This window comes from Sorex araneus, chromosome 3 (assembly GCF_027595985.1).
Source record: "Sorex araneus isolate mSorAra2 chromosome 3, mSorAra2.pri, whole genome shotgun sequence".
NCBI classification, from domain to species: Eukaryota; Metazoa; Chordata; class Mammalia; order Eulipotyphla; family Soricidae; genus Sorex; species Sorex araneus.
The window spans coordinates 48625705-48757408 of NC_073304.1; the positions used below are offsets into that span (position 1 = coordinate 48625705).

The 131704-nt window shown below is 39.1% G+C and overlaps 1 protein-coding gene across 5 annotated transcripts; it reads left to right on the forward strand.

The window, feature by feature from the left end:
* The first annotated feature begins 7845 nt into the window (after nt 1–7845).
* On the forward strand, nt 7846–114963 carry TRIM9 (tripartite motif containing 9). 5 transcript variants are annotated; one of them, XM_055131302.1, is made up of 13 exons: nt 7847–8854; nt 60751–60846; nt 63021–63143; nt 75744–75854; nt 77834–77987; nt 88045–88202; nt 89310–89448; nt 105026–105214; nt 107649–107690; nt 108102–108125; nt 108894–109197; nt 111971–112133; nt 112915–114963. In XM_055131302.1, exons 1-13 carry the CDS (start codon nt 8033–8035, stop codon nt 112975–112977), a joined length of 2388 nt encoding a protein of 795 aa, XP_054987277.1. In that variant the 5' UTR covers nt 7847–8032; the 3' UTR covers nt 112978–114963. The 5 variants fall into 5 exon arrangements, with proteins under 5 accessions (XP_054987279.1, XP_004601791.1, XP_054987277.1 ...); XM_055131303.1 differs by having other exon boundaries at nt 7848–8854; nt 108894–109143; XM_055131304.1 differs by lacking the exons at nt 107649–107690; nt 108102–108125 and having other exon boundaries at nt 7846–8854.
* Nucleotides 114964–131704: the final 16741 nt, after the last annotated feature.

Below are 131704 nucleotides of genomic sequence, written 5' to 3' on the forward strand. Positions count from 1 at the left end.
GAGCAGCCTTTCCAGCTCAACTTAACCCTTGCCATAGTTCATCCTTTATGGTGAATTCCTTTAGAAGCTTACCACCAGGCACAACTCCAAGTGCTTTGTATGTCATAAATCACTTTCTATTTACATTCGTCTAAGATGTGGACACTGCATTGAGCCAATTTTATAAAAGAGGAAACAGACACAGAAATGTGCCCTCATTTACACATCTGAGTGGCTCAACCACATTTTGAACCTAAGTAGAAAGAAGATAGAGTCCACACTATGTTCAGGGTGTTATATTTGAGAGGCTAGAAATGCTGCCACTTAGTCTGGACTCTGCCACTTCCTCAGGACAGCAGCTACAACCATGTACACTTTAGGCTCAGCCCTGCACTGAGCATCTCCAACATATTCCCCTACACTAAGCATCTTCAATACACTCCACCCTTAAATAGCACCTACAGGAAATCACACTATTGTTTTCCTTACAGATGGGGAAGTTGAGATTTAGTGGAACTTGACCAAGTTCACAAGACTAATAAGAGCTGTATTCAAAATTTAAAACTCATTCTGGCTGACTCCTGAATCCATGGCCTTAAATATTATAGTGCCCTGCCTCTCCCTCTTACTAGCTAGTTGTCTTAATTATTTAATCTCTGTAAGCCTCAGTTTACTCATCTGTGAAATATAGAAGCTATGAATAACTACATTAAAAGATGAGTGAGAGTGAGACAATATGTGAAGGTGATCTATAAAATACAGAGTGCTCAATGATCTTACTATTTATTTTCCTGAATTGCTCTTGATTTGCTCCTTAGTTCTTTCAGATACTAATCTAAACAGTACTCCAACTAAATTCAAGTTTCTGAAGAGTAGAAATAATTATTTTCTTGCTTTTAATTTTACCACCCAAAGAACTTGACATTAAATTTGGTTATAGGCTTTCCCTACTATCTGAAAATAGGGTGTTCCTATTTAGTATGATTCAGAGGGTTATTTTGTATGGGGATGCCCCTAATGTTTTGCATAAAAGAAGTTAAAATAACATTTCCAGACTCAAAACATTCTTTTACAATAGTGGGATGGAGGAATTTTGCATATATTTATTATGTTTAAGTACACCATTAGGGGCAAATAAAGGCTTCTTACGTATGTATGAGCATGCAAGACAGCAATACCAGAAGATTTGTCTCAGGAGTAAGCTTGGTTAAGCTGTTTTGCAAAGGTTAATTTGGACTTTCAGCCAAAAGTCTTCCTATTTACAGTGACAGTGAAATAAATGTGCTCCCCCCCCCAAAAAAAAGCAATACATAAATGAATAGAAACCCTCAAATGTATTTCATAAAAAACTGAAAGAAATGCACTCTGAACCCTTAAAATTTATAACCCTGAAGTCATGTTTCTTCACAAATCCAAAGGACCCTCTAGTTAGAACAGGAAGAATTCACTTTATGGGAGATAGGTGATTTGTCTTGCTATCACTTTACTTGGTTGCTAGTGAAAATGTCTCCCCCTGTATTTGAACTTTTGGAGGAGGATGAGGACTTCAAACCACACCCATATATGGTCAGGGCTTACTCCTGGCTCTGTGCTCAAGAATCACTCCTGGAAGTAATCAAGTAATCATTTGCAGTGTTGGGGATTGAACCGTGGTTAGCCACATGCAAAGCAAGTGTCTTACCTGTTGTATAACCTCTCCAGCCTGTTCTTAAATTTTCTCACCTATTCTTTACTTAACAAAGATAACTCTTTACGATATGTTAACAATTATTCTCTCTGAAATAAGTTCCATCAATGAATGCCCATTCTGTTTTCAATATGTCCTTTCTATAAAAATGCTATAATTTATATTTTTCTAAGCAAATTAATTAAATACATCCCAAGGGCTTAGCATATGTGACCCCTCACTGATTTACATAACACTTTTAGAGGGGAGATGGGAGAAAAGAATTTGAGAGGGCTAATCATTGCCGCTATCTTTTCTCAAATGGTGCTGAGAGTACCAATCACATGTAGCTATAAGAAAAATAATGGAGCCTTTTCCTCCCAGACATCAGAGACAAGGGCATTATATATCACATTCATCGTATTTGCTCCTCTTTCTGTCAAGGATGCTTGTCCTCAAATTTCTTCATAGCTGCCTTCTTCCCTTATGTCCATAACATTCCTTCATCCTGGTTAGGCCACCCCCTTAGTCCTACATGGTAACCCAGTTTTAGCATCTCTATCACATTGATCTGGCCTGAAATTATTGTATTTCTCAGTTTATTGTCTATTTTCCTCAATTTAAATGTAAGCTTCTATAAAGGAGACAATTCTGCTGCATCACCCAGAAGTTTGGTACATGACGGGTGATCATTAAATATTGTGGAAAAACAAGTCCACCTCCCATAAACCCCCAACCCTCACTTCCACCCCACATCTCCAAGCCAAAAGAAGTCACATCTCAGGAAGGGTACCAGTATGACAGTGGGGCTGGGAAATTCATAGTGTTTAGAGCCCAGCAGCACAACCTAAATTATAAGTTCTATCCCAAGAACTTAGTGTCTTGTTTCACAGAATCTATATTATTACTTTTAGAACTTAAATTCTAGTTGAGTGATCTCGGACTAGTTATTTAATGCTACTCTGCCTAAACTCCTTACAAAGGGAATAGATGGCACCTATTCTGAAGAGTTGTGTAGATCAACAGATAAAATGTTTTTGTATCAGTGCCTGGTACAAAATACACTTTCAGTAAATTGTAGTCCTAAATTGACTAATGATGGAAGGTAGTTTATCCTTGCACCACTAATTCCTTTCCCATGGGTGACCTCACTAATTGACTGTGACATTTTGTCCTTAAAAAAAAGAAAGAAAGAAAACTGGTCTCACATCATCATAGCTCTGCATTTGCCTAGACAGTCACTTCCAATCAATCATTCTGAATTGGCATGCAAACTGAAAATTATTAGCCTTTTTTGTTTCAGGAAGCTCTTAACAGCCTGTCAAACAGGGTTATTAACATTGAACTTGGTATCCAGAAGTAAATTGGTAGTTAATTTGCCTCTGAATGAGTGGAAAATTCAGCAACACACATGCACAGACATTTCCGGGAGAAAAGAAAATAATGGGGGCCACAAGCCACCTCTGGCACCATATAATCTCAACGGCCATGATCCAGAGACTCAACACTAAATCTCTCAGAAATGAGCGCACAATGATATGCCACAGACATGCCTCCAGACATGCCAGACTGTTTCATTCAGGGCAATATGGAGGGACGTGGGTGAGGTCCCTCTCAGCCCTAATGAATTCAGCCCTGGCAGCTGAAAACCTTAAGAACTCCACCACCACCATGCTCACAGCCACTCACCACATGCTCAGATGAGCCTCACCCATGAGAGAATCTATTCCTGGACATCTCATGCTTTACACCACTAATGTACCAAGAGTAGCACACCACGTTTAATGTGTTTAAAGTAGAAGGCAACTAATCTTAGGGGGAATTACATTTATACAGATTTTATATGTATATACATACACACACACACACACATATATACGTACACAAGGCTCAACCATTAACAACATGCTACTAATCTCTTATAGAAGGGCTTAATGGCTCCTAGGTGAAACACAGTAATCTTCACACACTTTCCTCTAAGAAACTTTTGTTTTTTGCTTTTTGGGTCACACCTGGTGATGCACAGGGGTCATTCCTGGCTCTGCACTCAGGAATGACCCCTGGCAGTGCTTAGAGGACCATATGGGATGCTGGGAATCAAACCCGGGTCGGCTGCGTGCAAGGCAAATGCCCTACCCACTGTGCTATTGCTCCAGCCCCCTAAGAAACTTTTTTTTGAATGATTTTTAGTGGATTATTCATAACTAGCAATAGAAAATAAATTATTTTGGATCTGCTTAGAGGCAGGGTTTGGGGTTCGTGATGGAAACATCCTAAATATGGTGGTGGGAAGGTGTAATGGTGGTGGAATTGGTGTTTGAATATTAAATTTAATCAAATATTGTGAAAAACTTTATAAAAATAAAATAATGGGGAACATACTTTTGACTAGTGAGGATAGAAAGAAAAGCCCTTTATAGTCTCATTAACTTCAACTCCCAAGAAACTAAAGATCAGGACTACTGGAAAAACAGAATGAGAGAAGTGTTCTCAAACACCTCTAGATCTGTTCCTTCTGATGGAAATTTGAAGGTCACTAGAAAAAAACTGTCCCTTGTGATTAGTTCCATCTGATTTCTTAAACTTTTCAAGTACCTCTCAGCAACTGCTAGATTCCAATCAATACCAGATCAAACTATAACTTTTAATAATTTTAAATAATAGAAAAACTATCAGACTATTATTATGTTGTAGTACTATTATAGTGGTGACAATGGAATTATTAGAGGTATTCTCCTATTCCTAAGAACCCTGTGGGTTTGTATCGGAAGCAATGATACATGCAGGAAAAAATGTAAAGATAGAAAGTTGAACTATAAAAGTAAAAATGGAAAAGGTTGTTTGTGTTTAATTTTCTTTCTAAATCTGGTCCTATAAAAAGTACAGAATGATGATCATTTTATACACTGTTTTGGTCCCACTTTGAGGTTGGTTGATTGGTTGGTTATCATTGCTTTAAGGACTCAGTTCCCCAAATTTCTTCATAAGTTTCATCCTCAAAACCATCAGTTTTATTCAAATTCTTAATCCCCTTCAATGCAACTCACTGGCTATCATTAAGTTATAATATAGACAAATAATGCAACATTTTTGCTTTTGAAGTACAACTAAAGATTTTGAAAAAGAAAAGTGTTCAAAAATCACAAATATATTTTAGAGTAATGGACTCCATAAAATAGTTAAGTCAGAAAGAAGATAAGCAGAATAACATAGGCATTAATTTCATTTTTTGTTATTTATTACACAAGCAAGACAGAGAGCAGAAGTTAGCATTTATTTAAAAACTGATGGACAAATATTAAGTATTTGTTCCTGGAATTTAAATCTCACCCTAGCTGATATTTGGCCTTGAAGACTTTGTCTGTGTTTCTCCTAAGTTTACTCATTTGTAAATGGTATAACTGTGCCAACCTCTTTTTATTACAGATACTTATCTAGGTGATACTGATTAATAAATTAAACACATTGGTTTTGTTTTGTGTGCTCAAGACTTGCTAAGGGTTCATTCCTGGTGGGACTCTGGGAAATGCATGGGGTGTCAGGGAATGAAGGAACATTCATTCCTTCCTATGTGGTGCCCGGGATCAAACCCTTGTCAGCCACTTGTAAGGCAACCACCTTACCCACTGTACTATCACTTGTGCCCTCAGCTAAACACTTGGAACAGGGTGATCACTCAACAAATGGCAGTTATTTCAAGAACTCATTTGAGAGTAGCTGATTTAACTAATTCCTGATCAAAAAGAGCTAACAATGAAATAATCATAAGATATCTCAAAAAAAAACCAAACTTACAATTCCATCAGACACTCTCCCAAGACTGTCCTTTATTCTGAACTGAACATAAGTTTTCTGCTAATAAGCAGATATCTTAGCATCTTCACATATTTGGAGAGCCATAACCAAATGCCCAAGTTTGAGAAACTTATAAACAACAGGAATTTATTTCCCACAGTCCTGGAGGCTAGGAACTACAAGAGCAAGATGCTGGCAGATTTAATATCTGCTAAGCATCTGTTTCCTCATAGAAGGTAGCCTTCTCTGTTTAGGATATGTGCAAGAGGGGGAAAAAAAAAACTATCTCAGAACTCTTTGTTAGGGCACTCATTCCACTCATTAAAGTGCTGCCTTGTTGACCCAATCACATTCCAAAGGCCCAACCTCCTCATATCATCACCTTGGCAGACAGGATTTTAACACAGGAATTTGAGGAAGACAGAGTATATACTGAATGGTAACTCTAATAAGCAAAGTTAGAACTCATAAAAATAGAAACAGCTGTTCACCTCTGGTTCTTTAAAGCCCTGGCTCTTTGACCAAATGCACAAATAAATCATGAAAGAGACTGCATAGTAGGAGGGTAAAGACACTCATTTTAGCAGCTAAAAAAAAAAGAAAACACTACTTGTTATTAGCAAATCCTCTTGAGATCTATACAGTAATAGATATATCCTGGAAGTAAAGATCCCACCCCAAAGCCACAGGAAGAAATGTCTGTAAGTTGAATTCTTATGCTTTTCTTTGGAGACTGTCTCAACTAGCTAAAAGTCAAGTTAAAAATAAATTCCATGGGATTTGTTTTAGCATAACTTTAAATAACCAAGAGAACGCTTCCCCCAGATGGTGATCAAATCTATTTTCATTGTCATTGGGGGTGGTGGAGGGGGCCCAATGGACTGTGTTGGAGGGACATAGTGGTACTTTGGCGGTGGGTGTGGTGTAGTAACACTTATTGAAGAGGTGTGGCATTTACCTTTTATATATGCATATACAGTTGTACTCTATAAATTGTAAATCATCACCTCAATTAAAAAAATAACAAAGGTGATGGAAAATAACCTTACTTAATTGAACTACTTCTCCAAGGTCAAAATCATAGTTTTTTTTTTCTTCTGGCTAAAAATTTAATTGGTCAGTATAGCGACATATCAAGATCTCCTCTCGTGGAAAATTGGAAGATTGCGTGGAGCTTGTAAAGTTTTTGTCATTGGCGTCACGAATCACTGAGCAGAAAGCACCCGTTGCGCTAGTTCAAATGTTTCTATTTCAAAATATCGTGCCATCACTTTGACTCAAAGATATTTTTCTCTCTTCCGATCCTCCATCACCAAATCAGCAGTCCTGCAGGCAAAGGTATAAAACAGGTATCTCTGACGGTGTTTTGGAGAGAGGGACAGGGACGTTCAGTATCGGAGATCTACCATTAGATCCGCCCCCCACATCCGTCAAGGCGCCCCCACTCCACCATCCCTCCCGCTCCTCCCGAAGAAACCGGAAAGACCCCGCCCTTGTGGCAGCCGCGGCTGACCTCGATGTGGAATTACCTGGCTGGGGCCAAACCCCGGGACTCGGCAGGGACTAGGTGAATCGGAGCTAGACTCTAAACTGCGGGTGCTCAGTCTCTGGCACCCCTCTCCTCCCCTCCGTCTAATCAAGGGGAAGCTGTGAGTGGCCACGGGGCTCGGTCTGGGGAGGCAGAAGGAGAAGAGCAAACAGACGACGCTCACACGCTAGCATGGAAACTTCTAGGCCGAATCTGGAAATTCCAGCGTGGAATGCCGCGGGCAGGGATTTTAAGAACTAGCCTTCACCTCTCGCTCTCCCCCAGGAAGCCGAGAGTGGCCCCCTCTCCTTCCAGTGACGCCAGGGTCTAGGGCGAAAGCAGCGAAACGGCCCAAGCTCCGGGTGTCGGGAGCATCCGCGGCGGGTTTCGGCGGGTGACTGAGGGGGGAGAGCCCGGCTAGTCACACGGACATTCAGCCCCGGGGAGCCGCGATAGGGGAAGGGGGGCGGGTTTCCCGCGTCCCGCTTGCTGTGGGGGAGGCCTGAGGGGAGACGGGGGAAGGAAGCCAAACGCTGACTGTTGTCAAGGGGGGCTCCGCCAGCCCCCTCGCCGCGGGGAGGGGTTTCTCACGCCCCCCTGCACCCGAGATCGGAAGGAAGCTGGGCGAGGGATGAGTCATCCCGCCTAATTTCCTCCTTCCCGGGCCCATCGCCTCCGCACGCCAGCCCCCTCCCGAAATCAAACAGCGGCGGGCGAAGATTCCCTTCAGCGTGAGGGGAGCGCCACCGAAATCAAGCCCGCGGCCTGCGGAGGAGAAGAGAAGGACAGGGCACTGAGCCAATGAGAGCTTCGTCATCTTGCCGACGGTCCAATAGGAGGTTGTTTACAGACCGGGGCGGGACTAGGAGGGGAGGAGGGGGCGGGCCCGGGCTGGCGCCCAGCTCGGCGCTTCAGTGACTCGCGGAGGGAGCGCCTCGCCTGGAGTCGGCGCCGCAGCCGCCGCCGCCGCTGGCCAGGGTGCTGGACCAGACAGGCCGCTCGGCCACCTCGCTCGCTAAGGTAACCGCTGCAGCCGAGGCTGCTTCCCTCTCCACCGGGTCCCCATGGAAGAGATGGAAGAAGAGTTAAAATGCCCGGTGTGTGGCTCATTCTATCGGGAGCCCATCATCCTGCCCTGCTCCCACAATTTATGTCAGGCATGCGCCCGCAATATTCTGGTGCAGACCCCGGAGTCCGAGTCGCCCCAAAGCCGTCGGGCCTCGGGCTCCGGGGTCTCCGACTATGATTATCTGGATCTGGACAAGATGAGCCTGTACAGCGAGGCGGACAGCGGCTATGGTTCCTACGGGGGGTTCGCCAGCGCCCCCACGACCCCGTGCCAGAAGTCTCCCAACGGCGTCCGTGTGTTCCCCCCGGCGATGCCGCCGCCGGCCACCCACCTGTCCCCGGCCTTGGCGCCGGTGCCTCGCAACTCCTGTATCACCTGCCCCCAGTGCCACCGCAGCCTCATCTTGGACGACCGGGGGCTCCGCGGCTTCCCCAAGAACCGCGTTCTGGAGGGCGTGATTGACCGATACCAGCAGAGCAAAGCCGCGGCCCTCAAGTGCCAGCTGTGTGAGAAGGCGCCCAAGGAAGCCACCGTCATGTGCGAACAGTGCGATGTCTTCTACTGCGACCCGTGCCGCCTGCGTTGCCATCCGCCTCGGGGTCCCCTCGCTAAGCACAGGCTGGTGCCTCCAGCCCAGGGACGCGTGAGCCGGCGGCTGAGTCCCCGTAAGGTTTCCACCTGCACTGACCACGAGCTGGAGAACCACAGCATGTACTGCGTGCAGTGCAAGATGCCCGTGTGCTACCAGTGCTTGGAAGAGGGCAAACACTCCAGTCACGAAGTCAAGGCGCTGGGGGCCATGTGGAAGCTGCACAAGGTGAGTCCTATGAAAATCCATCTCTGACTCCCCGTGCCTGCTGGCCTCTGATTTTGCAGCAGATGGTTGGTCCCTCTCGTCTGCTCACGGAGCATCCCGGCGGGGGCGCAATGCAGGTACTGCCTGTGTCTGCTTCCCCCGTCTGGTGCATTGCAGGAAGAGCAGGGGGACCTTAAGCCAGCGCAGGGGAGTGGAGTTCCTCCAGAGAGTTGCGGGAACGTCCTTCCAGCGGTTCTCCGGGCGCGCGCAGCCTGGAGTCGGGCGTAGGGCATCCCTTCTCTGCGAAAGTGCACCCTGCGACCGCTGCCACCGAGCAAAACAGCGTTGCGTAACTGGACAGAGCCACTCCAGTGGTCAGGCCCGCTTGGTTTTCTCCAAGGGCAAAGCCTGGTGCCTGGTTCCGGGAGGAGTTCCCCAGGGAGGAGATGGGAGCTTGTTCGGTGGCGCGGCCTAGGGTCGTGGTTGGGAACCATCGCGGAAGCACTGAGCTGCTGGAGGAAACAGATGGTGCGAATCTCAAGGAAGGGGCTGGGAGGCATCGGCAGCGGAATACTAATGGCTGCGCTGGCCCAGACCCTGTGCTCCTGCCTGAGAGATGCGATGGGTACCTTAAGGGTGCCTAGAGCTGGAGAGGCCAAGTGGAAAGTGGGAGGGAGACAACAACAACAACAAACACCTGGTAGTCGCCATGGCAACGCAAACTCAAAAGCTGTGGTACCTGCCCTCGCAGAGGGGACCTGAGGCTGGAGCAGTAGAATCAAAGGTTTCTGGGTTTCTTTCCCGACCTGAAAGCTAGATAGGTGTACCTTTTCTGGGACACTTCCCCCTCCCCCACACCTCGACAGCCCCTCCCTGTCTCCCTGCTTCCCATCTTCCCAGTCATGCATATGCCCATTGCTCCAGTATTCTACACTTTCATCTTTCTTTAGTTGCGTGTCTAACTCTGAGACAACTGTTACTGTGTTTATCTTTTTGATCCCTTTTGGTGGAGTCTCCACCAAAGCTAGCAAGTGCCAGGTCATATGTCAGGTCATGCCATTTCTCATCTCAATCCTCCCACTTTCTCATATATGGTCCTTAGAGAAGATCTGCAAGAACCTACATGGCCTGTTCTCCTTTATCCTCATTATCTCATTTCTTTACACTTTTGCCCTCATTCCAGCCACACTGTTTCTCTTGTTGGTCAACATCAAACACCTTCAGGCCTTTGCTTTTGATGGTCACTCAGCCTGAGATGATCCTTCCCAACACTCCATTTTCTAATGGCTCACATTTTTTGGCCCCCTTTTCATGTTTACTCAAAAGTCACCTTTGCAGGGAAATCTTCCTGAAACAGTTGTCATCCATCTCAGGCACCAGATAATTACTTCCCTGTTTAATATTTCTCTGTAGCATTTATCACCCTGGCACACTACATATTTTAATGATCATGTTACTTTTGTGTTTATCATTGCTTTCTCCTGCCTCCATAAACAATGGGAAATAAACTATAGGACGAAAAATTGTAACAAAAGACTGCTTAGAGGGAAAAAGCACATCAAGGTCTGCATAAATCTCATTTTTTTCTTTTTAAATAATCCACTTAATAGGGAGGACAGTTCAGATGTTTAGGCCTTAGTTCTGCCCCCAGTTCCCAGCATCCCTTGTAACTAAAAAGGCTAGCCAAGCAAAGCCACTGATATTTTATTTACAGCAAGAGAAGAGAATATTGACTCTTTTTAAAGAAACAGAGATGTTTTCTCAACTCATTATTATTTGAATGTCATTTATGTTATAAGCATTTTTATAGTCATTTGTGTTCTCACATATACCCTATTAAATTTTGTTAATCCTGGTTGAAATAAAATTCAGCACAGATGTGAGCCTCCTTAAACATATACCTTCTTTTTTCTTTTTCTTTTATTTTTGGTTTTTGGGCCACTCCTGGTGATTATCAGGGCTTATTTATGTCTCTGTACCCAGGGATCACTCCTGAAAGGGCTCAGAGGACCATATAAGGTACCAGGGATTGAACCTAGGTTGGCTATATGCAAGGCAAGTGTATTCACGGCTACCACACTTCACCACCACCGTCGAAGTTCTCCATACCTTACACAAATATCCTTATGTTACTTCTATTTCCTTACATTGCTTATCAGCCATTTCCACTTTGCTATATACACAGGTGAATGAGGTCATCCACATATCACTGTTTTTAAAACTTAAAATTTTTTACATGACATTTAACTTTTAACATTTCGTAGACTTTAGTTCACAGCAAATTTTATTGACATTGCTGGGGAGAGAATGGGTAAAAACAAGATAGTTTTTATTTAAACTTATTTAGAAAGATGTGAAGGGAGAGAAAGAGAGAAGTACCTGCTTGAGGGAGAACAGAGGATTCTTCAGAGGAGAAATAGGCAGACAAAAAACCCAGAGAGACAAGCAAGCAAGACAGATATTCAAGGGAGAACACAGACTTGAAAGGCAAGCCTCTTTACATTTTATGATTTCACTTTTCAACCACTACAATCTATGTTAAATTGCCCTATAATACTATCCTTGGAAATAATAAATTAATCATCCAGTCTGGAAAAACAATGTAGAGATGCTAAGAAAAAAAACCAACATGCTAATTAGTATAGTCAACTGCAGAATTCTTTTTGTGTGTGAAGAGGAGCATTAATTTATCTATTAAGACTGAAGCAGCCTTTCAATCTTGTCAGACCCCCATCTATATTTGAAATGATGAATCATTTGTTGGTAATGGAAGTTGAGAATAGCCACTGTGCTGTGGTTTGAACTGAGTTTTAAAGTCCTGATTAAGAAAAATAATGAGGATCAGAGAGATACTATAGGGGATAAGAGGCTTGCTGGATATAAAATTGTTATTATAACTATTATATTATAATTCATATAATATAGTTATGAAAAATCATAGTAATGTTAAAACTCTTGGTATACAACAGTAGAATAGACAGAAAAAATTAATTCATTTTGAAAAGACAAATTTTCTATTACTCTTTTTATGTTTTCTCACAATAATATGTATTTTTTTCAGTCAATATCGGGGTTATTAAGCTGCCAAGAAAAAATGAGGCAGAAGGATGACAGATTTCAACATTCACTTTTCATCTGTTACATGAACACATGAACAACAAACATTACCCACCCATCTTAATTTCTTTATAAGGCATATTATGTGTTAATTCTTGATTTTTTTTACATAATCTATATATTCTAGTGAATGATACCTCTGTCCTCACAAAAACTCATTCACCAGAATTTCCATGGCCTTAAAAACATAGATGAGCAAAAAACTACACTAGATGGTTCTCCCAAAGTTGGGCAATTCATTGTAAACATAGATATTCTGAGATTTTAATATTTTTTCTTAGTGTTTAGTTATATTTATTAATCACTTTTAGTGATTAAAAATAATCTTGAAAGCAATATTTCTCTTATGTACTATCCTCTTAAATCTTCCACATTAAAGGAAAATGGATAAAGTTTATTTTTAATTTGTCTTAAAACCACTTATTAAAATTTATCAGCTGTCAGTTGATCAAACTAAAATGCTTTTCAAATATCTGTGGTCTTTAAAAATCCATGAAAAGTGATGTATGAGATGATATTCTAAGACATATAAGTGTCTAGTGACAATTTTTATTTAGTATCAAGACCTACTATATTCTTTTCCCCAGCTTAAATTGGAATAAAGAATTACTATTCAAAAGAGATTTTGTTTTTTTAATAAGAAATTAGAACTATAATTTTTACTTTGTAATCATAGCAACTCACAATCCTAACTTTAATATTTTCCTAATACAAGTTTTATCATAGAATCAGTAATATGTTTATAATCATTCTTTTGTATTTGTGCTGTTGAGCAAGAATTTTCTTTTCCTTCCTAAACACTTAATCTTTTCCCAAATGTTATTTCTCTTCGTTTATTTTAAATGAGTATTTGCAGTTCAAACATTTAAATTAAACAGTTATTCTTTCATTTTCAAACTATACTGGGAATAATATTTGTTGTATAATATAGTAGCATCTCATCAAATAATTTTCTATCAAATAATTTTGTAGCAAAATTTGTGTTACATTTAATATAACTAAAATAGCATTCAATTAATTATGAACAGCAAACAATAGAATCTGGATGTTTCTGTGCTAACTATAACATTATAACATTTTATTTTATTCTATTCACTTGCTTCTAGTACAAATTAGAAAGTTTGTGTTCAGTGTAAATATACTCACAGGCATTATGGAGAATGTCATGGAAAAGTAAATTGTTCCTTTTAGCACTGATGCATAATAGATTTAGATGATAAGATATCTAGGTTTCCTTTTTGTGTTACTCTTTTCCTTCTGCTTTAAATATTTTGCTTGTTTGTTTTGGGTTTACACCCAGCAGTGTCAGGTCTTATTCCAGCCTCTGCACTCAGGGATCACTCAAGGTGGTGCTTAGGGGACTATATGTGGTGCTGAGGATTAAAACAGGGGTCAGCATGTACTACTCTGTCCCAAGTGATCTGGTTTCCTGATACTACCTCTTAATCTCCACTATCTTTTAGAGGGCCTTCCCAGTGTTTTTTAAGAGCCATCAGAGGTACTCACAGTTCATTTTTTGTACCTTTAACTATGCATGGCACCCGTTTGAGCTAGTTCTCCAGCCCTCACCACTCTTTAAGAGAGCCTTATAATTTCTCTGTGCTTCCAAGTAAAAACTCAAATTATATTTGTGAATATATTTTAAAAATTTAGTGTTAATGGTACCAATTTAATTCTGGCATAAGTATAACTTTATGCATAAAAGATAAGTTATTGTTAACCTTTAGTTCATGAAAATCTTCCCCTGAACTGGGAAAATAGTTGGAAGGACCAGAGTATGTGCTTGTCATGCAGGTGGCCTAGGTTCAGTCCTGGTGCCATATGGTCTCCCAAGCACTGCCAGGTGTGGCCCTGAGCACAGCACCAGGCATAGTTTCTGAACACTTCTGGATGTGATTAAAACAACGATGACAACAATAATAACAACAACAACAACAACAAAACTTCAACCGCCAATATAGGGTGCTTTTCTCCTTTCAGAGCACAGAGAGAATAATACAAAGGCCACTCTGAAAGGTGTCCTGAAACAGGCATGTCTTCATGGAGAATGTGTAGGTGAATTAAATTAAAGGAATGAGAGCACTCATTTACATTATTTATATATTAAACAAACTAATTTTATAACAACAGAACTAAAATTTTAACTAAGATGGGTCAGTTTTTCAGATTCTTCATGATGATACTAACATTTTGAAGTATTTGTGTTTTTTCTTGTATATTTAATATGAAAACATGCTACTAATTGGAATTTTGGGTCAAATCAAAGTTTACATAAACAAGAGAAAATTACCATAGTCACCTGTTATTAAGTAATGATACCCACAGGCAAAAGTTATTCTGTCAACATAATAATAAATTATACTTATATGACAAAAACACTTCTTAAAATATATATACAATTGATTTTGGCAGGAGGAGGATAGAATTGTTTAATGTTTGTGTGTGTGTGTATGTGTGCACCAAAGTAGTTTTTATTGAATGAAACTGGTTTAGAAATGAGAGAAAGGAAAGGGAAAATATGTTCAAGAGATAGCAGAGGCTTCTTCAGTGAGGAAAAAACAAGCAAAGAAACATAGAGACAGGCAAGTGAGATATAATTTCAAGGAATGAAGAGCAAGCCTAATATTTTTTAATGCTTAACAATAAAATAATTCTAAATAATATCATTTGTCAGTTTTATTAAAGATTCTTTGTTATGGGGAACAGAAACTTACTAGAAGAATCTCAGAGGATTTTAAAGGAAATGAAACAAAACAATTTCACATGGAGAATGTAGCTAGAAACTAAATTCACTCTCTGTTGTATCAGTCAGCTTGGACTAAGTTGTGCTACAGTAGCAATCAATCTCCAAACCTCCGTGGATTACAACAGCATTTACTTGCTCACAGTCAGTGTTCACTGAGAGTTCCTGTGCCCCTGTTCCATAGGGGCACATTTTTCTTATTCTTGAACTTTGTCAGAAAGCATATTTGGAATACACCAATCTATGATAGAGGGAAGAAAGCAAAACAGAACAACTGAATGACATGGGAATGTTCTCTTCAGCTGTGACATGTACCTTGTCCATTGACTGAAACAAATAGCGTAAACAAGCCTGGTGCTCCTGCTGCAGGATGTACACTGTCCCAATAGGGAGATGCACAAGTTAAACACCCTATAAAGGAAGGCAGAGAGTATTTTGAAAAAATGCAGCCTACCACATGCTAAACTCCACTTCTCCCCAGGGATAGATTTCTTGGCCTGTGGAAGGCCCAGCATGGCTCCTGCATTCCCAAACATACAATATTTCACCACCAGTCCCTTCACCAGTGTACACTTCTGTCTGCCACTGCCCCTATCCCATTTGTCCTCCCCCACCGTCTGTCTCTGTGAGAGATGCTTTTTGGGGTAGGTTTTTGCACTGTAGTTAACAGTACTGTTACTGATAGGATTTCATGCATAACAGTTTACCACCTTTCAGCACCACCTTCTTCTCTGAGTTGACACTTCTCTCCAACCATAATTGTTGCCACCTTTATGTCCTATTCCTACCCACCCCCACAGTATGTTTCCTACTGAAGACAAGTTCTCATGTTCTTTGTTTCAGTTGTTTGGGGCATTCATTATTCCACCAGTATTTTTTTTACTTCCCACATATGAGAGAGATAATTCTGTGTCTGTCTCTCTCCCTCTGACTAATTTTGCTCAGCACGATAGTCTCTAGACCCATTCATGTAATAGCAAATTGCATGGTTTCATCTTTTCTTACGACTGAGTAATATTCCATTGTGTATATGTACCTTCTTTTTTATCCAGTCTTCTATTTTTAGACACATGATTTGTTTCCAGATTTTTACTATCATGGATCATGCTGCAAGGAAAATAGAAAGCAAATGTCTTTTTTCTGTTTCTTTCTTTTTTGGGTCATTTATATTCCAATAAGTGATGGAAGCTCAATTCCTAGTGGTTTTTTTTTCAGAAATGTTTATATTGTTTTTCAGAAGGCTAGACCTGTCGACATTCCCACCAGTAGTGAGTGAGAGCTAGTATTTCAGTTTAAGATGACAGTTTGCTATCATCTAACTGTTTCTGTGACAGTCAGTTCATGTTTTTCTAGTTTGTGTAATGGATAGATTGACTTAACTTGAAGCAGAGATCTACTAGCAACTGCCTTGGTCACAGTTCCCCTTGTTGTTTGATAAATGCAGATTAGGTCAGTGAATCACTCACCTCAAGTGCAAAGACTAAGGAAGCACAAAAAACATAATCAAGATGAAAGATCATTATAGTTCAATCACAAACAACTATATTAAAATATCAAGAATGAGCAAGATAAAAATATTTTTTAAATCTATAAAGTTAGTGTGGGATCAGAGTGATAGTACCTGCAGAGCACTTGCCTTCTACAAAGTCAACTTGAGTTTGATCTCTGGCACCTCTGTATGGTCCCCCAAGTCTGCCAGGAGTGATCCCTGAGCACAGAGCAAGAAGTAAGCCCTGAGTACTACCAGGTGTGTTCCCAAAACAAACAAATAAACAAGCAAAAAAGATTGTTTACAGTGCTATGGTTGAGCCATATAGGAGCCCAAGACAAAAGGAAAAATCAGTATTATGTAGCCTGGCCTTCTTAAAGATTCTTTATATTTTTGTTCATCATGGATTTTTGCAATGATTAATAAAATAATAATTTTTATCATTAATATTTCTTTTAAAAATATTGTCACTGACTAGTCATAGTTTCTTCTTCCTAAGTTACCTATTTCTTCTTGATCTCATTCTGCTCTTTTAACTTCTCTACTGAGTTCTCAACATGTACATCAGACTTACCTACCTTTTATCATTTTCTTAGTCTAGACTTCACATCACCCAACTAACTTGCCAAGACTATCTCAGATTAGTCAGTTTCTTGACAATAATTTTTAAATGGAAAAATTATTTTCCACATTTTCTCTAGAAATGTACTTAAGAGTTCCTTTGTGTAACCCTTTTCAGGCACTTTCTCATTTAACCATTATAAAACACATGATTTTCTATGAGAAAACTAGGGCACAGAAAGGGTATGAAGTCATACCACTTATAAAGGGAAGAGACAAGTTTGAATTTAATGAATTTAACTGCTATTCTTTCCTATTTTCTGATGGCAAGAGAAAATCTATTACCGTAAAACACAGTTTTATGGACTTATAACATCACAAATAACAGATTTAATTCTTGAGTATGAAAATTACTGAAAAATCTAAAATAATCTGTCTCCTAGATTTCCTGAAGAAACTACATGGTTGGGAGAAAAGAAAGACAAGTACATCAAGTATTGCATAGATGAGATCATTAAGATATTCTAGAGAGACCAAGTTGCCTTATAGTAACTCTGTTAGATAATAAAATACCACCAGCTCAGCCACAGATTCATATTCCTCTTCTACCAAAACAATCACTATAAAATTTATATAGACAGCTCTAACAAAACAGTCACTGTAAAATTTATAGACAGCTTGTGAGGGATACAACTCACTGGTTGAAAACTAACTTCACATGTATGAGAACCTGAATCTGATATTTGGCTCTGAAAAAGAAGTTACTGCTGCAAATAGCAAAAAAAAGAAAAATAACATTTCTTGGCATTTTAAGTATCTTTATTTCTGCAAATCTAAAATATTTGTGTATGCATTTGAAAGCATAAATGTAGTTAAATCTGTCTTCAGACATTTGCTTTATGCTTACTTTTAGTATTTTTATACCCTTGTTAGAAGGCTAAAGGAAATGCATATTACCATTCAAGAATTTATACCTCCATGCTTATTACAAATGTAACAAAGAACATGTAAACTGGAAAATTGTATTGCTTAAGATGCATATTGTTTAAACATATTATTTAAAAATAAATTTAAGGACTGTCCAAAATGATTTTCATAAGCTCTACATATAGCCAAAGCTACGAATCAGTTTTCTCTAACAAGAAACCATTCTTTAGAGAATTAGCATCAGAAACTGAATGCTAAAATTATTCTTTAATGTGGGGAATAGCCACTTCTTGTTATTAGCTTGTACACATGGATGATTAATTCTCATATAATGTTGACTTATGCATATGAAGCTAAGTGTCTAGCCAGATAGTATCAGTTCAGCTTTATTAAGATTGTTATTCATCCTCTAGTTACTCTTACTTTGCTTGAAGCTTGCATGTCAAGAAGTATCTGTTTGGACAGCAAATTCTTATCACTCTCTCCCATGCTCCAGGAAAAGCCTATGGAATGACCACAGTGCTCTGACCTGTGCTGTTCTTCAGTCTAAGATATATCTAGTCTCTAAACAAAGAGGTTTAAAAAAAGAAGTAAATGTAATTTGGGGGGAATAATTCAGTTTCTACTCAAGACTTTGAATTTGTGGGGAATAAATGCTTGGAAAATCAAATATAAATAGGTTTAAGTATACTAAAAATTTTCCCAAAGCCAAAGGGTAATCCTGTAGCATAATTTATCATTTTTATCATCTCAGATTCTTTTCATAATTGCAAGTAGTCAACAACTGATATTACTCTAAATATATGTGGTATTTTATTCCATAATGCTACTGATCATATTTGCCAAGTACAAACATACCAAATCTTGAACTTGATAAGTTTATATCTTGATAACTTGAATGCTATGCATTCCCCCATCATATGAAATGTTGTCTCAAGAGTTTTAGTCATATAAAAATCAAATGTACAATTTATAGCATCTATTCAATCCTATAAATCTTATGTGGCATAGATAAATGTGTTATACTTTTAACAAGCAATTTTTACTGGTTTTGTTATCAATCATCTAGCCAAAACTTAACAAGAAATATGATAAACAGTTTTGGGACACAACGAATGAAGACGCTTAATATTTTACAGTCAGTTAGTGTCATATGACTACCTTCTGCTATTATGAGAGTGACTCTTCTATCAGAGGAACAAAAAATGTTATTCAGTATTGAATAAAATTGATAGTGGGTATAGCTTATTGGTAGAAAGTTCATGTTTCATATATATATATGACTCTGGGTTCAATCCCCAGCACCAAAAAAAGGTTAGATAAAATTTTCTTCTACTTTTTCCTTTGAATAACAAGAAATAAGATATAGAAACTTGTATAGACACTAAATTTCCTAGATAGCCTCAATCAGCATGATGATAAATGTTTGGAATTTACCATTCCCTTACAATTCAAAAACTGACTTGTATATAAGGACATGGATTTCTTGTTTTTCTGGTTACTGAATATAAATATTTCACATGAATTTTAAACAACATCCAGTGAAAGGGAACATATTGTTTCTAGCATTAATAATTTTTATTCCTTTTTTTCAAAAGAGACTGCATAATCTCACATTTCTATCATAATGTATGAGGGCCCCAGTTTCTTCATTTTATCATCAGTTATTATTTTCTGTCATTTTGACTCAAACTAACTCTGGTGCACTACTTGCCAGCTTTATGGCAGCACTCTTTACTTCACTCTCTTTCCCATAGTCTCCTGAAAATATTCTGGTTTCTGCTTATCTGTCTTCACTCCCACCTTCAGTTACAATGATGTTCCTTACTTCCTGTCAATTGAATAATGACTTATGTATTTTCAGGTTACTTACCTAGCTAATCTCTTGACCAGTAACTTCTGAGGAATCTGCCCATTCCATCTGGTTAGTCCACCTTCTACCTTCAGTCTGACGCTGGTTTTCCCTATTCCTGACTCTTTTTATGTTTGTATTTATTTTTTATTTTTTGAGAGCCACACCAAATGATGCTCAAGGGTTTCTCCTGGCTCTGCACTCAGGAATTTTTCTTGGTGGTGATTCAGGGACCATATGGGATGCTGGGGATCGAACCTGGATCAGCTACATCCGGGGCAAGTACCTTGCTTGCTACACTCTCTTAGGCCCCTGTCCCTGGCTTCTTTCCCCCTGAGGGTCTCAAATCAGCTCTGAAAATAATAACTCATGATAATGGTTTAAGGACTAGCACTAATTCCAACAATGGATTACTCTAATGTTTTTGGCCTGTGATGTTAAATTAAGGTTACAAAATATACACCTGGTTTACATTAAAATGTACTTGCATAACTCTTTCCTTTGAAACAGGCCATAAAATTATTTAACAAGATATAAGTACAGAATCCCTTGACATGTATCCACCACTGAGATGAAATGACCACTATTTCATAGAACCTGAGAGTTGTCCTTATATTGAGAGCAGGAAGTAAAGAATTATTTATAAATTTCACTGTTTTAAAAACAGCTCAACTGAGAATATGATTTTCATTTTTATTACACAAATAAAAGCATCTTTATGTTCCCAGAGAGAGAACTTAATAATAGATTACATAGATAATAGTGATGGCCAGTTTCATTTTCAAGGGATTCAAGTAAGAACTAGTTTTCATAAGATGTTAAAACCAAGATTATGGAACAGCTGTTACTAAAGCAGTATTTGCTCCATGAACTAGGCTTTTAACATGTGGTTTCTCTTCTGCCATAAGCAATTTGATTTAAAAGTGAGAAGTGAACTTGGAGGACTTTGTGTGATTTGAAGCTGAGACTAATGGACAGGAAAAGATCTGACAGATCAAGATCACCTTACCTCAAGAAAGTACTTTGTTGAGGCTACAATGTCCTCTTTAGAAAACATAAGATTCCTTTGTCCCTATTCCTAAAAATATATAGTCATTGTATGCCATTATGATAGTGCTACACCATGTTTTATTAGTTGAGAGAAAAATGATGACATTATAGTGCTTTATATAAACTAGGAGAACCTGAGCTACACAGCAGGGATTCAGATGAACACACAATAAAATAGGAGAAATGAGAATAAAATGAGGATGGAAGAAATGAAAAACCAATCTCTTATTAAGCCCCTTGAGAACAACTGCTAAAATGAGAGTTAGGACTAATGGCCTAGAGCTCAGCTAAAGAGACCTTTTTTTGTGATTAAAAGCTATAGTGAAGACTATCTATATGGCAGAATTTAGCTTACCTGCATAGGACAATAAAACTAGATTATTCCTTACCTTTACTACCAGGCAATGCAGTGAAGTGGTTAAAAACATGAAACTTGAAGCAGTCTGCCTGTATTTATTTAACCCCTGAGTCTTTCGTTTTTCAGCTGTGTCAACTTGGTTCCAATTCTTGACATCTCTGCTCCTTGGTTTTCCTCACATGTTAAATGGAGGTAATGCTGAAATTAACCTCCAAAGACTGTTGTGAGGATGAAAGGAATGGTCGACACAAAACCCTTGGAACAGAACTGAATAAATAGAATAAGTAGACAATTAATATCAGCTAGTGTTTGTGATCTGTTAAGTGAAGCTGGTAATTTCAGCCTAGACCCGGAGTTAGATCTTGTTCCTGAGGATGTAACAAGAGAATGAATGTCCAAGAAATGTATTCTCTTCTGTAACAAATCCAAGTTGTTTCTTTATAATGATTGTGCATCTATGTAATGAGAATCACACAAAGTGAAAGGACAGCCAAAACTCTTTTGGCTTGTTCTTTTCACAAATTAGTCCCTTCCCTGGGAATAGAGTCCATCAGCCAAATAACACAGACTACCTTTCATAGAAAGGCCAGGACTAAAGAAACTGAGAAGAAAGGAAGGCCCAGGAGACAGAAAATTCTAGCAGGATGTTTGGCAGTCCTTTATAGTTACTCCTGATTTTAAGAAAAGGGAGTCAATACATTCATTCTGAGAAAGAGTTCAAGCTTTGAGAGCAGAAAAGTTCATTTTTTTCACTCATTTGAGTTTTTGGCACGCTATTTAACCTATCTGCAATCATTTCCTCATTTACAAACACCACTCAGTTCCAAGGGTTGTAAGGCAAATTCAATGAGATTGTCTAAAATGTGCCCAGCTCTGACAGGTCTTTAATAATTAATAACTTTTTATATTTAAAGGTCATTCGATAATTTGTATTGGTGCTTCAATACTTCTGTAAATACTGTAGATATAACAGTGAGAACAAGGAAATAGTCTTTAAAATTACCTATTTGTTAAATAAAAATACATTTAGTGGAACATTTGTTAAATTTACTATAATCCTCTTGTAGGCTGTATGTTTTTCAACACACGGACACACACACACACACACACACACACTTTTTTTTGCATTTAGTGAATTTTGCTCCAAGTGAAGAAGTTGGGTGTTTTAACCAGTATTTTTCAAGAGACAGCCAGTATATAGAAATATAGATAGATATTTTTTATCATAAGAAATTGGATCATGCAGTTGTAGCTGAGAAATCCATTATCTGTCCTTAGCAAAACTAACAAAGGGTAGTACATGGGAAGATGAGAGCAAGCACTGTCCAGCTTTGAATTCTACTATTGCATCCTATGTGTAAGAACTTTAAGGAAGATGACTGTGGTCTGTCACTTGTAGAGTGACTATGGTCATTTCTTGCAGAGAAAGAAAAAGTAAGGAATAGGTGGGGTGAAGAAGCAATAAAAACAGTGTTTGTCTTAATTGATGCACTTAGACCATTGACATTGACGGAGATTACTGTCATGGGTTTTGTGCCATCTTTCTGTAGGGGTTTGTTGTGCTTGTAGGGTTTTTTCTTGTCTTACAGTAGCCCCTTTAGTCCTACTTTTAAGTTTGGCTTTGAGTCTATGAAGTTCCTGAGCTATTGTTTATCCATGAAATAGTGTATCATTCCTTCAAGTTTCAGTGAGAGTTTAGCCGGATAAAGTATTCTTGGTGAGGCATTCATTTCATTGAGTTTTTTTACTATATCCCCCCCATTGTCTTCGGAGTTGGAGGACTTGATGATGAAATTTGCATATAGGTGGAGCAACATGGAAAGTATCCTGTTAAGTGAAATGAGTCAGAAAGAGAGGGACAGACATAGAAACATTGCACTCATTTGTGAAATATAAAGTAACAGAATGGGAGACTAACACCCAAGAACAGCAGAGATAAGTACCAGGATTACTCCACAGCTTAGAAGCCAGACTGGGGGAAAAGGCAACTCAGATAGGGAAGGCCTAGGCAGTAAAGGGTGATAGGAGGGTCTGCTCGGGATGGGAGAGGCCGGATGAAAGTAGACTATAGACCGAACATGATGGCTACTTAATATCTCTACTGCAAACCACAACACCCAAAAAGAGAGAGAGAGCAAAAGGGAATGTCCTGTCACAAAGGCGGGGTGGGATTGGGAGAGTTGGGTGGGGGTGGTAGGAGGGATGCTGGGACCATTGGTGGTGGAAAATGGGCACTGGTGGAGGGATGGGTACTCAATCATTTTGTTAGTCTGTAATGGTACCCCACAGTGATTCACTAAAAAAAAAAAAGCTGTGGTGGGAATAAAAAAAAAAACAATTTTTGACTCTACTTCCTAAAATGAGAAGCAAGATTTGATGAAAACAAAATGGGCGAATAAACTTTCAACCTTCTTACTCCCCTGTCTTGAAGATTGAGTAAACCTGAACCTTATCTTAATGAAAGAGTGGGTTGATGCTAAACTTCTAAGGGCTGTTCACTGTAGGTATCAAATTCCTTCTATGTCAAGTAATTTTTGTTTTTGTAGAGAAAAAGTTTTGCTCTTTTGTGTTTATTGAGTTTGCTGTGATTCAATGCTATATCAGTAAATGTGAAGAATCCTTTATTTGCAGAATTTTCCATGACTAACTTCAGGCCATCCTGACATCAGGAGATTGATTGACCTTCAAGTTAGGAAGAGAGTCACTATAAGTCACAAATATAAGTTCCAGTATACCGTTATTTTTTAATTCTTTAGCTTTATTCAGATGGAAGTGTCAGGCTGCAAGTTTTCTAATTATTCTAAAATGATTTTTTAAATTATTTAAGCCTATAGCTGCTATGAAAAAGAAATGATACAGAAATTGTTAGTATAAAAATCACAAATATATAGCTCAAAATAATTTTTGCAAAGTGATTGCATCTGTATAATCAGCTCTAAATCAAGAAATAGAACATTATCAATTTCCTGAAGCATATGCTCTCTTCTTGGTATTAAATCCCCTGCTATCTCCCAAACTGGTTAAAAGTAACTAGTATCCAGGCTCCTAACAGCATATTAATTTTTCAGAAAGTTTTGAGAATATTTGAGAATATTTTTTAGAATATTATGTTCTACAATAGTATTAATATTACTACTTTATGCCTATAATGCTACTGTACCACGCACACCATCAGAGTGTTAGTATTCTTCCTCCATTGTCCCATGGTCCCTTCACCCTTCCCCTTTTGGCAGCCTCAGTTCTCAGTTCTGGTGACTGCTTATCAGAATTTTTTTCCACTGTGAATTGTCTGTTTCTTACTTGCAAATGCTGCAAATTCTTTATACCCCATAAATGACCAAGATCATCTGGTATTTGCCTTTTTCCTTGTGACACACTTCCCTTACATAACATCTTCCAGATGCATTCAAGTTGAGGTTATGTATTAGATTTTATTTTTTCTCTCAGCTAAGTAATATACCAATGTATATATATGTTATATTATATATGTATATCACATTTTTTATATTCTTGGGATAGATGCCCAGTAGTAGAACAACTAGGTCATATGGAACTTTAGTGTTTTAGAAATGTCCTTACCATTTTTCATAAGGACTGAACCAGATAGCAGTTTAAATGATGTGTGAAGGTTCCATTTCACCACATCCCTAAAAATTGTTTTCAGACTTTTTAATATACGTCATTGACACTGGTATGAGGTGATGTCTAATTGTTGTTTTGAGTTGCATTTCCATAAAACTCATAATGAACATTTTTTTCATACGACTATTGGCCATCTATTTATCTTCTTTGAATAAATATCTGTTCATTTCCTCTCCCACTGGGAGGGAGAAGTTGGCCATATTCAAGATTGCCCAGGGCTTACTCGTGGCTTTTGCTCAGGGATCACTCCTGGTAATGCTCAGGGAACTAGTTACAGTATCAAGGATTGAACCCAAAGTTGGCCACAGGCAAGGCAAATGCTTTACCTTTATACCATCATCCCTCCAGCCTTTCTCTTGCCTTAACTGATTGATTTTTGGTTTGAGTCCACACCTGAAAGTGCTCAGGGTGTACTCCTTACTATGCTGAGAGATCATGCCTGGTGGGACTCGGAAGACCGTATGTAGTTCTGGTGATCCAAACAGGGTCCTCCATACTACCTCCATACTACCTCTCCATCTCTTCCCATTTTCTCAGTGAGTTTTTGTTTTGTTGCCATTGAGCCTTATGAGTGCTTTTTATGTATATTGGATATTAGCCCTTTGTCAGATATATATTATATGAGTATTTTATCCTTTGGGCCCCCCAGTGGCTTTATTTTATCATCGTTTTTTCACAATATAGAAATGATTTAATCCGATATAGTCCCATTTGTTTATTTCTGCTTTATTTTCCTTGTAAGTAGGGTCATCTCACTGAAGACCCCTCTGAAGACAATATTGTTGAGAGTTCTGCCTATGTTTTCCTCGCTATGTTTTATGGCTATAGGTCTCATATCTAGGCCTTTGATAAGAATTAATGTTTTTGAATTAACATTTATGTCTGATGTGAAATAGGGGTCATTTTTCTTGAAAAATAGCCCTTTTTTGACAAGATTTGCTGAGGATTTTTGCATTTGTCTTCATGAGAAATAAGACAAGTTTTTTTTTCCTTTACATGAGGCTAACCCTTTTTCTTGGAGGGCTAGCATATTTGAAAAGACTTCCCTTGTTCTATTTAATGCACTCAGATACATGTGTGTATATATATGTACATATACGCATATATATTCATATGTATGTGTGTATGATATGTACATATATTTGTGTAGACATGTGTATATGTTTACATATATGAATATATATCAAAGAGTTAATTGTTTCTTTACCAGTTTGAATTTCTTTAATTTGTCTTTCTGCCTCCCTAATAATCTCTGTTGAATAACAGTGATAATAGTGGTGAGTGGACATCCTTTTCTTTTGCCCAATATTAGTGGAAAATCTTTCAGTTTTCACTAATTAGTGCAAAACTGTTGGTTTGAAATAAATGAAGTTGCTTTGAAGTAAAATTTATAGACCAATAGAGAGGTAGATCCATAAAACTGAGGATTTATCTCTGGGTTCTCAATTCTGTTCATTATCTGAGAGTCTGTTTTTATCCCAGGACCACACAGTTTTGATCACTGTGAGTTAATGGTATAGTTTATAGTCATGGATTGCAAAGCTGCCCGTATTCTTTTTTCTAGGCCTGTTTTAACTATTCTTGTAGTTTTATGATCCCATAAGGATTTTTATTTTCTCTATTTTATTTATTTATTTATTTGTTTTTGCTTTTTGGGTCACACCCAGCAATGCTCAGGGGTTACTCCTGGCTCTGCACCCAGAAATTTCTCCTGACAGTACTTGGTGGACCATTTGGGATGCTGGGGATTGAACCCTGGTCAATCACATGCAAGGCAAATGCCCTACCCCCTGTACTATCACTCCAGCCCCATATTTTCTCTATATTTGAAAACTATAATGAGGATTTTTTTTTTGCTTTTTGGGTCACACCCAGTGATGCACAGGGATCACTCCTGGCTCATGCACTCAGGAATCACCCCTGGCAGTGCTCAGGGGACCATATGGGATACTGGGATTCAAACCCGGGTCAGCCGCATGCAAGGCAAACACCCTACCCGCTGTGCTATCACTCCAGCCACAGAAAACTATAATGAAGATTTTTATGGGAATTGCTGTGATACTCTATAGTACTTTGGGTTGAATGGTGATTGTCATTATGTTAATTTTTCTAATACATAAAACAAAGACTATGTTTCAATTTCCTTATGTTTCTTTTCTTTCGATAGTAATTTATAACTTTTCTTAATAAGTGTTTAATCTTCTCTTGTAAGTTGATTCTGAGGCACCTGAGTTGTTTCTATTTTATTATTTGATGGAAAGTGAGAATTAAAAATTTTATTTCTCTTCTGCATCACTTTTTACATGTAAGAAAACATGTGATTTCTTCTGTACATTAATTTTTGATTACTTTATAGGTTAATGTTTCTAGGAATTTTATATAGTCTCTAGGCTTTTCTTTCACAATATTACATCATCTATGAATAATTATGGTTTTGCTTCTTTATTAATTTTAATTCCTTTAGTCTGCTTTCCTGCCTACCTACTAAGACTTCCAATCTATGTTGAATAATAGTGGTGAGAGTGGACATATGTGTCTTTTTGCCTAATCTTAGAGGAAAATCTTTCAGTTTTTCTCTAATTAGTACAAAACTGTTGGTTTGAAGTAAATGAGGTAAGCACGTTTAGCATCATTCTTAATACATTTTATCATAAATGTGTTGAATATTGTCAAATGCTTTCTCTGTACCCATTGATGTAATCATTTGACTCATCTTTCCTTTTATTAAAGTGGTATATTACATTAATTGAGATGCTTATTTAAGCTATCCTTGATTGTGGTGTATAAGTTATTTAATATTCTGTTTGACAAGATTTGCTGAGGATTTGTGCATTTGTCTTCATGAGAGAAATTGTTCTTTAATTTTCTCTGTCAGTGATGTCGTTTCTAATTTTGGTATAGAAGTAATATTGGTCTAATGGAAACTATTCAGGAGTGTTCCTGTTGCACTTTCTGAAAGAACTTGTGAAGTCACTGTATATTAAATTTTACTACTTTTGTATTACATGTAACTGTGGAGAAAAAGCACAGATTACATAATGATGCAATTTATTCATCTTTATGTTTGTTTTTTTCTTTCACATTGTTTAACATAATTCCATATCATTCATTCTTAGGGTTAAATAGAATAACATTTTAGGAAAACTCCACAAGCTATCTATTCTGTTGTTGAATGACATTTGAGCAGCTTATAGGTTTCTGATATTAAAAGTATGACAGAACATAATTTTGGGACACAAAAGTGAGTATCCCTGTTAGAAGTGTTCCTAAAAAGGGATTTTCTGGGTGATTGCATTTATATAAACTTAGCATTATCACACTCTCCCAAACAGTGCTACCAAACTGTGATGTCTTAAGTACATTTCTGTCAACAATAGTCCTTCACACTAATACAACTATTATTATTATGTTCATGTTCCTCCTCTATGTTTTTAACTGTCTTGGAAAACATACAGTGATACTAGGCGGTTGTGATAACCATTAGTTTTGAACACATGTATTTTCTGGTGATTATTTTGTGTGGTATCACTAAAATTGCCCATTTGTCCATTTTTTCCATTAATTCGTCTGCTTTCCATTTATTAAAATCCTACTTGTCCTTGAAATTTCTTTATTATTCACAGACTTTTTTTAAAGTTAATTTTGAAAGATTAGCTGCTTTTACTTATCATCCAGTGATAGTTCTTACAGAGGATGTGGCATCTCTTCTCTATGATAAGTATTATGTCTATTTATATGTTGCTTTACATAAAACTTTCTGCACATTTCATGGTTTCACTTAAAAATACCATAAAGAAATTTAGAGGTCTGGAGCAACAGCACAGTGGGTAGGGCGTTTGCCTTGCACACAGCCGACCTGGGTTCAATTCCCAGCATCCCATATGGTCCCCTGAGCACCACCACGAGTAATTCCTGAGAGCAGGGCCAGGAGTAGCCCTGTGCATTACCAGGTGTGACTCAAAAAGAAAAAAAAAGAAATTAGGGAGAATATTTTAAGGGAAAACAAATTTAAATGCATTTTCAAAGTATAAAATTTCTCCCCCAAAAAAGAGAGAAAATAAAAATACAAAAAATAAAAATTATCCTCTAAGTCAAAATTAGAGCTAATCAGAAGAAAAGAAATGAATTGAAATCTAAACAATCTCAAAAGGTCATTTTGATTTGATATTAAATATACTTTGTAATATTTAATGTTAAATTTTTCCTTTCTATTAAGTCAAAAGAAAAACATTGTTCCAATAAGAGAAACAATAAAGCAGCTAGTTGCTTTCATGATCATGAAAGAAAAGAAAAAGAAAAATTTTGTTTCAAGGCCGGAGTGATAGCACAGCGGGTAGGGCATTTGCCTTGCACGCAGCTGACCTGGGTTCAATCCCGGCATCCCATATGGTCCTCCAACCACCACCAGGAGTAATTCCTGAATGCAGAGCCAGGAGTAACCCCTGAGCAATGCTGGGGTTGTGACCCAAAAAACAAAAACAAAAAAAAACAAAACAACAACACTTTGTTTCTTATCTGCAAAAAAATATTGACTACTGAAAATTACATTAATCCTACATATTTTTATGCTTTTGTTTTAAATAAATCCTTATTTAGGTATGAAAGTACAGTTTTTTAATTCACACCTGATTCTTTAGGGATAAATATAATTTTTTATGATAGTTCTTTTTTTTTTTTGGTGGGGGAAAGGCATGGTGGTGCTAAGGGCTATCTCCTGGCTCTCTGCTCAGGAATCACTCGTGGTGGGGTTCAGAGAGATCATATGAGGTTCCAGGGATAAAACAGTGTCAGGTACATCCAAGGCAAGTACCTGCTGTACGATCTCTCCAGTATTTTCAGTATTTTCTCAAGTTTTAAAATAAGACAAAGAATAAAGACTATTATTTCAGATGAGTGTTGTATCTGCCCATGAAAAATGTAAATAAATTTTCTGAAGTACTTCAGAAAAAAATTATGGGTTCTCCCAGAGTCTCCTGAAGTCCAAGCATATTGCTTCCAAAGCACAAGGCTGTGGATTCTACTCAATGTGCATCTTCACTGCGTGCAGTATAGGTGGCCCAGAGCAAAACTGGAAAGAAGCTTTCCTTCCTTATATATACATCAACGCCCATATTGCTATATAGTTCCTTCATGATTCTCTCTCTTATTGCTGAGACCTGGATTTGTAAATACATAGTACCTAAACAATCCTCTATGTTGAGTTCATAGCGTCCATCATTATCTATTGTGGCATTTCCTTTTGTGACTCCAGGTGCAACCCAAATATAGCTCAATGTTCTTAACATGGCACACTGAGATGAGAGTATAACACCAGTCTATCATACTTGGATTTTAAGATGGTATACACTTGCTATCATTTTCTTAAGCAATAGGATTCTTATTCACCATCAGCCCCAAAATATAATTGAATTACTCTCCCCAAGATTGTTTCCATTATCCTACATCCCTACATCTCCATCCCTGTTGTTTGAATCTCTAACTCATCTTCTTTTTCTATTTGATTGTAGACATTTCTCTCCCTCTCTCTTTCTTTCTCTCTCTCTCTCTCTCCCTTCTTCTCTCACCCCTCACTCCCTCCATCTTTCCTAGGACTGTCAGTTAGATGCTTACAGTGTCTAGATAATACAATCATGTTTATGCATTTAGTTCACAGGTAAAACAACAATAATTTTCACCTTTAGAACAAAATATCCACTGTCCCATTTTTCAGGACATATGGCACAAGACTGTCATCGGTTTGACTTCTTTAGGAAAAGATACGTAGTTGATTGCCATTATTTTAGGTAATTGAGTTTAATCACTGTATCACTGTCATCAATGTCATCCCATTGTTCATTGATTTACTCAAGCGGGTGCCAGTAACATCTCCATTCGTCCCAGCCCTGAGATTTTAGCAGCCTCTCCTTACTCTTCTTTCCCAATGATTGGAGGCTCTTTTCAGGGTCAGGGGAATGAGAATGTTATTGTCACTGTATTTGGCATATTGAATAAACCACAGGGAGGTTGTCAGGCTCTCCAAGACACACACACACACGTGTGTGTGTGTGTGTATTTCCTCTATGATTTTATGGAAAATGGGTAGGGACTGCGCTGCCGTGTGGTCTAGGAATATGTTCACTCATGCGTGAGGCTCGGCCCAAGCGTATGGAAAACAGCCTGGAAATGGCGGCAGTTGGGTAGTGGAGGTCGGCTGCCAGGCCTGGGTCCCTTGTAGCGGGAAGGGCTCTCACCTGCCCTGCTCTATAATTGAGTTTAATAGTCCCCCAAAACACTAAATTGGTTAATACATAAATAAACTATTTTTTTCTAAAGGAAATCTCTCTCTTTATATCTTTCTGTGTCTATCTTTCTCTTTTCTGTTGAGCATTATGGTTACTAAAAGGTTATATGTGGACTTTTATCTACTTGTAGCTTTTTCTTTCTAAAGTGATCATTTCCAGCTCTCACTGTGCTCGTGCAATATTTGACCACCTTTAAGCAGTACTTCAGTTCTTTTTAAAGAGCTTTTTTTAGCGAACAAAAAGAAATGAGGGAAAAAATTGGCACTGGGTGAATGTGAAAAAGACACTTATTCAACAGTTGAACTGAATTAAGAAGGTAGAAGCATAACTTTTTTAGTCTTACTGTGAACAGAGGATGATTCAGATTTTTAAATGCTTAGAGCTAATAAATGATCAAAGAAAGTTTTGTAACTATTGATTTGAATAATACAAATAAACTTTTATCAAGAAGGGAAATTTACAAATGCAGAATCCAATAGTAAGAGTTGATCTTATTTTTCCTCAGAAAAATAATGGTGCAAGCACAAAGATAAGGGGCAGCTGTGCTTGGTCTTAGTAATAGGCAAAACTGGGGTTGTAAGACAGGCAAGTAGAGGAAGTCACTATCACTCATAAATTTTCAGGGGAGAAATTTGGGTCCAGAACTGACATATCTTCCAACAGAATTTGAATCTAGTATGTATAGTTTTGTTTTATTTGTTTTGTTGCTTTTTGGGTCACACCTGGCAATGCACAGGGGTTACTCCTGGCTCTGCACTCAAGAATTACTCATGGCAGTGCTCAGAGGCCCATATGGGATGCTGGGATTCAAACCCGGGTCGGCCGCGTGCAAGGCAACTGCCCTACCTGCTGTGCTATCACTCCAGCCCTTAGTATATATAGTTCTGCAATAAAAAGCAAACAGTTTGATTTTAAAATGAAAAAGACTTGAAACACATCATAATGAAAACACAGAAAGGAAATGGATGGACATTAAACATATAAAAGGTATTTATCACCATTAATCATTGAGTAAATGTGAATTAAAAGCACAGGTGCTGGAGTGATAGCACAGCGGGTAGGGCATTTGCCTTGTACACTGCCAAGCCGGGTTCGATTCTCAGCATCCCACATGGTCCCCCGACCACCACCAGGAGTAATTCCCAAGTGGAAAGCCAGGAGTAAACCCTGAGCATCAGCGTGTGTGACCCAAAAAGCAAAACATAAAAGTAAGGGGCTGGAGTGATAGCACAGCGGGTAGGGCGTTTGCCTTGCACGCGGCCAACCCTGGTTCGAATCCCAGCATCCCATATGGTCCCCTGAGCACTGCCAGGAGTAATTCCTGAGTGTAGAACCAGGAGTAACCCTGTGCATCACCGGGTGTGACTCAAATAGCAAAAAAAAAAAAAAAAAAAACCCATAAAAGTAACAAGAAAAAAATTTAAAAGCACAGTAAGATGCTATTTTGTATCATTTTGTGTTATAATTACATAAATTATTGTATTTCATATAATTTTATATAATTAAAGTATGCTAATTATACCAAAGATTAGCAAGAGTATGAAACAATTAGAATTTCCATTCATTGCTGGTGAGAGAATAAAATTATTTTTAGAAAATTGATAGTTTCTTATAAAGCATTTCTCTACTCACCTATGAATCAACGATATCATTCTTATATACTTTCCCAAAGGAAACATGTCCACAAAGCTTGCACAAGAGTGCTTATAGTAGTCATATTCATAATACCCTAAAACTGAAAATAACCTTGCCTATGATTAGGAATAGGAATAGGCAAGTGGTGTTAGAGCAACGCAATGGCTCGGCAACACAAAGAAATGAACTCATAATACATCTAATGATACTTTCAAAAAAATAGTTGAATGAAAACAATTAATATAAAATATATAGTGTATTATTCTATGATAGAGAAAATTATGATATATTCAGAAAATTGCATGTTTATCCAAAGAGGACTGAGGGCATAAAGGGTTTAGCCAGATGATAACATGAAGATGGGCTAATATGGGGATTTGAAGGTTATGCTAAAGGAGTGAGAAATGACCAAATGCAAAGTATGTACATTTGCTTTGCCATTAATTTTAATGTATAGATTCTTGACAAGTGAAAATTATGATGAAAATGCTGTTTCTTAAAGTACTATAGTGACAGGCAAATGATTTATTGAAGACAAAATTGAACTCAATGAAAACCTGGTAGAAATTCTGAAGAGTTCCAGGCAGGAGGTTATTTATATGTGTATTTTATTTGGTGGAATTCTTTTAAACTTAAAGGCTAAGAAAATCTGAAAATTCAGATGAATCTTTCTTTTAGAATTAGTTGCATATTTTCCACTCAATGTGTTATTTGGAGCCTGATTTTAGGATCTTACTAGTAATCAATATTCTAAAAGAGCCACATTGGTGGTTAGATGACTAGAACTGCATAAAAGGAATGGGGATAGTAGTCTCTATATTGTGTCTCCAATTTGAATATTAGTGAATAATCAAAAGTAAATATTTAAAGCAAGAATGACCCTATTGTATATATTCTTAGCGAATGAGGCTTGTGAAGCTTGCATTCTAATATTACTGAAGTCATCTGGGTAACCACAATGTATTTTGGCTTCTACTATTTATATTTCTGTGAAAATTAAATCAAAAGTCATGTGGTAACTGTGGAAACATGAAACTTAGTTGTACAAAGGTGTTTAGGGGGAATGAAAAATCTCTTTTTTTCTATTCTCTGGTATTCTGTTATTCTACTGTTTCCCTCCTTGGAGAAAAAGCATTGATGTCTCAAGGATCATTATGGACTAGAGATAGAGCAAGTTGTGCTGATTATTGGAACTGACCCTAAATCTGGCAGATGAAGACTCCATTTCATCAGCTTTTCCCTTCCAAACCTATCTGACATGTCCTAGAGTACTTGAAATCTGTGTATTCAGTGCAAGTTTTCAAAACCCTTGTTTCATACAACAATCTAAAGAAAAATACAAGATGTCTTAGGAGAATTTAATTTATGAAAAGAGCTACAAATATGACCCATTTAAGGTACAAAATTTATAGTGTTTTTGTTAAAATATCTCATTGAAAATCCACCCATAATATTCATATTGTCATTCTGAATAGATTGCTAGATATGAGATATGATAGATGCCAGTAACTCCACATGAAGCTGAATTGAAGAAGCTCAGACAAGGTGGGAAGTTATTTCTTTCACATAAAGTCTGAGATGAATATACATGTTCTGCCAAAACAGTCATCATGTGATACCTATTGTCTTGTTGCTATTACCCACAGGGATCAGGATGGCTCACCCTAATGCTGTGTGCTCACCACCACAGTGGGAAAAGGCCAAGAGAGTCGGGTTCCCCAGGAGACACACACAACTTCCCTCATTGGAATGAATAATAACTAGGTTAGTTCTTGTAGTATATCAAGCTATAAAAGAGACTAATACAAGCAGTCTGTTCTAGTGGAGAGAATTCACATGCAGTTGAATAAATAATGTTCTCTTTAACCAATAACATTGACAGAATAAGCAAAGTAGAAATAACCCTTCCCATTCTGTGAATGCAAGCCTCATGATACCTGAATATTTTCTCAAGGATGCTCAAATAGTAAGTGGCTATGTCTAGACTACAGTGTGACTTTACTCAGAGTTCCAATGCTTACTTGTGTTGCACTAAAATACAGGATGCCCAGGTCATTTTTGGAAAATTAAAACATGCTAGCCTAAGCATTTAATTTTGGAAAATTAAAACATGCTAGCCTAAGCATTTTTTCTTATCTTTATTTTCAATCTATTTACTGGTGCATTATCATCTGTTGTCCCTATCATAAAAATATGCATAGAAGCATAATTTTCTGTAAGTTATAGGCTTTAAGCTTTAGTTTTTTGGCTTAAAAACTAAAAACTAAATTAATTGGAATCAGGGCCCCCGGGTTCTCTCCTTTGAAAAAATTACCTTGAATTGATTTTTAGTGGTGATAAACTTGTGTATCAGTGTAATCCCACAGAAATCTTTCTTTCATTTTCTTTCTTGCTTGAATTCAATGGTTTAGCCTTGAACAAATATTTTTGTTTTAAAAGAACTTTATTATTTATTATCTAAACTTGATCTGATTTTTTAAATCAACAGATTATATTGCTGAAAGAAAGACAAATAAGTTCCAATTAAATAACCATAATTTGGGTACCAGAGAGATAATATTGAAATTAAGGTGCTTGCCATGCATCCGGCTGACCCTGGTTTGATCTTCAGTACAACATATGGTTCCTTGAACATTGTCAGGAGTGATCCCTGAGCATAGAGCCAGGAGTAAACTCTGAGAACTACTGGTCATGGTTCCAGAACCAAACAAAAGACCATGATTTTGATTTTATAACAAAAGTAATAGTAGTATTCAGTTTTCAATATGTGCATCATCAAAGCCATTGAAGTTTCTCTGATCATCTCTCTATAATCAAATCTCCTGCTGATTCTTTTGTCTGTCATCCACTTTAAGGACCCAAATAATTGTGATTATGATGCAAGATCATCTTTCTATATGCTGATGGTACTGCCACAGTTTTGCAGAATCTTATATCCCAAATCAGTAATCCCTAATATTGTTCACAATCCTTAATTCCATCTGACCTAATTTCCTTTTCTCAGTAACCTATCATATTCTGAGGTTCTGAGGGTCAGTACATGTTTGTGGAACGGGGGCTGGAGAGATAGAGGGTAGGGCATTTGCCTTGCACGTGGCCGACCCGGGTTTTATTCCCAGCATCCTATATGGTCCCCTGAGCACTGCCAGGAGTAATTCCTGAGTGCATGATCCAGGAGTAACCCTTGTGCATTGCCAGGTGTGACCTAAAAAGCAAAAAACAAAAACATGTTTGTGGAACCATTATCCTGCTTTCCATATACATGTTTTAAAAGTACAGTTTGGTCTTTTATTACTATTTTCCCTTTCCTTTGTTGTTACAGTTACCGAAGATTACATTCTTAGTTTCAGTGCTTGCACACCTGCTCACCAAGGATCACACTCATTTAGTTATGAGTGTGATTAGTTAAAATCACCCACATGCTGATTTTAGTGCTCACTGAAAGTCACTATGATGCTCTCTGTAATACTTATTGGATGTCACATTCCTGGCCACGGTTCTCACAAATCTTTATTATGGTGCTCACATTCACCTGACTTGAATGGGCTAGAGATTACACACTGTTGTGGCACCAGGAGTTCCAGATGACAAAATTAGGGATATAATTCAGCAGGTGTGGGCAGCACTGGGGATTGAGTTCATGCCTTACATTTACAAGGTAGTAATATTCATCTATTTCACTGTACCCTTGTCCCCACTACCATACAAAATTTTCCACATTTTATTATCTATGCAATCATCGGTTTTCTATTTTCTTGTTTATAGTCAACAAAAATAAAAAACTTTTGCAACCCAAATGTCCAACACGAGATACTGGGTAAAGAAATTATCATATGTTTGTATATGTGTGTATACATACAGACATGATATACAGATACATACAAGATAATGTTATGTAGCTCTAAGGAAAGATGAAATCTTATAGGCTGCTACAAATTGAATGGAACTGAAGGGCATCATGCTAAGTGAATTAAGTCAGAGAGAGAACTTAATGATCTCACTCATCTGTGGAATATAGAGAAAAAATAAGGGAATAGACACTATCAAACGAGTAGAAATTGTGGGCTTTGATGGCAAAACTAAGATTACCAAGCACTGGAGTAGGGTGGGGGAGACACGGAAGGAAGAAGTAGCCAGGGGGTGACACAGAGACAGTTGTGGAGGGTCTTGTGCACTTTGGTGTGGTGAAGATGCAGTGACATTGTTCATCAAAACCATGAAAGTTAATACAGTTATAACAACGCTACTTAAACTACAACACAAAAGTTAAAAATAAAATTTTTTAAAATAAAAATTTAAATAGAATTCTGTTATATAGTTCAATTGGTAACATTTTCTTCCTTAATATAAAATAATGTTGCTTCTTACAATTGATGGCATTTGGACTTACTAAGTAACTTATTGTAACTTCAAAGTAATAAATGAAATGAGTAAAACTAAGATCCAACAATTTCTCTTCTATATGAGTCATAACCATTCTCTCAAAAGGATATCAAAATGATTTTGAGAGAAGGACGATTAATTTTGGGATAATGTCTAGACTTCAATTTTTAAACATTAACATAATGAATTTTTAAAATTCAATTTGACTAATCATCTATTAAAATTGTAAGACAGCTGGACCTTATAGATTCATCCTTGCTTATAAATATTTCCTTATGTTGTGTAATCTTTAAGTAAAACTTGTAACCCCTCCAATCTTTAATAATACATGTTATGATCAATGTTAATTGAATTAAACTTTTTAATTGAATCACCATTAAATATATTGCAAAGTTGTTAATGATTGAGTTTTAATCATACAATGTTCCAACACCGATCCCTTCACTGTTGTATGTTTCCCAACACCATTATCCCCAGATTTCCTCAGTGCCCCCCCGACACACACCTCTGCCTGCCACTATGGTAGATACTTCTCTTAAAATTTTTAGTCTCAGAGTCTCTGAAAGTGTATCTAGAGTACATAGAGTATGAGTGTTGCATCAACTTTTCTGCCTTTGACTGGAACCCTTTCCTATTGTTCGAGTGTTCCAATTATCACTTTCCCATCAATCAGAGACACTGAATTGCCTAGGTTTCTCCACCTGAATCTTCCACTCAAAGACTTCATTTTGTTGTTCTTCTTATTTTGGTTTTTGGCCAGGGCAGCAGTGCTTAGTACTCAGAGATCACTCCTGGGAAGGCTTGGGAGAATGTGTGTGGTGCCAGAAATCAAACCTGAGTCATCCCACATGCAAGACACATGCCCTACTCACTGTACTATTGCTCCAGCCCCACTCAGAGACTTTAAAAGAACTAAAGAAGCTGCTAGGAAGAAGAAGAGGATTCCTCTAAGAACCTTGAGATAAAAAAAGGGTCTTTCAATCTTCTTGGGATTCTTTATGAGTCGGATGAATACCAAGAGAGTGCTTAAAACAAAGCTTATCTTACTAGCACTAGTAATGTATTTCATAAATGTTAAATAAAAGTCCTTTATGCAAGACATTTTCCAAAGCTCTTTTCAATTCTGAGTTTGGTTTTCTCTAAAGATAGTAAATTGGCAAATTTCATCAGTGTCAGGAATGAGCTATGGTACTTAGACAACATGCCAGTAAAGTGATGTGACCTGCTGAGCCCTAACTCTCAACACTTGGAGATTTATAGACAATGATGTCAGCATGTGGATTGAAAAATAAGGGCTAAAGAGGAATCTGCTTAAGTAATAGGGTTCAAGTGCATAGTGACAGCTGCTAAGCTTACTTACAGAATCTTGGCATCCTCTGTGCCTACATAAAAAATCCTACCTTGAAATCAATGATTCAGATCATTGAAGAGTAGTAATCTGTCAGTGCTTTTTCAGACAGTCATAATCTGTCTCCTTTCCATTCAAAGTCAAATCTGTAAGTAACTAACAAATTCAATATTGCTAGTAGCAACACTAATTGAAAGTTAATAATAATACTAATGATGAAGCTGTTGATTAAATTTAATTTTCAGTAAAATAGATATACACTAAGGAATGGAAAGGCTTTGAAGAGTTTTTATTGATTAAAAAGTAATTTCTAGTCTTATTCATAGACCATGGTTCTTTGTTATTTTTAAAGGGTCTCCCCAAGATTTAAAAAGTTGGTAGTTTTCTTTATAACATATTAGGTCTTTTTTCATCATATTGTAAATCAAATATACATATATATATATGAGAGAGTTAATTTAAGGTCAATCCAGCTACAGATATTAATGGAATTTAGTAGTTACTTCATTGTGCCTGTGATATAAAAGCCTTTAAGTATGAATTGTTTGACTGCTTAATCTTTTTTTTTTCAGGGAGCCCACATTTGTACCTCACTAACAATCCAAGTTTTGGATGATTTAGCTATTTGCATTGTACTCCTCTGCTAATTACACCCACACTAGTGAGTTATTATGAATGTATTTCTTCCTGGGTGCTTTGTTTTAAAATCTCTCATCTCCCAACTTCAATGTGCTGCAAAGGCCTGCCAGCTAAGATTTGCCTGCCTCCTCCCACCCACCCCAAATTCCTCTTTGGTTTTTTCTCTGCAGTGGTGGTTTGGTGCAGAGAATTCAATTCCTTTAAGTGACCTTGAGCAGGCCAAGGAGAAAGAGAAAAAGAATACAAGAGAGAAAGGGAAGATGCAACAAGGAACGGGAGGAGAGAAAGAGAACTAGAGATAGACTTTGAAGAGCAAGTACAGCTGAAATGAGATAGAGGCATAAGAAATAGAAGAAAAAGTAGATTTTTAAGAATTGTAACTAGTAAATATCAGTTTCTTATTAAAAACTCCCTGTTGACTTTATGTGATACCTAGAATTAAATCCAAGTCCATTACCATGACCATGAAAGCCTTTCCTGATCTAGCTTTTATATAGCACTTAAAGATTAAAAACCAGTTTTTTTACCTCTCACTCTTTCAGTGGTTTAGGAATCAGTAGTGATTTTGAGACATGCACATATTGTTTTTCAAAGAGGCTGAACCAATTTACATTCCCAACAAGAGTAGATTAGGGTTTCTGTTCCCCCACCTCCATGCCAACATTGGTTATTTTTATTCTTTTTGATGTGTGCCAGTCTTACTGGTGTGAAGTGATATCTCATTGTTATTTTGATTTGAATTTCCCTTGTAATAATATTCCCTCTCTTGAGAACAACTCATGGACTTTTAAAATGCAGCCTCTTTTTTTACCTGTACCTACCCCTAAAGTAAAAGCAATAGCTTCTTTCTGATAATTACATAGTTGTCTGTTCACAAATCCCTAATATCACTGTAAAATATTTTGTGTATATTTAATAGTTTACACATCTACTTCTCCTAGATCAAAAACTTTTTCCAAAAATAATAAATCATATTAGTCTTGGTGTCCTACCAACTAACCAGAATGATACACTTAATAAAGACTTGATGAATAGATACACAAATGCACAGACTCTATTAAAAAGGGTTCTTTAAAGTACAGAATAGGTTTTTATTAAGCATCCTGATCTTATATTCATTGGATAATAGTATTAGAAGTTCTGGCTACAGAAACCAGAAAGGAAAACAAACCAAAGGGATACAAATTGGAAAAGAACTCAAATTATATTATTTGCTGATGACATGATATACATAGAAGACCCTAAAAGGTTCAAAAAATATCCTAGAAACAATAAACCACACAATAAAGTGGCCTATTACAAAGTCAATACACAAAAATTGGTTGCATTCTTGTATAGAAAGACTGAATCAAAGGAGAAAATAATCAAGGAGTTTATCTCATTTAAAATAGTACCCCAAAACATCAAGTATCTAGGAATCTGCTAAACAAAAGACATGGGAGATCTATGCCATAAGTTTAGCAAGGATGTGACAAAAAATGTACTCTCATCCACAGCTGGTGGGAATGTTGTCTGGTGCAACCACTCCCAGTATGGAGAATTCTCAGAAAACTTACAATTGAACTACCATATGACCCAGCGATTCCACTTTTGGGCATCTACCCCCAGAACATAAAAAACACTCTCTCAAAAGGACATAGGCAGACTGGACCAATAGTACAGCAGGTAGGATGTTTGCCTTGCACGCAACTGACCCAGGTTCAATCCCCATCATCTCATATGGTCCCCTGAGCACTGCCAGGAGTAATTCCTGAGTGCAAAGCCAGGAGTAACCCCTGTGCATCACTATTACTATTACTTTTTGTTGCCTTCAGTACAATAGCTAAGATACAGAATCAATCCAGGTGTCCAATGACAGAGGAATGGATTATGAAGATGTGGTAAATTATGCAATTGCAAAGACCAATGAAATCATTCAATTTGCTACAACCTGGGTAAATGGGAAGATACCATGTTGAGTGAAGTAACCAAGAAGAAAGACAAACCCTTTTCTGTGATATATAGAATACTGAATGATGAAATGTGTTGTAGTAAAGGGGAGATGGATGCCTAGGTCACCCTTGACCCCAGAGTTTAGAGAGGAGGATACAAGTCATGGAGGAGAGAAGAAAACAGGAAGTAAACAGGCATCACGGCTTCAGTTATTCTGGTGGTATGGGAGAGTGGTATAGCCATATAACCAAAATACAGACTCAACAAAATTGAAAACATACTATCTAAGCTGCAACCACTGAAACTTTTTAATGTGCCTGTGAAGTTGAAAAGTAGGGATGGGGTTAGGATTGAACTGCAGAGGGAATACGGGAACACTGGTGAAGGGAAGTTGACGCTGCTGGTGGGATTGGTGTTGAAATATTATATGCCTAAAACTCAACTTTGTAAGTCATGGTTCTTTAATAAAAAAGATTTACTAAGGGAATTTTAAAGAATAAATAAATATAAGAAAATGAACTTAAAGAAGATTGTTTCATTCTATTTTAAGAAATAGAATGAAATATAATTTTTGTTAAAAGCTATCTTCTTCCATTAAGATATTTTCTATAAAAGGTTTCTTTTAAACTATTTCAAGGGCTGGTGATATAGCTCAGCAGTAGAACATTTGCTTGGATAGGTGAGGCCCTGGTTTCCATCCATGGCACCACAGGAAGTAAAGACCTATATAGTTCCATTAAAATATTTTTTCTGTAAAATATTGTCAAAAGCTTTATATTTCAACTGAAAGTTCTGTTATTCTTCTCTAAAGTGCTTTCATTATCCCATTATCATTACTTAGGAGAAGTGGTTGTATGATTTACCTACAGACTTTAATTGATAATGTTAAAAATATATCATCATTTTTCTTACAAAGTTCATGTTTAAAACAAGATCATACATACATTTTTTTTTTGCTTTTTGGGTCACCCCCAGTGATGCGCAGGGTTACTCCTGGCTCTGCACTCAGAAATTACTCCTAGCAGTGTTCAGGGGACCATATGGGATGCTGGGATTTGAACCCGGGTTGGCTGCATGCAAGGCAAACGCCCTACCCACTGTGCTATCGCTCCAGCCCCAAGATCATACATGCTTTAAATAAGTTTTTCTTATTCTAGGCCAGATATCCCCTGAGTATGTACCTTTATCCAATTTATCTTTGTACAGCAAGATCCAGACCATTGTCTTACATGTTAGGTGCATTGTGAATATTCAGTTAATTTCTAATCAAATAACTTGCTAAGGAGTATTCAGTGTTTTGCTTCCTGACTTTAAAACTCTTCTGGAAACAAATAGTCCCATGGTTTCATTATTCTTCAGGTTTTATAAGCATTATATTCATTTGTCAATTATATTCAGTGTAGTCATCCATTGCACAACATATCTAACCTTGCTTTTAAGGAACCCCAGTAGAAAGCACAGTCATGAAAGAATACACAAGGTCAGTAGAAGTAGATTAAGGTGCTGCCTGAGGGGTGTCTGATGGTCTTAGTCTTCCGACCCTACTAAGTAGGGTGCGGTAGACAAGGTCAGAATCTTGGAAAAGATGATGTATATTTGAAATTCGGAACTTTCGAAGTAAAAAAAAAAAAAAAGAAAACATGCAGGCAAATGATGTTCTGTGTGTGTGTATGTCTGTGTGTGTATCTCCTTTGGGAATCTCCCTCACATTACTAAAGGTGGTTCTAATCTGAATTTGTGCTTATCACTTCTTTATTTTCTTTATTGTTGCATTGTGCAGATATGTATCCCAATTCCAGTATCACCTGTTTCCAGACTTGATATGATATAGTGTTTATGTAAAAAATAAGCAGCCGTTAAGATGAGCCAAGCACCAGATAGATAGTACAGTGGGTAAGATACTTGCCTTGCATACAACTGACCTGGATTTGCTCCCCAGTGCTACATGTGGTCTCTCAAGGACTTACTAGAGTGATCTCTAAGCACAAAGCTAGAAATAAGCTTGGTGAGGCTCAGAAATAAAAAAAAAAATGGGACAAGCAATATTGTAGACATTGAATAAACATTACCACGTGATCCTCCTAACGTGATGTGGGTACTGTTACATCCCTTTTTAGTGAAAAGGGAACTACAACTCATTGTTTTCATTGTAATAAGTTTTCACAAATAATAAGTAGAAAGATAAAATTTCAATTCCTTCAAATACTGGTGGGTTTGGTTTTGCTTTTGTCCTTGACTTTAAAAAGTAATTTTGCTCATGAAAATCAACATAGTTGGGTGTTCATGCATGTGTGTCTGTGTGCATGTGTGTGTGAGAGAGAGAGAACAAAAATATTAAATTTCTATCATGTAACAGAAGACCAAAAAATATATTCCAGATTTTATACACTTGAAACAATTACCTTTTCTTCATGGCTACAGTAGTGATAAGTTTTATGGTTTATATGTAAAAGTTGCTATACCATCACTACCACCATAGTGCCTAAGATACCCCACCAATGTCCTGCATTTATATCACTTCTAGTCTGCATCTTCCTTCGTCCTGCATCCTCCTCCCACTATTTGGTAACTTCAGTTCTGTAACCAAATACTGGATTATGTCACTCTTCATTTTTAAACTGAGATAACTTGAAAGTTCATATACAGTCATCAAAGTTATACATAGAAATCTTTCCCTTGCTTCCCCACTCCCCACAGTAATAAAGTTTTGCTGAACAATTGTACATTACACTATTAAAGATATTGACATTGATACAGTTCTAATTTTATTCAGCTTTCTCAATTATACTTGTTCTCATTTGTTTATGTAAGTCTGTTAACTTTTGTACAATTTTATTTCTTGTGTGAGTTTGTGTAGACACTACAACAGGTAAGGTGATCAATTGGTCCAAGCCAATAAGAATCCCTTGTACTGCCTTTTAAAATAACACTTTCTTGCCTCTCAGTTTCAAATACAATCTTACCTGCTCTATTATCTCTCTGGTTTTGAAAAATTAATTTTCAAGTTTATCACAGTCCTTCAGCCCTGGAGTGATAGCACAGCTGGTAGGGCATTTGCCTTGCATGTGGCCGACCCGGGTTCGATTCCTTCATCCCTCATGGAGTGTCTGGGAAGCTACTGAGAGTATCCTGCCCGCACGGCAGAGCCTGGCAAGCTACCCATGGCATATTCAATATGCCAAAAACAGTAACAAGTCCCACAATGGAGACATTACTGGCACCCGCTCGAGCAAATCGATGAGCAACGGGATGACAGTGATACAGTAATACAGTGATCACAATCCTTCAAAAATACAACAGATTCTAGTAACTAATCTTTTGCTAATGTTAGAGATAACCTCAGTGTTCCTGTCTTAATAATCCTCTTAAAAATCCTCTTGGAACTTTGGTACATCTACACAATGGAATACTATGCAGCTGTTAGAAAGGATGAAGTCATAAATTTTGCATACAAGTGGATCAGCATGGAGAGTATCATGTTAAGTGAAATGAGTCAGAAAGAAAGGGACAGACATAGAAAGATTGCACTCATTTGTGGAATATAAAGTAACAGTATAGGAGACTGCACTCATTTGTGGAATATAAAGTAACAGTATAGGAGACTTACACCCAAGAATAGTATAGATGAGTACCAGGAGGATTGCTCCACATCCTGGAAGCTTGCCTCACATGCTGGGGGAAAAGACAGCTCAGATAGAGAAGGGACCACCCAGTAAAGGGTGCTTGGAGGGTCCACTCAAGATGGGAGATGCGTGCTGAAAGTAGACTGTAGATAAAATGATGGCCACTCAATATCTCTATTGCAAACCACAACACCCAAAAGGAGTGAGAAAGAGCAAAAGGGAATGCCTTGCTATAGAGGCAGGGTGGGATGAGGTGGACGGGGTAGGGGTGGTGGGAGGGATACTGGGATCATTGGTGGTAGAGAATGGGCACAGGTGGAGGGATGGGTACTCGAATGTTATATGACTGAAAGGTAAGCAGAAAAGTTTGCAAGTCTGTAACTGTACCTCGTGGTGATTCATTAAAAAATAAATAAAATTTTTAAAAAATTTAAAAAGAATAAAATCCTCTTGGGGCCAGAGATAGTACAGCAGGTAAGGCATTTGCCCTGCACATGGCCAACCTGGGTTTGATCCCTAACACCCTATATGGTCCACATATGGTCTCCTCAGGAGAGATTCCTGAGCGCAGAGACAGGAAGAGACTTGTAGAGTCAAGCATCTCCAAGTGTGTCCACCCCCCTTTCACCCCACCAAACAAACAAAGAATCAAAATCCTCCTATTGCTGTAGAAACTTTCCTGTGGTGAAGATGAAAAGAAATAATAAAATGGTAGCTACTAACCTAGCCAATTTCTCTCATTTTTAACTATTCTCTTGTTCAGGTTAGGATTAAATTTAGTCAAATAATAGAAAACAAAACTGACTGATAAAATAACTTTTTCTTATGTATAGATACCGAGAGCATACTCTATGTGTAAGGTGGCTACGTTGTCATCAGAGACTTATGCTCCCTCTGTCTTTCAGCTCCACTGTCCTTATCCTGAAACTCCTCCAAATTGCCTCATAGTTCGCAATAGTTGCAAGAGCTCAGTCAATGAGGTTATGCCCCACACAGAAAAAAGAAGGAAAGAAAGGAAAGAACAAAATGTCTGATTCCCATATGAGTTTAGTTCCCATTAAAGAGCTTTCTCAGAAATCCCTTGCCAAAATCCCAGCTATAATTTGTTAGTTAATCATAGCTGCAAGGAAGTTCAGAAATGATTTTTAGCCAAGAACATTATTGCTTCTAAAAATACAGCAATTTTTGGGAATGGAAGAAGGACGAATTGAGCACTAAGAAAGAAATTAGCAATCTCTAGGAGCATTTGAGTTGTTGAGACTTCTAAGGGTGCTGATCTCTTTCATCAGTATAATCTATATCATTTTCTGCATCTACATTCCCTGTTGAACATACTATCTAAAATTCCTTAATCTAGGCCAGAGTAATAGTATATGAGTTAAGACAACCAACCCCAATTTGATCCCTGGAACCACATGTTGGGTACCCTGAGTACCACTAGGAGTGATCCCTGAGCACAGAGGCAGAAGTAAGTTCAAGTACTGCCACGTGTGGTACCAACACCAAAACTAAACCAAAACAAAAAAATACCCTACAAAATAAAATAAAATTGCTAATTTTTATATATTTCAACAAAATCATGTATTAGTCTTGTACATGTGTGAAATTTGAAGAGAATTTATCAATGGGAAAGCACACAATTTGTCTCAATTCAGATAATAAACAATTAACTTCATGCCATACAGAATACCAAAAGAAGAAAAGCACTGGGGATCTCATCTTTTCAAAAAACTAATAGTTTCTGGAAGTTGAAAGAAATCATTTGGAGATAAACACTTTGTCTTTCTACTGAGGTGCTCAAAAACTTTCTCCACCTGGGATTAAAACATCATTGAAATTCACAAGAGGGTCAGGCTGTACAGCCCACACTAAGGAGTGTGGTGAAGCAAGCTGTAGCTCAAAGTAGACATTTCCCTGCACATTGTTGTGATGTTGGCAACAAATTCAGCACCTAGCATAACCTATTCTTGCTCCTTTACACTTGTAACAGGCCTTCTTGGGAAACGATTGCATAGTGATTTAGTCGTTTACAAAATCAACCAATTCCCATGGTGAGATTTATTTCTGTGGGAGTTAAATCTTAGATTCTAACTAGCAGAGCAAAAATCTGTTGCCATGGAAACCATTCCCATTTCACTAGGCTGGAACTGCAATTCACTTACATGGAGATGGATTGATAAAGATGCCGAGGAAAAGGGTGAAAAGAGATCAGACATGGCTTACATTTACTCTCCTGAACAGTCTTAATACTGATGTTCTCTATTAATTTTATGTTGGAAGAAAATGGACCTACATGTAACAGTCCTAGCAAAACTTTCAAAACGATGAAAGGGGAAAACCAAAATATGTTTTAGAGCTATTTAGATATCCCAAGAGGGTTTTTTTGCCAAAAAAGAGACTTATTTATTAAAATAAAATCTTGCAAAATGGCAGTGGGAAGGAGCATTATATTAAGGATAGCTCTGTTTCCTTATATAAATCAGGCTTTAAAACTAATTGATAAATCTCTTAAAGAAGAAATATGTAGATCAGCACTGGAGAGATAGTACAAAGTAATGTACTTGTCTTGCATGTGGCTGACATGAATTTGATCCCTGACACCACCTAGTGATTCCTGTGCACAGAGCAGGAGAACCGCCAGTTGTAGCCCCAAAACAGGAAAGAAAAAAATGTAGATCTATCATCAATGCAACAGCAGAGCCTGGCATGCTCTCTGTGGTGTATTTGAGATGCAAAATACAGTAACAATGATGGGTCTCATTCCCCTTACCCTGAAAGAGCCTCCAATGCAACACCGCTGAGAAGAACGAGTAATGAGAGGCTGCTAAAATCTTAGGGCTAGGATGAATGGTGCCAGTAACGTCTGATCAATGGGATGACAGTGATACAGTGATACAGTGATCATCAATACAAATGATTGCATGCCTCTCAAACTCAGAATAAGAATGAAGGATATGAGCATATCAACACAAAACTTCTTCCTGTAAAGCATCCTAAGTTTATGCGAAAGAACACACCTCTATTACAAGCCTTGAGGGGATTTATGCCTTTCTACTGGACATTTCCAGAGATGGGTATAGATGTATGCAGAGGTGAGGTTGGTTATCCCATTTATTACTCTGTGACCTCTAGGTCATTTGTGCTCCCTCTGGGGAATTACCATCTTTCAAATTAGGCATAGATTTATTTTCCCCTAAAAGGCCATCAGCCAGACAAGTCACTAAAATTAAAATTGTCATTGTGGGAGAGCATAGTTAGCAATCAAATGTGAGCAGCTTGCAGGTGCCACTCAGGATCTGTAATAGAGAAGAAGGGACTTGACCAAGGGAAGGGCATGTATGATCACAGAGTCTTTCTTTATCCCGTTCTGCAAGAGGCTTGGAATTCAGCGCTCTCAAATCAAGTACTTAAAATACTAAGTAAAATGTGTCCTTTGGTCAATTATGTTATCTTTAGTGTATATTTATTTAAATGTAAACCTATTTGAATTTAGAAATACAATAAAAAATATGATCATGTAAAATACTTTTTCTATAAAACATGAGGTTTTAATTTAACAGATTAATTATATAGAGTCACTGTCATCACGTTCTTCATCGATTTGTTCGAGCGGGCACCAGTAATGTCTCTCATTGAGAGACTTATTGTTACTGTTTTTGGCATATCCAATACACACAGGTAGCTTGCCAGGCTCTGCCGTGAGGGCTCGATACTCTCGGTAGCTTGCCAGGCTCTCTGAGAGGGGTGGAGGACTCAAACTCGGGTCGGCCGCGTTATCTATAGTTAAATATAGCATATAGTTATGTATATGCAAATTTTTACATATTTGCATATACATAACTACTACCCAGATCAAGATATAGAACATGGCCCTACCTCAGAGAAGTTCTTCACAACCCTTTTATTCAATCTCTCTACCTCCAAAATTACTCTTTTCTTATTTCTGTCTTCATTGATTAGTTCTTGTTTTGAGCTTTATGTAAATAAATACATACTTTTTTGTGTCTTACTTCTTTTATAGAAAACAATACTTTAAAATTTGTTTGTAAGCTGGAGGTAAATGCTTGCCTTACACACAGCTAGTGGGAGTGTATTGGCTTCTCAGTATGTGCCCTTCATTTTTAAACAAGTTGCGCTAACTCTCTGCATCAATCTTGCAATGGGTTGCTGAGATCAAAATTAAAATTAAAATATTATGACTAGCATTTCCTACCACCCTAAAACCCCATACTTTTGAAAAATACATAGTTTTTTTTACATTAATAACAGGCAAAGTAAATAAACTAAGATTTCAGGGGAACCATAAACTGATTATCAGAACAGATGTAAGCTGGAAAGGAGCATGTTAGTATCCAAAGCACACATCAATTTAGGCTTCCAAAATGAACAATAGCCACTTGCTCTAAAGAGATTGAATCAACTCCCTGTCCCAATTTTTAAGAAGTCATTAAAATTCAACTCCAGCCTGATGGGGATGTTTCATTCTTGATGATTAGTCATAGGACTGTTGAGTCACCTCAGTCTCACCAAATTTCTAGCTTATCTGTATGTCCAGTGCCTCATGTGTAAATATGTCAAATTTTGTTTTCAGAGCGACCTTGAAATGTATCTACAGATTGCAGTGAATCAGGTTCATCTTATTCTTTGTGGCAATTTTTTCCCATCTAATCTCCTCCAACTTCAAAGGGATATCAGAAGATGTGTATTTTAAATGTATTTACTGACTGTAAGTAATGCATTCTAGCCAAAGGGAGTTAAGCATTCAGCTCTTAACTCAATGATCTTTTTTTTGCTTTTTGGGTCACACCCAGCAATGCATAGGGGTTATCCCTGGATTTACACTCAGGAATTACTCCTAGTGGTGCTCAGGAGACCATATGGGTGCTGGGAATTAAACACTGGTCGGCCACGTGCAAGGCAAACACCCTACCTTCTGTACTATTGCTCCAGCCGCACTCAATGCTTTTTAAGCAAAAAAATTCATGACTTAAAATTATTAGTAGAGTTTTTATCTTAAAGTTCTATGGCTCAGAAATTTAATATACAGAACTGAGTTCCTTTTAGGATGTTGTTGGGGAGAATCCACTTCCCTGTCTTCTCCATCTTCCAATCTAGAGTCTACCTGCACTGGTTGATCCAGGGTTTCATTTCTGTCTCTTCTTAACGTCTCTATGATCCTTCTGTAATCTTATTTCCCTCCCACTGACTGTATCACAGAAGGTCCTTTACATGTAAGGATTCATTGGACTCACTCAACCAATCCAATATAACATCAATATTTCAAGGTCTAGAAGGACTACACTCATTTGTGGAGTATAGAATAACATCACATGAAACTGACACCCAAGCACAGTAGATACAAGGCCAGGAAGATTGCCCCATAGCTGGAATCCTGCTTCATGAGCAGAGGGGAGAAGGCAGATGGAATAGACAAGAGATCACTAAGAAAATGATGACTGGAGGAATCAGTCAGGATGGGAGATGTGTGCCGAAAGTAGATAATGGACCAAACATGATGACCTCTCAGTGTCTGTGTTGCAAACCATAATGTCCAAAAGTTGAGAGAGAGTATGGGGAATATTGTCTGACATGGAGGCAGGGGGAGGGTGGGAAAGGGGAGTATACTGGGGATATTGGTGGTGGGGAATGTGCACTGGTGGAGGGATGGATGTTTGATCATTGTGTGATTGTAACCTGAACATGAAAGCTTGTAACTATCTCACAGTGATTCAATAAAATTTTTTAAAAATACAAAGCAAAAACAAAACAAAACAAAACCTTAATAAACTGTAATGTGCCCTTTACTAAGTAAGATAACCATATGCAGAAGTTTCTAGTGAAAAATTTTAGAGTGTGAACATCATTCAACAGCTTCGATCTTATTGCAACAATAAGAAAGGATCTATGCCGATTTTAGTGACTGCTAAAACATTAGTGCTCCTTTGTAGTGAATTCCTCAGGCATTCTATAGGCATAACATGACCATTGTGCCTTTCACCTCCCCTAACATGTCTCAAAAACTGAAAAATGAATGGTTGTTTAAGGCCACTGGTTTTTTGTCTCCTGATAAAGTTTAAAGGTAAATTTGTGACCAGAATCAGAGAGGACTTGATCTTTGGTATTATGGAAAATATTTTTGCAAAAAACAAAAAGTCTTCTTTATAGTTTCCATGCAGTTCTTAGTACTGGAAAGGAGACACTCAAATTATTGATGAACCTGAGGACAAACTTCCAGAGCCATACTGAAAGTGAACACTTTTAAAAATAAATTTAGGGAGGAAAAAAAGCCACCTTTCATGATCTGGCTATCAGTGTGACTGGGAGTGGAAGGTAAGAAAACGCTAACTTTTGTACTGTCTCCCCAGCTCTGTCATTCTGATTTAGCTTTGACAGTACGTGAAAGGTGAGAAATATTCTATTCTGAGTATAGGAGGTAAGTATAGAATGAAAGTAAAAAAATTTTTCATTATTTCACATTCTACCTAAGTAAACTAATCTTAATGAAAATTATATTATATAAATGTTTGGGCTTCCAAATTAGCCCCAAAATAATATATAATGGGCCAGGAAGATAATTCAGGCCTGGATCCCATATCTGGTATGGACAAAGGCTCAGATTTAATCCTAGGCATTGCAAGGCCACCCTAGTATTGCCAGGGGTAGATGTGGTGAACCCCAACACTGCTAGTGAGGTCTCCCAAGATATCCTTAATATCTTTAATGCAATATATTTTCCTAAATTCTAATTTCTCCTTAATATTGAAATAATGTATAATTTTTAACTTCTTGTTTTATTCAAGGTTTATTTAGAATGGCAGTTCTTAATTTCTGAGAGATACTAAACATTAAGTGAAACATTTGGGGGAATGTAGTGGAATAATGTCAATGTCACTAGTCAACTTTCATTCCATAAAAGTAATCCCAGAAGTAATTCCTCAGTAGCCCCTCCAGTTTAACTCCTGAACTAAATATCCTCTACCAGGAATGAGCACTGCCAAGAGTGATCCCTGAGCAAAGTCAGGAGTAAGCCCTGAGCACTACTGTGCCCCCCCTCCCAGAAAAAGTAAAGTCATCTGCAGCATACATCAAGAGGCCAGGCAATATTGATAGGTTTTTTTTTTTCTGGGTCACACCCGGTGATGCACAGGGGTTACTCCTGGCTCTTCACTCAGGAATTACCCCTGGCGGTGCTCAGGGGACCATATGGGATGCTGGGATTAGAACCTGGGCCAGCCGCATGCAAGGCAAACGCCCTACCCGCTGTGCTTTGATAGGTTTTTAAATTATTTACGTATAAGGTATATTTAATTCTGATTCCAGACTGAGTATTGCAACCATAATCCCAATAAATACTTGTTTTAGCTTACTAAATTCTCAAAATGCCAGAACAGTGAGATACTGTTTCAAAACACTGATGGTTCATCATCTTTTACAAGTGAGAGGAAAAAGATCAATAAGGAAGAAATAAAACCCATTAAACAGTTTCTTTTTAGCTTTAACTCACAAAATCCTGTTTCTCTGTTTATGAATGAGTCCGTTTTCAAGGTAACTTTCAATATCAAGAACCATCAGACTTTTTTTTTAAATTTATTTATTTTTAATTAGAGAATCACCGTGAGGGTACAGTTACAGATTTATACACTTTTGTGCTTATACTTCCCTCATACAAAGTTCGGGAACCCATCCCTTCACCAGTGCCCATTCTCCACCACCCGTAAACCCAGCGTCCCTCCCACCCTCCCCAATCCCATCTCCCCCCCACCCCACCCTGCCACTGTGGCAGGACATTCCCTTCTGTTCTCTCTCTCTATTTAGCTTCTACGGCCCGGCCCGCAATAAAGGTGTTGAGTGGCCGCTGTGCTCAGTCTCTAGCCCTCATTCTGCAAGCAGCAAGGTCAAGGAAGTTGGAGACTTTTTTTTTTTTTGCCTTTGCCCATGAACTCCAGATTCTAGGGGAATGTCCTTCACCTTCCTTGCTTTCTGCACACACTGTTCATAACACCTGAGGAAGTCAGTGCACATTCCCAGTGCAGTCACTCTTGAGGACCTTCTCCACAGAGTTACCCTGGGAGCACTGGTCGGACTGTATTTCAAGTCTGTACACACCTCCCTACAATATTCACAAGGCTGTGACTTTGGCCTAATCTTTTTACTTTCTGATTTTTCTCAATTAGCATGCTCTGCTTTTAAAATGGGGCTTAAAGGTTATTTCTTAGTTCCCTCTTGATATTTTATTCTCATCCCTGGAAACACAAAGGAATGATTAAGAACCCATTTCTACTTTTAACACTTGACTCACTAGAAGAACACAGTGAAAGTGCATTTATATGAAAAGTAGCTCAGTGACTTTTTATTTGATTGTCTCTATTTCTAAGAGCATACTTTTACTTATTTTGTGAAGAATTCTTTATTGAATCAAAATTATCTATCTGGAACACTTGACTAATATAGTGAACTAAACATTTCTACATTTCAAAAATGTCTTGCTTATCTTAACACTCTCCCCTGATAGTACCAAACAAAGAGGAATGCTGTATACACCTTCCTGGAAAACAGTCAGAACTTAGAGCTGAGAGAAAAGACAGCTTTCACACAAAGGCCAACTAGCCTGTGTTCCATCTCCAGGATGTAAAATCCAATATTTGCACAAAGGCTTAGCCCCAGGAAGGCAGATGTTTTAATGTCTTCTGTAAGTACTTAGATACTGCCTAACAACACACCTACCCTGGTTTAGAATATCCAGAGAAAGGCATGCTCTCTGACAGAGGCTGGGGCAGAATGGGGCTGACCTTTTAGCCTATGTGCCTGCTGCGTAAAGTTACATGCCTTCAATCACAGTTGCTGCATGAATTCTTTCAGTGCTCCCAGCACTATGAACAAAAGCCATGGAGACATCTCAAATCAATTTTCTTTCAAGAAACTATGAGCATTGGATGAGATAACAATTTCTTATTGTCATTTTTATTTAGGGTGTTGTTGTTTAGTTTTTGTTTGTGTGAGGAGTGGGGTTGTTTGTTCAAGAACTTCAAGGTGCTGTGCTCCCCCATCTCATTGCTGAAAAAGTCCACCAGGTTGATTCATCTTTGATTTGAGAGTTTCCCATATAGTTTTTGTTTGGGGGCCCTTCTGACCTGTGTTCAGGGCTTACTCCAGGTTCTCTGCTGAGGGATCATTTGTGGTAGTCCTCAGGGGACTATATGTGGTGCCAGGGATTGAATAAGTTTGGCTTACATACAAGACAAATGCCTTACCCACTTTGTTACCTCTCCAGCCCAGAAATATCTTAATTTTTGTGGATAAAGGCTAGGTAGAATATTTCTAGAATTCAAACTCTAATCAGAATTAACTCTGTCCTTACTAGGAAAGCAAATACTTCTCATTTTACTGGGAGGTAGAGAAACTGCATTTCTCTTGTTGATTGCTTTGTTAGAGTCTATAGGAATTTTAAATAGAATCAGATTTTTACGTAAACTCAGATTGTAGTAGTTTCAGAACAATGTGTCTAATTTCTTTATCTTTACTTCATATGAGCTATTGTGAGTGGTCCTTGGATATTAATTAAATTAAGAAATAATATAAGGAAGATTATTATTGCTATTGATATTAGTCAGTTTTACTATAAGTACAAGTGGCATATTCGATATGCCAAAAACAGTAACAAGTCTCACAATGGAGCCCACTCAAGCAAATCTATGAGCAACGGGATGACAGTGATACTATAGGTACCACCAGCCTTACTCAAAGTCAAGAGCCTTCTGATTAGATATTTTATATACACACACACTCATATACTCTCATACTCTCCCACATACTCTTACACACACTCACTCATGTACATGTGCTTGGCTAGGCTATTTGCTTCATTTTCTAAGTACAACTAGTTAGCTTCTGGGCTTAGAAACAGGTTGGCATTTCCAGACACGCCAGTCTCCAAGGCTTTCTACTTATTATGTAGTCACAGGAATCTAGGGTTTGAATAGATTTGAGATCCAGAGAGAGTCCTTCAGGGAAGCAGGAGAAATAAATATTTTAGATATAAGGGAAATCAATTCCAGTAGGCAGCTCAACTTGAAGGTTTTCCATATTCTAGATACTCCATATCTAGAGTACTCCATATCTGGAGTATCTAGAGTATCTCCATATCTAGGGCTGGAGCAATAGCACAGCGGGTAGGGCGTTTGCCTTGCACGCAGCCGACCTGGGTTTGATTCCTCTGCCCCTCTCGGAGAGCCCAGCAAGCTACCTAGAGTATCTCGCCCGCACAGCAGAGCCTAGCAAGCTACCCATGTCATATCTGATATGCCAAGAACAGTAACAAGTTTCACATGAGGACATTACTAGTGCCCACTCAAGCAAATCAATGAGCAACAGGATGACAGTGATACAGTGATACAGATACTCCATAAATCCTCATTTCTTTACCTCATTCAAAACTCAGCTTTGTTTTTTCCAAAGATCAGTAGATCTGGGATAACTCAGTTTAACAGGATAAAACCAGAGTTGGACCCCAATCCAAAGATTCTGGCTTCCTTCCACGAAACCCCTCTTTATGACAGGAATTCCAAAACTTGATGCAAAAAAAATGGAAGTTGAACATTCATGGGTCAAGCAGCCATGCTATAGTTCACATATTATCTGACAAGCATAGTTTTCCTTCAGAATCAATCAGACTCCCTCATGAGCTCACCTTCTTTAGTTTTACATGCTTCTGGTGAGAGACAGATTCTCTTTGGGAGGCTAAGCCAGAAACATGATTGAAATCAGATTAGGGTTTGTGTTCCAGCTTGTCTGTGTGTTAGTAGTAAAACCTTAATTCAGGTACACCTTCTCTGAGCCTCTACAAAACAACAACATTGTGATTGTGATTAACTAGATTACATATTAAAAAACACCTGTGAAATATACTTTTCAAATTCTTTGAGAATCGCATTACATACATCACTGTTCTGTGGTTTGCATTGACCCTGGTACCTGGGAAGGAAGAGGCATGGGTCTTCATGGGTCTTATGAGGTATAAGTCACTCCCGAGTGACTTATACTGTGACAGAGTTGCCAGGGGATACAGGCAGATCATTTTCTGAGCCATCAAGCTGCCCTTATCAGTTAGCCACCTCCTAAATTTTGTAGCAATTCTTTGACTGACCTTTTTTGGCCCGTCTCTTGCCCTAACTTTGAATTTCAGACAGCAAGGAAGCTTCCTTTATCTGTCCCATTTTGTCTCCATCCAATATGTGGAGTAAATGGAGAGAGGAAATGACACATGTACAATGTTTATGGCAGGAAAAAGAAAAGAGACAGTTTTCAGTCAGCATGCTTGGCAGCTGGCCGGATGTGTAAGTAAATAAGGAATTGCTCAGGATGGGTTGAATTTCATTACCCATTTGCTGAGCCTACATAATTATGGGTTCTGAAACATCCACCCCCTGCACTCACGAGTGAAGCTTCTGGTCTCCTGTAGAATTCAGTCCTCTGAGAGGTGAGTGGACCCAAAGCTTAAGTAGAAGGTGAAAAACAAACAAATAGAAAGCAAGAGATGGAAGGAAGGGTAGAAGGTTTTATTCCTCCCTTTCCTCTCCAAACAACTTGCCTCTTTCTGGAATATTCAGAACATGTTCTGAGCGCTTGCCTAGAAATTTTTTTTTAGTTTTTTTTTCCCCATTTTTTTAAATTCTTTTATTAATTCACCATGTGGAAAGTTACAAAGTGTTCAGGTTAAAGTCTCAGTTATACAATGCTCAAACACCCATCCCTTCACCAGTGCACATATTCCACCACCAAGAATCACGATATACGTCCCCCCTTCCTTCCTTGCCTAGAAATTTATAAGTCCTTCTTGGGATAAATCATTTTCCCATTCTCATTTACTCCCTGATCATGATGCCTTCTCAGAAAATATGGAAAATAAATATCAAAAAATCAGAAATTCGTTGCTTTGGCATAATAGCTTCTCGTAATGGCCTGTGCAACCAGAGATGCCATAACAAAAACATAACCTAAGTGTTCACATCTTCAGTGTTCCTGGTCATAAATTTTCAGTCTTGTTCTTATGCCCTGAATACAAATATCACTGTTAGCCCAAAGCAGGATTTTAAGTGCTTCTGGGAAATGAACTCAATCAATACTAACATTTTATACATCAGCTGTAGCTTATAAATGTGACCAGAAGACTATCCTATAAAAACAATGCACCTATGAATTTTCCAATAAAAGCATTTTTCTGATGATGGATTGCAAGATTTTTTATTATCTTCTGCTCAATTGCTTTGTAGCATAAAAGAAAAATTTCTAGGGAGCACAGAGATAAAAAAAAAGAAGTTTCTAGGGAGCACAAGAAATAAGAAGCTTATCTGAATACAGTACACTTAATTCTATCCTTACCATTACATATAGTTCCCTGAGCCCTGCCAGATGTGACATCTGAGTGTAGACCAAGCCCCTTTCTCTAACCATTGCTTCACCTAGGCTACACTTCTTTAAGGGTATGTCAGGTCTAGCATCTAACATTATGCAGCTACATTATCCAAAACTGAATCTGAGAAATCAGCTAACTTCAGTTCTATGTAACTGAATAAGTTTGGCTTTAATACTCCAACTTTCAAGTAGGGTTATAAATTTTTTAAAAGGTGTGAAATTAAAATAGCCATAAATACGAAGTTTTAAAGTATGAATGAAAAAAATCCTTTAGAATATGAATCTCTTTTTATTGTATGTTGCTAAGACACTTTTTCAACTTTTTATACTTCCTGTAGAAATTTCTTAAGGATAAAGTATTTATCCCCTTTTTTGCAATTTTCTTTTTTGTGGTCTTACCAGTATGCATTGTAATCAGAACAAACCAGTATTTTTTCAAATATCATAAGTTTTTTGGTACTTATCTTGTGTTCCTGCTGGGTCTATCTTTGAAGACTATTCTGTGTGCATTTGAAAAGCAATGTAAATGCCACTATTTTGTAATGTGTTACTTATCTATCAAATCCATTTGTTCTAGTTCAGCATATAGAATTGTGATTTTCTAATTTACCTTGGTTTCGTTAATATGTTCCTGTTTGTAAATGGAATGTAAAATCCCCTATATATTATTAAATAAATATTGCAAATAATAGTTGCTTAATTAAAAAAAAAAGTATTTATCCCCAAATTATAGCGCAGCCAGGTCCCAGTAATAAGTATGAGAGGACCTTTAAGTAACTGCAGGTTCAGTTCACTTGATACTTTCATACTCAGTTGTATTGGTCTGACTTCCTAGAACCTCAGTATTTAGAGCAAAGTACAGTGTTGGATCAGAGAGATGTAGGTAAGGCCTCTCATGAAGCTGTCCTGGGTTTGATCCCTGAAACCACATATGGTCCTCCAAACAAACCCAAAAGTTACCTCTGAGTACAGAGCAAGTCTTGAGCACCTTTGGATAAGCCCCTCTCCAACAAAAGGCACATGGATTGAAGGATATCCTCTAACAGATCTTGTTCTAAGAATCTGCCATCTGCATCCCCCCAATCAATCAGCACATGTTTTGTGAGCCAGAAGAAAAGAGATAGATAACAGTGAATAGCATCAAACAATTATTGAGTAATATGCCATATGTCAGCAGGAATCTAGGCTTAAACTGTCCTATCTCATGCAAGACTCACAATAGCCCAAAGTAGTATTCTCATTTTATGAATTAGGAAAATTTATTAGGAACTTTTCTAAAGCCTGTGCTTTTCTATAATCATTCCACACTACTTCTACTAAGTATTTGACCTTATACTGGTCCTTTTCACTTTTTTACTCTTAGCTTATATTGGGCTGGATCGATAGCACAGCAGTAGGGCATTCGCCTTTCACGCAGCCGACCGGTGTTTGATTCCTCCATCCCTCTTGGAGTGCCCGGCAAGCTACCGAGAGTATCACACCCACACAGCAGAGCCTGTCAAGCTACCCTTGGCATATTTGATATGCCAAAAACAGTAACAATAAGTCTCACAATAAGAGATGATACTGGTGCCCGCTCGAACAAATCGATGAGCAACGGGATGACAGTAACAGCTTATAGTATATAGTTTCAGGAGTATTGCTTAACAGTGTGTTCATGTCACCATGCCTATCACCAAGATACTGTGCCATGTCACCACTAAAAAAAAAAAACTAAACTACTCATTCCTCCTAATGCCCTTTCCCTCGAGTAATGACTATAGTTTACAATAAGTTTAGACATTTTCTTTAGTTTATTTATATCTAAATATGAGTGATTATATTAGTAATTGTCCCACATATTTTGCTTACCACAATTTCTTCAGTTTTATCTATCTCTGGGGCTGGAGAAATAGTACAAAGGTTAAGGCACTTGCCTTGTATGCAGCTGACCTGGGCCCTATCTGAGCCCTATCAGGAATAACCCCTGAATTCAGAGCCAGGATTATACACACACACACACACACACACACACACACAACACCAAAAAAAAGGTTTCATCCATCTTATTCCAATTGGCATAATTTTATCTTTTTCATGGCAGACTAGCATTTTATTGAGTATTGACGCCACAGCTTCTTTATCCATGCATCTGTCACTGTGAGCTACATATTTTAAAGGTTTTTACCTAATTAAAAACAATTTACTAAAGGATAATAAAAGAAAAATTCATAAGCTTAAGAGATATAATTAACTGAAAGTTGAATGAGGCATTGCTTTGGCAAGGAGAGGGGGGTTTATTTTTTCATAAAAGGCATTGTGAGAAAGGAAACTTTTCTCTGTGTTTTATAGAAAGGATGGAAAGAGATACTCATATTGCTAAAAGTAATTCTGTACTAAATACAATGATTCAGGCTTTAAACATAGAAAAATTCGGTAAAGGGATTTAGCTAGAAGTATCTAAATTTCCTTCCCCACATAATATAAAGCCTAGGGGTAGAAGGCTAGATTATTCAGATGCCTTTGGAACAGAGATTTTTTTTCTTTTTCTATCAACATGTAGGCCTTCTCTTTATGATAGTCCCAGCTGTAAAGACAGATGAGAACAAAAGAAAGGAGCTACGCCAGTAGCACTAGACTTTTACGTAAAGAATCAGCACTATGTATATCCTGGATCCTTCTCTGTAGGCAAGGCAGGCTGGGAAAGCTAGTGGTTACTTGGACACATTTGTCCTCACCTCTATCCCTTCCTCTGACAAAATTGAATTCATATTAATGAGAGGTTTGGGAAGTTGGAAAAAGAGTGGTGTGGAAAAGACTTAGGCAACCAGTCTGTACTGGGAGAGAAAAGATGTAGAAAGGAGTTAGGGCAACAGGTATGTACTGGGTGAGAGAAGATGTGGAGAAAGAATGATGCCCTACCATTTGTATCTGTCATGTACATGTAAGTGGCCCCAAAATATCGTACCAAATGCCCTAGCCCTTTCTTCCCTCATTTTGTTTATTTTTGTTATTATTTTTATTTTTTAATGAATCACTGTGAGGTACAGTTACAGACTTAGAAACTTTCGTGCTTACGTTTCAGTGATACAATGATCCAATACCCATCCTTCCACCAGTGCTCATTCTCCACCACCAATGTTCTCAGTATCCCTCCCACCACCCCCACATCAGCCCCCTCTCCGCCCCCCAACCCTGCCTCTGTGGAAAGCACATTCCTTTTTACTCTCCCTCTCTCTCTCCCTCTCTCTCTCTCTCTCTCTCTATCTTTCTCTCTCTCTCTCCTTTTGGATGTTGTGGTTTGCAACACAGGCATTAAGTGGCCATCATGTTCAGTCTATAGTCTTCAGCACACATCTCGCATCCCGAGTGGGCCCTCCAAGCATCCTTTACTTGGTGATCCCTTCTCTATCTGAACTGCCTTTTCTCCCAGCACGTGAGCCTGGCTTCCAAGCTGTGGAGCAATTATCCTGGTCCTTATCCATACCGTCCTTGGTGTTAGTCTCCTATTCCCCTCATCCTGTTTTTGACTCTTCATCTTTCTCCAGAGTAATAGCCCTTTGTTGACCATCATTAAGTCATCTGACTCACTATTTGGATTATTTTTAAAATTTTGGTAAATAAAAAACATTAAATAAATTAGCCCTGGACTGTCTACTTAATGAGATGAGGAATTCTGGCAGATATCAACTGGTACAGGCCTCTGATAACTGTGACCAAAAGTGTTCATGGTATTACAAGAAAAACTGCCCAGAAAAACTGTGGAAGAACTCTTCACACCATTGTTTACAGAATTCTCGTGTAAAAATGTCAACTCGGTGACCTAAACTTAAAAATGAAATAACTGAGGAAGTTGAGAACTCCTGAGTCTTACATCAAAGCCCTGTGCTGGCCTTAATCTCCTTCCTGTGATTACAACTCTGTGGTTTCTTTCTTTGTCTTTGCAGAGCCAGCTCTCCCAGGCGCTGAACGGACTCTCAGACCGGGCCAAAGAAGCCAAGGAGTTCCTGGTGCAACTTCGCAACATGGTGCAGCAGATCCAGGTACTGGCAGCACCTGAGAAATGCAAACTTGTGAGATGTACTTGGAGAGTGAGATGTCTCTCTGGAACCAGAGAGACATCTGGTTTCCTGTTACTTGGCCTGGAAATTTTCATTTATTTTGTTCTACTTTATCTCTTCTAATACATACAAACATACATAAAGTTCAATTACAAGTGTACCTCTTTTGAGGCATTTACACATTTCTAATATGCCAGAAACACAACCTGGGTGCCAAATGACTTCTCTCTTCCACTCTGGATTCTAATTCTCAAATTCTGGTTATTTGCAATGAAGTCTTTTTATGAATTCAGTCATTTTGTTGACTTAAAAATGTATAGATTCCCCAAACATCTTGCAATGATTATATTTGTATTTAATGGTAAAACTAGATCACACAGTTATTTTTTTCTCCTTTCATCCTTCTTCCTTTCCCTCCTTTGTCCCTTTCCTCCCTTTCCATAAAACTTTTCTTTCTCTAATTAGATACTTAAGTAATTTTTGATCATGATTCGCTGTTGATTATCATTTCATTTTGTCTTATTCAGACACAATTACTAACATGTCACCCAGTATTTGAAAGTTTATCATTTCTCCACTATAGCTGAGGGAAGACACTATAACAAATTACATGAGCTGCTAAAATAATAGCCTTCTGTCCTATTTTCTTCTTATATATTAAGGTTTGCCTCACAGAAATATCCCAAGCTATTGGTCTATTGGTTTTCCAAACTAACATTTAAACTATGGAAAAGCAGAAATGGATTTCAGAATATTTTCTAAAATAAGTAGCCTCTCAGAACGTCTCACAGTGATTTCTTTGCATTCTTGGCATTCATGAGCATTTTAATACAACTTTTGGTCCCCTAACAACCTAATAGTTGCATACTTCCTTTCCAAAGCAATAGAGCTTATCAATCAGTTCTTTCTTTGCTTCTACTAGCATAAAATGTACAACCCTAAGCTTTCCTCTACACCTCATCATTTCATTAGAGAAAAGCTTTCTTTCAGTTCTAAATCAGACCTGGAGAAGGCCCTTCCATTCCTCCTAATATTAGACTACATTGGAACATAGAAAGCTATTAAGTGAGAACTCTGAGAACCCAAAAGCACTTACCATGAAAGCTAAAACTTAACACTGAACATCACTGCTCAGTCATGAAGGTAATATGTCTAATACAAAGAACATCTTGCATTTTAAACTAGCTACAAAATACCTATCAGTGAATGTATTATTGTATTAAGAAATAACTCTTTGGGTAAGAAATTAAATTTTAGTAGACTAAGCTGTTCCTTCCTTGTAAACCCCAAAGCTAACAATGACTCAGCTAGGTGCTCAGTTTTTAATGTAACTAGGGAGTGTGTAAGTACTCTGCTCTTAATTTACATAAATTATAATTGTTTTTCAGATTATGATTTAAGAGTCAAAATTATATATGTAACCTACTGAAAGGATAATTTTTTAATTAACCTTTAATTAACCCCTAATAATTTTTGTTGTTGTTTTTGGTAGTGTACAGGGCTTACTCCTAGCTCTGTGTTCAGGGATCTGGCTGGGCTCAAATGACCATATGCAGTGCTGAAGGTTGAACCCAAGTCAGTCACATGAAAAGCAAGAGCCCTTCCTGTTATGCTATCACTCCAGTCCATGAATTCTTTTAGTGAAAGGCTTATATTTAAAGTAACTGTCTATAGCACATAAATCTTTTAATCAAGTAAAATATAGATCCAGCCTTTGACTTAACCATCATGGCACACCATTTACTTGATTTATGGCTTCATAGTCACATGATGCCCTTTCCCCTCCAAGCTGTGTGTTCACATCTTATTTCACGTCTTATTTTTACACCAGCTACATGTGTGATTACCTGCTGGAAGTCATTATTTGCCTTCTTTAATAAAAAGAGTAAGTACTTTTTGCCCTGGACTATTCTTTTAAGGGTTTTTTTTAGTGTCTAGAGAGATAGTACAGATGGTAAGACACTTGCCTTGTACACACGCGACGCCCCCCCACACACACACACACACAATTTTTAATTGCCAAATGTGTATTGAGGACAGTTTCTTTTCATTCTCTTTGGCAACAATCTCTACTCTACAAATGGGTGCAGAGCTCCATTTTCCCTGGAGGCTTGAGATGCAGGGGGATCCAGGCTGAGAGGTGTGCTCTTTCACAGGAGAACAGCGTGGAGTTTGAAGCCTGCCTGGTGGCCCAGTGTGATGCCCTCATTGATGCCCTCAACAGAAGGAAAGCCCAGCTGCTTGCACGTGTCAATAAGGAGCATGAGCACAAGCTGAAGGTGAGTACCATGTGGTGGGGGATGCAGAAACCCAGCATGTGGGTTTCTAGGAACCAGAATGGCCATAGCCTTGGGCGCTGGTGGCTTTCTATCAAGGATAAAAGCGTACCTTCATACACTACCCACTGTATCATCTCACCCCTACTGGTTCAATGATGTCTCTGGACTAAGAATTACTCTGAGAAAGCATAATAAAATATATCAAAATCCCTACTCTCATGGGGCTTCTATTCTAGCAGAATGGATAAATAGTAAATTAGAGAAGTCAGTAGCACTGTAGCACTGTCATTCCATTGTTCAGCTATTTGCTCGAGCAGGCACCAGTAACATCTCCATTGTGAGACTTGTTGTTACTGTTTTTGGCATATCGAATACGCCACAGGTAGCTTGCCAGGCTCTACTGTACAGTAAGTAATATGGAAGAAAAAAGTGCTGGGGGAGAAGGGGATGGGAAAATTAAGGAGAACTGGAAAAGGCATTGGAATTTTAGGCAGGTAGAGTGTGACTATTCATAAATAAATGTACATTTTTGAGTGGGGAAATGTAGTCTGTTCTTTCTAGAAGACGATTAAAATGTACTTAATGTTGGAAGTAACTGGTGTATTTAAATAACTGCAAAAACTTTTCTCACCCCTCAGTAGTAGCAATTGATTACAAGTCTGGGAACTTATTGGCAGGATTGTTCTTCCTGCAGACATCTTATCTCCCATTAGGGTGAGGCAACAAGGTAAGTGCAGTAGTCTAGCACAAGGGAGTTCGAAAGTAGGCACTCAGCAGACATCTACATACACGGCAACTAAGCCAGGAAGTGAGGATGGTGTGAGAAAAATAAAGAATTGCCCTGGAACTGGGTTGGAGGGAGAAGTGAGGTCAGACTGCTCTCTGTTGGAGTCAGCAGCAGAGAATGAACAACCTCAGGGGTGCAGGCTCATATGCTGCAGCTCTCCTTAGTACGCTGGAACAGACCTCAGTCTCTGAAAACCAACAGAAGGTCCCACTTTTAAAGAAAGTGATTTTAGTAGGAACACCAAAGACAGAATTCAGAATGAAGAATAGGAGTACAGCTAAAGGATCTGGGCCAAATAGCTAGTGGCAAGGAAGTTCTGAGTGGGACCAATACCTTGTTCATGGTTACAAGAAACAAGATAAGAATCCTTCTTCTCTCCCTGATGATTAGCAATGTAGAGCATTTTTTCATGTGCTTTTTGGCCATTTATATTTCTTTGTTAAGGAGGTTTCTGTTCTTTTTTTCTTTTCATATTTTTGATGAGATTGGAGGTTTTATTTCCTTATAAAGTTCTACCAGTGCCTTGTATATTTTGGATATTAAACCCTTTCTGATGAGTATTGGGTAAATAATTTTTCCCATTCTGTAGGCTGTCTATATCTTGATCTCCATTTCTTTTGAGGTGCAGGAGCTTTTTAGCTGAATGTAGATTTGTTTATCTTTGCTTCCACTTGCTTGATCAGTGGTGTTTTATCTTTAAAGATGCCTTTAGCTTCAATGTCATGGAGGATTCTGCCTACATTTTCCTCCTTGTACCTTATGGTTTCAGGTCTGATATTGAGGTCCTTAATCCTGCTTTTTTTAGTTGAATCACTGTGAGATAGACCCTTACAGAGCTGTTTATTATTATGCTTCAGTCAATACCCGTCCATCCACCAGTTTAACGTTTCCCAGCACCATTGACCCCAATTTCCTCCCAACACCCTCCTCCCACCCCCAGCCTGCCTCTATGGTAGGCTCTTCTATCTATCTATCTATCTATATATCTATCTATCTATCTTTCTCTTTCCTTTTGGGCATTGTGCTTTGCAATACAGATTCTAAAATATTGTCATGTATATCCCTTTACCTACTTTATTTAATCCATTTTGATCTGACTTTTATTGACTTTTTTTTTGCAAGGACCACGATGAATGGCCCACGGTTGGAGGCCTGCCTCAAGGGCTGGGGGAGAGAGCAGTTGGGATAGAGAAGGACCCTGTGACAATGATGGTTGGAAGGGATTGCTCTGGATGAGAGATATGTGCTGAAGATGGGTAAAAGACCAAACATGATGGCCTCTCAGCATCTGTATTTCAAACCATAATGCCCAAAAGGAGAGAGAGAGAAAGAGAGAGAGAGAGAGGTGCCATAGAGGCAGGCTGTGTGTAGGGGAGGTCAGTGGAGGATAACAAGGATATTAGTGGTGGAAAATGTACACTGGTGGAGGGATGGGTGTTGAAACATTGTATGACTGAAACCCAATCACAAAAGCTTTGTAATTGCATCTCATTGTGATTCAATTTTTTTAAAAAGTTAATAAAAACCCTGCTTCTGACTGGGGCCTGAGCTCTGGGCAAGATCTGCAATGAGAGTGAGTGTCAAGGCTAAACCCTGAGCAGTAGAGCGACTGGTTCTTCACTTGTGTCCCACCTACCATCATCTTGCCACCGTCCCCCTCCCCCAACCCAAGCACTCAGAATTCTTTCTTTAATCCAGTTTGATCTGACTTTTATGCTTGGTGTTAGACAGAGGTCTGAGTTAATTGTTTTGCAGGGACCACAATGAGAGTTCCCAGTTCTCTGCCAGCAAGACAGGGCAAGCCACCTGACCAAGCAAAACAAAACAAAACAAAAAACTGTACTCTAGCTTCCTCTTTCATGGCCTACTTGCTTGTTGCACCTCAAAGCATTCTGAGACATACTGTGGACTCTTGTGTCTTCCTTCCCACAATCTGGGCAGTAAAGTCCAGGCAGAAATGTGGCTGGAATATTAACCATCTTTGAGATGTCAGGGCTATGACTCCAAGGAGGTTGGGTGGTGAGCCAAGCTAGAAATGGTTCCCAAGGGCTGTCCTGCCATAATGAAGTTGGCTGACCTGCCCTCTGCTGGCACAGCATAAGTGTGTCTCTTTAAATGTCCCTGGGAAGACAGTAAGTACACAGTTTGATCAAAGGGAGTCACAACAAATTTCCTGATAGAAAAAAAAAATGCATTTCTTGGAATTGAATCTGAACCAGGAGTTTGGAGGAGGAAAAAGGTGTCCAAGTCTTTTATTTTCAGAGCCTCAGCTTATGTGAATTGTTAGACAGCAAAGTCGGTGGATCTTAATGGTCTTTCCAGGGTGGCCTTTACTATTTCCTGGTGGAGAGTCTGACTGGAAGACCCCTTGAGTTCATCTTAGAGAGAATTCAAGTCCCTGAGCCCATTGCATTAGACCTGACTGTAATCCAAAAGCATTAGGCTTTTGGTAGGGTTGTCCCTCAGTCTATGCATTGTTTTCATAGTGCTGGTGACTTTACTTTGGTAGCTTTCTCTAGCTCAGGGTCATTCACTGCCTCTATTGCCTAAGAAGTATACAATATGGGAGAACACTGCTAGAAGCATCTTAAATTCATTACATGGTTGATGTTAAGGTAATTTTTGTTCTTTGCACTGTAGCACTGTCGCACTGTCATCTTGTTGTTCATCGATTTGCTCAAGCGGGCACTAGTATTGTCTCCATTGTGAGACTTGTTGTTAATGTTTTTGGCATATTGAATATGCCACGAGTAGCTGGCCAGGCTTTGCCGTGTGGGCGGGATACTCTCGGTAGCTTGCTGGGCTCTCCAAGAAAGACAGAGGAATTGAATCCGGATCGGCCACATGCAAGGCAAATACCCTACCCACTGAGCTATCACTCCAGCCTTTTGTTCTTTGCATGTTCAAAAACTTTTTATTATTGCCAAAATTTTTGAAACCCCACATTCAGGTACACAAACCCCAGTTGAGGAGTGGGGGATCACAACCATAGTTTAAGAAGCTAGATACTAACCTAGCAGATGGAAACCTGAAAATTATCTACTAATGATGTATGTAGTAATTCCTGAAACATGGGGAAGAAATTGGGGACAGTATTATGAGAGTATCATGCTCTATTGACTGAGATATTCAGGCACTTTGGAGACAATATTAAAAATCCTCTCTTTTACCTCAAAACCTCCATAAAAGTTTTAGCATATGGACATCAGTCATATATTTAACTGCAACAGTCTAGGAAATGGAAAGCAATGTTCTCCAAGAGAGTCAAGTTAGGTCTTAATAAAAATTCTTCTAGTTTCCATTTACCTGAACTAATCTAAAAATGACCAGAGATGAGCCTATGTAGTTATCCAGCCATCAACACAAAATGACCCTCATTGGCAACCAAGCTCTGGCTTTTACAATAGCAATTAGTGACATTTAGGGACCACATTTCTGAGGCAACACCATACAAACTGCATTGAAGGGCTCAGTTCCTCTCTTCCTCACAACAACCCCATTAGGTCATTGTCACTGTTACTCCATTCTAGAGGTGATGACATGATAGTACCATAGCAATTACAGTCTTATTAGCCTGGCTTCAGAGCTCAAATCTGGCCTCTATTTGAAGAAGTACAGTATGGTGCGAGCATATCCCATCTTCCACCTTCCTTATCATGCAACACATAATGTGAGGGTTGGAGCCATGGAAAGGGGACCAGAACCCAAAATGTTATTTGAGTCACATGGAGCTATATGAAATTAAACCATATCTGCCTGGGGGCATGGCATGGGAAGTGGGTCTTCTTTTCCTTAAAATAGTGGAACAGAGGCCAAAGAGATATTATAGTGAATAGGGTGCTTGCCTTGTACTCATACAACTCAGAACCACTCATAGTCCCTCAAGCCCTACTAAGAGTGATCCCTGAGCACATAGCCAGGAGTCAGTCCTGAGCACTGCCAGCTGTGATACCAAGACCCTAAATAAGTGAATAAATTAAAATATAAATAGTGGAACCACCATTTTAATGCCAAGTAATAAAATTTTAACATTTTCCCAATAGAATCTCTTTTATTGCACATGTCAGACACTTTCCTAGCATCTTTACACAGAATATGATGAACAGTTTGTGGTAGTAAGTCATGTTGTACCTCCTGCCCATTCCAGTTTTCCTGTCTAGAGAAAAATAAGGTGAGCCAATCGGGATGGAAGAGGGGATCAAAAATTGAGAAAGCTGGATAAAAGAACTATGGTACATCTACACAATGGAATACTACACAGCTGTCAGGAGAACTGAGGTCATGAAATTTGCCTAAAAATGGACAGACTTGTAGAGTATCATGCTGAGTGAAATGAGTTAGAAGGAGAGGGATAGTTATAGAATGACTACATTCATTTGTGGGATATTAAAAATCAGTATGAAACTAATATCCAGGGCCAGAGAAAATGGGCTAGAAGGACTGGTCAATGGTTGGTCAGTGGTGTGGGAGATGGAGGGTAGTTGAGATAGAGGAGGATGCATTATTACAGTATCCATTGGAAATGAACAGTCTGGACAAGAACTTAATGTTGAAAGCAGGAAAAAAGGATACATATGATAATCTTTCAGCATCTGTATTGCAAGCCATAATGCTTAAAATGAGAGAGAGAAAGAGAGAGAGAGAAGACAGGTGCCTGCCATAGAGGTGGGCTAGGGTGAGGGGTGGCTTGAAGAGTTGGGAGGGCAACTGGGGACACTGGTGCTGGGAAATTATAGTGGTGGAAAGATGGGTGTTGGAACATTGTATGGCTGGAATGCAATCATGAACAATTTTGCAATACTCTCTTTACAGTGATTCAATAAAAACATCAACACATAAAATACAATAAATATCTATTAAATAAATTTTAAAAAAAGAAAATTATCACATCACTCTGGATAAGAACCAAGTGTTGAAAGTAGGTAAAGGGATATACGTGATAACCATTTAGTATCTGTATTTCAAACCATAATGCCCAAAAGGAAAGAGGGAGGAGACTGGGTGAGAGAGAGAGAGGGAGAGGGGGAGAGAGAGGGAGGGAGAGAGAAAGAGAGAGAGAGAGAGAAAGAAACTGTCTGCCACAGAGGCAGGCAATGTGAAATGGGAGGGGTGGTGGTTGGGAGGGAAACTGGGGACATTGGTGGTGGGAAATGTACATTAGTGAAGGGATAGGTGTTGGAATATTATAGAACTGAAACCCAATCATAAACAACCTTGTAACTGTGTATTTCACTGTGATTCAATTTAAAAATATTTAAGAAAAAAAAGGAAACAAAAAAGTTTGAGAAAACTTCTGTATCCATCGCAAAAAGGGCCAGAGGATGTGAAAGACACCCCCCCCCATTCTTCCTCATCACTGTTGCCTCTGCAGGATGAGACTATGAGGATCTGCTACAGGATGTGCAGTGGACACAGATGTTGACAGTCTATTGGCCCAGGTGTCCCCTGCAGAGCACAAGGGTGTGCTCAGGGCTGCTGAACAGAGGCAGCCTGCACTCACTGTACCTTGCTGCAGGTGGTGTTCCCTGCCCCAGATCCAAAAGGGCTACAGAAACCTTTGTCAGGTGGCTGGTTGTCCCCCATGGCAGCAAAGCTGTTTTGTCTTTTATCTGGAACTGTTTGTTTCTCTGCTGTTTTCAGTGGATTATATCTGTCACTGCTCCTAAAAACAGCCAGCAACGCTGACACCACAGCTAGCAATGCCAGCCTCCACATCTCCCTCCTCTGCTTTTCTCCTCCTGCCTTTTCCTTTCCTTGTCACTTCTGTAGCTATTCAGATGTGTGAGAAAAAAACTAGCCTTTTATAGACAACACTTCCAAGCTCAGTACTTCTTTCTGTCTTTGTTGGCTAACCCATCACTCACAGTCTGGCAGGGATAATCTTACAGTCTTCCGCTTCCCTTTGGCCAAGTTCTCCAGGGGCCTCCTTTTTGCTGACAAAGAAGAGAGTTGTGTGTATTTTTTCTGCCAAGTTTCTCTTCTTGAGAAATTTCAAAGGCTGGGAGACTAGAAAGTGAATGCATATAAAGAGAGTCTTTGTAATCTACTCATGTCCCTCTCTGAAAGTTCTGTTGCCTAAGCAGATTGAATAGTTCTGGTCCTGAGGCAAGAGAGAGCAGAGTGAAGAGCTGGATTCTGTGTCATGGAAACCAGTGTGAGCAAGACATTACCACTTTCCAAGCCTCCCACTTTGGGCAAGTCTGTGACTCAGTTTCATTCATTTATATATAAAATATTTATATTTTATAATATGACCTCTATAGGATATTGGAAAGAACTTAGCACAATATTCAATAAAATTAGCTATGGTTATTGTTTTTCTCATTGAACAAGAATGACAACAGAAGTTTGATTCAGTTCACTGTACAAGTGCTCCTACTTATTTTCCACCATTCCAGAATTGCTAGTGTAGAATTAGCCTATAGATGGAGTTATTTCTCTAAACTTAGGAAATTATTCAGTGATAAGACTTTAAAGCCAAGCATCCAATAAATTGTTCACAACATTTGGTAGCTATTTTTAAAAGTCTTTAAAAAAATAAAGGCTTTGAGATATATGCAGATGTTACCATATTTTAGGAACTCAGTTTGAAATGTAAATTACAGTTAATACTCTTCTGTGGTTTGAAAAAACACTAGGAGGCAAATATCTATTTTCAGGATGTGGTAACTAACGCAAATGTCAGAAAGCTGCTGGAAGGAAAAAAAACACTTCTAAGCTTTCAAGAAACATTACTAAGTCATATTCCAAACTTGAGACATTGCCATAATCAGCAGAATATGCTGGAGCCCATTGAGTTCTTATTTTACCTGTATCTTCTCTTATATTTTTTGGCTGAGGAAAGCCCCAAGCTGTCCTCATAGGCTGTGATACTTGAGGAATTTGTATCAATGTTCAAATTAAAATGTACTATTCATAATATATATGGGTGGTTTTGTATGTGTATATGTTTTATAGGAACTTTGCAAGTCGTGTTTTCCTTCTGGTAATCCTGAAAATAACCTTATATTTCTGTATCAGTCAAAACTTGAAATATTTCTCCAATAATTTTAAATGGGTAATGTCCCCAATGTTTTAGAATTAATTTATGTGTTGAGTAGCATGAGGCACTAAGTGTCTTCTTGGTTGTCTTTCAAATGTAAAATTCTCCAAAAGAAAAAGAATTCTGGAACTAGCTTATCTTTAACTTTGATGTGTGGTTTATAAATTAACTTATCTATAAAGTTACTCAGTAAGAATGCTAAGGGACAATCATGAATCTTAGAATTTAATAGAGCTTTCAAATGTACATAAAGCCTCCATGTCACAATTACAGTTATCTACACTACCCTTGATTTTGAATCCTAGCGTACCATTGGTTTTTGTTATAATCATTATTGCTGTTGTCATCCTTATATTTGTTATCTTTGCCATGAATTGCCTGTTATTTACCATTATGTTTGCAAAATAAATTAATTACATTGATAAAAGTACAAATCACTCTATTCTCTCTCTCCAAGCACTAGTCTTTTGTTTGTTGTTTATTTACTAATATACGTACTCTTAAAAATACTAAGTATCTGGCTAATCTCTGTAAGGTGAAAAATGTCAGAAACTAGAAGTCAGTTATAACACACCCAAAACTTCTGCTTCTGGAATGCTGTACCCTAACCCATAGCTGTGATTTTATCAACTATTGTGATCATTGCGAGATGTTGGTTAAATATAAAATGATGGCCAAAATTCACTGAAGTGGAGTTATTAACTCTCTTAAGAGTTGGAGTTAAGAGCCAGAACCTCAGGGATCTTGAGTTCTTCAAGGAATCACAAAACACAGGAGCCAGAGGCAAAACCCCTGCTGCTAAAACTTCCACTCCTTGGCAGTGTGACAGTGAAGCTTCTTGAGTGTAGTCAGGAGTCACAACACTCACACAACTTTGGCATCTAATAAGTCTTGCTTTGAAGGAAATTTATAGAAGCAGGCATAAAGTTTTATGAGGATTGAGTAAAGTATTTATTTTAGCACATGTAGGTCATAAAATTACTTCTGAATTGAGTGCTCTGGGAAATAAGCACAACAGTTTGGTGTATTCTTCCTCAAAAGCAGACTCATTTTGAATGACAGTGCTCAGATACAGCATGTCCTTGTTATTTAATCATGTATGGCCCTAGAGCAGATGGCATCTGGGTGGTGAATGGTGTCTGCTGAGATTTCCATTTCCAAGCAGGGTAGGTATACAGACTATAAAAATAGAAAAATATTTTCTGGAAACAATGTAGTTAAGCATCAATATAAGGAGAAGCAGTATATTATCTGTAAATCACTGATCTTGCATTTGTATATACTTTACTAGTAGTTGTTTTTTCCCCTCCAAGAAACAAACATGTTACCTTACAATTTACCTTCTAATTAAAAAGTATAATAGTGTTCCTTCTAATTAAAAGTAAAATAGTGTTCTAATTTAAAATAGACATATAGTTGTTGTAGTTTGACAAAAACATACTAAATGCCTCAAAAAAATAAATCAACCAGAGAATTTTCAGTTTGATCTCTCCTCCCAACTTATTTTCACACCAAAATCACAATCTTTATACCAAAGTTGATTATTTCACCAATTCTATCACATATGGAATCCTACACTTTACATTTTTAATTTAAATGTAACAAAGGAATGACAAATTATTTGTCAAAAAAATAGAAACTTCCTTAAAAATATAAATAAAAAAATAAAAAATAATTTTTTAAAAATTAGAAACTCCCAATAACCAAAGCAATCTTTGCAAAAAGACAAAATTGGAGTTCTCACATTTCCTGATTACAAAACTTTCCTCCAAACTACAATAATCAATACAATTTAGTACTGGCACAAAGACAGACACTTAGGCAGCTATAACTAGAGTCCATAAGAAAAATCTCATATACATGAGATTTTTAAAATTTAAAAATCTCAAATCATTTCTGACAAGAACTCAAGACCATTCAAGGGGACAGCACAGGTTTTTTTAAAGAAATGATACTGAGGAAACTGGCTATCTACATGCAAAAATAATGCTGAACTCATATCTAAGAGTATACAAAACACTTAACTCAAAATTAAGTCTTAAATTTAAGAAAGATACTACAAAACTCTTAGACAAAAACAGAAGCCAAGAGCAATAGCACAGCAAGAAGGGCACTTGTCTTTCTTGCTGCTGAACTGAGTTCAATTTTCGGCTCCCCATATAATCCTCCATGCCTGCCAGGAGTGGTCCCTGAATGCAGAGCCAGGAATAGGCTCTGAGCACTCCTGGGCATACCCAAAATAAGAAGCAGGAAATTATAGTCACAAGAATATACCACGTCATATCCATTAGGGTGTCTATTACTAATAAAGAATAATAGTGGGGCTGGAGCGATAGCACAGCGGGTAGGGCGTTTGCCTTGCACACGGCCGACCCGGGTTCGATTCCCAGCATTTAATATGGACCCTGAGCACCACCAGGAGTAATTTCTGAGTGCAGAGCCAGGAATAACCCCTGTGCATTGCCAGGTGTGACCCAAAAAGCAAAAAATAAAAAATAAAAAAAGAATAATAAGAAATAGTAAGTGCTGATGAGGCTAAGAAGAAATTGGAACTATCATGTATTGCTGATAGAAATATATAATCATGTGTCTCACAATTATTTAAATTAATTCAAAAATAAATAACTTAATTCAAAAAATTTAAATAGAATTTTCATGTGATTCAGTAATTTTATTTTACAATATATATTCACAAGTGAAATAGATAGTCTGTAGCACTGTAGCATTGTCATCCTATTGTTCATCAATTTGCTGGAGCGGGCACCAGTAACGTCTTCATTGTGAGACTTGTTGTTACCGTTTTGGGCATATCGAATACACCATGGGTAGCTTGCCAGGCTCTGCTGTGTGGGTGGGATACTCTCGGTAGCTTGCTAGGCTCTCAGAGGGATGAAGGAATCCCACCCGGTCAGCCACGTGCAAGGCAAATGCCCTACCCGCTGTGCTATCGCTCCATCTGCACTCAGGGATTATTCCCGGTGTTGTGGTGTGTGTGGTTGGAGGGACCATATGTCGTGCCAAGGATCGAACCCAAGTCAGCTGCACACAAGGCAACATCTTGCCCATTGTACTATCTCTCTGGTTCCCAAAATGTGAATTTTTAATTCCTTAGAATTTCACAATTTCAGGTAGATAAGATAATCAGTGTTCTGTATGTTTTATCTCAAACAATAAAGGACTGTGGACACGATTCAAGTGGTAGCACACTCCTAGTATATGTTGAGCTCCTGTGTTCAATTCCCGGAACTCTGTGGCTCCCTGAACACCACCAAGTAAAGTCTTTATAGTCCCCCAACACTGATGTGATTTTTGCCCTATAAAAATAAGAAATAAAACGAGCAATAGTGAATGGATACTGAAAACTAGGAAGAACTTAAATGCCAAAAAACAGATTAATGGAAATAATTAAATAAATAATGAGAATTCACTCAATGGGTTATGCAAGTATGCCAGTAACATTCATCCATGGTGACAACAGAAAATATGCATATGATAAAATTGTCTTCTATTACTATTGCAACTATAAGAAAGCATAATTCAGGGGGGAAAGCCAATATCAAAATGCTTTCAAATTTTGCATGTGCATGATGAAATGATACCTTTTTCCATTTTCTTTCCAATTGTTTAGGAAACTAGATGCAATAATCCACATAAAAATAATATTTATGAATACTATTAAAACCCCTTTTATTAGTTTCCATGAAATCTGTGACACTGGATCCTTTTGAGATTATCAAAAAGTAGTGCAAATACCAAGGATATAAGTAATTGAGTTTTCTAAAAAAAAACACTTCAATTATCTACTCAAAAACCTCTTCAGGATTTTTCACTGAGCAAAGGGCTAACAAGATGAAATCTCTAAATAAAGAAATTTTCGAGGACCATCATGAGTTTCTCACTGGGAGAATTCAGAGTGCCCATGGCAGAAGTGCATATGTAGAAAGGCACCTCTTTACATATGCACTTCTGCATATGTAGCCTTTAAAACTGCTTTTCAAATGAGATGGTGATCCTAAGTGGGTTGTTATTAAAACTTAATTCTGCATCTATCTTTCTCTGGCCTACTGGTTGCCAGTAGTTCATTTTTTCCCCAACAAGATCCACACTCATTTATTGGAGGGGTAGAGGTGTTTGTTCTGGACCCAGGGCTTACTCCTGGCTCTGCTCATATCATTCTTGATGGTGGTCGGGTATCTGGTACTAGGAATCAAACCTGGGCCACTATAAGCAAGGCAAGTGCCTTACTCTACTATCTCTCCAGCGCAAGATCCACTTCTAAATCCTCCCCACCACCCATTTTAGGAAATAAAATTGGAACAGAAAGGAACTGGATTTATTTGTGACATCAGTTGTTTTGAAGGGATAGGCTGAGGGTGAGAACCAGTGAGTAACTGTTACCCAACAGAAGCTGTAGCCAGGTCCCAGGGTATTCAGTTCCTTTACAGAGTCTTCTTAACATCTTGCTTAGGCAGATCCTGATTGTCAGATACCCAGAGGAAGGAGCCAACAGAAATCTGTAAAGATACACTACAGGTCCCAAGGAAATAAGATTCCATCACTGCCTTTCTGAGGGGTGACAGGTTCCTATGTAGTCATAACCCATGCATCTTTCAGAGCCATTATCTATCACATAAATTGCCACAAAATATTCTCATGAATTAGTTCCATCCCATGATACTCTTATATTTTGGTTGGAAGACAATTTCCAAAGACCTGTTTATTTCTCTACCTTTTGCCATTTTGGTTAATTATGTTCTCGTGTCAATCTTAGGTGGTTCGAGATCAGATCTCTCACTGCACCGTAAAATTACGCCAGACCACGGGGCTCATGGAGTACTGCCTGGAGGTGATTAAGGAAAATGATCCTAGTGGCTTTTTGCAGGTAAGTGTCAACTACTTTCTGCTTCACATACCCACTTGTCTCATGAACTGAGTTCTACATCAAGGTCCAGAAACCATTAGCCTTATCTGGGTGCAAGCCAAGGGTAACCTCTCTGCGCATTATGTGTGCATATGACTGACTTCCATGAAGTCTCTGCTTCTGATTCTGAAGGATGTGGACATTTTTAGTCTTGTTTATTCTTGTATATAGTCATGAAAACATAATTTCCTAAAGTTCCTTCAAAGTAGAGATATGGCATAATCTAAGAACTCAGTCCTTTTCTCCTAATATGTATTAGGTGGTTTTTAACTAGAGACATCTTTTTCCTTTTTAAAAATGTATTATGGTTGAATTTGTTATAGTGTCTTTACAATGATGTTGACATTTTTGGCCATGGCATACACAGTTATCCCACTTCACTTCACCACCAACAAAATGCCCAGTACCCTCCCTCCAGTCCATGACACTAATGTGTAGGTCATTTTAAAAGCCAACCACAATAAGTACAATATATGAAAAGTGTGACTAGAAAACAAACACACGAAAAGTATGTTTGTTTACAGTATGATTGTTGAAACAAGTAAAGGACATTGCATTATTTGACCTAACCAGTTACTAATGTCTCAAGCATGAAAGTATCCTACTTTGTTACAACTACAACTGTAATCACATCAGTGATTTCTACAACAGTGAAGGGTTTTCCTCCTTACGTGCTTCAGAATTTCTTTAGTCTTTTTTAAAATGCAGTGTGTAATTTATTTTTTAATTTTTATTAGTGAATCACCGTGAGGTACAGTTACAAGCTTATGAACTTTCATGTTTGCATTTTGTTTACATCCCTCTACCAGTGCCCATTCTCCTCCACCAATGTTCCCAGTATCCTTCCCACGACCCCCACCCCAACCCCCATCACCGCACCCTGCCTCTGCGGCAGGGCATTCCCTTTTGTTCTCTCTCCTGTTGGATGTTGTAGTTTGCAATAGAGGTATTGAGTGGCCACCATATTTGGTCTATAGTCTACTTTTGGCACTTGACTTTCAACCCGAGTGGGTCCTCCCAACATTCTCTACGAGGTATTCCCTTCTCTATCTCAGCTTCCTTTTCTCCCAATTTCTTTAGTCTTAATTATTTCTTTAAGATCCTGTTGTCAGCTGAATTTTACTTAACTTATGAACCAATGATAAGGATAACTTTTGTGGGGCTACAGAGAGGATAGGGGCCAAGACCCTGCCCGGGGCCAATGCAGGTCTGATTCCCAGCACTGCATATGGTTCCATGAACATTTTCAGGAATGATCCCTGAGCACAGTCAGGAAATCAGGCGTGAGCACTCCAAGGTATAGCCCAACTTTCCCACCCTCCAAATAGACCTTTTGTTTAAAAATCTTTTTTTTACTAACATTCTACCAAACTGGTCAAGAGTCACAGATTTAAAATAAGAGGTTTTTTTAACCAAAAATCAGATTAATATATGAAGGTGATGTGCTTAAAATGTAAGTGATGCCATTTGCCATTTTACAGGTTTGAAGATTTTATACTTTACAGATTTAAGATTAAAAAGTATAGATTAAAAATTATTTCTATACAGCCTCTCAAAACTACTTTATATAACTTATTGCTGAGTTTCATCAGGATACCCACACCTCATATTAGAAATTTGGGGTCATTGGTTCTAGTAGAATTAATTGCATACATATTTTATGTTGTTGGCTTTCCATTGATCTATCATAACATGATCAGATATTCAAATTTGCCAACTAATTATTTCTGGCACCCATCTCTGACTCACAAAAGTACCCAAATTGGGCTGATAAATATTGAGTCACCCTGGTTGTAACAGGCTCCTCACCACCTGCACAGGAGACAGGAAAGATGTGACTCACGAACCAGTTTAACAGAAATGTTCCTGGAGAATTGGAAAGAGGTTCTGTGCCCAAGATAGTGGCATATTCCTTAGACTGTGCTCTTTGATGTGATTAGATTTCCGACGCCCTCATAAGAAGAGTGCACCTGACTGAGGATCAGTGGGGAAAAGGTACGCTGACTCCCAGGATGACCACGGACTTCGACCTGAGTCTGGACAACAGTCCTCTGCTGCAATCCATTCACCAGCTCGACTTTGTGCAAATGAAAGGTGGGTGCTTGCATCCTCAGCCCCATATCCCCGGTGGATTCTGGTACTTGAAGGAGAATAAAGGCTGCTGTTTGCCAAAGGGCAACAAATAAACAGTGGCTTATGTATCACCTGGAAGCTGGGGAACACACACAAGCACATTCACACATGCACACACATATAAACAACACCACCACCACCACTCCCACACATACAATCCTTTAGTCAATATTCCAAAAGTCTGGAGTGGCTTCTGTATTGTCATGTAATGGGAACCCTGTAGCTATGTTACATCCTCTTAGGAAGTGTGTTTAATTCAGATAAGCTCAATGCTTATCTCTTGAGAATCTTAGAGATTTCACATGCTCAGCATCAGAGAACAGCTGTTCTGGAGAGAGAGAGAGAGAGAGAGAGAGAGAGAGAGAGAGAGAGAGAGAGAGAGAGAATGTCACTAAATAAATAAAATCTTGGTATGAAAAATAACTCCGAATTATTGATCTAAATCAAGAAAGTTTAAAATTGAGATGACAAATTATAATGTTCAGATAGTGAACAAATGGCTGCACGTGGATTAGTGGGAATTTGAGAGATGAGAAACATCAGCTTGCCAATGCTGATCAGGATAATGAGCTGGAATCCAGACATTGACATTTGAAACGTAACTTTTAAAATTTGCTGGTTTATGTGGTTAATAAGCATTGCAAAATCTCTGAAATTTTAGAGGTGATTGATGCTTAAAATATGTTAAGAAATAACTTTTTTTCAAAAAATAATGAAAATTCAAGTCAACAATCAGTAATTTTATAGCCGCATAAGTAATATCTATTTTTAGATATTTCTCTTTTTTACTTTTTCTTTTGAGATAATTAGACAGTCACCGAAATTTGTGAAAATTGGAGGGGTCTTTAATCCAGTTTCCTTATTCAGTTATATCTACAATATCAAATCCAGGAAGGTGGTACAATGCATATGTAGTTATATACCATTTTGTCACATATATAGATTTCATTGTCTACCACTGCTATGAGATTCAAAATGACTCCCTCACCACAAAAATCACCCTGGGGTCTTTATAGCCCTTTGCACTCATGCCTACCTTCTCCAGAATTCCTGGAAGCTACTAATTTTCTTTCCATCTCCATAATTCTGTCATTTTTCTGTTTTTTTTTAAACTGAGAGAATTGAAGAACTGAGAGAATTAGTTTTGCTTCTACTAATTCAAGCATATGATGAATGAATTATATAAGTCAGTGCTTTAAACATTCTGTTGTTGTTGTTGTTGTTGTTGTTGTTGTTTGGTTTTGCAATCATACCTAGCAGTGCTCAGGGGCTCCTCCCAATGTGGTGCTTGGGTTATTTGTTCCCATCAATACTTAATGTACTTTCAGTGCCTAGGATCAAACGTGGGCCTCCTGCTTACAAAGTACTCACTTCAGCCCATTGAGTCTCTCTCCAGTTCTATTCTCTTTTGGGGGTGAAGGGGCTTACTCATCAGTGCTTGGAGTTTACTCATGGCACAGTGTTTGAGGTTTTATCTCTAGTGCTCCTTAGGAGACTATGCAGAGCCAGGGATCAATCTCCTAGTTCCAGCATGAAAAGTGTGTGCTCCGGCCCTTTGAGCCATTCCCCTGAGTTCCAAACATTGTTTCTTATTGGGGGTGGGCCTGGGGGGTGATGGGTCACACATGGAGGTAATTATGATTCTCTGCACTTGAAGATCAATTCTGGCAGTGCTCAGGGGATTAGATGCAATGCAATGCCAGGTATAAATCAGGATTCGCTGAATCAGGTTAGTGCTTTAAACCCTATATCTTCCTGGCTCTAAATTTATGTTTCTTAAGAAATATCTGTGTTTTCTTTTAGCAGAGAGAGTCATGTAATCCAGCACATATGACAATTAAAATTATCCCTGTACCTGGTACATGTACTTCTCTCTTTCTTTTAATGGATTTTTGCCGTCTTTTATCTCCAGTTTTCTCTGTGTTTGTTTAATAAGTTTATTGCATTGGGAATGACATTGTACTTTTTTTTGAACGGAGTAAAAACTGTTTTGTTGGGGCCAGAAAGATATTACAGTGGACGTATTTGTCTTGCACATGACCAACCTGCATTTGATCTCCAATACCCTGAATATTCCTCTAAGCACTGCCAGCAGTGGTCCCTGAAGGGGAAAAAAGAACTTTGTTATAGTAACAGAAAGTCCATTTATTCACTTCTTACCAATCCAGTCTCTTGAGTTCTTAACATGAATTAATTCATTTTATTCTCACAACCCTACCAGGCAGTGAGGAAAATAGGGCACAGGAAATCCAGGTTACTTGTCTAAGCTCACCCCGCCAGTGAGCAGCAGAGTGGGGTGTTCAGACCCAAACATCCAGAGCCCACAAGCATAACTTTCAGGTTGTACTGCATAGTTCTGAGGCTTCTCTGAAGAATAATGAAATTCCCCTCTAAACTTTGAAAATAAATTTAAATTCCCTCTTAAATTCTTTCTTGCTGTTCACCTGGCTGTGTATAAATAAAGCCACCCAAAGCGCTGGGTAATGTAATCACCACCACCTCCATCAGCCTCTCTCAGTACCCATTTTTTCAATGAGGTCTACAATGGAAAGGTTATGTCCTCAAAAGGACATTATAAGAGCTTTTGTTGAAGATAAAAAAACAATCAAACAATCCAATTAGCATTGGTAATAAGGAAAGAGATGGGACAACAGAAGGGTAAAAGCCTCAGGGCTCTGAAGTGCTGTAAACAGTTGAAAAACTTCTTCCTTTCCTGTTGTCTGAGTAGGGAGCCAACACCAATAGCCACGGTGGTAGCACTAGTGTTACCTTTATCTGAGTGTGTGGGCCTTATTGGTTGTGTCTATAGTCCATTAAAATCTGTCCACAGAGCAGAGATGGCCAAGCACTCTACAGGTCAAAACTCACAACAAAAATTCATCTGATACACCAAATTGTCCAAACAGTTATTAATGAAATTAATGTGATGAGTCATCTGGTGTGAAACTGGATTCACTTCATTTTTCTTCTGTTTTTGACACTTCATCTTAATTTAATTTATTTCTGATTAGCATCCCTCTGCAGAATTAATTTATATGGTTTGCTCTTGTATTAAGTTTAATTAATTCAGGGAAAGCCCAATCTTCTTAAGAATCTGAATAATTTTTATCTGTCAGGTGCTCTTATTGGAAAGAAAAGGCCAAAAGGTTGATGGAACCTGATTGGCAGTAGTTAAGATGTCCATTGGCTAGACAGGCACACAACTGTGCCTGAGGTAGTATCAGAGTTTTTAATCTTTCATGCTTTTCTTTGTCAGTTTAATAAATTGCATTATTATTAAACTTGTCAGTAAAAATGCCAAGAAACCATACCACAAAACCCATGTTCAAACAGGCCAAAATCTAAATTTCATTTATAATTTTACTAAAGTAATCTGACTTTATATGAAACTAATAATACACATGATGCTTTCTATTGGGCCAAATAGACTACTTAGAAAATTTAAATACTTTCAGAATTACACAAACTATGCTATAATTCATACTGACAACTAAAATGCTTGCTTCTTAATTCAAAATTTTATTGTCTCTGGTTTTACAGTTTTATCTTAAATGCCTCTTTTGTTCTTAATATCAAAGAATATAGGTCTGATGTTAGGTTTTAAATTTAAATAGAAAAATATTCTGCCAGAATTATCTAACTATATTACGTATCTCAAGACTCATTAGAATTGAAATAGAACACCAGTGTGTTAATTCTGATCCCAAATCAGTCACCTAAGACTAGTGAACGTTTTTAACACAATGTCTATTAATCTTTTTAAGTGCCTTTACTCACTTTAGGACCCATTTGTCTTTATTAACTCATGTTGGATGTAAGAGCCATGAGCTGACATCATGGTCACAGGCAAGGGCAGAGTGATCCAAACATACCCTCCTATAAATCATGGAGAGAGAGTGCCCAGAGGTTTGGGCAGTGACAGGAATGAGTGGACATGCTGCCTTGCATTTACTGCGTTCATGCACGCAACCTGTTTATGGTTCAGGGACCTCAAATGTGTAGGTAGAGAGCACATTTACTCTTAGCAAAGTGCTAGTGATAACTTCTCAGAAATGGCACACTTTCCTCAAATGTGGTGTTGTTCAAACACCACTAAAAGAAATGACAGTCTATAAACCTTCAAAGAAGATGACTCTATATAATGCCTTCCCAAACTCCATAGCTCTCAAAGTGAAATATTTCATTCATCTGTACCAGAAATTCTTGGGGAGTTTTATTGTTTCCATTTGGGAAATAAAACAAAGCCTTCCTCCTAGAAGTCGGCACAGGACTTCCCTCGGAACACCATCACTGGCCTGCAGACTAAAGCAGCAGTGCAGTGCAGGGTCAGCATGCGGTCCCCTGCATCAGAGCCCAGCTACACCACCTACCCCCCAGGAAACTTTGCTGTGTTTCTGCTTCTTCGTCTACAAAACAGAAATAATAATTTACCTATCTTCTGGGATTGCTGTGCACATTAAAGGAGAGAATACATGTAAACCTTTTATTCCACCATTCCATTCAGGAATTTTTTCCTTACTGAGTGTAGAAGACAAACTTGCTTCTCTTATATGAACTTTCCTACACTTCTGTTAACTTTGACAGGGCAATTTTTTAAGTAGCAAAGTTTACAATACTATTACTATTTACGCTGCAGGCATGTAATGCTATTTAACCATGTTCCTCACCAAAGTACCAGTATCCCTCCACCACTAACCCTTGGGTCTCTTATAGGCCATCTTTCCCTTCCCACTATCCTCTATCCCTTATTGGGAAACTCAGTTCTTTTGGCAGCCTTAGAATTTTCATCAGCCATACCCCACTCTCTTGCTCTTTCTTTATATTCACATATGAATATGAGTGAGATCATCTGGTACATATATTTGAATTTCTCCTTCTGACTTATATTACTTAACATGTCATCCTCTAGTTCCATACAAATTATAGCAATTTGCAAGGTTGATTTTTTTCCTCATATTTGAGTAGTATTCTGTTCTGTATCACTTGTATCACTTGTCATCCCATTGATCTTCGATTTGCTTGAGCGGGTGCCAGTAATGTCTCCATTTGTACCTGTCTCGTGCTAGTGTAGCCCAATGGTATCTGCTCACTCCAGGAATACGAAGAGCCTCAAACCATTCATTCAGGGTTTTGACAAAGAAATCTGACAATCTCGTAGGTGGGCGGCCATGTGGTCTTTTGATGTCCCATGGAATCCAGTCCGTAACAGCTCTAGTCCAGCAGTTGTCTCTAAATCACATTATGTGTCTGGCCTATCTGATTTTTGATGCTTTGGCAAACGAGACAGCGTCCCTGATTCTTGATCATCAATGAAGGTCAGAACTCCAAATTCCTTCTCTCACTTGAGTGAAATGTGATATTCCAAGCATAGCTCTTTTTGAGTCCGTGTTGTGTATATATACCACAATTTCTTTATTCACTCATATATTGATGGGCTCTTATAGTCTTTTTCTTAACAGAATTACAGACTTGTGGTTACATTTCAGTCATACAATGTTCAAGTACCCATCCTTCCACCAGTGCCCATTCTCCATCACAGTGTTCCCAGTATCCTTCCTGCCACCCCCACTCTTTCCTACCCCATGCCTCTGTGGCAGTTTGCATTCCCTCTTACACTCTCTTGGGTGTTACGGTTTGCAATACAGGTACTAAGGGGCCATCATGTTTGGTTCATAGTCTATTTTCAGCACTCGTTTCCCATCCCAAGCAAGCCCTCCAACCATCAGTTACTTGGTGGTCCATTCTCTATCCCAGCTGCTTTTCCCCCCAGCACATGAGACTGACTTGGAGTGATCTTCCTGGCCCTTATCTCTACTATCTTTAAGTGTGGCCTCCAGGGCTCTTATATTCTTTCTAGCTCTTACATGTAATACTGAAATGAACAATGGTGTAGATGATGAGGAGTGGAACTCCTGGATTATAATATGACTCTATTTTCAGTGTTTTGCAAAGTCTCCATATTGTTTTCCATCGAAGTTGAACAAGTCTCCAACACTGAAGGAGAGTTTTATTTCATCACATCTCTGTTTTTGTTGTTTATTTATTGGGGTGGGCACACCTGGCTGTGATCAGGTCTTACTCAGAAAGCACTCCTGGCAGGCTCAGAGGACCATTTGGGATGCTGAGAACTGAACCTAGGTCAGATTCATGCAGGGCAAGTGCTCTCCCTGCTGTACTATCTCTCCAATCTTTTCAACATATCTGAGAGCCATGGTTGTTTCTTACCTTTTTTATGTAGGTCAAATATATAACTGGTGTGAGGTGATATCTCATAGTTATTTTTCGAGTAGTTATTTTGACCTATAGCTGAAAAATTAAAAATTAATATTTAAAGATATGAGATATAATTTGAACTAACATGACCCTAAAAAATAGAAGATATTTGAAAAGTTTGGCATAGCAAACTACACTTGGGGGGTTTAAATGAAAGCCAAATTTCCACCAGACCCTTTGAGAAAGTTAGTAAAAGAAGCCTCCCTCTTATAGCTAAGAGGAGTATTTTAATCCCAGACTTGATTTTACAGCTTGAAATGATGCTAATAACTAGAATTCTGATCAACTCAGGAGAACTACTTTGGGAAAAGTAAGAAAATGTAAAAGTAAGAAAAGTAAAATTAAAAAGTGAAAAAAGTAAGAAAAGTAAAAGTAAAACTGTAAGAAAAATAAAGAATAATCGTTAGTGTCTTGAAATTAAAAACCCAGGGAAAAAAATAAATAAAATAAAAATAAAAAGGATTTGTGATAATCCAAACTTTAATGTTCTTTCATAGAGCCGGCCCAGGCAATCTAATGCTATTCGTTTCCAAAACAAAACAGATAAACTAGTTCAGGAATACATTGGATTCTTATAGACTATTTATCTTACACCAAGGTAAAACAAGGTAACATCACAGCTATTAGAAAATCATTTTTTTTCTAAGATGCCAGCTTTTGTCTTTGCTAATGAGGGTGTAATTTTGTCACATTTTTCTTTTCTATGCAGCATCACTTGGGGTAAATAAGGAAAAGTAGAAAACAATTCTCAGCACTCTGAGATAAATTTCAACACATGCAAATGTCTCTTGGTTTCTTTGTTCTTTCTCACTTTGCTCTTTTTTGCTTATTTGGTTGTTTTTTTAAAATCTAGGACAATATTAAAGTCTAAAGATTAGTGAGTGGTTAGACTTTTTTTCCTGTCCATTTAGTCTTTTAAAGAATGCCTACTGGGGACCGGAGCGATAGCACAGCAGGTAGGGCGTTTGCCTTGCACGCGGGCGACCCAGGTTCAATCCCCGGCATCCCATATAGTCCCCCAAGCACCACCAGGAGTAATTCCTGAGTGCAAAGCCAGGAGTAACCCCTGAGCATCGCTGGGTGCGACCCAAAAAGCAAAAAAAAAAAAAAAGAATTCCTACTAAGGACTTATGTGATATTCACATATTTTAAAGACATGTTATCCCAAAGGCTTTAATTAAGCTTATATTAATCTGTCTATATGAGGAAATTTGAGTTTCTTCCCAGGCACACTACAATTATTACTATGATTCAAGTTAAAGCCAATTTGTGGGGGCTGGAGTGATAGCACAGTGGGTAGGGCGTTTGCCTTGCATGCGGCCGACCCGGGTTTGATTCCCAGCATCCCATATGGTCCCCCAGCATCGCCAGGAGTAATTCTTGAGTGTAGAGCCAGGAGTAACCCCTATGCATCCTTGGGTGTGACCTGAAAAGCAAAAAAAAAAAAGCCAATTTGTGATTTTTTTCATTTTAAAATTGATGAAATGTAGGCTTGCCAGACATGTGACAAAGAAAAAAATACAGACTGACAGGCAAACTAATGCAATAAATAGGGCCTAAGAAATAGTTGATTTATGGTAAGTTATAACTTATAAGGAGAGTTAAGAGAACTCTAACTAGGAGAACCATCCCATGTCTCTAAATGGGTTGCTTAAACTTTTCATACATTTTACTTTAGAGTTGATATGTTAAAATGTATTTTTTTTAAGTTAGGGGGGTTTGTACCATATCATCGTATTCAAGGATGACTCCTTGCAGTGCTCAAGGGACCATATGGGGTGCCAGATCAAATTAGGGTCAGCTACCGCCAAACCTTACCCACTGTACCATCTCTCCAGTCCCTAGATGTATTCTTTTTATAATGAAAAAGGTGGTATGACAAAATTCCCAATGTGTGTTGTGACCTAAAATTAACCCTCCACTTACAAACTATTTGATGCTTCTTTACAAATTGTTAAAATGATTACAAGAAGACTGTTCTCTTCCATCTTTCCATACACGTTTGTTCTCTATTTCTTAAAGTAGGCAATGAATTTATTTTTTTCTCTCCAAATCCTGGGATCTCTGAGACTGCAGAAACTATTGTTTTGTGATAAAACCTAAATTTTGTGCCATTGATTCTGAAAACATGATTTCCCTTCCTAAACTGATCACTTCCAGTTAACTTGTTAAAAATTTGATTTTACTAAATCTGGTCTACTAACTCAAGCACTCAAGCATAGTGTGAGTGTGTGTGTGTGTGTGTGTGTGTGTGTGTGTGTGTGTAGTATCACAGTCTTTTTGAAGTATAAAATAATTGACCTGCTTCACATTCTCAGATCTTATGAATCATGGTTTCCATTTCCTAGGTTGTTCACCATAGAAGTTATTCTCTAAATTACTGTTAAATTAATAACCTTTGCTGGGGTGACTAGCAAGGTTCAGATTTAATTCAATGCATGACACTTCAATTCCAATTTTGGTACAGCACACCAGGTGTTCTACATTAACATTTGTTCATCTAAATGTCCCTGGAGGTATTCCAAATTGTTCTCTCCTGTTGTTAAATAACCAAAAAATGTATTTATGCATTGGTGCGGAAAAGCATCTTAAGCGATTACCAAGAATACAAAAAAGAACAAACAAAATATCCGCCCAATTATTCCCAGAATCAGATTTTGGTATGCTAGGAGCAGCAATGATTTGTTACATAATATCTGCATCTGATGACTCAACTAATCTACAGTTTTAGTCAATGTAAAAGATTCTTATCCCAAAATGGGGAGAAGGCCTATTGATAGTAACTTGGTGATCAAGTCTCCCAAGATCTTAAGGATTGGGGCCCAAAGAGATTATACAGCCAGTAGAATACTTGCCTTGGAAGTCAACTCTAATTTGATCCCTGGCACCAAATCTGGTCCCGCGGCACTGCCAAAAGTGACTCCTTGGCACTGCAAAGAGTAAGCCCTGAGCTATGCCAGGTGTGATCAGCCAAAAAACATAATATTTTAAAATTTAAATAAAGATTTTTAAAGGTCTTGAGAATTCCTGGATCCTCCACTGCCAGGGCCAGGGTTCTCCTGAACTACGCCTCAAATTCACAGTTGGCTCTCCTGTACTGGCAGAAAGTAAGGGGTGGAGCAAGTGCTGTTTTCAAGGTGCTCAACCTTCAAAGAACATGTCAAGTTCTTCAGAAGTTTCAAAACTGTTTCAATCACTATGTCACTAGGTTCCAAATTTTGAAAACTCCACTGTCATTGCTCATGTACACAAGACCTTGCACAGAATCGCTGGTAGGAGAAAGCAATAAAGCCTTAGAAACATCATGATTTCGAAGCTATTTCTAAAAACAGGTCATCCTTGATATATAAACTGGAGATTAAGCTGTAGAGTAAATTTTACAATGACTGTACCCATCAAGTTCTGCGTTTGATAGATTGTTATGGACTGGAAATTCATCCCCCATGTGAAATATTTTCCTTGTGGATGATGTCTTTTCAGTGCTCTAGCATATCAGAGCAAAGTAGTTGACTCCCCTCCAATTAAGGTAGGAATTGCGACAACAAACTTGGAAAAACACAGCACAGTAGCTCAGGAATGGACCCCATTCCTAAGGACACTATGAGGTATTCTGTTCAGATTCTGCATGCACCCCAGGACAGCTACTTAGATTCGCCATATATTTATCAGGGAGGTGTTTATGGTACTAAGTTACTGATGTGTTTGCAACTCAACAGAAACCAAAGTTACACTGATTTCTGTTTAGCTTCCTCTCCAGTCCCAGCGACCCCCATCCTACAGCTGGAAGAGTGTTGTACCCACAACAACAGTGCTACACTGTCCTGGAAACAGCCCCCTCTGTCCCCAGTGCCTGCAGATGGGTATATCCTGGAGCTGGATGACGGCAGTGGTGGTCAGTTCCGGGTGAGTCAGACCCAGTCCTTGTTAAACCAAAACCTATAACTGACTCCAACCATCGCCGTGGAGTCTCAAGCCAGCCTTGTACCTCTTCCCAGGAAATACCCCCCCAGAAGGTACCGTCAGAGCCAGACCGCAAGACTCTGACTAGAAATTGCTTTTCCTAAGAGAAAGTATATGCAGTTCTGCCAGCTCTGGTATTCGTGCAGCATTCAAATAAGAACGCTACCTCTTCACCATGTGCCTGTGCCCAGGTCTCACCTATGGAGCCTGCAGGCGCTCACTTGTAAATTTGGATGAGAGTAATAACAGCTACCTCCTACAGCTGTTGCTGCCATTCCAGACCCCAGTCTTCTGAGCACCCCACTGGAAAGTTGGTGTTTTATGGCTGTGCTTTGAATGCAAATTATTCTTACCCATTACATCAGCATAATGTTGCAAAGTGCAATGATAAAGAGTAAAGTAAATAACTAATCTATGCTAAAGATACATTCTGCTAGGATTTATTTTAAGCCTTTGAAATGTCATGCTTCCTCCTTCCCCTGTTTCCTCCCCCTTCCCTCTGTGCTGTACTGAAGCCTGAGTTCCTGTAATAGCTCAGAAGGTAGTCTGCATGGCAGTTTTGTGACAGGATAGAGAGCACCCCCACTCACATTTTCAGGCCTGGTTTTTTACAAATTAAACTGGTAAATAACTCAGAAGGTATAATACACTGTAAATCTATCACTAAAACTTTATTAGTAATAATTTTATTACTTATTACTAAAGTTATTACTAATTAGTGTAATCATACCTATGAGCACTCAGTTTTGATATTTTAAAGCCCCAATTACTAATTCATTACCACCATTCATTTAGTTCCTAGGCCCTTGTTAAATACAAGGCACTATACTAGTTAGTTTGCACATATGACCTTATACAACCCTCATAATAAGGTGGATATTCTTCTAACAAGTAAGGAAGCTGAGGCCAAAAGGAGTCAATTAAATGGTCTAATATCTCACAGAATTCAAAACCAGATCAGGCTGACATGAAAGGGTTTGCCAACGCGGTCTTCCTAACGTGTCATAAAGATTCCCACTAAGTGCTGGCCTGTTATTTGTTGACCCTCAGGAAGTCTATGTTGGGAAGGAGACAATGTGCACAGTGGATGGTCTTCACTTCAACAGCACATACAATGCTCGAGTCAAGGCCTTCAACAAAACAGGAGTCAGCCAGTACAGCAAGACCCTGGTCCTCCAAACGTCCGAGGGTAAGGCCCTTCAGCAGTATCCCTCAGAGCGAGAACTGCGAGGCATCTAAGTGGTTGGCAAGGCCGGAGGTAACCCCACCACTGCCCACATTCTGAAGTGTTTCCATGACTTGCTCTGCATTCTGGCACGGAGCTGCTGTTCCTCTCCTGCCTTTAGAGAGCCCATGGTATGTGGATGTGATCCAACCAAAGAGTCCGCAGCGGCAGTTCAAATGGCTGGGCCGTCGGCTTCCTTTGATAACCCTCTAAATAAGCTGCAGTTGAAGAAGCTGAAAAAAATGAAGGCCTGAATGTGCCCCTGGTGTGTGAGACGAATGTATCTAGGCTCTAGGGCAGGCTCCCATGCTCCACGATACACATCATTTGCCAGTTTTGCCCAAATGATTCTAAATTGCTCTGTAGTGCTTGTTTCTTCTTGAGGGTGGGGACCTGCTTCTTTTCAACTGTGGATTTGTCTAACGGAATGTGTTTCCCATGAGTACAGGGTGCTAGATTTATTCAGAAAGGGCCATTTGGCTACTCGTGGGCTTAACCAGCACAGACTGCTTCTATTTCACAACCCAAAGCTGAGGCCGGCAACTCCAGGATTGAGGCTTCCTGTGGGCACCAGACAGGAAGAGACCAGCCACTCCTTGTTGCTTCACCATTCTCATCATGGCTAGTCCCATGAGGCTCGGGTAGGCTGCCTCAGGCCACTGTATGCATGGTCTGTCTCTAGAGATCTTTACTTCATCTTGGCTCTACTATAAACATTCTCCTCATCAAAGGCAAGCCATCTATCTTAGAAGAGGGGCTTGAATTTGATGATGAGTACAATTTCTGAGGTGTTTAACTTGCTAATTTTTGAAAGCAATTGCAGCACATGAAATTATCCCCATGAAGAAGTGTTTGTGATCAGGTGCCAAAGCATTTTCAGACCTTCTGGGAGTCATTTTAATCCTAGATGTCAGCCCCACCCCACCAACATTAGCCATAGACTCCCTCTGCAAAACTGATGCTGTTGATTGTGTCCAAGTTCAAGACATTAGTGGAAAGAGCTGTGGCGGTGTGTCTCCCTGCCTCCTAGAAACCCTGGCATGTGCCAATCACCCTTGAAATGGTTCACATGGTTAAAAACAAGCACAACTTTCAACCCCACAGTGAGGCCCCTGGCCATGGAAACCATGGCTGGGGAGTCTGTGAGCAGTGCTCTTCAAAGAGAAGGATGTGATGAAGGGGAAATGTCCACATGTCTCATACCTGTTCAGGTACCAGGGATAGCAAGAGTCTCCTCTGGAATGGTCATTTTAGAACTTCTCTCTGGGATGATAAATCAGCTTGAGAGAGTTGCCTTTGTCCCCTACATTCCATGCTAAATGTGAAAACCCTCCAACAGATTTTCTACATGGAGAAAGTCCTGGGTGGTGGTGACCTCTGTCTCACATGGGCACAAGGCAGTGTGACTGAAAAGGGAAGTGCATGTGTCAGGCAGGAGGGAACTCATAGTCATGCCGCTAACATGTGTCATCAGCTATACAATAAACTATTTCTATCCATCATACTTCATGGAAATCATACTAATATCACTCCACTCAAATCAGTTAATAGCATAGGAGCCTGAGCACTTACGTATCTCTTCTCATCCTACAGGAGGATGTAGTTTCTCAGTTTCTCTAAATGTTTGTAAGATCATGGTGTCTAATAAATGACAGGGTTGGAACTGCGATCCTTAGTATCACAGGCACAGAACTGGGGGAGAAGGGACGGATTTTCTGAAAGATTAATGGAACAAGTCCTCTTTCAACAATGAAACTGTACTGTAGAAATTCATTTCCTCCATGAATTTTATATATTGTGTACAAATATAAGGTATGTAACGCAACACAAAGAAAGTCCTCTCATCCTGTAGTTATCAGTGTTCTCTGTTACTGCACAGAAGTGATTTACTCATGATGAAATAAAGTTCACACACATACTTTCTCCATAACTTTGGTTTGTTCTATTTGTTTCTCCCTCATTTTGATTCATTCAGTGAGACAAGATTTAGAAAGAAAAGAAAATTCAATGAATGGCAGCTTATTGTTTTTTTTAAGAAGATTTGGTCAATTTCTAACAAAGAAAGCCTATAGAAAATATTTAAAAGAATTATATCTCTTTGTGTTCTAGAAATCAGTGAGAGAATGTCTTTGACAGTTTTATACATTAACTGAACTTATATTTTATTCATCTTATTTTCCACCATTCTTGAAAGGAGACTTACTTGGAAAATCAAAAGACTTTCTTTTGATGCTATTAGGAATAATATAGGGGTTCTCCTTGACTTTCTATTGAAACAAACTCCTTTGCTTTCTTCTTAGCAAGAGTTAAATCTTTCCAAAATTGGAAACAAAAAGTATCTATCTCAGAAAGGCAACGGTTTTTAAAGGAGAACAAATTTCACTTGTTTTACAGGCATTTAGTTGAGCCTTAGATCACCTTTCACTTTTATTTGATCACAAAGTTTTTGCTGCTGACCTAAAGGCAAACTTATGCAGGCGAGATCACATATTCACACTGTGATAAATTCTGATGGCTTTTTCAAAAGCAAATTGATTTGTCTGTTGATGGGGCATGTTTGCTTTGAGAGCTGCTGGGGCCTGTGGGATCAGAGAGCTTCCAGTCTGAGAAGAGAGGCAGACCTCCTGGGGGGACCCCAGACAGTGCAGGCTTACAAAGACAGGCCAGAAAGAAGACACAGTTTGGATAAAGTAATCGATCGGAAAACACAAAGAATTTAAAGTAAGTAAATTCAATAGAAATTATAAAGAATGTGCAATGAAAATAGAAGAGGAAAGGGAAGCACATCATTACATGAGTCCAAGATTGCTTAGTTCTCTGAAAGCAAATTTCTTGGGGACGGACCTAAGACAACCACTAAAGACTACCCTGTTATTACCAGTGTTGTAAATTAAGGTGTCTAAAATAATTTGTTTAAAGACCAGTTGCAAGTGCAAGAGTGATAGTATAGCAGATAGGGCTTGTACACAGCCTTGCACACAGCCAACCCAGGTTCAATCCCTGGCATCTCTTATGGTCCCCCTCCCCCGAGATGCCAGGAGTAATTCCTGAGTGCAGAGTCATTCACTGAGCATCGCTGAGTGTGACCCAAAAAGTTAAAAAAAAAAAAAACAACTAAATCAACCATGACTTAAGAAATAGTAAGCAACTGAAGATATTACTGAAAATGAAAAAATAAGGCCTGCCCCTGTGATTGTATTTCTCTCAAAAGAAATGCATGCAGCAGTCATCCTGACTGTAGTAGTCTTTGAGCCTGCCAGCAGTCTTTGCAACCATCTGTGAGAGCACCTGCTGAAAGCATCCAGTAATGAGGCCTTCTTAAGACATCATGTTCTCAGGCTCATTATGTGTCTGAGAGACTCTACTTCAAAACTCTTTTAAAAAAATGCCAAGGTGAGAACAGGAAAGGAACAGTTTGCTTATTTTTTCTTATTTTTCTCTATGGATCTAAACAAACAGTATCTTTTTTTTAATAATTAGAAAGGATAATGAAATAGACCAAAGTATTGTTCCTGAGACTCAGACAACTCCATGAGCTAAGTAGCTGAAATGAGAAAGCCGTTTTGTTTCATTTTGTTTTGTTTTGTTTTGTTTTGTGGAAATTTAGCAGTGTACAGGGAATACTCCTGGCTCTGCATTCAGGGATCACTCCTGGTGGGGATTGAAGGACCATATGAGATGCTGGGGATTGAACCCAGGTCAGCCATGTGCAAGGCAAGTTCCTTACCTGACTACTCTCTCCAGCCTAAGAAGGCCTCTTTCTAACTGTCCTCTGATCTTAAGCCAAGAATCACTTCACATAGACTTCATCAGGGCACTTCTAATACTGAGGATGACAACAAAGCCAACCTAACACAATTTCTTTTTGAAGGGAGGGAAGGAAGGAGGGGCACGTGGATGTCTTCGGGGGCTATGCCAGGCAAAGTGTTTGAGTGTCACTTCATGGACCATGTGCTGGAGGTGAAATTCAGGACTCTCCTGTGCAAAGCATGTGCTCTAGCCCCTTGTGCTATCTCCTAGCTCTTTCTCAAAAAAATTTTTTTTAATTTATTCTATTATTGAATCACCATGTGGAAAGTTACAAAGCTTTCAGGTTTACGTCTCAGTTATACAATGCTCGAACACCCATCCCTTCACCAGTGCACATTCCACCACCAAGAATCACAATATACCTCCCCCCCACCCCGCCAGCTCCCCAGCCCCCACCCCACCTGTGTAACTGATAAATTTCACTTTACTTTCACTTTACTTTGATTACATTCAATATTTCAACAAAAAACTCACTATTGTTGTTTGGAGTTTCTCCCCCCAAAGTCAGAGACCTGCTGAAAAGGAAGCATTTGATAATTTGTTTTCCATTGCTGAAAATGAAGAGATATGAGGTTGAGCGGCCGCACTAGTGGCTGCATGATTTTGGATTTCTGTATTTTAGTATTTTAGTAACTAAGTACAGTCCTTCTCAAAATTTTAAGCAAAAAAAAATATATATATATATCTGGGAAAAATTCTTAGGACATAACTATTGAACTTTTTTTATTTTTAAAAGCTGTTGATCTGCATTTTCATATTGATTTCCAGATAGAGTTTATAACAGAAATGTATGAGCCATTCCATTTTTATATCACCTTAATCCCTTCTTTGAGTTTAATTTCTACTAATAAAATCTCTTCTAAAAGTAAAAATTGTTTCTATGGAAATGGAGGGAAAGTACAGCATGTAGGCATTTGCCTTGCATGTGGCCAACTAGGGTTCTATACCCAGCATTCAATCTCCATCACTCCATATGGTCCACTGAGTCTTCCAGGAGTAAGGCTGAGCACTGCTGGCCCAAAAACCAAAGAAAACAAAAAAATGGTTCTAAAAGAAGGGTTTTGAGGGGAAGGTCTTCCAGAAATGCTTAGGAACATGGAGTTAATCTAGATCTTGGTTTCCTAAATTGTGGATCTTGACCCTATATGGGATCATGTAATTGAATGTGGGAGTTGTTTTTAAATAAATTTAACTAAGATTTAACATCAGTAAATGTTTGATTTGTATACCTATTTTGTGCACAGAGCGATAGCACAGCGGGTAGGGCATCATTTGCTTGCACGCGGCTGACCCAGATTCGATTCCTCCATCCCTCTCAGAGAGCCTGGCAAGCTGCCAAGAATATCCCGCCCACACAGCAGAGCCTGGCAAGCTACCCATGGTATATTCCATATGCCAAAAACAGTAACAACAAGTCTCACAATGAAGATGTTACTGGTGCCTACTCGAGCAAATCGATGACCAATGGGACGAGAGTGCTACAGTGCAGTGCTACCTATTTTGTATGCCTCTATATCCAGACCATGTGAAAATTTTCTTGGGGTGAAAAGGAGTTGAGAGAGGAGAAAGTTTAAGAAACCCTGATCTAGCCTATACTTCATAAGGCAATAGTGGGCCAGATGATTAGGTGCTTTATAGTAGCAATGGAGTGCTGCTTGGATCCAGAAGTGCAGGGGACCATCAAATCTATATCAGGTGGTACTGGGTATAGTTTAAAAGTCACAAGGGTACCAAGGCCATTCCAGAAATATTTGGGGAACCATGTGGTGCTGGGGATTGTACTCAGGGCCTGGAGCATGCAAAGCATGCACTCTATCCTTTAAAGAAGGCTTTTTGAACTAATATTTTCAACAGAAATAATATTCTGATGGTTTTACATCTAATAGCTACATAAAATAAGCTACAGCATATAGCAGGAGAAATGAAAAAGATCTAAAGAGGAGGGAAGACTTCTCAGAAAAGAGAGAACATATGCAAGGCAAAAAGATGTGTATAAAGCATTCAATTCAAAATCTGCCCTCAGCTGCTTAGGAAAGGGAAACTTCATTCACTCAAAAACATGTGTTGAGTATCTTGATTTTGTTAGACCTTGAGCTGGGACCAGGGTCACAGACATGCATGATGCAGGGCCCTGCCACAGGCAATGCTCCTCCTGCTCCTGAATTTCTCGGCACTCACTCAGAAAACCTAATCCTATTCCTCCACCTCACCTCTCTAGAACTTAGCTATCCATTCAGCAATCTGGTCATCTTATAATCAAGATATCATTGATGATGATTGTAAGGAAATAGGACAGAGTTAAGACATAGATGCTCTGTGCCATGCCCTCGGAGCCCCTGAGACACTTCTGGTGAATTTACATGCATTTTTGCAAAAAGCACAACAGACAATAGGCATAGAATTAGATAAATGAAAAAGGATTGATATGGAACTGAGTTAAGATGGTTTCCAACAGTGAGGCTAAGAGGTAAATGAAAAAAATTAAAAAAACAAAAATCAAAGGAGCATTCTGTCTAACATAATATGACCTGAGTTTAAAAGTCACAAGGTATATAACATGTTTGAGAAATATTTTAACACATTTAAAAGTCAATATACTTATTTTATTTCAAATTCTTGGTGACTATGCATTTTATATATACATATACACACACACACATATATATATGTCAGTGAATTATAAGTTTATAACATGAAATTAGAAAAACCCAGTTTTGTATTGGTTCAAACTTATAAAAACTTTCTTCATTGTATATGAAAAGATTCCAAGAGAAATAAGAGCAAACAAGTATTCTTAGAATGCTAAAATACAAAGAAAGAATTGTAAAAATAACTATTCCATTTCACCATAAGATTCTCTATGGGCGTATGGGGAAATAGGAATTTTTTTGCTCACCCTAAGACAATTATAGGGTTTCAGACTACACCTCCTGTGCCCCCTTGCCAAGGTCCAACCCTCTCTATGTCAGTTGCTGCATGTCCCAGATTTACCTCTGTAACCTGATACTGTGACAGGCTACCACAAATTTAGTAACTGAAGACAAAACAAATTTATTGCCTTAGAGTTCTGGAATATAGAATAGGTTATAGAATAGATTATAAAAAACAGACTAAAATAAAATGCTAAGAAGGACTCACTTATGCTGACAGTGAAGTGTGAACAGGGCTGCATTCCTTCAGTCATTGGAAGATAGAATTTGCTCTCTTTCCTTCCCTAGCATCTAGAAACCTTGTATATTCCTTGGTTCCTGGCCCTTTCCTACACTTTCAAAGCCAACAGCAAAGCATTCTCTACATTCTTCTTTTTTTTTTAAATAATTTTAAAAGTGATATTTATTTGGTTTTATAAGAATATTAACTAGGGGCAAATGACAGATGCTTTTTGGGGGATTTATTTGTTTGTTTATTTATTGAATAACCATGAGATATAGTTACAAAGCTTTCATGTTTGAGTTTCAATCATACAATGATCAAACACCCATACCTCCAACAGAGTACATTTTCTACCACCAGTGTTCCCGGTATCCCTCCCAACCCCCCCATCCCACCTCCTACCCCTGCCTCTATGTCAGACAATTTCCCCCTTTCTCTCTACTTTGGGGCATTATGGTTTGCAATACAGGTACTGAGAGGCCATCATGTTTGGCCCTTTATCTACTTTCAGCACACATCTCCAATTCCAAGCGATCCCTCCAACCATCGTTGACTTTGTTATCCCTTCTCTATCCCAGCTGCCTTCTCCCCACAGCTCATGAGGCAGGCTTCCAACTGTAGAGCAATATTCCTGGTCCTGTCTCTACTGTGCTTGGGTCCACACTCTTTCTGACTCTAATTCTCCTGTGTCCCGTCTATTTGCAATTCCCTGGATAATGCAGGATAATTTAGCCATCTCAAAGTCTTTCATTGGCATCTTTAGAGTACATTTTGCTTTATAAGGTAAATTCATAGATTCTGAGGATAACACAGACACTGAGAAAAGGGCAGATGCTTATGCTCTCTCCCATATTTTAAGGAGGAAATTATTCTTGCTATAACTATCATTATTATCCTACTCGTGCTTGTGCGCACACGCGTTTATGTGTGTGGTTGTGTTGTGTGTGTGTGAGTGTGATGCGGCAAACCTGGCATTGCTCAGGGCTTGTTACTGCTCTGCGCTCAGGGATCACTCCTGGTGGTGCTCATGGGACATATGGGGTGCCAGGGATTGAACTTGGGTTGTCCACATGCAAAGTAAAAACCCTACCCACTGTACTGTGTGCTCTGGTCCCTGTCGTCTTCTCCTAGATGCAGGAAAGCAGCTTCTGAGAAGTTCACACATCAGACTGAGCTTTCCAGACACTGCCCCTGGGAGTTGACACTGGAACAGGGATGTTTGTACTCTCTAAAACAAGGGGAAATGGAGCTGGAGAGAGAGCACATTGCTGTGTAGGGCACTTGTCTTGCACATGGCTGACCTAGGTTCTACCCCTAGAACCCCATATGATCCCCTGAGCCAGCCAGGAATGATCCCTGAGCACAGAGCCAGGAGACCCTGAGAACTGGTGGGTGTGGCCCAAACACTCAATAAATAAATAGTTAAATAAAATAAAGGGTAAATAAATAGTTAAATAAAATAAAGGGAGGGAAGAAGGAGATTGTCCTGTTTGTCTGCTCAGTACCAGGAAACTTGTTACAATGAAGCAGCATCGCATAGCTGCCTCCTGTGTTTAATCAGACACTAGAAATAGGACCTTAGCATTCAAAGAACCCTGTTTGTTCAGTTGAAAAGAGCAGTCCTGTTTTCAGAAGGAGGTTAGGAGCAGTTGGCATTTTTAGCCTCGGGTTCCATCCTTTTATCACTGCTCTGTGTTTCCCTTACCTCCCCCAGCCCTTGTGTCACCTAGAGAGGCTCTTCTCTCAGAATGGTGCCAGTGGATGCTCTTGACTGGTCCAAGCCACACCTTTAAGGTTCTTAAAAGACACTACCCAAAGAGGTTTGGAACTCAGGGGTCATCTCAGGTAGAAAGCAGCTATTTATTCACAAGATCTCAACTCTAAGGAAAAGTGGTCATCAGTGATTTTTTAGAGAATCGGCTTTGATAAGACTGTAATTTTCATTGTTCTACCTCCAAGTCTTTCTATATGGCAATCAAACAACTGGGATTCATGAAATCAAATCTTAGGAGTCGCTTTCTAAAAGTGAACACAGAGGTGTTATTCAGAAAGATGATGTGACTTTGGCCCAAGAAATGCTCTGCCACACTCCCCCACTTTATGTGGTAGCTCTGTTCTCTCACTAATCAAATAACTGAAAAAATACTAAGTGGCACAGATAGACATATCATCAAATGTAGCTCTGCAAAATTTCTTTGCAGATATTTTATAGTGTTTAGAGTAAGCACAACTACTCCATACTCTGAAGTACAGTGTTTGGGTGTTTTTCAGGGCCTCATGCACATAAGACTTGTGCTCTACCACTGAGCTTAACCCCAGTCCAGTACTGCATTCTTAAATCCTGATTTATTGAGACACCCCACCTCACCAGAACCTGATTTCACGTCAGTAGAACAACAGGTCGCTCACTCCCTATGGCCAAAATCCCGAAGGGGAAGATGATGCATTTGCCTTTTGATCCCACGATCTACGGTATTTAGAGAATTGGAGACTAATATAGTTCAGGGTTTAGAGAATGATTTAAGTCATCTACGTAAACTTTAGACACCCTGGGGTACACAGGAATATCCCCCTTGACCTATGGCAGAAACCTTACTGTTTGAACATTTCCAAAAGTGTTCAAAATGAGCCTCAGTGGCCTTGTCCACCATCCTGAGATCTAATCTTGCCTGGTCCCCTATCCTGTTTGGCTCAGTTGATGAAATGACTTCGATGTACCCCTTAATCTCTCTGGACTTGTTTAGAGGGTATTATTTTTGTCTCTATAACTATGGGCCTAGAGAAGATATCCTAAGTACGTTACTGTGAGTATCTCTGCCTTTTGTGATTTCTCACTTCAAAATTACCACTGAAAAGACCGTCTTTATGGCTCTGGTAATAGAATACATGTTTGAGACAGTTAAATCCCCAGTACCTCATTTTGCCTCTGACACTATCACATGTGTCCCTGGTGGGGTCCCGAACCTCTAAGTGCATCCTAAGCAGTATCCTTCGGGATTCTGCACCAAACCTTCAGTCTGAGCATATCCAGGGAGTAGTCCCAGGCACCCAAGAGCCACCTCTGCCAGCACTACTGGATGGGATGTGGTCCATATTTTTTAAAAAATTCACACTGAAAGCTGTTGACTATTTCAGAGGTGCTATGTACCAACAACAGACACCTCTGTCTCCTGAAAAATTGTTTTGTTTTGAGGCTACACAAAAGAGTGATCAGGAGCTACTCCCAGATTAATATTCAGGAATTCTCCAGGCAATGCTTGGGAGACCAAGTGGTGCTGGGCATGAACTCCTTCTGTCTGCAAAGCATGCTCTCCTACCCTTTGAGTTAATTCTCCCCTCCTTCCTCACCTCTGGTTTAATATTCTTAACATGTTTTAAAGATCTTTCTGAAAAAACAAAAAATTTCAGCACTTCGCATAATATAGTTGACAAAATAATCATAGAAAGCAGGAACTAAGTGATAGCACAGTAGATTGGGTGCTGACCCACGTTCAATCCCTGGTACCCCATATGTTCCCCCAAGACCCATCATAGTGATTCTAGAATGGAGAGCCAAAAGTAAGTCCTGAGTATGGCTGGGTGTGGCTGAAAAATCAAAAAGAAAGAAAGAAAGAAAACTCACATAACACATTAGAGCTATTTTTAAAAGTGATACATGTATGAAATGTATAGATGATAAAACTCTTATAAATGTCATTAAAATATAACTTCCTAATAATAAACCAGACAATTCAGAGCTTGTATTTTTAACTACCATGCTACCATTGCAGATATTTTCCTTATGCTTCTGCTTTGTTTTACTTGACCCAGAGCATCAGCACTTCCTAGAAATAGTTTAAAGAATATGCATTCCCAGGACCATATTCTCCAGGTAGGTAAATCATAAGGGGAAAAAATGGGAGAGTTTGAAATCCAAAGTGAGAGGCATCACAATAGTTTTCAGAACCCCGAAAACAAAATAACACTGTTCATTTTCATTTTGTTAACTTATTTGATATCCCAGGGAACTTCCTGAATTTTTCCATATGTCTAAATTTGACCCAGAGTCTGTGCAGGATGTATTTTGCAGTCAACACTCTGAAGGACAGTTTAGTCCTTTGAAATATTTTATATCTATTTGAACTACAATATTTTTCAGTTATTCAGATGATAGTTTTTTTGAACCCCATGGTACTCTATATTGGAGTGAATGGCTTGGTGACATGGCATACAAGCATCCCAGGGGTGATACAAGGTTGTTCATTTTTCCTTTCTAAAGGAGATTTTCAAGACAGATTTGTTTCTCACTTTTCAACTACAGTTAATGCCACACTTGAGAAAGCTTAAAACACTACTGTTTGTTGTAAATTATGTACTAGTTGCACCTAATTATAATTTTGAATACTTATTAGATCATTTAAGGAACCTCAGCCACCTTCATTATTTCTTTGTCCCTTTCAAACTCTTCCCCACAATAGCAAATTATTTTACAGCTGGCTTAAATTACACTGAAACACATATTTAACGCTGCATGTGTGCAGAGTGCTTCAAGACACATCCTGCTTTACTGTGCTCTGAAATGCAATCATCTCTTTGGATTCATGCCCAGAGCTTCTTGGATCAGGAAATTGTTCACTTACATGCAGGAAGACAAACAAGAATGCTACCAAGACACTGAAAACATTGATAAAGAATCTTTACTTTTCCTCTTTGAATTCCAAAAGTAACATCTCAGAAGCTATATTTCACATTTCCAAAATATTCTGCAATAAAACATCCATAGGAAATTTTACCACTCTATCTTCGTTGAAATTGGTCAAAAAATTCTACTCCCAGAAGTACAAAGATCAATAATAGAGGACCTTAAAATTTTCTAAACCATTATTTTTGTTATGGTCAGTTCTCCTGCCACCATCCTGTTTCCCAACAGATTGATTCTAATGTAAACACATAGATAGTATTCTTTGTTCGTTAATGGACAAATCAAAGAGATAGTGAATCGATGAGCATATAGCACCCAGATATTCTTTATTTGGCTCTAATCCAAATGTTAGTGAATTATAAGTATTACTCTCTAGCCAATCTTTGCATTGATATTGTTTCATTACTTCCGCAGAGGCTCCCTACTCCAAACTCCAACTGAACCCAACTGTAAAGGAAAAGTAATACAGGAAAGGGCAGGAGAACACTTGTTCTCACTGACAGCATTGATGGAACGCATGTGTTGATACATTCCTGCTATAAGCCCCATCCCCATCCTGCAGTTACAGACATGTCTAGAGAGGTCACACCAGTGTTCAGCTGCAATACTCTTTGCCAAGCTGTTTTTGGTTTTTAATTTTTGTTTGTATTTCTGGGAACATGTGCAGTATTCAGGGCTTACTCCTGGCTCTGTACCCAGGGATCACTCCTGGAGTGACCTAAGGAAGCATTTGGAGTGGCAGAGATTGAACCGGGGTCAGCCATGTTCAAGGAGATGCCCTACTCACTATACTATCTCTCCAGCCTTTAACCCAGCAATAGGAGCACTGCATCTGCTAAAACTGGATGAAAATTTGAAATTCTTTTAAGGAGACATTTGTCTTTCTCTAATAATCATCCTGGTTTTAGCTAGATAGAAAACTGCATCATGTACTCTGAAAATAATAATAAAACAATGTACTCTTTCTTCTCAGTCTTCACTAATCGAACATTGATAACTAAGAAACCTCTCCATATCTAAGATTTAGCGAAGAAATAGGATGTACAGCCTTTCTGCCATCTGCAGGCATTACACAGAATACACACATGGAAAGCTGTGTGGCTATGTTGTTCCCAGGATTTACTTTGGTTCTTCACATCTTTGAACATATCTAGAGGGCATGTAAAGAATGATGAGCTTCAGTTCATACTGTTAAAGGAAAGGTTGGAAACAAATCCTGTTTAGTCCAGAGAAGAGATTTTAAAGGGATTGGTGGCTGCCTTTAAATACTTGAAGAACAAGTTGTAGATTTTGTGTAGTCCAGTAGTACCATAGATTTCCTGGAAAGGTCTATTCAGACCAGTATAAGCAATAATGAGTACAAACTGCAGTGACTGCCCATAGGCAATGAGTTATGTGATCTAGTGGATCTCAAGGGAAATCTTAAGGATTGTTCTTCAGATGTTTTGGGCAAACTGTCTTCTCACTAAGATTCCTACAACCTAAGATCGTGTGAAGTGGCAAGGATGACCTGCAGATACTGACTAAACCCTTGAGGAAGGCCATAAAGGAAGGCTCATGTATTCTGAATAGAATCAAATGTTCTTGCTTTGGTAATTTCTTTGGTAACAAGGTAGGGGGGGAAATCTGGAGCTGCTTAGAAAAAATTACCATAGGATGCTCATATGAAGAGCATGAAAGGTCAAAGTTAGAGAAAACTCCAATGGAATGATTAGAGAATGTGCATATGAAATCATTTGCCTTGAGAAAGGGTATGATTCAAGAGTGGTAGAAATGAAACGAAACTGGGGCATCAGTAAAGAACTTATTCTCATATAAAAAAATAAAAAGAAGAAGAATAGCTACTTTCAACTCTTACTCCACTGAGTGGTGTCATCACTGACTCTAAACTCTTCCTTTTGGTGCTGAGAATAGAAAGGTAAGTACAATTCTTGATGAGAGTTGATATGCTCTCCAAAGTCTGGATCCATTACACGTCTCTTCACTGGTTTTAGCATGGTTATTTGAAGGTTCAGTAGACTCCGAAATTTATTTCGCTTTCTGTATTTGTTCTCTTAATTTGTAAAGCAATTGTATTTTCAATTAATGAATAGTTACCAACAGGTAATAAAACAAAGTTCCAAACAAATTCTTGAAAATGAAAACCTTTTTCAACATAAATATAGCTATAAATACCTATTTTTCCTAAAAGAAACTCATTTCAGTTAGGCAGGGTTGTGTTGTTAGATTTTTTCCCCCATTAAACTAAAAGATTAATTTCTCTGTGATGTAATTCTAACAAAAATAATTTCTGATTTATCACTTCTGAGCAAAGTAATAGTCACACATGACTAGTCATCCAAATCACATGAAGTTTAGAAGAAAATGTTGAATGTATTCTTACGGGAAATATAAAGCCTTAAGTTCATAAATAGCAATTTATTTTCTCTGAGATGTGGTTTATACTTTTTTTAAGCAATAAATTTTCCTTAAGAAGAGTCTAAATCTTGAAAAGCTAGCTTTAATATTGTAAATTCTGAAATGAAAATAAGGCCGACTCTTTGCAGTATATTTAACCACTCTGATGTCTTTTTCTGAACTTTCAACTAGGATCATATTTTACACACATGGATTGCAGTTGTTTTTTCTTGAACATCCCCCCAAATGCCATTTTGATAGCATAAGGGTCTATCCATGACAGAGGAACATGCTAAAAGATTCAAATAAAAAAAATATCCCCAGGAACACTCTCTAGCCATCAAAACAAAATTTCTTTTTACAATGAGAAGAAAGTTCCTTGGCTGGTTTTGGATATAAGATATTACTAAATCATAACATTTGTATATTTCTTCAACCATTTTTCTCAAACTGAGTTCTATGAAGTACCCAACTAGGTAAAAAAAAAAGCCACACCTTTCTGATCAGACCACCTTGATGTAACATCAAACCAGTTTTTGTTTGACAAAAAAGAAAGCAACATTAGAAGAGATTTAAAGAAACTACTCACAAGCCTATCTAAAACAAGAGAAAGTAACTAATGAGTCTTTACACTTTTTATCATATTATATATCTGGAAATCTTTTTAAATTTCAATATAAATATAGCTATAAATACTTATTTTTCCTAAAAGACACCAAGTTTAGTTGGACAGGGGTTGTGTTGTTAGATTTAATTTTTTCCATTAAACTAAAACATTATTTCCTACTAGCTATGAAAGTCTTTTTTTCCTACTAAAAAAGGAGACATTTTGCCATCAGTGTACCTCCCCACTAGCCACCATGTCTATTATTAAAGAATCAGAAATGTTGAGTGGTATCCCTAGATTGTGATAAAATTTAGAAACATAGATAAGATTTTTGGCAGGATAATTTATTCAGCCTATTTTCATTTAAAAAGGAATATATATATATATTGTTTAGATATGGGGAAAAAGGAAAAATATGGAAAATCAGCAAAGTTTTTTTAGAAATTGTCTCCTACATAGAAATAGCTAAAAGGCTCTTGTGATACAGATAATAACTTCTAAGATAGTAGAAGAAGGTGCAAAAAAGTATAATCATTTCTTGGTCATCAAGGTATAAAATTTATCTCCGAGGTTTAAACAGAACTCTAAAAATACTTCACTTAATTAAAAGAAAATCTTTATTTTTCTGCCACTAAAATTGGACTGAGGGGCAAGGGGTGGGGGCGGGCACTGGGAGGAGGGATGGAAGCAGGTCTCTGAGATACTAGAGTTGTCCCATGGTTTGTGGTTCTGACCTGCTAAGAAAGCCCTCCCAGCACCATGCTACAGGGCCCATGACACCATTAGAAAGGGTGAGGCTCTTTGCCTAAGCATCCCTCAGGCAGTGTTGGGGGGACCGCACCTGGGGAGGCAGCAGATGTCTGATGTCTAGTTTGCATTGATCTTACATTTAGACACAGACTCAGAAGAACAGACACCCCCTTTTCCAGTGCCTTCGGAAAGATTGCCGCTGCGTAGAATGAGTCCTTTCTCCTCCACCCTTAATCTACAACCCAGCTTTCCCGGGAGATCCTACTTTGATTTGAGATCCTCACCCCACCAGCTGAGCTTGCATTCCTCTTTACAGTCTCTCAATGCACCGGGTGAGCTGAGCACCTCTGACCTTTCCTCTTGATCTTTGTGCCTCATAGGCATCTCTGAAATACCTGTTTTGTTCTTGCCATTCTTGTACGTTGGAGAGGGCCATGGGCTCATCTGTGTCTGTTACCTGCTTCCAGTATGAGGAGCATTTGGATGATGGAGCTTTGTGGCGTTCTTGTTTGTATGGTGTGAAGACCAACCATTGAGCTGTGGTCATTGTTTAATGGCATTGGAAAGTGATCAGTGAAGTTGTTTTCTTTTTTTGCACAAGCTGGTAGCACCATGGATGACACTCTCTGTCATCACATGCAGTGGCACCACACAGCACGGGTGCTTGGCTGAGTGGAGGGGGTGGCCTATGTTTGGAGGTTTGCAATCCTGCTGTATCCAGGAAACCAGCAGTGTCTGGAAGACTGGATCAGTGCATCCAGCCTAAAGTGGTCTGATTAAACATAGACTCAAGAGATCTTTATTTTAAAAATAAAATCAAAACACACGCGCAGCAGAATGCATCCTACAAAGCAGACAAATCAAAGCGGAAGTGAAAGCATTTTCTACAAAAGCCTGTGCTCACTGGTAGGACAGTTGTGCTCATGGCTGATTTTTCTTTCCAAGCCAGGAGGGTCGCAGGAGTACCAGTAGTTGAATTAGAACCCCATATTAATGCCCAAAGTCTGGTCTCCTGCAGTTTTCCCACAGTCTAGTGGATGATGACAGGCTGATTTCAGGGAATTGAACCCGAGTTAGTGTGCAGAGAACTCTGTCTGGCCCATAGAATTTTAAAAGATCTGAGATGCAAACCTGTTTGATCTCTTCAGGACTATATTGTAATCATGGATACATATGGCTCACATTTCACATTCCATAGGTTTCTTTGGTATTTTATTTTCTTCTTTTTGCTCATCCCACATTCTGGAATGAAGACGGCCACAGCATGACAGTGCAAAAAGGATGCAGGAACTTCAAACTCTTGTTAAAATGGCATTTTTCTTTGTGCTTTTACGTTTCTTATTGTTTTCTTGTGCACTATGAGCTTTCGAACATGCTTTGTTATGGAACTCTTTTTTCTGTGTCTAATGTACTAAAAATTGTTACAGTCTTTGTAATGTATATTGTCTCAAAATAAAATGAAATGTGGGCTTGGGGATATTTGATGACTGTGTTTGACAGTATTGTTCTAGTTGTATCACTGAATCTATAAATGTAAAGTGGTGTGTTTAAAATAGTGTAAAAATGTTTCAGAAAACATGTTTGGAAACAAATTTGCACCAGGCATGATTCATTAAAAAAAAAAAAGTAAAAGCCCTATTCATATTTTAGAAATGTATTTTCAATACTGGATATAATATTCCATTTATAGACTCCATATATTTCATATTCGTTGCACTCTAACCATCAATGGGAATTGAAGTGATAATTGGTAGAAGTTAAATAGAAAAATCAGTCATTAGTTGAGAAATGATTCTTCTACATGTGAATTATTTCGTGCTTCAATTAATATTCAGGTCATACTTTTTAAGTTTTGGTTTTACTTCAATCATTAGTCCTTTGTATCAAGTTACTGTTTCAATTCTTCTGAAAATATTTTTAATTGATGTATTATCCTTTGGTTGTTTTAACAATGAATAGATAAGAGCCTTGCTGAGTTGCAAAAACTTACCAATTCTCCTCCTCCTCCATGTTTATCAAGAATGCCTTTTCCAGATAAGTCCCATGGGACATTATATTTCATATACCTTAGCACATTTTAAGCCTGGACTGTTTCCTTTACCCCAGTGCATCATTGCATGGGTTAAGTAGGAGTATCCAAACCTTCAAAAGACTGGGGAAAAAGTCCCATTGCTGATGTTAATCTCCCTGAACCTTCTGCTACCCTACCATCCACCACCCTTCTCTAAGGTGAAAAGCACTCATGTAGGACAATGATCTAAAGTAATTTGGGGGTTACTAACTATAACTTATTATTAATTCAGGTGTATTTATTATTATTATATGCATAGTTATCTGTGTATCATTTAACTTGGGACCAAATCACAACAAAAAAGCCTGTTGGCATAACCAGAGTTAGAAGTGCATAGAATAGTGATGTAGAATGGAGTTTTACCAAGATCCAGTGATTGCTACATGTCAATTGGATCAATTATCATTTTAAAATTGCAACCTTTCTCAATGGGAAAACTTTCTGGGAAAGATTGAACTTAGAAAATGATGAAAATTTTAAGTCTAGAGGTTAGAATTAATTGAAGAAGGATTATTAAATTGCAAGAGCAGAGAAGTAAATTTTACCAGAAAAGTAAACTGACATGATCAGGGCTTTGTTTTTTCATGGATCAGGCTTCTGGTGATTATATTTAGTTGGTGTTTTTACATGTATAAAAATAATTTTTATCCCCCAGTCATTGTTTCATAGCTTTGATGTGTAGTATCTCTTTATAGGATGCAATTTTGAGACACAATCTGCACCATACTCTCAATTAGGCAAGTATACCTACTGTAATCGTTATCTTTGACTGTGTGATTGGTATGCTCGATTTCCTTCACAAAATAAATGGCAGCAATTTATTTTATGTCAATAAACTTGTCTATTTGTCATTCAAACCCCACTATAATAGTTTCTGAAATTCTTAGAAAACTGAAAAACACACCTGTACGTTTCAATTGTGTACCACAAAGATGAATTGTCCCCCAATTTCCTTATACATCCATGCAAAGCACTCTTTATGGGTCGTCAATAGAGGTACCAATACAGCTAATTGCTGTAGTGTATATGGCACTTTAAATTGAGCCCCTTTTTGATATTCGTCAATGCAACGAGACATTTTTTTCTTATCAATGTCAATTTTGCTTCCTATTTCTTTCTCTTATGCCTTTCACTTGGAATGACAACAGTTGACATTAAAAAGCTGTTGGCAGGTATGGAATAACCTTATTCTGTTACAAATAGCAAAGACCAAAGTGCATGCAAGGTGACACACAGGCTCAGTGAATCAGCATCTTCATCTCTCGGGAGTGTGGCTATTGGTAGGACCTGGAGCATAGCAATACACACAGAAATGTTACAGTCCCAGCACCCAACATTCAAAACATCTACCACTCCAGCAAAATATTTCACCTGTTAGTTTTAGGAGCAATAAGCCAAGTATTATTTAGCCCTAAAAAGGAAGCAATCTATCTGACATGCAAGTCACACTGTTGGAAACAAGCTTCTATTACTGATGACTTTCAGCAGCGTTGAAGAAATGTTTCAAACAACTAGATTTGAGTGTTTCTGCCACGTTCCTGGTTCCGCTCGGTGTGTTTTATCCCTCCTTCATCTAAGACTTTCGAACCCACCTCAGGTTAGACAGACCTCTTAGCATGCCCCTCTTGCTCTGTCTCTGGTGTACGATTCTGCCAGTCACTCAGGTGAATGGACTTGGGTCTTTCAAAACCGATGCCACTTCACTCCCGGATCACCCGGTTGGGAAGTGCAGTGTCCTTCATCTGTGAAGCGCAGAGAACACCAGCTCACAGGACATGCCCCCATCTGCTCACTCAGAGTCCCTGCAGGGTCCAGGAAGCCTCCTCCCTGCATGACAGCATGAACCAGAGCACAGCGCTCCTCCTCCAACCAGGAGCAAGGGATGGTGTGGAGCTGCTGGGGCCCTTCTCATAACCCCCTTCACTTCTCTTCTCCCCCAGTGGCCTGGTTTGCTTTCGACCCTGGCTCAGCACATTCTGACATCATCCTCTCCAATGACAACCTGACCGTGACCTGCAGCAGCTACGATGACCGGGTGGTGCTGGGGAAGACGGGCTTCTCCAAGGGTGTCCACTACTGGGAGCTCACCGTGGACCGCTACGACAACCACCCTGACCCTGCCTTTGGCGTGGCTCGCATGGACGTGATGAAGGATGTGATGTTAGGGAAGGACGACAAAGCTTGGGCAATGTATGTGGACAATAACCGGAGCTGGTTCATGCACAACAACTCGCACACCAACAGGTACCCTGCAGCCCCCAAACCAAGCCATCTTCACGTTGGCTTCTGGTCAAGAATGAGAGCCCCAATTCAAAGACCTATTAAACAGACGCCATTCCAGAAGCTGGACAGGCGGCCTCCATTAAGTAGCACAGGATTTCTACTCTTCTTAGCTGAGTACATCTGCTGGGTTTTTGTTAGTTTATTTTGTTGGATTTTATTGGGGGCAACTTATTTATTTTTGCCTGCTTAGTTTTGTTTTTTGCATTCAGTCAAGAGGCATGAACTAGGACACCCCCCCACCACCATGCTTTTCTATTATAGAGAAACATTCCAGGGTTCTGAAACCCATACAACTGACCAGAAAAAAAAAGTTTGGACAAGTTACTTTGGGTTTGGTTTTGTTTTTGAGTCTCTGTTTCCAGAGTCTCCAAATAGGAATAATATTTGTCCATGCTGGGTGGTCCTCAAAATTAAATGAGAAATGCAAGAATGCCTAACATCAGAGGCACCAGAAAGGAGGAGCAGTTGTCTTGTTACTATGACTATTATCACTACCACTACTCAGAATGGAAGGCACTATTAAGCTATATCTTATGGATATCAATTTGCATAGCTTTGTACTTGAAGGATTTTCTTATTCTTGGTCAAATTCGGCATGCCTCATTTCCTAGCCAAAAGAACATAGTCATCTCCAAAGTTTTCTTCTACCACGAAACCGAGACAATTTTACCCACATCTGTGCTAGACTTTATTTTTCATTTGATTTATGCTTTTACTTTCTTCCTCAAATTTCCAAAGTAGAGAAGTATTTTTCACAGACATGGTTCACTTTATTCTTGACATCCCCAAGATTCTCATTGGTGTCTCTGAAAAAGAAAAACAAAAGGGTCTAGGGGTTAATTCAAAGTGCTTGTCTGGCATGTGTGAGGCCCTCATTGGACCCCCAGCACTGTATAACCCCACCTCCAAAACTGTTACCTATGACTTTGGTGGCCCCCAGGATCTTTGGCCCAAATTGAATCCGAGGGCTGAGCATGGAACCTGCAGCTCAGGGCCCAGCATCACAGAGAACAGCCTATGGGTCCCTGGAACACTGCTGGGGAAACCCCTATTTTTAGTAGGGATAGTCAGATCCAAAGGAAAAGAAGTCAGGTAGTGGCAGGAAAGGGGCACCCCCTTTAACCCATCACTGCCCCATCACTAGCCAAGAGGCTCTTCAGGCTTTCGTTCCCTATGCCCTTTGTTTTTTGCACTGTATTCCACGTCACCATGCAGATGAGGATTAGGACCTGACACCTGAAGTGAGCACTAGTTTCAACCTGCTAGCAGCCCGACATCCTCTGGGACTTACAGTTGGGGAAAATCCACTGTCACTAGGTTTCCGATGCCCACACCCAGGTACCACACTTACTTTTTCCTCTCAGGCTCTTTATTTGGGTACAGAGGAGTAAAGGATAACATAAGTGCCACACTAGGTAGAGAAACACATTCTGAACACGCCTGCTTTGCATGCAAACTGCATGTCACGCTGTCCCTGTTGAAACTGTGAGTTAACAAGTTGCCATCTGAAACGAAGCAGCTGTGTCTGTGCTGTGCATGTTGGGCTTGGGGTGGTGGGGGGGGCAGGGGAACCACGCTGAACTCTCTTTGCTCTGCTGAGATGAGGTTCAGTACTGCTGGAAGACAAAGAGGGGCAGAAGCACAGATCTTAGCCTCCATGCCCGACTGAGTTTGTGAAATTATCCACTGCAATCAATGTATGACACGATTCTCTGTGTGGTTCCATTTGAATGCAGGTGCTTTAAAATCACTCCTGCTCCTACAGTAGAATCACTTCCCTTTACAGGGGAGACTCTTCTTCACTGTTGTCATTTTACAGAGAATCCCCAACTTCTTGACTCAAGCTCAGTGGACCCCCAATTACCATTTTTCTGGAATGAGTTTTTCTTTTTGTTGGCATAAATTTCCAAGCCACATTTTCCTGAATATATTTCCATTTTAGCTTAGGTGTTACTTAATATTCACCTTCAAATGAGGTCATTTTAGATTGAATGATATTGAATTCATACCATTTGTGCAAAACCAGCACAGTAGATGTAGGCAGAGGTCCAATAGTCCAAAATCAACCTTTTTCTCATTATTATTATTATTATTATTATTATTTGGCTTGGGGACCACCCCGGCAGGTCTCAGAGCTTATTCCTGGCTCTTCACCCAGGGATCATTCCTGGCAGGCCTGGGGACTATATTGGGTGCTGGGGATCGAACACAGATCAGCTAAGGCAACTATTGCTCCAGCCCCATTTTTATGTCTTTAATGTTCTTTTTTCTACTTTTGGAGTTCAGTAGAAACCCCTGTGAACAATCTCACTCTCAGCAACAGCAGAGCAGTGTGGTTAAACTTGTACCTCTCAACATGGGGCAGTACTGTCCCCTCACCCCCCAGGGACTGAAAATTGATTTGGGCAGGGGTGGAAAAGAGCAAAAACTCTTACTCATATATATATATATATATACATATACATATATATGTATGTATACATATATCTTCATACATGTGTATATATGTATCATAGCACAGATATACCTACAACCACATAAAGAGATATTTAGTATATCTGTGATATTAGAATGTTGTGTATGGGGAAAATCTGTTTCAAACAGTTTCTGGGGTGGGAGTTGTGGGGAGACAATCATCTTGATTGGGTTTAGAAACCTGGTTTTACCGTGCATAAGGAGGAGCTGCAAAACTAATAACAGGCCAGTGAAACCCAGTTGTCTTCTTTTCCCACAGAACAGAGGGAGGGATCACCAAGGGGGCCACCATCGGGGTCCTCCTCGACCTAAATAGGAAAACCTTGACCTTTTTCATCAATGATGAGCAGCAAGGCCCCATAGCATTTGAGAATGTGGAGGGCATGTTCTTCCCAGCAGTCAGCCTGAACAGGAATGTGCAGGTAAGTTGAGGCTGCCTGAGCATCACCAATCCCTGAGGGAGGCCATGGGTCCAGATGAGGACCTGGAACAAAGAAGAAAGGAGAGGATTGAGCATTAGCAAATGAGATGATTGAGCCCTCTTTGTTGTTGATGATGTTGTTGTGGTGGGTGTTGTGGAGGGGCTGAGAGTGGGGGGCATAAGGTGCCAAGGACAGAACTGAGGACCTTCCACACATAAGTCTTGGTTTCAGTTACCTCCATGGCCCCAAGTGCCTCTCAATGCTGGGAAATGCTTTAGACAATCATAGGTGGGATTCTGCAACTCTGTGCTTTGCTAGGAATTGGCCTCAGAGCCCTACATTCATCTCCAGGAGAAATGAAGCTCTTGAATTAGTTGATATGAAAACAAATGAGCTGACTTATACCCCGTTCTATGTGAGCCTGAGAAGTGGCAGCGTAGGGCTCAAGTGTTAGCACCATTGTCAGAAGAGGCCTAGCACCTTCTCTGCATTCTTATGCATGTTGCTTGGTGTTAGGAAAACCTGCCTTTGAGCTAGGTACTTGGAACTCTTGTCAGAAGAAAACAACAGGTTCTTCTCTTATTTCATCTCTTTACCAGATGTCTTAAACAGGTCAGGTGCTAATATATACATATTTAGGCTATAGCAACAGAAAACAAGCCTTTCCCTCTTTATGTTGTTTAGAAGGACGTGAATGAATTCGCTTCTCAATTAGGAGTGGGAGGAGGAGGGGACCCTCCTGCGCTGTCTCTGGACCTAACAGCCTCTTCCTTCACTGCAGGTCACGCTCCACACGGGGCTCCCGGTCCCAGACTTCTACTCCAGCAGAGCGTCCATAGCCTAAGGCTGCCACTGTGGAGGCACCAGCGGCCCGGCCTTCCTCCAGCTGAGAGGGCAGCGGGGAGCCCAGCCCTGCACAGGGTGGCAGGAGCTGATGAGAGGAAGTGGAGAGATAAGCTGGTGCTCCATAACCTCACACCCCCAGCTCAGCCCGCCCCCTCCCTCCCCTCCACCGCTGTAATGCCCACGTTCACTTCCACCCTCGGCCACTCTCACCAACAAAGGACCCAGACAGCCCACACATCACAGCATCGCCATTCCCCCATGTTGCTTTTCTTGACCTTAATTTTTTGATGTTGGTGAGTTCTCTTTGGTTTGTTTGTTTTTCTGATCGTGACTTTTTTGGGGTGACTGACCTGAACTGGCACTGCCATGGGAAAATTCTCCAGATAACCTTTCTCAAGCTTTCTGTCAAGCAAAGAAATTGTTGGGAGAGGTAGGAAAGGACTGAATTCAGAGCGTACACCCCAGAAGGATCTCGCCCTGTGACCTCTCCTGCAGCGTTAGGTCTACAAAATTGATTTTGGACTGCCGTCAGAGTGAATGTAGCATTGGCAGTTGTACTAAAACAGTGAAGCACAAAAATACCAGCCCAGGGCTGCAGGAAGGCACACAGCAGGCTCCTTGGGGCAGGTTCTCTTGCTGCAGCCCCAGCTACTGGATGAAGTGGGATGCCTGCAACTCAACAGGCAGACTTAATGATTTGGTTCCTTTTTCAGAAAACATCGTTTTGGTTGGGCTTTTTTTTTTTTTTTTGAGAACCTGCTATGGACCAGGCACTGTTCTAGGCATAAGAGACACAGTGATGAACAAGTACAGAACTAGTCTTGGCCTTCCTGGAACTTATATTCATGTAGTTGAACAAACCAAAAATAAAAGAATTACAAATTATATTTTTTTAAGTTCCAGGAAGGAATAAATAAGGGCCAAAGAGGCTAAATAGCAAGATCTTTCAGATCCCCTTGCAGGATGCTAAAAAAAACACATGTTCTAGCTACATTGCTAGACATGTATCTACTCAATGCCTTTCCACCGTGCTATTTTAATTAGTACCTGCTGCTATTCACCACCGAGCCCTCCTTTGGTAGTATTGATGTCAGCATTCTTATTTAATAATGCTGCAGTGATACTAAGCCTTAAAATTTTGATGTGGTGAGGGATGGGGGAACTACTGGTCAGGGAAAGAGGATCCCTTCTCACTCCTGAGGGGTCTTCAGGTGCAGTCCACGGCATTCATGTTCTCAGGACAAATGCGTTTGTCTCCACGTCTCCTCTCTGGGCCCATGATAAATGAACACTCCATCCGTCCTACTGCCATCCACTCCCTAACTTCCGGGAATAATTCAATGTTTGGAAAAAACTGAACTTGTATGTCATTGCTAACCTGATAGCAGAATAATCATGCTTATTACTTCTATATAGAGATAGACTTACATAAGTTTCTCTTCAGATGCTTAGTTTGACATGAAGTTTTAGAAAAGGTAGGACCTAGAAAAAAGGTTCAACATAGTTGTCTTTATAGTTGCTGGTGAGCTAAGAAATTCACCAGGGGGGGAAACAATTAACAACAAATAAAAAGGGGAAAGAAGGATGAGAAAAATAAATCAGTTATAGTTCGGATGAAATGTAATAGATGTAAATAGTGAATAATAATTTCAGTTCTCCCAATCGGCTACAGTGTTTTTCTAGTCTAATGTACCTAATTTATTGAAGGGGTGCTATCCTGTGTATGTCTGTCCGGGTTTTTCTTGGCTACAGGGAAACTGTTGCAGGGCAACACTCGTTTGATATTTGATTTACCTTCCCATGAGAGTCAATGGCTGGGCCGCTGTAGACTCATAGTTACTCTTGTAACCTCATCCAGCTAATTAGATTTCCAGTGACTTGTAACACGTAGCTTACACTTAATTGCAATGATAGATGCATATAGCTACTATACTAGGAAAAATCGATATTTCTGGTGTGCCAATAAACGATTTTTATGAGAGCACATCATCTGTCTCTTTAGAGTGTCTTACTTTTTGCTTGTTGGGACTGACACTTCCACTTGATCAGAACACAATTTCTTCAGCGCTTGGTGCTGAAAAGTACCATGAAGTACACCTTTATTGCAAACCACAACAGCTAATTAGAGAGAGAAAACAGAAGGGAATGCCTTGCCACAGTGGCGGGGTGGGGTGGAGGGGAGATGGGATTGGGGAGGGTGGGAGGGACACTGGGTTTACGGGTGGTGGAGAATGGGCACTGGTGAAGGGATGGGTTCCCGAACTTTGTATGAGGGAAGTATAAGCACAAAAGTGTATAAATCTGCAACTGTACCCTCACGGTGATTCTCTAATTAAAAATAAATAAATTAAAAACAAACAAACAAACAAACAAAAAAAAGTACCATGAAGCTCTTGAAATCCCATCCTCCCCCAAACACCCTCCCCTGCACTCTCTCCCATGGTACTTACCTCCTGTGTTTTAATGCTGAATGAAACAGGCACGGTTTGGTGCTATTCAAGGTCAGCCTCCAGATACCGAGAGCAAACTCGTTTCCCAAAACTCCACACACCAGTTCTGCACAGTCTCACCAATTTCGAACCTGGTTCCTTTGCCATGTCTCAAAATGGCTATGAAATGCAACTTTCTTTAAATAATTACATGATAAATCCCTCATACATTCTTTTGGGGCTTCTATTAAAACACTGTGATTTGGGGCTGGAGCAATAGCACAAGCACAGCTATTGGGTGTTTGCCTTGCACGCAGCAACCTGGGTTTGATTCCCAGCATCCCATATGGTCCCCTGAGCACCGCCAGGGGTAATTCCTGAGTGCAGAGCCAGGAGTAACCCCTGTGCATTGCTGGGTGTGACCCAAAAAAGCAAAAAAAGAAAAAAAACACTGTGATTTACAAAGTTATACTTGAGTTTGAGACATACAATATTGTAGTGCCAATCCCATCACAAGTGTCAACTCCCCTCCATCAATGTTCCCAAGTTCCCTCCCATATCCCCTTGCCCCCACTCCAGCCTGCCCTTCTGCCAGGTATACTTCTTAGTTTCTGTAGTTAAAGTTTAAGTCTCTTGATATCAGTGTTGTTGACTCCATGCTTTAGATATTTTGCTCATTCCCTAACACCACCTCTGGACCTTAATCCCCTGACCTGGCCCCCATTACTTCTCTGTCTCTTATCCCCCTCCCCTCCACTCTTCCTTTCTGTCTCTTTTATATACTCTGGAACCAAGGTTGACCTGGGCATCTCCCTTTTAAAACACTGCATCTGATCTTTCAAAAAGAGACTTAAGTCACTATAAATTTATTTATACAATAAACTTAATCATCTATTAACAGGGGGGCTGGAGTGATAGCGCAGCAGGTAGGGTATTCACCTTGCATGCGGCTGACCCAGGTTTGATTCCTCCGCCCCTCTCGGAGAGCCCAGCAAGATATTGAGAATATCTCGCCCTCACGGCAGAGCCTGGCAAGCTACCCATGGCGTATTTGATATGCCAAAAACAGTAACAAGTCTCACATTGGAGATATTACTGTGCCCGTTTGAGCAAATCAATGAGCAACTGGGATGACACTGACATTGATCTATTAACAGGGCTTTCCAATTTCTATTTGCATTTAAATCTTCCTCTATTATCTCTGCCCATGTTTTTTTTTTGCCTTCTGCTCTCTCCTTTGATTAACTGGACACCTCTTTACCTCATCCACTGTTCTAGCAGTATAGATTAACTGAATGTATTGCATTATTTTTATGCAGTTTTTAGCAAACTATCTTAGGGAGAAAATGAGACATCAAACACAAACTATTCTGCATTGTTTCTGATCTGTATTTTCAACCTAGCAGTTAATGGGTTTATGACAAGCAATAATCTAAGGTAAATGAAGTTTCTAATTGTTCTTTCTGTAATGTTTATTTCTGCATGTGATCTGTAAGGAGACTGCTCTACTCAGTATATTTTCCTAATTGCCTGCTGGATAATGTATCTGTCAGATGTGAGGAAATAATGTCTTCTGTCTTACTGGTTGAATAGGTTTCAAATGGTGAACAGATGAAGGTTAATGGGAACATCTCAAGAACTGGTTAACACTACAGTAGGATTTGTAGAATACATAAACTTTAACTGCCAGATAGAGTGATGTACCCAGACTTGATAAACCTGCATGGAAAAAAGAAATCACAAATATCTATCACAAAGAAAGAAATCTTACGAACTGCTGGCGTTCAGTGACACTCCATGCATGATCTTATTTTATGTTTTCAGGATTTCAACTTAGACCATTTATGAATGAAAATGTCATGGAGTCATCACCTATATACAATATGTACATAAATGATAAGTTAGTTGTTCATCATCCAGTGGCAAGGACATTTATCCTTGGTGTTAAAAGAACCTGAGCATCTGCTTACCATGTTGAGATGGGTAAAGAGAGAATCTCAATGAATCAGACAAAACTTTGAGAGCCAAGTCAGGGGAAATCTGGATACCAAAGGACACAAGAGAATAAGAACACGAGGCAGGGTTCATGACAAGCTTTAGATGAAATTCACACCAGATAAAGTGCTTTTTTTAAAAAATGATCCTTAACGGCTCAGGTGTCAGGTTTTATCCACAAGCCTCTTACAAGTCTTTATCATCACTAAAGTTATCATCTTGATGGCACATTCCTAGTAGTAACTTTCAAAGATTATAGAAGGAGACAAGTAGGGACCATCCTTCTTCCATAAAATGGGTCTGATCCAATATGATTCTAAATAGGATCTACACTCAGCAGTGCTCAGGGACTCCAGGGCCTCCCAACAATACTTAGACCAGAGTAGTGGTCTCACAGTTCAGTACTCCAACCTGGCAAGGCTAGGGCCCTGGGGACCAAACCAGAGCAAGTTAGAAGGTCACCAAGGATACACCCAGCCATGCTCAGTGGACCATACAATTCCAGGACTCAGTCCTCACACATGTCAGGCATGTGCTCCACCCCACTGAGCCATATCCTGGTCCTAATATGAGATTTTTTTGTATAGTCTAATCTTCTTGGCATTAAGTTTAAAATAACATTAATGGGGGCAGAGAGATAAAACAACTAGTAAGGTACTTTCCTTGCATATTGTCAAATCGGGTTCAATCCTCAACATCTCACTTAGTCCCTTGAGCACTGCCAGCAGTGATTTCTGAATATAAAACCAGGAATAACCCCTGAGTATCACCAGGTGTACCCCCCTTAAAAAAAACTTAATTATAAAGATATTCTAATTTTTCAGGTACAAAGATTAGTTTCTTTTTTTTCTTTTTCACACTTTACTATCCCTAGTCTGAACTAAAAGTTTTCTTGATTATGTTATCGCCAAATTATGTCTCCTTGGACACACAGTTTGGGAATACTCAGAAAGAAGGGAAGCATGACAGCTCTGAATGTGGAAGGTTGAACAGCTGGTCTCCTCTGAGCCTCCCAGAGCCACACGAAAAACTCCCACTCTTTCTCCTCCTGTTTCCCACCTGCTCAAGATCTAATGGGGGGACAGATTTGTTCAAGTTTTAAGTCCTGTTAGAACAGAACATACTGTGAGTACAAGGCATGTGGGCAAACCAAGCACAAGTGCAATTACTCAGTGATCACGCATCTCCTCTCCCCATCTCCATTCAGAGTGATGAGCAGAGACATTTTTTGACTGAAATCAGATAGGGTCTGACTGAATGTAGTGGTCCTCTTAGCTCAGGGAGAGCAGGACCTCACAAATTAAGTGACTACATTCGTCTAAGGGTGAATTCCAAAAATAGAGGTAGCAGGAGCCAGCAGCCAAGTGTGCAAAGCCCACAGCCAGATTTTCCTGATGGGATGGTTTGAATGAATGAATGCTTCTGATTCCTGTGCCTTTCTTTTTTAAGAAGTGATCTCTTCTTTATTTTTCATTATAGAAAATGTTTGGGAAATGGCAGGAAGCAAGAAAGCTCAGTTTCAGCCTCTGCAGAGGAAAAACAGCAGAGGGAGAATTCTTTTCAGTATTGACCTCATATCTCTGAATACCAATGCTCACCACTGAGTTAGTTCCAGAAATAACAGTTTCCATAATTCAGTTGAAACTGGGGGTAGAGCCAAAGGAACCTAATACAACTGTTTCAAGCCACGAAGACAAGAAATGCCACCTCTCAGCCACCCAAAACTGGAATCTGTTGATGTGGAAATATATCTCAACATTGGCGCTCAACTCACAAAAATCAGGTCCTCAGTTTAGGAAAACCACTTATCAGTGGTTTATCTAATTAATTGCCCTCAAGCAGCCTAAGTAGGTCACCAACTGAAGGCTTTATTTAACACACACATGGGTGAACATGAGGGATTCTATTGAAAGCATATTGTGTGTCTGACAAAACACTTCATTTCACAGAATCCTCTTGCTCAAACTCAAGTTACCATTGCACTGCAGTGGAAGTTAAATCCTCGTGACAAGCACGTCCACACAGTTGGTGTGCAAGGGAATTTTCAGGGCAGGATGGAAAAGTCACCTTGATTAACTTGTGAAAATTTACATTCCTTGAATATAGGCCATGATACTGTTTCTTAGAACAAGGAAAAACAATAACTACTATACTTTTACTGCTGGTGGTTTATCAGCTACTATTCTAAGAATTACTTGTTAACTCCTTTGATATACCTAGCAGCCCTATGAGATGGGCATTATTGTTATACTCCATTCTTAAGATGAAGAAATTTGGGCCCGAGAAATAGTACAGGAGTTTAGATGCTTGTCTTGCATGTGGCCTATCCCAGTTTGATCCCTGGCACCACATGTAGTTCCCTGAGCACCATTCAGGAGTCATCCTTAAGCACAGAGCCAGACATAAGCCCTGAGCACTGCGGATTGTGGCCCAAACTCTCCCCCAGTTCCCCAAATAAGAAAGACATTAAAGTAAGCACACTGGGGCTGGAGCGATAGTACAGTGGGTAGGGCATTTGCCTTACATGCGGCCAATCCAGGTTTGATCCCCAGCATCCCATATGGTCCCCCGAGCACCGCCAGGAGTGATTCCTGAGTGCAGAGCCAGAAGTCAGCCCTGAGCATCTGAGCATCGCTGGGTGTGAGAAAGAGAGAAAGAAAGAAAGAAAGAAAGAAAGAAAGAAAGAAAGAAAGAAAGAAAGAAAGAAAGAAAGAAAGAAAGGAAGGAAGGAAGGAAGGAAGGAAGGAAGGAAGGAAGGAAGGAAGGAAGGAAGGAAGGAAGGAAGGAAGGAAGGAAGGAAGGAAGGAAGGAAGAGAAAGAGAGAGAGAAAGAGAGAGAGAAAGAGAGAGAGGAAGGAAGGAAGGAAGGAAGGAAGGAAGGAAGGAAGGAAGGAAGGAAGGAAGGAAGGAAGGAAGGAAGGAAGGAAGGAAGGAAGGAAGGAAGGAAGGAAGGAAGGAAGGAAGGAAGGAAGGAAGGAAGGAAGGAAGGAAGGAAGGAAGGAAACACAGTCTTTTGTAATCCATTGGCAAGTGACAGAGCTGAAAGTTAAACCCACTTGTCATTTCTGGGGCCTTGAATCTTCCTTGTACTTTCCTTTCCAAATCTCAAAGTCACACTAATCTATACACACCCCCAAGGCACTGCTCACTTTTCTCCTTTGTATGCAAAGTTATTCCACTTGAGACCTGGAGGAAATTAAAACTGAAATTTTAAAATTATGAATATTTTAATGATCAAAAAAACAAGTTTATAATATTTTCAAATTTTAGGTCTGCTTAGAACAGAACATGCTGTGAGTACAAGGCATGTGGGCAAACCAAGCACACGTGCAATTGCTTAGTGGTCACGCCTCTCCTCTCCGCCTCTCCATTCAGAGGGGTGAGCAGAGACTATTTTTGACTAAGGTCAGACAGGGTCTGAAGGTAATGGTAAATGAAGCTTCTTATTTCCTGGGAAATGAACTCAGTTTGTTTTTCTGTCCTCAACTCCTTTAGATACCTCATATTAGTGGAGCCAGACAATTCTTGATCTTCGGTAATTGGTTTGCTTCAACTTAGCATTGTGGCCCCCAAAGGTCATCTATGTTGTCACATATTGAAGAATATACTTCATTTTTAGGGATGAATAATCTTCCATAATATGCCTAGAGCATATTTTTCTCTAGCTATTCATCTGTAAGTAGACATTTCAGTATTTCCATAGCTCAGCTACTATGAATAATGCTTCAATGAATATAATAAAATTAAAATAGAAATGAAGGCTGGAGAAAGAGTACAGGAATCAAGTGCATGCCTGCAAGTAGCTGACCCTGGTTTGATTCTTAGTACCACATGGTTATCGGAGCATCACTGGGTGCACACCAAGCACCATTGGGTTTGGTCCTGGGAGTCCTTGAGCACTGTGAGTGGCACAGCCACACTTTATTTGTCCAGTAATAATGTCTGCAACACACAAAGTGTTTTCTATCAGAAAAGTTCCTCAGATTTAGCACCCAAGGTTTTCTATGGACACTGGTCATATAAAGAGTCCTGCATAGCAGGTGTTAAAGTGCTAGCCTTTGGAACTAAAGCAGGTGTTCGACATGAACCATATTGTTCATAAGGGGGTTCAGTAGCCCGCTAAATAGATTAGGGGAAAGTTGTCAGGGTGGGAATCCAGGCCCCCAGCTGCCACTCAAAGAGAAATCCTTCAAACAGAGTTTGTGAGTACCTGCCCCATGGCCTGTAACCCAGACTTTATAACCCCAGACCTCTCCCTTCTATGGTTGGGCTTGTTCTGAAATCTGTTGCAGAAAGTCAAGTCTTGGGGCACCTATAACACAGTAAAAGAGTTCTAATTCTATTCAGTTTTGCCATCTGCCTTTTTTGCTTTAGGGACACACCTGGCAATAATCAGGGACCTTTCCCAGCTCCAGGTTTGCCTTGGTGGTGCTGGGAGATCATGCATTGCTGGGGGTCAAATCCAGATCTCCTGCATATGAAGCACGCACTCAGCCTGTTGTGCTACCTCCCCAGCCCTTGGTTTTGCCATCTGTACATAAGCAATTTGCAAACATGTTTTTTAAAGAAGAACCATTTTATTATTAAATAAATGAATCATTTTAAAAGATGAAACAATTTCAAAATATTAACAAGGGATAATGGTATGACTTGTGATTTTTATCTGCCATACTTTTACATGCTTTCTACATTTTCTAAGATAAACTCATTCTTCACACACACACACAGACACACACACATGCACTTTATTTAAACAATGTGGTTTACAAAGTTGTTCATGATGATTTGCTACAGGCATTCAATATCCAAAACCAATCCCACCAGCACAGTCACCTTCCATTCACCATTGTCTCTATTTTTCCGACCACCATCAAGCCTGCCCCTGTGGCAGGCCCACAATAATTTCTTTTATATTGCTTGTTACCCATAAATGGCTAACAATGAAAGAAAAATATTTACTTAGAAGAAAATTGTTGCATCTCACCATGCAGATATTAAGTCCTTGTCTGAGGGATTATCAGTTAAGCTTCTGAATTAATGTTTTTGTTAGTCAAGATTGGTTGGCTTCTACATTACATTTCATCCAATCCTGTGTGCTACTGCTAGATTGTCAGTGTTATAGAGTTTAGAGATGTTGTGTGGCTGTGAATGTAGCTGCACACTCCAGAAAATCTAGAGTTTTTAACAGATCAGTCCAGCTGAAGTTAAATTTTTTACTACTAAGTTAACACAGCAGCAGAGGTGGCTCATGAGTTTGACAGCTGGGGCATCCTGAATTACAGGGAGCAGCCTATCCAATTCTGTGAAATCACGGAGCTTTCACCCACAGGGACCTGCAGTACCTTAGGTTTCGGTTGGGTTAAGTTCTCTGAGAGGCTCAATAGTCCTGAGGCAATGGAATCCAGCCAGAGTCATGCTTTTTAAAAAACAAGACAAATTTTTAAAAAACATATTTTCCACAAACCTAAGTGATAGCCTATAGCTGCAGAATCTGTTATTCTGAGCAGGAACTAGAAGATAACTTGGATCCCAAGGACATCTGTGGCCACAGACTTAGCATCCAGGCATCATGTATTATGCCACAGAAAGTGGCTGAGGCCCAAGAATCATTTGTCCCTCTGGACTGAAATCTATTGCTATTCACTTCCATTCAGGTCTCCGAGATTGAAACTCATGAGACAAGATGCTTAGTTCTTAAAACAGATTTTGTGCATTGACGAATTAAAAGAAGAAAGAAAGGAAGAAAAGAGAGAACGAAAAGAGAGAAAGAAAGAAAGAAAGAAAGAAAGAAAGAAAGAAAGAAAGAAAGAAAGAAAGAAAGAAAGAAAGAAAGAAAGAAAGAAAGAAAGAAAGAAAGAAAGAAAGAAAAAGAAACTCACAGAGGCTGGTTAATTTCAGGGAAGCTGCCACAATCTACAAGGCCTGTGATCAACTGTTCCGAGAGACAAACTTTATTTTATTTTAATAACTCAGACTTGTTCTGAGGTTAATAATAACAATTAATTTACAGGAGAAGGCAAACTAAAAATATTCTAGGTAGTACTAGAAGATTTTTAAATTTGTCATAAGAATGCAATCTTTTACAGTTACCACTTTTTCCATCTTATGACAACTAATTAGGATCCAACATTGATAAATACACAAATTATTAATAAAGAGTTACTTTTTAAAATGCCAATTCTTTCTCTCTAGTCTTCTCGTCAATAGCTTCAATTTTCATTGCTTCAATCCTTTTATTTAGAATAAGCCTTAGACTGCCAAATTACATTCTTCACAGCAGTAATAAAAACTGTCACTAATGCAAATATCTAAGCTATCTGATTGCATGCCAGCAAAACCAGCTATGTACAAAGTAACAAAGTACTGATATCTTCATAATAACTGAAAACTGAGCATTGCCCAAATTGATAAATTAAATGTGCTATATTGATAAACTGGAATACCATGAAAACATGAAATTTGGCAAGAACATAAATAAAACTTACAAACATAAGGCTGAGTAAAATATGTCAGACAAAACAGAGATGTACTGTATAATTCCACACATATGAAGTTTAAAACAGGAAAGAGTAATCTTCAAGAAATCAGGGTACTGACTATTCTTAGGAAAAAGGGTGGCCAAAAGGAGACATGAGAAATATTTCCAGGCTGGTTATAATGTTTTTAGTCAGTCTGGGTGGAATTTTCTTGACTTATTCAAGGATGCATTTCCAAAACTGTCATTAAAACTTTAGCTCTATACATGTATCTATAAGTATATTTTACTGTTATAAAAATATTAACCACAAAAAAGTTTACAAAGTCCATTGCTGGATGACCATGATCTTGGAGGCCAGCTAAACTACTTTTGGTACCAGCAGCTTCTTGCAGAAATGTCTCTAGACTGTGAACTAAGCCACGGTCCCATGCTGCCCCAGGAGGGGAAAGGTTTTTCTCTTTCGGCTTTTTCCTTTCCGGGAGGGAAGGCGTGGCGACCGCCATCTTATAAGGACCACTAAAGAGAGGTACGAGCTTGCAATGAAACAATTTCTGGCAGAAATTTCCCTGGACTTAGTTACTAAAATACAGAAATCCAAAACCTCATATCTCTTTATTCTCAGCAATGGAAAACAAATTATCAAATGTTTCCTTTTCAGCAGGTCTGATTTTGGGGGGAAAACTCCAAACAATAATAGTGAGTTTTTTTGGGTGGGAATAGGGGGAGGGGAGGCATACTGGGGTTCTTGGTGGTGGAACATGTGCACTTGGTGAAGGGATGAGTGTTCGATCATTGTATAATTGACACTTAAGCCTGAATGTTTTATAACTTTCCACATGGTGATTCAATAAAAAAAGAAAAAAGTTTACAAAGAAATTACATAACCAATGAGAGACACAATTATGAAGCTCCTTTTAGAAAAGGTTCAATATCTTTAAGACCCGGCCTAATGAGGTATATGCAACGTCTGTTTCTCCAGTTCTTAGGCGCTTCTGAGTCAGGGCATCTCATTAATTCCAATGCAAAAATAGTGGTTCTGGCTCCCATCTGCCTCACTGAACCTCCAATCTCTGCTCGCCAAGTCCTGTATTTCTGAGAATGTCCAGAAGGTGTCTCCACGTGCACTCATTTCAACGGGCGCCTTCCCTAACCACTGAGCCAGTAGTTCCTCCAGACCCTCCTCTAAGCAGGGCAGAGAGGGTGAGGGACAAGAGAATGACTCACCTGTTCATGTTGGAGTAGAAAGATCCTTTTGGGGTCTACATTTTTTTAAGTTCAGAAAAAAAAATGCTTTGCATTTGGATCACAGCCTCTGGGTTCCAATGCTTCCAGGAAACTGGATCCCAGGAAGAGAATTAAAACATAGTTACCGTGTTTCAGTCACACGTGCTGCTCTGGAGTCTTTCTGGTGCAAGCTAATCAGCAAACTCCTTCTGCTCTTGGGTGAGTTCTCATCCAAGAAACTTCTCAGCCCTTCACTTTCTAGACATGCCCATTGACTTCCACGCCAGCACTGTATGTGTCCTGATTTCTTTCTCAGATAGTACTACCTCCTCTGGGTTCATGGACTTCCCTCACTCAGACCTGTCTCACCAGTTCACAGACATGCCCAGACAGGTTTGAAAGCACATGACAGACCCCAGGGGAGATCTCCCTATTCTGCAACTATAGTCCTATGAACTACTGTTGACAAGGCAGTCTCATTAGCACAGCCAACTTCATTGCCTAAATTTAGCATAAGGATGTAAAGAGCTCATGGGTTTTTGCTTGCTTGTTTTCTTTTCTTTGGGGGGCCACACCTGGTAGTTCATAGGGCTTACTCCTTGCACTGTACTCAGGGATCATTCCTGGTTGGGCTCAGGACCATATGTAGTGTCAGCAATCGAACTCTTGTCAGCCGCGTGCAAGGTAAGCCTCCTACCTACTGTGCTATGGCCATGGCACAGCTCATGCTTTTTAAAAAAAGGCTTATTCTATGTTCTATATAAGAATAAATAATGTCTTCAGATGTCAATGTATCTACATCCAAATTTTTTTTCTTAGTTTATGTATCACACCCAGAAATGCTCAGGAGTTATAGAGTTACTCCTGGCTCTATAGAATTTACAAATAAATTTTACATACCCAATGAGAGACACCTGATTCTTACTTAAGAGCGATAGCACAGCGGGTAGGGAGTTTGCCTTGCACATGGCCAACCCGGGTTCTATTCTTCCGCCCCTCTCGGAGAGCCTGGCAAGCTACTGAGAGTATCTCGCCTGCACGGCAGACCCTGACAAACTACCCGTGGCATATTCAATATGCCAAAACCAGTAACAACAAGTCTCACAATGGAGACATTACTGGTGCCCGCTGGAGCAAATCAATGAGCAATGGGATGACAGTGATACAGTGAATGAGAGACACAGTTATTAAGCTCCTTTTTAAAAAGTTTCAGTATTTATTCAGAATTATTCCTGGCTTTGCTCAGGGGACCGATTAGACTAGAGTAATAAAAATAATCCTTTTCTAGTTATCTCATCGAGAATATAGGAAAATTTTAGAGTGATTGCATAGACATCTGAGACGAAAAAGAAGAAATAAAGAAGGAATTAAAATAGCAATCACATCCTTCCTGGAATCACTAGAAAGCCAGAGGTGTGGAGTTCAAGTGGTAAATCCTTCCCCCTGCTGGCATCAGTCTGTCTCTGCAGTGCTCAAAAAAAACAGAAAAGACTAGTTTACCCTGGAAATTAAGAGTGGTGGGAAACATAATGTTTTCATCTTAAACTGGAAGTGTATTATGATTCAATGACTGAAATGCTATCATTTAAGAGGGTGAGGAGGAAATATAACTTCCCCACTATCATTTGATTTCAAGACAAAGGCAAGACTCTCTGTTCTATGAATTTAGATGATACTTACAATCAGCACAGCTTGGCCCTCGAGTAGATTCTATCTTGTATTCTCACATGAATGTGGTATCTTAACCAAATTGATAAGATCCAGTTCAAGTAGAGACAATGGTCAGTGTTTTTATATCACTTATGTTAAGTTCATTATACAGTCAGCTGTCATTCAGCAATTGTTTTGTTGACTCTCCAGGTTGACCAGTAATTTCATATTCTCCCAGCAGGACCATTTCTATTAAGGAGACATTATAGTTGTAGCGGTAAGACCTCAGTCAAGGAGTACAACCATCACATTAAGAACATGGCATTTTCTTAAGTATACAGTGGGACACAGTTGCCAGAAACTAGGATGTTGGGATGCAGTGTGCTTCATGAACCATAACTCACCTAATGCAAAACAAAAGAAAATCATTGTGTTCTTGTGTGAAGTCAGATTTCAACCTATCTTCACAACTCCCAGGTTCTATCCTTGAGAACATAAGTAAAAAGAGAAAATGCTTGTCTCTGCAACATGTTTTAAAACTAATAGGAGTTATCACTCACTGTCTGAGAACCTGGCTGATGAGTGCATTAAAGATAGGGAAATAAACAGTTCAGGGAACTTAAGAGTGTTTGGCATATGAATGCCTGTTGTTAGGTATCCCTTGGGCTTATTCTTGACGGGAACGACATGTGAAGAGCCAGTAATGCTATATAGAAGTCTGTGTGTTTGATAGAGGCTTGCAATACATCGCATAGAATGAAAATGTGGGCTCTTCTGGGGTTTGTGTCAACAGAGGGCTTGGCACAAGGTGGCCAGGAATGTTTGTAGTCACCTCATTCACATCACAAGGTGCTGGACCCCCAGTAGTTCTCAGCCAAGATTCATTCATATCTGTTTCCAACATTTTTCTCATGGTTAATCTCGTTTCTCCTCATAACAAACTGATAGTGTTTTCTGAAAGTTGAGTCTTGTGTTTATAATAATACCAAAGTGCAGTCACTAGGAAAAATGAAGTCACGAAATTTACCTATACAAGGATGGACATGGAGAGTATCATGCTGAGTGAAATGAGTCAGAGAGAGAGAGAGAGAGAGAGAGAGAGAGAGAGAGAGAGTGATTGCACTAATTTGCAGGATATAAAAAAAATAGTATGAGACTAATACCCAGGATAGAGAAAGAGGACAAGGGGGACTGGTTCATGATAGGAAGCTTGTGGCAAATGGGAGCGAGGGAGGGCAGTTAGGACAGAGAAGGGTCCACTATGACAATGGTAGTTGGAAATGATCACTCCAGACAAGAACTGAGTGCTGAAAGGAGGTAAAGTGATATACATAACCTTTCAGTAACAGTACTGCAAACCACAATGCCTAAAAGGTATGTGTGTGTGAGAAAGAGACAGAGACAGAAAGAGATAGAGGAAGAGAGAGAGAGAGAGAGAGAGAGAGAGAGAGAGAGAAGAAATATGTCTTTGATAGATGTAGGCTGTCATAGGGAATGGGGAGGGAAATTGGGACATTGATGGTGGGAAATGTACACTGGTGAAGGGACGGATGTTGGAACCTTGTATAACTGAAAGCCAATTGTGAACAAGTTTGTAACTGTGTATATCATGGTTATTCAGTTAAAAAGAGATAACAAAATTATAAAAATAGAGTTTGTGTGTTGAAGGATAGGCAATGTGGACCTAGGGGAGGGAAGTGGTCACACTGGTAATGGGATTAGAATCATGTATATGGGAAATCATCATTAACAGTATTGCAAATCATAGTTCCTCAAGCAATAAAAAAGACTTGAGTAAAAAAAAAATTAAAAGACAGGTCCAATTTACTCAAGTAAAAAGTGAATGGTCATAGTCACAGTCAATGACAGCTAGAGATGGCCGAGTGGTCAGGTGTTCTGTCTAAAGCTTCTAAGGGCACTGAGCAGTGTTTAAGAAGCTCAGGCTTTCCGTTATCACACTAAGCATTTAACATAGCAGAGCCTCGGAAGTCACCTTGCTTGGCAGATTGGGACATTCCATACACTGAGTGAAATGGATTTCAACCTGCACCTCAGACTCTGCCTAGTTTCCACTCTGCCCATCTCCAGAGAGCAAATGGCCTGCTATGGGACTTCTTTTGACCTCTGGCATTTCTCCGGGTTTCGGAACTGACATGAAATAGGTCAAAAGGCCAGAGAACAGTCCAAAACAAACCAAGTTTGGTTTATGGTTTGGGAACACGGATCAGCTGAGGTGTAAGCAGAATTCAGGTTTAACTTCATAGGCCCCAAACCCTACCGTCAGAGTGAAAAACAGGCCCAGATCTAAAAACCATTCCAGTCACTGCTTTGTTAAGTGATTCTTTGTTTGGAGGTCACTCCTGACAGTCCTGGAGCCCAGTAGGTAGGTGGATCCAATTCAAAGCATGCAATCCAGCACATGTGTGTGTGTATGCGCATGTATGAATAAGTGAAAATTATTGTATCTCACATTGGGACCAAACTATTGTTGCTAATTGAGTCTTCTGCTTTAATGCTTTTATTAATCAAGCTAATTTGGCTTCTCTGGTGCATTGCCATCATAGTGGTGCTCTTACCGTCATGGTAGTATTGTAGACTTTGGAGATGTCAGTCCCACAGCCTCAAATGCTACAATTCTGGCCTTCGGAGAAGTGATCTTAAGAAAACAGAAAAAAAATCAAACAAACAAAAAATCAAGTAATCTTAACTACTTCTCTCAGCCTCAGTTTCTTCCTCTCTAAAATGGGAAGAAAATAAAGTGTGCCTCATCTCCACAATGGAATACTATGCAGCTGTTAGAAAAGATGAAGTCATGAATTTTGCATATAAGTGGATCAACATGGAAAGTATCATGCTAAGCGAAATGAGTCAGAAAGAGAGAGACAGACATAGAAAGATTGCGCTCATCTGTGGAATATAAAATAACAGAGTAGGAGACTAACACCCAAGAATAGTAGAAATAACTACCAGAAGGTTGGCTCCATGGCTTGGAAGCTGGCCTCACATGCTGGGGGAAAAGGCAGTTCAGATAGAGAAAGGAACATCAAGTAAGCTCTGGTTAGAGAACCCGCTCGGGAGGGGAGATGTGTGCTGAAAGTAGACTATAGATTGAACACAATGGCCACTCAATACCCCTATTGCGGACCACAACACCCAAAAGGAGAGAGAGAGAGAACAAAAGTGTATGCCCTGCCACAGAGGCAGGGTGGGTGGGGGGGATGGGATTGGGAGGTGGGAGGGATACTGAGTTGTATGAGGGAAACACAAGTATGAGGGAAACACAAGTATGAAAATGTGTAAATCTGTTACTATACCCTCATGGTGACTCACTTATTAATAAAAAATTTTTTTTAAAAAGAAAAGAAAGCGTACCTCACAGGAAGGGATCACATGAAGGAAGGCACATTCAGAACATGGCCAGAGGCCCTGGGAAATGCTGGGTGCAGTGCTGAAAAATCTGAAGGTGGGAGACTAACACAATAAGCCCTTCTTTGAGAAACTTTGGCTGTTAGCCTCCTGGGTTTACCTAGTTTCCCTATGGAGGTCACAGAACTTCCAACTGCAGGAAGAAATGAGCAGGGAGGCTTGCACCCCCTTCCTTCCATAGCCCTGCTTCCCCAGTGGCTAAGAAGGAGGGGACTCTTCTGGCAGTGGCCTTACAGGATCCTACTGGAAATTGGTGTCATGGGGAGGAGGGGCCCATTTTACCCTCTTCCTTCCCAGAGGGTCAGACTTTCATCACACAGTCTGAAGCTCGCACACTAATAAACTGCTGGCATGATTGATCCTGCCTTGGCATCTGCGCCTCTGAAGGCCAAGGGGAAGGCATTTGCCAGGGTTCTGTTCTGACGGCTTACACTAGCCCTGGGAGGCCTGCGCAGCGTGCAGCATGCGTGCTCAGCGATTCACAAGTACAGTTGCATCATCACAGCCCAAGGGAAGCAGGGGTGAGACAGGATAAGCTTGCACAAACACATGTGAGCAACTTAAGTCCAGATCTTTCTCTATGCAAATTTTCTAACACTTCAAATTAAAAATGTAAAGAATGTTCATCAGCATGTTAGCTGGGGAAGTACCAGAAATGGAAAAGCTCCTATTGAATTCTATTCAGCTACCAAAAACTGAAGCTCACAGTCTGGACTGAATTTCTGTTAAACTGCAGAGATAAATCTGGGCCAGAATGACAGTCTAGTGGGTATGGCTCTTGCCTTGCATGCAGTTCACCCAAGTTTGATTCTGAGCACCCCATATAGTCCCCAAGCCCTGAGTGCAGAACATAAGTACCTCCAGGTATGCTCCCTCCCTTAAAAAAAAAAGATACAGATAAATCCATGTTAAGGATATGCTAAAAAACAAAGGTGTTCCAGAAAGGCTCAAGCAGGTTTGCAAATGAATAGACTGTGTGGCAGCATGAGCCTGTGTAATTTAAGACCGGATCTACAGAGCACTTTCAAATCATCTATAGCAGTTTTTCTCAGACTTTCTCCAGCTGTGGCCCTTTTCCATCTTCTTGCCTTCCTATAATTCCCCCTGTTACCAATTGGCCCCCTATCTTGCAGTGACTCCCCATTTACATGATTTCCTCAGTGCCCCTTCTGGAACATCCTAGAGGTTAAGAATGCAAGCATTCTTAAACCTTTTCACACCAGCACAGGCCAGTGAGTTCACAGGGAAGTCCAGTGGTCGATAGGATCTTTCGTGTGAGTTTGCACTCCCACCAAACCATCTTCTACAGTTTGAACAATCTGTATGGGGTTCAATTTTTTCCCTTTGGGAGATGTTCAGCTCAGAGGTGAGGGCTTCCAGTTAGATACTGAATCAAGCACTTGGTTTGTCTATTAGTTCAATATCCTGGGTTTTCAACAAGAATTTAATATATTTAAGTAGACAGAGAGACCAGGGTCCATCATATTCAAACTATTTTAAGCAAAACTAAGAAACGGTCCACCC

Excerpts from the sequence above, each read along its gene's own strand:
- TRIM9 (XM_055131302.1), top strand. The coding sequence starts at position 8,033 with ATGGAAGAGATGGAAGAAGAGTTAAAATGCCCGGTGTGTGGCTCATTC. Across the intron at positions 60,847-63,020 it reads ACATGGTGCAGCAGATCCAG|GAGAACAGCGTGGAGTTTGA; the intron begins GTACTGGCAGCA and ends GCTCTTTCACAG. Across the intron at positions 63,144-75,743 it reads AGCATGAGCACAAGCTGAAG|GTGGTTCGAGATCAGATCTC; the intron begins GTGAGTACCATG and ends TGTCAATCTTAG.